Source organism: Nylanderia fulva, unplaced genomic scaffold, assembly GCF_048542155.1.
Source record: "Nylanderia fulva isolate GAGA-0341 unplaced genomic scaffold, ASM4854215v1 Scaffold78, whole genome shotgun sequence".
NCBI classification, from domain to species: domain Eukaryota; kingdom Metazoa; phylum Arthropoda; class Insecta; order Hymenoptera; family Formicidae; genus Nylanderia; species Nylanderia fulva.
This window is the reverse complement of record NW_028190894.1, coordinates 201,399-345,577: the sequence shown is the minus strand read 5'-3', so window position 1 is coordinate 345,577 and position 144,179 is coordinate 201,399. Positions and strand designations below refer to the sequence as shown.

The 144,179-nt window shown below is 35.1% G+C and overlaps 12 protein-coding genes, 4 long non-coding RNA genes and 1 pseudogene across 39 annotated transcripts; 6 read left to right on the top strand and 11 right to left on the bottom strand.

Moving 5' to 3' along the window:
- Nucleotides 1-8,805: 8,805 nt before the first annotated feature.
- LOC146720105 (uncharacterized) lies at nt 8,806-20,854 on the bottom strand. 6 transcript variants are annotated; one of them, XR_014926210.1, is made up of 9 exons: nt 15,547-20,854; nt 13,686-15,462; nt 13,374-13,487; nt 12,893-13,011; nt 12,536-12,651; nt 12,183-12,357; nt 11,027-11,191; nt 10,867-10,942; nt 8,806-9,168 (listed from the first exon to the last, which is right to left on the bottom strand). It is a non-coding gene; the product is annotated as an uncharacterized LOC146720105 (long non-coding RNA). The 6 variants fall into 6 exon arrangements; XR_014926213.1 differs by lacking the exons at nt 8,806-9,168; nt 11,027-11,191 and having other exon boundaries at nt 10,880-10,942; XR_014926212.1 differs by lacking the exons at nt 8,806-9,168; nt 10,867-10,942; nt 11,027-11,191 and having other exon boundaries at nt 11,798-12,357; nt 15,547-18,342; nt 18,401-20,854.
- Nucleotides 20,855-34,622: 13,768 nt separating this feature from the next.
- LOC146720104 (uncharacterized) lies at nt 34,623-37,399 on the bottom strand. The gene is made up of 4 exons (XM_085489054.1): nt 37,315-37,399; nt 36,009-36,212; nt 35,261-35,610; nt 34,623-35,039 (listed from the first exon to the last, which is right to left on the bottom strand). Exons 1-4 carry the CDS (start codon nt 37,397-37,399, stop codon nt 34,623-34,625), a joined length of 1,056 nt encoding a protein of 351 aa, XP_085345180.1.
- Nucleotides 37,400-41,645: 4,246 nt separating this feature from the next.
- On the bottom strand, nt 41,646-42,420 carry LOC146720103 (uncharacterized). The gene has a single exon (XM_085489058.1). It carries the CDS (start codon nt 42,403-42,405, stop codon nt 41,671-41,673), a length of 735 nt encoding a protein of 244 aa, XP_085345184.1. The 5' UTR covers nt 42,406-42,420; the 3' UTR covers nt 41,646-41,670.
- A 12,305-nt stretch (nt 42,421-54,725) lies between these two features.
- Nucleotides 54,726-56,078, bottom strand: LOC146720102 (uncharacterized). Its single transcript, XM_085489053.1, has one exon. The coding sequence runs from the start codon at nt 56,076-56,078 to the stop codon at nt 54,726-54,728; it is 1,353 nt and encodes a 450-aa protein (XP_085345179.1).
- Nucleotides 56,079-56,264: 186 nt separating this feature from the next.
- On the bottom strand, nt 56,265-58,049 carry LOC146720101 (uncharacterized). The gene has a single exon (XM_085489052.1). It carries the CDS (start codon nt 58,047-58,049, stop codon nt 56,265-56,267), a length of 1,785 nt encoding a protein of 594 aa, XP_085345178.1.
- Nucleotides 58,046-59,971, bottom strand: LOC146720100 (uncharacterized). Its single transcript, XM_085489051.1, has one exon. It carries the CDS (start codon nt 59,969-59,971, stop codon nt 58,046-58,048), a length of 1,926 nt encoding a protein of 641 aa, XP_085345177.1.
- A 4,150-nt stretch (nt 59,972-64,121) lies between these two features.
- LOC146720099 (uncharacterized) lies at nt 64,122-64,514 on the top strand (annotated as a pseudogene).
- Nucleotides 64,515-86,290: 21,776 nt separating this feature from the next.
- On the bottom strand, nt 86,291-89,069 carry pall (F-box protein pallbearer). The gene is made up of 3 exons (XM_029303869.2): nt 88,798-89,069; nt 88,406-88,654; nt 86,291-87,581 (listed from the first exon to the last, which is right to left on the bottom strand). Exons 1-3 carry the CDS (start codon nt 88,963-88,965, stop codon nt 86,805-86,807), a joined length of 1,194 nt encoding a protein of 397 aa, XP_029159702.1. The 5' UTR covers nt 88,966-89,069; the 3' UTR covers nt 86,291-86,804.
- Nucleotides 89,070-90,489: 1,420 nt separating this feature from the next.
- On the top strand, nt 90,490-92,530 carry LOC114931715 (beta-1,3-galactosyltransferase 5). Its single transcript, XM_029303867.2, has 2 exons — nt 90,490-90,635; nt 91,111-92,530. The coding sequence occupies exon 2, from the start codon at nt 91,269-91,271 to the stop codon at nt 92,358-92,360; it is 1,092 nt and encodes a 363-aa protein (XP_029159700.2). The 5' UTR covers nt 90,490-90,635; nt 91,111-91,268; the 3' UTR covers nt 92,361-92,530.
- Nucleotides 92,531-92,828: 298 nt separating this feature from the next.
- angel (protein) lies at nt 92,829-107,916 on the bottom strand. Of its 8 annotated transcripts, none has more exons than XM_029303861.2 (7): nt 98,366-98,828; nt 95,805-95,967; nt 95,595-95,714; nt 95,306-95,484; nt 94,856-95,229; nt 94,526-94,772; nt 92,829-93,912 (listed from the first exon to the last, which is right to left on the bottom strand). In XM_029303861.2, the coding sequence occupies exons 1-7, from the start codon at nt 98,465-98,467 to the stop codon at nt 93,496-93,498; spliced, it is 1,602 nt and encodes a 533-aa protein (XP_029159694.1). In that variant the 5' UTR covers nt 98,468-98,828; the 3' UTR covers nt 92,829-93,495. The 8 variants fall into 8 exon arrangements, with proteins under 8 accessions (XP_029159694.1, XP_029159695.1, XP_029159693.1 ...); XM_029303862.2 differs by having other exon boundaries at nt 95,595-95,705; XM_029303860.2 differs by lacking the exon at nt 98,366-98,828 and adding exons at nt 96,264-96,472; nt 97,696-97,823 and having other exon boundaries at nt 95,595-95,967.
- LOC146720098 (uncharacterized) lies at nt 97,998-99,180 on the top strand. Its single transcript, XR_014926220.1, has 2 exons — nt 97,998-98,687; nt 98,770-99,180. It is a non-coding gene; the product is annotated as an uncharacterized LOC146720098 (long non-coding RNA).
- Nucleotides 107,917-110,193: 2,277 nt separating the features above from the next.
- Nucleotides 110,194-123,323, bottom strand: LOC114931728 (ectonucleoside triphosphate diphosphohydrolase 5). 2 transcript variants are annotated; one of them, XM_029303881.2, is made up of 4 exons: nt 122,928-123,323; nt 114,667-115,815; nt 113,938-114,114; nt 110,194-113,260 (listed from the first exon to the last, which is right to left on the bottom strand). In XM_029303881.2, the coding sequence occupies exons 1-4, from the start codon at nt 122,946-122,948 to the stop codon at nt 113,183-113,185; spliced, it is 1,425 nt and encodes a 474-aa protein (XP_029159714.1). In that variant the 5' UTR covers nt 122,949-123,323; the 3' UTR covers nt 110,194-113,182. The 2 variants fall into 2 exon arrangements, with proteins under 2 accessions (XP_029159714.1, XP_029159715.1); XM_029303882.2 differs by lacking the exon at nt 122,928-123,323 and adding an exon at nt 116,804-117,221.
- Nucleotides 123,324-126,252: 2,929 nt separating this feature from the next.
- Nucleotides 126,253-131,974, top strand: LOC114931724 (mitochondrial 2-oxodicarboxylate carrier). 7 transcript variants are annotated; one of them, XM_085489040.1, is made up of 9 exons: nt 126,257-126,426; nt 129,503-129,608; nt 129,691-129,906; nt 130,317-130,516; nt 130,705-130,811; nt 130,960-131,022; nt 131,111-131,410; nt 131,508-131,656; nt 131,734-131,974. In XM_085489040.1, exons 4-9 carry the CDS (start codon nt 130,348-130,350, stop codon nt 131,852-131,854), a joined length of 909 nt encoding a protein of 302 aa, XP_085345166.1. In that variant the 5' UTR covers nt 126,257-126,426; nt 129,503-129,608; nt 129,691-129,906; nt 130,317-130,347; the 3' UTR covers nt 131,855-131,974. The 7 variants fall into 7 exon arrangements, with proteins under 7 accessions (XP_029159710.2, XP_085345166.1, XP_085345168.1 ...); XM_029303876.2 differs by having other exon boundaries at nt 126,278-126,300; XM_029303875.2 differs by lacking the exon at nt 126,257-126,426 and adding an exon at nt 129,327-129,422.
- LOC114931725 (Apoptosis and caspase activation inhibitor) lies at nt 130,828-133,637 on the bottom strand. The gene is made up of 3 exons (XM_029303879.2): nt 133,268-133,637; nt 132,350-132,644; nt 130,828-132,174 (listed from the first exon to the last, which is right to left on the bottom strand). Exons 1-3 carry the CDS (start codon nt 133,550-133,552, stop codon nt 132,095-132,097), a joined length of 660 nt encoding a protein of 219 aa, XP_029159712.1. The 5' UTR covers nt 133,553-133,637; the 3' UTR covers nt 130,828-132,094.
- Nucleotides 133,638-134,169: 532 nt separating this feature from the next.
- Nucleotides 134,170-135,198, top strand: LOC114931737 (uncharacterized). Its single transcript, XR_003819744.2, has 3 exons — nt 134,170-134,470; nt 134,661-134,887; nt 135,009-135,198. It is a non-coding gene; the product is annotated as an uncharacterized LOC114931737 (long non-coding RNA).
- Nucleotides 134,883-135,968, bottom strand: LOC146720097 (uncharacterized). Its single transcript, XR_014926219.1, has 2 exons — nt 135,771-135,968; nt 134,883-135,497 (listed from the first exon to the last, which is right to left on the bottom strand). It is a non-coding gene; the product is annotated as an uncharacterized LOC146720097 (long non-coding RNA).
- A 1,589-nt stretch (nt 135,969-137,557) lies between these two features.
- LOC114931717 (uncharacterized) lies at nt 137,558-138,686 on the top strand. 5 transcript variants are annotated; one of them, XM_085489039.1, is made up of 4 exons: nt 137,558-137,623; nt 138,106-138,194; nt 138,378-138,474; nt 138,564-138,686. In XM_085489039.1, exons 2-4 carry the CDS (start codon nt 138,146-138,148, stop codon nt 138,604-138,606), a joined length of 189 nt encoding a protein of 62 aa, XP_085345165.1. In that variant the 5' UTR covers nt 137,558-137,623; nt 138,106-138,145; the 3' UTR covers nt 138,607-138,686. The 5 variants fall into 5 exon arrangements, with proteins under 5 accessions (XP_085345165.1, XP_085345161.1, XP_085345164.1 ...); XM_085489035.1 differs by having other exon boundaries at nt 137,947-138,194; XM_085489038.1 differs by having other exon boundaries at nt 137,570-137,623; nt 138,007-138,194.
- Nucleotides 138,687-144,179: the final 5,493 nt, after the last annotated feature.

Genomic DNA, 144,179 nt, shown 5'->3' with positions numbered 1-144,179 from the left:
CTATGAAGACATGGTTACATGGAAAAGACAAGAGTTGATACAATAATAAAGACATACATGTATTTGTATCCTGCTGGCATAAGGTTATAGAAGTTGATTGAGATTGAAAAATAATAATGAAAATAATAAAAAAAATAAAGACACATGTATTTGTATCGTGCTGGCATAAAGTTATAAAAGTTGATTGAGATTGAAAAATAATAATAAAAATAATTAAAAAAAGGAAATATTCAATCATCATTTAAAAGCATATTTGAAATCTGTAGAATAAACAGTTTTTGCAAAAAATGTGGAGCATTAGAGCTCTAGTAAGTCTAAAAATAAATGTAAACATCAATTAATAATAACTGATGTTATATATATATTATATATATAAACCAATTTGTTGCAATATTCACTATAAAAGGTTGTAAGGGTAAGATGGCTAAAAGTGAATAATTTAAAAGATAGTTAACATAATTTTACATAAACTGAAATATTTCATGGAATAAAATATTTGTAATATTTCGAAGTTTATGTAAGATTATGTAAAAATTATACCTTTACAACTTTTTATAGTAAATATTGCGAGGAATCGATTTATATGAGAAAAATTAAGGTAATTCTATTTTGAAAATATAAGTGACCTTTAAATAACCTTGAAAATCGCCGTTTAGGAAAAAGTCTGTGTCAACTTTTTCTTTTTTGAAATCCTGCAACTTTTATCTAAATTTAATAGAAAATGTATAAAAAATGCTCGACATTAGTACACACACACACACACACACATATGGGTAAATTTATATAAATAGGGTGCTTTAGGAGGAATGATCAGGATTCTAGGATATGATTGTACACATCATTTTAAGCAAAGAAGTTTAGATAAACATGTTTAATAATTGTTCTATTCCGGTCATAAAAATATACAAAAATGAATGATATAATCTCTAAAAACTCACCTTTAAAAAAAGGTAAAAAAAGGCGACCAGTTAAGGGCACGCCATTAACAAAAATTATCCATTGCAAACCCATGTAGAATCCTATCCTATTGCAAACCCATGTAGAATCCTATAAAAAATTAATCATTGCAAACCCATGAAGAATCCTAAGCAAAATTAACCATTGCAAACCCATGTAGAATGGTACCCATTGCAAACCTATGTAGAATCCTATGAAAAATTAACCATTGCAAACTCATGTAGAATCCTATGAAAAATTAACCATTGCAAACCCATGTAGAAATGTATTAAAAAGTATCCATTGCAAACTTATGTAGAATCCTACATTGCAAACCCATGTACAATAGAATTGTATGAAAAATTATCGATTATAAACCCATGTACAATCGTAACAAAAGTAATGAAATAAAAAAAAGTTGCGCCAAGTGACAGTAGAAACTTGTACCAGTGGAAAATTAAAGTTGCAGACATATATAGAGTCGTATAATGAATCAGTAAAAATTTAAATTTGCAAATGTACCATATCGTACCATAAAAAAACTTATCTTTTAAAAAAAAAGATAAACAAGATGCCAAGTCCATGCGCCATGTGAAAAAGAAATAAAAAAATTTTAGTTAAAAAAACTGGGAGCGCTGCTAAATAATATTCTAACAATATTAAAATTAAATTGTTACTTTTAAACTCATTACAGTTAAAATATGTTTTGTGTTTAAATTAATTAATGTTACTTTAAGGTGCATTGTAATTTTGAAACTTAGCAGCGCGCCCAGTTTTTTTAACTAAAATTTTTTTATTTCTTTTTCACATGGCGCATGGACTTGGCATCTTGTTTATTTTTTTTTTTAAAAGATAAGTTTTTTTATGGTACGATTCTACATTTGCAAATTTAAATTTTTACTGATTCATTATACGACTCTATATATGTCTGCAACTTTAATTTTCCACTGGTACAAGTTTCTACTTTCACTTGGCGCAATTTTTTTTTTATTTCATTATTTTGTTACGATTGTACATGGGTTTATAATCGATAATTTTTCATACAATTCTATTGTACATGGGTTTGCAATGTAGGATTCTACATAAGTTTGCAATGGATAATTTTTAATACAATTCTACATGGGTTTGCAATGGTTAATTTTTCATAGGATTCTGCATGAGTTTGCAATGGTTAATTTTTCATAGGATTCTACATAGGTTTGCAATGGGTACCATTCTACATCGGTTTGCAATGGTTAATTTTGCCTAGGATTCTTCATGGGTTTGCAATGATTAATTTTTTATAGGATTCTACATGGGTTTGCAATAGGATAGGATTCTACATGGGTTTGCAATGGATAATTTTTGTTAATGGCGTGCCCTTAACTGGTCGCCTTTTTTTACCTTTTTTTAAAGATGAGTTTTTAGAGATTTTTATTTAACGGGGATAGAGAATCTATTGCTAGAAGATCCAATACAGTAAATTTGTCAAGATGAGGAACTATCTCCAAATCGAGATTTTCTAAGCTCCTCTTTCCTCCTAACAAACTTCCTAAATTTCCTAAAATTAATGTAGACGAGAAAAATATATCGGTCTGAAAAGGTCGGCTGAATCGGGAATCGAACCTGAGACCTTCCGCTTGCCGGGCGACTGCTCTTCCAGCTGAGCTATTCAGACACCTTAACAAACCGATATACTTCTCTCGTCCCAATGTAAACTAATGAAAACACGCATATTAAGCCAACGTGTGTAACAAACGAATAATGTGGCTAGATCGCTCTCATTGTAAATAACGGGGATAGAGAATCTATTGCTAGAAGAGCCAATACAGCAAATTTGCCAAGATGAGGAACTATCTCAAATCGATGCTGTATTGGCTCTTCTAGCAATAGATTCTCTATCCCCGTTATTTACAATGAGAGCGATCTAGCCACATTATTCGTGTATTTTATTTGTTTAAAAAAATATTCCTTTTCTCTAGTCTTTCAATAATTATATTTTAAAAAACTCTCTTGTTAAATTGTGTAAATTTTATAACTAATTTTTTTCATTGAATTTTATTTGTTGACATATATTTATTCGTTGATAGATAAAAGTTCAGTTTAGATTGAGATCCGAAATTGATTACTAACAGGTTATCAAGTAATTAAATCTGAATATCTGTAGCCCATGAAAATTTTAAAATAAAAAATTAGCATGTTGAGAATAAAAGTAACGAAAAAGATTTCAAAGAAGAGTCAGTTATGATATTTATTTTATTCTGTGGCGATTACATCGTCACATACTTCCCTGAAATTAACAAGGAAAACACGCATACGAATACGGACACTCACATATACGAAAAGGACAAAGGCACAAATAAACATAAATAAAATATAACAGACGAGACGAAAGACGAGTAGTACAGAAACAAACAAGTAAAACATATAGAAAATTCGCGAAGCCTCTCGAAGCCTAGCGAAGGGCGTTTTTGAGGCAAGATATAGATAGAACATTTTGAGATGACAGGGGGATTCCGTTCTTGACAGTCGCCGCGTACGGACGCACATTATAAATCCGAACGATTTTATATTCATGTATCGATTTTAAAAGACTGTGTTCCTCGAAGAATATACTTTGAATTATATACAATAAATGCCTCTCACGTTATTTTATTCCCGACTCTTATGATACTTTCCAAACGTAACGGCGCGAGATAACCAAAGTGGTGACGTCCCGACGTGATCGCGAACGAGCGGGAATTCGCGATTTTTTTTGTGTTCGCGTGAGAGAGCAGTGCATTTTTGTTTTTACATTTCGACGAGTGAGACGATCTGTCCGATCGTACACGAGAGTGAGAGTAACCAGCAGTGTGTGAAAAAAAAAAAAAAAAAAAAACGACTTGACATGCTTGTGACGCGAGACGACGGAGTGGCCGGTTCGCGCGTGGAGACAGAGGCGCGGGCGTTCGAGCAGCCGCAAGTGCAAATGCAGCAGGCGGCCCCGATCGCGATGCAGGCGGCCCCGATTGCGATGCAGGCGGCCAGATTGGAGGTGCGACTGGCACAAATGCGGCTGGCCATGCAACAGGAGATGGCGGAACAACTGACGGCCATACGTAAGTTCATTGAAGCGATCGGAGATAATAGATACAGAGAGGAGGATCGATGTCGTTCGTGACCTCGTTCGTGTTCGCGTTCGCGCCCGCGAGCGCGATCCAGCAGCCGTGGTCCACCGGCCAGCGGCGTATGCTGGTACCATTGGCAGTTCGGAGCGGAAGCACGACAGTGCAGACCACCCTGTTCGATGCAAATGCAGGGAAACGCAGGAGCAGGTCGTTAGAAGCGGCGAGCAACCCGGGACACAGTGCGCGCCGCTTGTTTGTAACTGACGCGAATACTAAGACAAAATTTTTAATTGACACGGGCGCGGATCTCTGCGTGTTTCCTCGAAAGATGGTTCGAGGTCCACGACAGAGATCGACCTATGAGTTATCGGCCGCCAACGGCACACCAATTTTTACTTACGGAACGGAGAACATGACATTAAACTTCGGATTGCGTCGGGCATTCGCGTGGAGATTCGTGATCGCGGATGTATCAAGGCCGATAATAGGCGCCGATTTTCTTGCGCATTATGGCCTTCTCGTAGATTTGCGCAATTCTCGCCTTGTCGACCAGCTGACGACTTTGACCGCACGTGGGCGTTGTGTCCATTGCGATGTACCACAGATAAAAACAATCACGGGAGAGACACCATATCACCGGTTGTTGATAGAATACGCGGACATCACAAGGCCGAGCGGACAAATGAGAGAAACAATTCACGCTACGCGACACGTTATTGAGACGACGCCGGGACCGCCTGTCGCGTGCAGACCACGAAGACTCGCTCCTGATCGACTCGCAGCCGCAAAAAAGGAGTTCCGACGCATGGTAAAAGCCGGAATCGCGCGACCTTCCAAAAGCAGTTGGTCGGCGCCCTTACATATGGTGCCGAAAAAGGGCGAAGAGTGGCGACCTTGCGGCGACTATAGAGCGCTGAACGCGAGGACGATCCCGGACCGATATCCTGTGCGCCATATTCAGGACTTTGCGCAGGCCCTCGGAGGTAAGGAACTATTTACGACAATAGATCTGGTGCGGGCGTACCACCAGATTCCAGTGGCGGAGGAGCACATCCCGAAGACGGCGATCACCACACCGTTTGGCATGTACAAATTTCCGTACATGTCATTTGGACTGAGAAACGCGGCGCAGACGTTCCAACGTTTTATCGACGAAGTTTTACGCGGCTTGGAATTCTGCTACACGTACGTCAATGACATCCTGGTCGCGTCGACATCGGAGGAGGAGCATCGAGACCATCTGAGAGCAGTGTTTGAGCGTCTGCGAGAATACGGGGTGACAATCAACCCCGCGAAGTGCGTGTTCGAGCAGCGGAAAGTGGAGTTCCTCGGATACAAAGTTTCCGACGGGGGAACGCGACCACTGCCGACACGTGTGGAGGCAATCCTCGCGTGTCGAGAGCCAGGAACGGCGAAGGAGCTGCGTAGATACCTGGGCATGCTCAATTTCTACCGACGATTTCTACCGAGAGCCGCCGAGATGTTGGCGCCGCTGAACGACCTCCTCCACGGCAACGTCAAGGGAACAGCGGCAATATCATGGACGCCGCGAGCGCAGAAAGCATTTGAGGAGTCGAAGGAAAGCTTGGCACAGGCCGCGCTCTTGCGACACCCCAGGTTAGACGCAGAGCTCGCCCTGTTCACTGACGCGTCGGAGCAGAGCATCGGCGCGACTTTGCAACAGTGAGGCAGCGACGGATGGGAGCCGTTAGCCTTCTTCTCGAAGAAGCTAAGCCCAGCCGAAGAGAAGTACAGCGCGTTCGACAGGGAACTGCTGGCGATCTACCTGGCGGTCAAGCACTTCAGATATATGCTGGAGGCGCGCGCGTTTGTGATTTACACGGATCACAAACCACTAATCTACGCCTTTCGACAAAGACCGGAGAAGAGCACGCCGCGCCAGTTCCGCCACTTGGACTTTATCGGACAGTTTTCCACCGACATTCGGCACGTGACAGGCGAGAAGAACATCGTGGCGGACGCATTGTCTCGAGTCGAGGAGCTGAATTCTCCCTTGGACTACGCTGCACTGGCGGAGTCGCAGGGGACAGACAAGGAGCTGGACGACTACACCAGGCGAGAGACTGGATTGAGGCTCGAGAAAGTGCAGATTCCCGGAACGGGAATCAAAGTATATTGTGACACGACGACACCGACACCGCGGCCGTTCCTGACAAGGCCCTTTCGGCGGACCGCATTTAACCTGGTGCACAACCTGGCACACCCAGGAATCAAAGCGACGGGCAGACTCGTGGCACAGCGCTACGTCTGACCGTCGATGAACGTTGACTGCCGCGGCTGGGCACGTGCGTGCGTGCCCTGTCAACGATCGAAGATCTCTCGACACGTCTCGGCGCCCTTGGGAAAATTTGCTGTTCCATCCAGCAGGTTTGAGCACTTCCACTTGGACATAATCGTGATGTCGGTCTTGGAGGGCATGCGATATTGTTTCACGTGCGTGGACCGCTTCACACGGTGGCAGGAGACGTTCGCACTTCGAGATCAGGAGACGGAGACGGTCGCAAGGGCATTCTACGAGGGATGGATCTGCCGATTCGGGGCGCCCGTGCGGATAACAACGGACCAGGGGCGCCAGTTCGAGTCCCATCTTTTTCGGCGGCTGAGCGAGCTGACAGGAGTGCAGCAGCTGAGGACGACGGCGTACCACCCGCAGGCAAACGGAATGGTCGAGCGGTTCCATCGCCAGCTCAAAGCGGCCATCAAATGTCAGCAGAAAGATCGCTGGACAGAGGTACTGCCGACGGTGCTGCTCGGGATCCGAGCAGCGTGGAGAGACGACCTGCAGACGACCGCAGCGGAGCTGGTGTACGGCCAGACGCTGAGGATCCCGGGGCAATTTCTGAGCCGACGGCCTACGGACAACGAGGACGACGCTGCCGACTTCGTGAGGACGCTGCGTGAGCAGTTTGAGAAGCTGCGACCGGTGGACGGAACCCGACACGGGGAACGACGGCCGTTCGTCTACTGGGACTTGGCGGCGGCCGAACAGGTGTTCGTGCGACACGACGGGCCTAAGAAGATGCTGCAGGCGTCGTACGAGGGGCCGTACGCAGTGGTCAGCCGAGGCGACAAAATCTTTGTCGTGCGTATGCACGGCAAGGAGAAAACTGTCTCAATAGACAGGCTAAAACCCGCTTATATTTTACAGCCCGAGGCAGAAGATAGCAGCTCGGCAGAGTCGGCGACACGAGGCCGAGAGGGTGCGGTCGACGGACGGACGGCGCGAGACCAGGACACCGAGGTCAAGCAGCGAGGCGCGCGAGAGGACGCGAGGCCGCTGCCCCGAGAGAGCGAGAGAACGACGAGAGCGGGAAGGAAGGTCCGATTCCCGAGTCGATTCCAGGCGGGCCTGTAGCACCGAGGAACCAGGATGTGCAGTATGCGAAGCCGTGAGGAATCGCCGCAAAAAAAAAAATAAAAAAAAATTAAAAAATAAGACATATTTCTCGCGATTTCAATTTTCTTTGATTTTGTTCTCGTTGGAAAATTTTTTAGTATGATCGACACGAGCCGCGGAACGCAACGAAAGAAAACGAGTTCGACACACAGCAGAAACTTAGTATATCTATTTCGCGTTTTATTCTTGTAAAATTAAATTGACGAGTCTCAGACCGAGAGCGACGTGCGTTAGAATAGTATTTTATTATTATATCATTGTTATTTATTATTATTTATTATTATTTATTATTGTATTTTTGTTGCGTCATATTTATTCTTGTTTTTGCGCTTTGAATCCATCATAACGACGAGCAAAATTTAACATTCGTCTCGGTCTGCTAGCGAAGAAATTATCGCGGAAACAGCGCAATATTCGGGCGATATCGTGCTATCGGTATAGCACTGGCGGGAGAGTACTGTGGCGATTACATCGTCACATACTTTTTTGAAATTAACAAGGAAAACACGCATACGAATACGGACACTCACATATACGAAAAGGACAAAGGCACAAATAAACATAAATAAAATATAACAGACGAGACGAAAGACGAGTAGTACAGAAACAAACAAGTAAAACATATAGAAAATTCGCGAAGCCTCTCAAAGCCTAGCGAAGGGCGTTTTTGAGGCAAGATATAGATAGAACATTTTTAGATGACAGAGAGATTCCGTTCTTGACAGTCGCCGCGTACGGACGCACATTATAAATCCGAACGATTTTATATTCATGTACCGATTTTAAAAGACTGTGTTCCTCGAAGAATATACTTTGAATTATATACAATAAATGCCTCTCACGTTATTTTATTCCCGACTCTTATCATACTTTCCAAACGTAACGGCGCGAGATAACCAAAATTCTTTAAGTGATCTTGATCTATTTGCTAAATCATAGTTTTTCTCAAATGGCATATCTCTATTTGTTTATTTCATTGTCTATTAGAGAAGTTTTTAATGATTGAATTTGAGTTTTAGGAATTTTTAAGAATTGATTAATATGTGTATATAGATGACTTGGCTTGTCGTTCGGTTCAAAGAGGATGACACTGTTGAAGCAATACCGAAAAAAATGATTTTTGTTAAAAGGATCTGCATGCTATTGGCCACCACAAAATTATGATACTACAGCTATTAAAGCAGCTATAAAAAATGAATATAGTGATTCAAACTGGATGAAATACGGAGCAATTATTTTAGGCACATATGGTAAATATGTTATTGTTTATATTATATTAAATTTATATTATATAAAATTGTATAACATTTTTATAAAAAAAATTATTAATTGATTAATATATGTATAAAGAATTATACGCACGCACGCACGCACACACACTGTTATTAATCATGGAATATCTTCTTTTATTTGTAATTATCATAAACTTATTATAATAATTACATTGTTATTTTGTACCACACATTTATTTAATATGCAATTCTATAATGTACAACAATATGGTAGTTATATTCTTTGTTAGTGGATATATAATAAGTAATGTTTATTTAGGTGATTTAAAACTTGCTAAAAGAAAGGCAATTAAAGCCTAACGTACAGATGATCATGCGACCGACGGTTGGTCGCGATCCGGATCAGCACCACTTGATGGACCAGGCGATGATCATCCCGGTAGCAGCACACCAGGTACAGCAGCCAGAAGGAGAGTCCCGAGCCATCCCACCGGAGCTGGAATAAAAAGAAGATTGTTATAAGTATGTACATAGTGTAAATAGGTTATAAATAAAAACAATTAGGTTAGGATAATTGATCGGAGCTAAATTCGCGTCCATATATTAGTGATCAAAACTTGCGGAAGATAAAAATACAAGATTCCCTGTAGAAACGGTTGGAATGATAATAACGCGTTAGTGATTATTAAAAAGAGTCAGTAGAAGAATAAGGGAACATAAAAACTGTTCCACAATGATTGCGCGAGTTCCGCAAATTTTTATCGAACAAATAGCATTGGAACAAATTGGATTGCTCTGTGGCGATAACATGGAGTAAACAAATGTAGCCGGAATGTTAAACCGAGTCCACAAGACATTTTAGACGAAATCAATATAAAGCTAGGTACGCGGGTCTAAAACATCCAATTACTTAAGTAATGTCAAATCTATTATATAATGAGCATAAACCACCCTAATAGATCTCCAACGTATTTGCGAAAAAATCTCGCGAACATAGTAGAAACAACGTTGGACAAAAATGTGATGTAGGACTACGTAGGTTATGGCTCAACGATCATGTTCCACACAAAATACGGCGCGCATAAACAAGTACAATAAATGTCCAACTTGGCGACAGAAAGGTACGTTGTACGCATTACAACGCGGAAACGATCAAGCAAATATTTAGGATAAGAAAACATATATATATATATATATATAGTCTAGCTATGCATGCAGCGGTAAAACAAATTAGTTGTCAAAAAATTGACATATAATATTTTTGACAAGTTACGATGTATTCAAGAAATAAATATCAACAATTAAGTTTTTATTTATACTATGTCAATAAGTTAAGTTTACGGTATATTTAATCATAATTAAGCAATTGGGTTAAATTCTGATAATTAAAATATAGTTATTTAAAAAGCGCTGAAATATGAAAAGTTCAAATTACTTCTTTGAAACAAGATTATATTTAATTTCAATCATTTTTCATAATTTTATACCTATCTAGTTTAATTTATAATAAAAGGTTTTATTTACATTTATTTAGACAAAATTTTAAGTTTTTAATAGCTAAGATAAGTTGTAATAACTTTTAAGTGAATAAAATTAATATTAATATATTCAGAACTTTTCATAAACATACTTTATACGATGTAAAATTAAAAAGGAACTCGTGAAGAGTACGCACTACTGCCCAGCGCGGAGATTGGCCGAAGCGCCAGTAGCGGGGAGCCGAACGCTCATTGGCCGGCGACCTCACAGTGGGGCGATACACTCAGGCAACCCTATAAAAGGCGGGAGCGATCGAGATTCGACACAGTCGGCCGCAGGATAGTAAGATAGCGTAAAAGACGTTATCCGCGAGTGACTCGCGGCTTGTCCAACAATAAGCGTTAGAGATACGTGTGTCGTTAAAGACGAACGAACTAGATAAAATCGGAACGTTAGTCGTCACGCGATTAATCAACCGAAGTTCGTATCGTCACATTTACGGGTGACGCGCCGGCGATACAAAGGCAACGATCAGTTGTCAGCGAGCGCTCTTTCCGTAAATCGAACAGTCAGCGAAGCGAACGTATCGCGTCGTTGTCTGATAAACTCCGTCGGATATCTGATGTGTAAAGCGTGCGGAAGGAAATGTTATAACCTGAGTTCACACATGTTAATAAACAGTGCCTAGAACAATCAAAACAGTGTTAGTACTTACCCACGTATCCAAATCCCTCGGTGATCCTCTTGCGGACGTTGAACTGCGTGAAGATGACGGTGCATCCCACGGTGACCTGAAAATAAGAGGAGAAATTAGTGAACGTACGGTTCTCGAACTTGACGCAAGGATTGCGTTATCCAATACGGAAGCTACTTGCGTTCCAACAACCATCTATAGAAGGAGGGTTGGCAGCCAACTGAAGACTGGTGTCATCAACGACCAGGATCACGGCGATATCGAATCCGTATTCACACTCAAAATACCTTGTTACTTCCATAGGTCAAAATAACTGGCGACCATTCAAAGGCGAAAGCGGGGATGTCTGGACCGGTAAGTCGAAAGGAGTGGATTACCACGTGCCCGTTCGGTCACAATTTTTCATTACATACGGAGATTTTAACGAAAAAAATAATAAAATACATAAGCGGGGACAAGACAAAAGTAAAGGACATAAGGATTACTCAGATACTGATAAATTTTATGAATCGATATCTGATGAAGATAGCAATACATATCCTACATTACCACTTTCTGGCAAGAGACACGATAAGATAAATACCTTTCTAGTAAGAATTTATTTTATTTTCAAAAATTAATTTTCCTTATATTTAACAGATAATGATCGCTCTCCAATGAAAAGTCAAAATATTACTAATCGTAAGTATTTTTAAAACTTGAACCTTTATATGTAAAATATTTATTATTACATTATTAATCAGATCCATATACTGAAGAAAACACGGCTTAGCAATTTATATATTTAAATACTGCTACCGGCTTTAAAGTGGAATAAATTAATATAGAATTTATTTATTAACACTATTATTTAGATTAATTTATATTAATACTATTATTTATTATTGAAAAAACCAATGTTGTTTTAAAATATTAATTTTTTTAATGTATATTATAATTGTTATCTAAAACCAAAATATTTAAATATAAATATATTTTTTATTGGTATTTTCCAAAAAATGAATTATATTATTAAGAAATTTATTGGCTTCTATGTAAATGATAGATTGGCTTCTATGTAAATTTTTGAGAAAGAAAATAGAATTTCTGGGCTATATTATAAACTCGGACGGGATTACTTTAAGTCCCCGACACGTGGACGCGATCACGAGCTATAAACAGCCGATGGACAAATTAAAGTTACAGCGTTTCCTAGGGCTCGCGAGTTACTTTAGAAAATTCGTTAAAAACTACGCGTTAAAAGCTAAACCGCTCCAAAATCTATTAAAAAAAGATGTCGTATATAACTTTGACGAGCAATGCATTCAGGCGTTTGAGTCCTTAAAAAAAGAGCTGACCTCCACTCCGTTGCTGCGGTTGTACGATCCGTCGGCTGAAACCCAGTTACATACTGACGCATGTAGCTTAGAATTCGGTGTGATTCTCCTCCAGCGTTGCGATAATTCCTGGGGTTCGGTTGCGTATTTCAGTCAGGGCACGAACGCAGCGGAGGCAAAGTATCACAGCTACAAGCTAGAAATGTTGGCGATTATTAAATCAGTTGAACGTTTTCATATATACTTATATGGTACGCAATTTACCATAGTAACGGATTGTAACGCGGTCGTATATGCAGTGAACAAGGCGAATTTAAATCCGCGAATAGCTAGATGGACTCTGGCATTACAAAATTATACTTTCGATATCGTACATTGCCCTGGTAGTCGCATGACGCACGTAGACGCCCTTAGCCGGAGTGTAGCTCACATAGACGAACTTCCGCTGGAGAGACAGCTTGAATTCCTTCAGCTAGCGGACCCTAGAATCCTGGAAATTAGCAAAACATTAGAATTAGAAAGCAATGATAAGTTAGTAGACAGTCTGGTTTACAAAAAAGTTGAGAATGAGCTTAAATTTGTAATGAGTCAATGATAGCTAACATAATAAGAATTTACAATGACAAGATGGCTCATTGCGGAGTAGAGAAAACGGTGATGGGAATCATAAAAAACTATTGGTTTCCCACCATGAGAAAGCGTGTAAACGACTACATAGAGAATTGCCTTACCTGTCTCACTGCCAATAACACGTTGAATAGATTTGAGAGGGAATCTCAACTGTATCCATTGCCCAAGATACCTTTGAATACGCTGCATGTAGACCACTTCGGTCCACTGCAAGAAACTTCTGAAAAATATAAATATATATTAGTTGCAATTGACGCTTTCACTAGATTTACGTGGTTATTCCCTACTAAATCAACTAGTAGTAAGGAATCGATTGAATGTCTAAAAAATATTTTTACAATTTTTGGCAATCCCGCAGAACTAGTTTCAGACAGAGGAACAACCTTTACTTCAAAAGAATTTGTAGAATCAATCTCGGTCAAAGGTATCAAGCACCGCAAGGTGGCTGTCGCAGCACCATGGGCTAATGGAACAGTAGAGAGAGTAAATAGATTTTTGAAATCATCTTTGACCAAGCTAATAGACTCAGCTGACGAGTGGAAAAATTACCTAGGGAAGATGCAATACGTAAATAATACTTACCACGCGGTAACCAAATCTAGTTCAGCAAAGTTAATGTTAGGCTTTGACCAGCGCAGCCATTCCGATCACTCCTTAGCCAGTTTTATAAAGGCCCTTGTCACCGTTGATGAGGACCTGGAAAAAGAAAGAGACGTGAACAGGGACAATGCCTCGCGAGCAACAGATCTTGTGCGTGCATATAATAAGGAGTATAAGGATGCTCATAGCATTAAGCCGACACTGTATAAACCAGGTGATTATGTATTAATAAGAGATACTACCCCTAAGATAGATACGAGCTCGAAGCTTAAGCCAAATTACAAGGGATCTTACCTCATTGCGAAGAGTCTGGGTAATAGTAGATATGTGGTCAAAGATATCCCAGGCTTCAATATCAGGCAAAAACCTCTTGACACTATCCTTTCAGCAGACAGAATCAAACCCTGGATAAAGATAGGGAAAAAAGAGAGCGACAATTAAAAGAAAAAAAAAGATAGACAACATTTACATAATCTGTATTATGTATTATAGTAGTAATAAGTTTAAAATGCGTGTTCACATATATATAATATGCGTAATTAGGATAAGAAAAAATTATATTAAAAAAAAACATAGGTGATTGCAATACGTACCTGCATAGAATAAATGTAATACGTACGGTAGATTTTGCCACATAAAATTTAATGTTTTTTATCACAGATCGATCAAAAGACTAGAGAACATGTTGTACAAATTCAAAACAAATGCGATGAACATTGAAATCTTTGATTTGCATAAACAGGTAGAGTCATTATATAATAGGATTTTTAATCTCACCAACAAATTATTTAATCGTTTATCTGTGCACACGTGGAATAGAATCTTCGAACATCACAATATTGCCTTTAAAAATTGTCATAACAGATTGTTTACTGCGCACAAAAAGAAATTTAATTGGCTTAAGAGAAAACAACATTACAAGTATATTAACAGCATCAAACCCATAGATATACATTGTTTCTTACACTATGAAACCTCACAACCGACAAAAATATCGAAAAATTGTCCTAGGGCAATCACTAATAATGCTAAAGAGATTAGTTTACACATAGAAGCCAATAAATTTCTTAATAATATAATTCATCCTTTAGAAAATACCAATAAAAAATGGTTTATCAATCTGTCCAATATAGATATTTCTCCTAACATTTCTAATCTTTTGCAAATGGGTGATAATTTCTGCCTTCCAAACATTAATAAAAAAATAGCGATACATGAATTTATCAAAGACATAGAGAGTAATCATAAACGGAATAATATTAATAATCTCACAACTATTAGAAATATTGCGGTTCCGAAATTTGCACAACTTCTCAACACTAATGATAAAAATGACTTAATTCAACAAAAACTACTTTGTTCATACAGAGATTCAATAAAATTTTGTAAAGATAATCCGAATATTCTATTCACACGCGCGGATAAGGGTAACGCTACGGTTGCAATGGAAAAATCTTATTATATTAATAAAATAGAAAATGTATTAAACCCGGCTCCCTCTTGCTGCCTTTCTCCCAGGTAGGGAGAGTGAGCGCGGGATTGTGTTCCTGGAGGAAACACCACCTTCTTCCAAGGGGAAGAGCCCCGAAAGGGGTCATGGCCGAGGGTGTCCACCGGAAGTTATGCGAAAGCGGTTCCCGGTGGACAATACCCCATCAAGGCAAGGGTTTCAGGCTGGGTCAGACCATCTCTTTCAGAGGTGGAGAATCCCCCACACGCCTGCTGGGCCCTCCCTCAGGGCCCAGTTGGTACGGTTTGTTGGTTAAAGCAAATTTCCTTACTATAAAGAAAAAAAAAGTCGGGCCACTGCCACGATCGCGCCGAGGGCACACTTGACTCCTCGTAGCACAGGATCGCTTCTCAAAATGGGCAGAAATGGCACCCCTTCGCAAAGCCACCGCCCATGCCGTCACCGAGACTAACACCAAGCGCGTGATCCTACGGCACGGCTGTCCAGAATCTATATTGTCGGATAATGGAACACAGTTCACGTCACAAGAGTTTACCGAAAGATTAGTCGTCTTCAACATCCAGCACCGGACCACACCGGCGTACGCTCCATACTGCAACCCTACGGAGAGAGCAAATCGAACGCTGAAAACAATGATCAGCCGATACGTCGACCAGGATCATCGGACTTGGGACAAAAACTTACCAGCCCTACAGTTTGCGTATAACACCGCGGTCCAAGATGCCACCGGATACACGCCCGCATTTCTGAACCATGGCCGGGAGCTACACGTATCTCTGCCAATTGCCCCACCAGGACAACTGACGACCAACCCAGACAGCGTGAAAAACGGCTTAAACACGGCCTACGAGCTTGTCCGCATCAACCTAGCCCGTGCGTTTCATAGGCAAGAGAAATATTATAATATGCGCAGGCGCCCTTGGTAACCGGAAGTTGGGAAATGGGTCTGGAAACGCGACCATCCGCTGTCAAACCGGGCCCAACAATTCAACGTGAAACTCGCGCCGAAATTCATCGGCCCGCTCGAAGTACGGCGAATCATCTCCCTAGTAATCATGGACCTGCACAGTCGTCGGGGGAAATGGTATCGACACGTGCACATACAAGACCTAAAACCGGCACACGGGCTCGACCGGAATAACGAAAATAATGAAAATAATGAGGGTCACGTCAACACCGAAGTCGAAGAAAAGAAGGAGAATAACAATCACACCGACACCGAGGAAGAAAACTCAGACGACCCCGCCGCCAAAAACAAGGATGACTTCTAACGAGCGAACCCGAGCAAAGACACGTCAGTAGGTATCGAAATGGCAAGAGGCAGACGACGTCCTACGCGAAATCGAAAAGATCCTGGCCGAGGGTGACTCGCCGTCAACCTCCGCTCGTGGGTCCGAACCGATGGTATGGCCTCCACCACCTCGGCCCTTTCGAGTCGGGACGATTATACAACGGTCCGATCACGTAAACCGACGGAAATTAGAAGGGCTCATAATGACCCCGTCGCTGCCGCCTCCACGACGGAAGCCGCCACCGACAGCTCCACGCCGAAATCCGCCCACGACGACGCCGAAGGACATCATCGAGACCGAACGGCCACAGCTCCTGATGCCCTCCGGTCCCTTGCCCCCTCCCCCCCGATCCGGGTTTGCGTCGCCCCGGGCATCCAGTTCGACGTGCCTCATTTTGCGGTTCACGTATCCCGCAAATACAAAATTCAGTCCCCCCAAGGGCGCTGGGTAGTACGCTTCAGCAAGACCGGCGCCCTGACGTACAGATGACGCATCAGCTAGGAGGTAGCCTTTTGTGTTTTTTTTTGTTGTTTGTTCATTTTATTTCGCGTGAGTAAGGCCTCAAAATTCAGGCCTCCTGAACCGAGAGGGTGATATAACGATACAGCCTGCGCCGTCAAGCCTGAATACACATACCGCGATATACGAAATAGAGAGACACCAGATAAACCGCGCGGGGAATATGTTCGAATTACTATTTTCCCCCAACGCTCCGCACAGTGTTGTTAGACGGGCCAGTTTTTTTCGCGCATGCGCGTATTACCGTGACGTAACCATGACGACTACAGTAACGTATAATGTTTGCACGCGCAGCTACGGACCAAGACCCTGGACCACGGAATTTTGGCGGAATCGCAGAAGGCAGATAAATTGAACGTACTATAACGTAAGTAAAAATAAATACATTATTACAATTTATGTAATATAAAAGTGCATTATGAATCCAAACATTAATAAAGGAGCTATTAAAAAAATCCGCGCATTTCCAAATTCATGGTTTAGACGAAAAAATTTTTAAAAGATGGTTGACTCCCCATTCTGAACCAAATAAAGCATTTTGTAATATTTGTAAAAAAAAACTATTGCTTGTTATAAGACAAATTTAGTAGCTCACTCACAATCGGTCAAACATATGACAAAAATAAGTCAACATCAAAATGATCAAAGTCCTCCCGATGTCGATAATACTTTAACATATAATGATAAAGTAAAACGCGCGGAAATTAAATTAGCATCCTTTTTTGCGGAACATAATATTGCTTTTGGAAATGTAGATCATTTAGTTTCTTTATTAAAAAATATTTGTATTGAGCCTGGAATTGTACGAGATCTTTTATTAGGCCGAATAAAGCGCACTCAAATCGTTAAAGAAATAATTACAAAACGCGAAACAGTAAAATTTATAGAAATTTTAAAAACGTGTAAATTTTTCATTTTAATAGACGAAAGCACAGATGTCACAAATACTAAATTTATGTGCGTACTCGTACAATACGTTTGTCCTATTAATAAAAAAGTAAAAACACAATTGTTAGATTTATTATCATTAGATGCCACAAATTGTACCGCGAAAAATATGTTGAAAACTTTTAAAACATTCTTAGAAAAAAACAAAATTCCGATACAAAATATCGTTGGAATGGCAAGCGATAACGCGTCAGTAATGGTCGGATGTAACAATTCCTTTTATTCACATTTAAAATTAGAAGTGCCGAATTTAATCATATTAAATTGTATTTGTCATTCTTCCGCGATTATAGCAAGTAAAGCCTGTGAAAAATTGCTCTCGCTTTGTGAAACTTTGATTAAAGGAGTTGCTACTTACATTTCGGACAGTGCAAAGAGATCTGCAATTCTAGATTTTCAAAATTCTTTTAACGTTTAAAAAAAAGAAGATTTTAAAATTATCCAATATCAGATGATTATGTTTGCATAAATGTGTAGTTAAATTACTTGAAAATTGGGATGTATTACGTAGTTATTTTGCTTTAGCTGTTTTTGAAGATAAATTAAAATCTGCCGATTTATAGCGACTGCGGGGCACCAACTTCGTGGGCGCCGACAAGCAGCTTGTCTCATTGTTCTCAGCCGCCAGTACCGATGGACGCCGCATCGCCGCATTCGCCGCACAGGAAAAAATCCGGTTTCAATCCGCCGGCGGCACCAAACTTCGGCGGCATGTGGGAAGCTGCCGTAAAATCAATAAAGCATCATCTTCGTCGGGTCATAGGGGACGCAACTCTCACCTATGAGGAGATGACGACGCTGCTCCCTCAGATTGAGGCCTGCCTAAACTCCCGACCGCTGCAGCCTTTGTCCGACGATCCTGAGAACTTAGCCGCCTTCATCCCCGGTCACTTCCTGATCGGCTCCGCGCTCTCCGCCATCCCCGAATCGTCGCTCGAACGAGAGCCGTCGGGACGCCTTTCTCGTTGGCAGCTCCTGCAACAGATGAAGGACCATTTCTGGTCTCGGTGGGTCAGCGAATACTTACACACGCTGGCCCATCGGCCGAAATGGTCCAGAGTCAACCAGGAGGCTCGCGTCGGTCGACTATGCTTGCTCCGCAGCGAGATCACTCTATCAACGCGGTGGCCGCTTGCGCGCATAACGAAATTGCACCCCGGATCCGACGGCCACGTGCGCGTAGTCGAGATCCGCACCGCGAGTACTAATTTGACGCGCCCCGTCAACAAATTAGTCTTTCTGGGCGACGACGACACCTCACGATAATCCGGCGTCACGTGTCTCACATAATTCATTTATTTTTGTTCACAAATTTTCATTGTTCTTGCCACTATCTCACGTCACTCTCACGTTCACTTGCACATCGCCGGCATACTGTCCTGCAATCATCACTACACTCTTCTCATCACTACACTCTTCTCATCGCTCCACTATTCTCATCACTACACTATTCTCGTCGCGACACTATCACTACACTTTACGACGTTTCCGAAGATCAAAATTGTCACGGCTCTTCTCGACGCTTTAAACGATAGGCCTCTTTACCGTCACGCGCGTCACAAACAGCTGATCGGTTCAGCATTCCATTCACCAATCCGTCGGAGCATGTGCGCTCCACGTGTCCGTCACTCGCGAGCACGTGATTAGGTGCGTGCCCCCACTCTCGCGCTACGATTCCGATTGCAGGCATACTCCTGCAAGGCGGGCGGAATGTTCGAAAATCGAACGTGCAAAACCTGCAGATAAAAATCATTAGCATATTCATTAGAACATTTCATGCAGTATTATCATGCTACAAGCATCATGCTTATAATTTATATTATAATATATTCTATAACATTATATTGTAACATGCATACTTTTCATATTATATTCAAATAGCGCTCGGCCGCAAGGGTATACGGTTACCCCGCGCCACCAAAAATTAAGCGCTTACGTTATATCATGAAAACTGTAAACATCGCGGTCGCGTAAGAGGAGATAAACACAGCTATACTTATAACAAAAATGAAATGTCGATCGAGTAATAAACAATCACAATAAATGTTCTTTCGCCCTCAACCTAACGATAGAATAGTAAAAATGTTCGCAAACATTCTCGAAAATAGGGCCTATATAAACCTCCTCTCAAGCGGCAGCGGCGCTCTTTCCGATTGCTTATCGTCGCGAATAGAGTGTGATTCTAAACTCCGAAAAAGATCGCTTGTCTTTTTTGAACGAAATTACCGTTGCTTGCGGAACACGAAACAATTAATTCTCGACTCGGCTTTTCTCTCGTTTATTGAACTGTGCTTGTACTTTCGACTCGGCTATCTCTTGGTTAATTTTTCGCGGTCTGGATAATTGTATTTTTTTTTTGTGTTAGTTGTTTAAATATATATTTAGTCTTTACGATACGTGGGTGTTTAGTGCAGTGATTTTCTGTCGTCCCGTTTCCGACTGTCCTATCCCGCTTTCCGTCGCGCACAGTAATCATAAATTGGATAATGGTCATGATTTCGATTGGTCTGCTCCAGAAATTTTACATTATGAGAAATACGTTAGTAAACGAGAAATCGCGGAGATGTTTTTTATCAAAAAATTTGACAACACAATTAATTTACAAAAAGACACGAATAATCTAAATAATGTTTACGAGAAACTAATAAAGGTCGTTTAGTTTGATCTAAATATTGAGTATATAAGGAGCTTAAAATCGATACGATAACATAGTTATTTCGTTTTTATACTATTATGTTATTATATCATGTCATATTCTAAGATCAAATTTTTGTTTTTTAAAAAAGTTGTGATTTACTTTGTTTTAGAAAGAAGAACATAGGTATGTTTGCGTATTAACGTGTGAAAGTTTCTATATATTTTATTATTTTTATTTTTCTTTACCCATAATTGTTAATGTTATATTAGAGCACTTGATAAGGGCCAAAACCCACGGCCGAAACGTTGTGAAATTCAATAAAATTACTTATTTGCCAGAGTTAGTCGATTAAATCATTACCATTTTTTAAACTTTAAAATACAAAAATACTATATTAAATTTTTTTATTAAAATAATCATAATTTATAAATGTATTTATATAAAGAATACAAATGGTACATGTGTGTTTATTTTTTTATTTTAAATTATTATTTAAATTATTATTTTTTTAATTATTATTATTATCTCTTATTTAATTATTTTTATTTTAAATTATTGCAATGCATGCATACATAAAAATATAAATATGCAATGCATAAAAATTCAATATTTAAGTCTTTAATAGACAACAAAAAAATAATAATTTCTACAAGAATCTTTTAATTAAAATACCTACGCTTCCATTAAATTTGCGCGTCTATACACATTCACCACGTTGTACATACAACGCTGCAGCCGCTGGACGTCTTTTATATTTTTATATGTAAACATCTGTCCTCTCTATTATACATTAACCCTATTAACGATGTGTCACGAGATGTCAACGAACTGTCACCGAACTTTCAGCAATTACGTTCACACTTTTCTCTCACGAAAGCATCGACCGCCAATCACATACGCAGAAAAAAGGTAACAATACAGGCGATACATATCGACTCGAAACGCAAACTTCTCAGGTCTACATGACTTTTTTCATTAGGGAAAATCACATCTTTTAGTATGCCAGGGCTGAAATCTAGTTTAGCGATGTGTCTACATAAAGTGGAATAGGATGGCAAAGGTAATTTCAAATCCTTCCTTAAAAAGAAATATGCTTTCCATCCAACTAAAAACCAAAAAATAATAAGTCATGAACACAATTAGTATTTAATGTTATTATTAATGAATAAACAAACTACTAAACAAACTAATTACTATTATATTTTATTTGCATAGCCAATTTTAAGCATTGTGGAGACTAATTGGCTTGGCGATTGGTTAACGATAAGCCAAATTCCTTCAGGAATGGTATTTCTTTTATTTTTTTCAATGTTGCATATTTTTCTTTAAATATTTATGTGCTTTTTCGTGCTTTAGTCTTAACAATTTTTCTCTTTCAAATTTCAATGTAAGTTCATTATTTTTTTTATTGTTTCAGCTAATTTATTTGTTAAATATTTAATTTTATTAGCTTGCCTGATTGTTCCATCTTTGTTGGAAAATTGTATAGTATTAAATGCAACATTGTTATACGAGTATACTTCAGTTTGCGTTTCTGCATCTACAGAAACGTGCACAGATTGATTATCATGCTGAATATTTATTTCTATAAAAAAAAGATTATGATTAAGATATTAAAAATGACAAAATAAAATGTTAAAATAATATTTGCCACTTACGATTAATTACATTTTCTTCGAGCAAAACATCTACAAAAGATTCAGTTTCTTGTTGTGACGTGACGCTTTTGGAGCGCCGTCACAAGGGCGAAAACGCCCGATCGGGTAGGCCGCGGAGGCCTGGAGCGCCCCTCACTTCGGGGAGGGTGCGATCCGTCGTTTTTTTTGAATTTTGTATTACCGTATTTTTGCGAGAATTGCCGTTGCACGCAGCATCGGCCTGTCGATGCGCGTGCGACGCGATTCATAGGTAGAGCGACAAGGACGGCTCGAGAGAGCGGCCGGAGAGAGACATGTTAAGCAAGAGAGAGAGGGAGGATGCCGGAGTGCCGCAGCAAGAGAGAGAAGGAGGATGCCGGAATACCGCAGCGCGAAAGGATGGAGCGAGCATAGGAGAGAGAGAGCGCGGGACCTCGCGCAGTTAAGTATCAAATATTCGTAATTTAATTTGAAATATCTCGCGCAGACTCTAGGCGTTGGAATATTATAGATACCGAGAGGACTCCGGGAGCCAAATAAACCACAGGGCCGATCCTAAAAGAGGACTACGGAGGGCCCGGCCAGCCTCCCGTTTGTTCCCGAAGGAGAGAGAGGCCGCGGGAAGAAACCCGGAGGAAAATCCTGTCAACCAGCAATACATTACCGGCGTAAGAAATACCTCAGCTAAAGGGGGAGGCGGGGGGAGACCTTAGGTCCCCCGCCATCGACCCTATCATCGAGGGATGCGCAAAAGATCGGCGCGGAAAAGAGGGTACCGAGACGCGCGAGGCCCGGCTCTCCACTGTTCGGTGTGCCGTAGCCAAGAGAGGGTGCCTCCAGGACTCCACCAGACGATTCCAGGACTCAATTTCACCGCCTGAACTGTAAGCCGCCTCTCGAGTAGTCGTAGTTACGTGTTGGTTGGTACCGTAGAGATTGATAGTATACCGTAATTACCGTGAGTACCGTACTCTCTCATTTTTCGTATCGTTTTGTGTGCGAGAGAGCGGTCTCTCTCTTTCGTTTTTCGGGATATCGTATCGCGGGGCCAGCCGACTTTGCGTTTCGCGAAGAGAGCCCTCTCCGAAAAGTGCCGCCGACAGTCTAGCGTATCGAAATTAATTATCGTCAATTTTGGTTACCGAAATATTCAGAGTCACGTTTTTATTAGCTCGATTATTAGATTTTCGGGATTTGCGTGTAGCCGTCTTCGCGAGTTTGTGAACTATTTCCTTGTTCTCGACTCGGAGAGAGAGTCGTGCGAGAGAATCACGAAATCTCCGTCATCTAGTTTTTATCTTGTTTTTTTCATACCGTGCCGTGTCTCGGCATATCGTATTGTGACCTCTGTCTATTCCGCGTGCCCGCGAAAATAAGTTAGACCCTCATAATGTTTACCGATTTTGTATTTGTTATTCCGCTTGTATATTATTGTCGCGAAAGTACATAGAATGTTTCACCGTGTATAATTAATACTGATTTTATAAGTCAATTCCGAAAATACCGTTACTCACAGATTTTATTATATTCTATTTCTGATGCGCTACCGCTAGTTTATATCTTATTGTTTGTTACATAATTTTATTGTCCAATTGTATGTATCCGATGTTAAATTGTAATTCCTAAGTGTCAAATATATATATCTGTCAAACTCTAACACCACGTGTATGTCTCTCTATACCTCTCTCTCAACCATAGACCCATCACTCCTATAGACCCGCGACTGTGTATGACTTTTGGAAAAGTGACGTTAAGTACCGTTCACAGTATTATCGTGGCGCGTTCACACGCGCCTGGCGCCCGACTTTACCGTGAGTTAATAAACGCCCCTAAGGGCGTAGAATTAACTCTTCTGATACCGATTTTTTTCCGTTTATTAGTTAATCTTGGAGAATCTTTAAATTGAACGCTCCCCTGTCCGAACTTGGCGTTTCGGCACAGGAAAAGACGTTGCAAATTTTTGGCGCCCAACGTGGGGCCACGCCAATAGAATATTATAGGAAGAGAGAGAGAGTAATATTCCTGAAAATTTTTCCTTTTCCTTTTTGAATTTGTGTACCGAACATATTTTTTTTGTATGTGAGTTATTATAGTATATGTTTTTTTCATATTATCTGGAATTTTTTTTTCTCATTCTTTCGCCTTTTTGGTTCTCGTTAGTAGGAATACTAGGGGGGTTCTAACCCGGGTCCTCTGAGGGGGGTGCGGGGCGGGGGGGTTTTCGGGGGCGAGGGGGTATGACGTCACGCGGGCGGGGGGTCTTATCAGCAGATAAGCTTATCTATGTTTATAAACAAAAGATAAACAATATCTATTACAAAAGGCTGCCGACAATCGGAGGGGGGGGGGTGCGTTTCTTTTCCTCATACGTCTATGTTTATAAACAAAAGATAAACAATATCTATTACAAAGGGCTGCCGACAATCGGGGGGGGGGAGGTTGCGTTTCTTCTCTTCATACGTTTATGTTTATAAACAAAAGATAAACAATATCTATTACAAAAGGGCTGCCGACAATCGGGGGAAGGGGGGGGGGTTGCGTTTCTTTTCCTCATACGTCTATGTCTATAAACAAAAGATAAACAATATCTATTACAAAGGGCTGCCGACAATCGGGGGGGGGGGGAGGTTGCGTTTCTTCTCTTCATACGTTTATGTTTATAAACAAAAGATAAACAATATCTATTACAAAAGGGCTGCCGACAATCGGGGGAAGGGGGGGGGGTTGCGTTTCTTCCCCCATACGTTATCTGTATATTTCTAAGAAATATAATTAAATTCTAAGAAGGACCGCTTGGATCCGAGCGCCGACAATCAGTTCTCTGAAAATCTAAGATAATCAAATTTTAAGAAGGGCCACCGCTTGGCATACGCCGACAATCAAGGGGGTTGATACATGATCTATACGTATATTTCTAAAAAATACCAGCGCCGATAACCAGCGGCTGCAGGAATTTATAAACAAAACAAGCGCCGAAAATTTACGTCATCTAAATTTTTCTCGTTCGTACGTTGACGAACAAAGGGTTGATTGGGATATATAACGAGGACCGATGCCGCTGCCGGGCCATAGTACCACTGGCGAGCGCACGCTTTCCTCAAGGAAAAATAGCTGTGAGAAAAAAAGTTTAGTGTGCAATTAAAGTAGTTATTTCTGTGCAGTACAAGTGAATTTTTACAAAATGGAGAGCGCACCGCAAAATCATGCAGAGTGTCATGAGAAGGGGTGTTATAAGACTGCCGAGAGATGGTATAGACATCTCGATGAATGCTATTATGATGAAAAAAAAGATGACCCGTTTGATTTTAAACGTGAAGCGGTGACTTCAGTTGTGCAATTCGTAAGAAATCGCGAACTTGGTGTGCAAAAACCGCATACAAGTGATGTTGCCTATTTCCTGGAAATTCACGAAGACATTTTAAGAGTGACTGGTGGGTTATCCAAATGCACCAGATCGTCTAAACGACACAAGCGAGTCGCATGTTATCAACGTCGCTACAAAAATTGCGCAGAATATTTTACTGTGGACAACCTTTATTTTGCCGACATGGATATGCCTTCACCATCGGTATCATGCAAAACACAATCATCTGATTATGATTCGGACCAAGAAATAGAGGAGTCAGATAGGAGAGAACCGTCACCACCGCCATCGTCGTCATCGTCATCATCGCCAGATTTCTTGTCGGCAGCCTATTTATCTTTTCTGTGATAAAATAGGTGTACAATATATGCGAAGAGTATAGCAGTGTTTATGAGATAAGTTTTATCACGCGTGAAAGAGAGGATTGTAGTAAATGTGTCAAGACATATTTTCACGAGGTGTAAACAAAACAATAATCAAATATAAGAGTTTTAACAAGGCTCTGTAATATAAATATAAAATTTAACGTATAAGACGGGCAACAAGAGCCAAATCGCGGATGACAATGCGTTATCCTAACGAAACTAAATAATTTTTCGTTAGAATTAAATACCGGTGCACAAGGCACCAAATTTTTACTTGGACACGGCCAAGATTTTAAATATGAAATAATCTCATATTTTGAGATTTAATTTCAATACCCCTTTAACCCCCCTACGGAAAATAAATCGATTCCCGATTCAGCGATTTTCGGATCTATATTTTTCTCTTGCATTCATTTATTTATTTTCCGTAGGGGGGTTAAAGGGGTATTGAAATTAAATCTCAAAATATGAGATTATTTCATATTTAAAATCTTGGCCGTGTCCAAGTAAAAATTTGGTGCCTTGTGCACCGGTATTTAATTCTAACGAAAAATTATTTAGTTTCGTTAGGATAACGCATTGTCATCCGCGATTTGGCTCTTGTTGCCCGTCTTATACGTTAAAACAATAATCAACTGCTGCAGCGGCTGCTCTTTTACGACCGATCATCTTTCTTTCTGAGATAAGTTCGATCGCATGTGAAGCACAAAGGGCTGAACGAAATATATATATTGAGGACCTATGCGCTCTCAAAAATCATCTAGTCTAGGATTTGACAGCACCCTGACCAGTCCGTGAAAAAAGTCTAGTGGCTATACTTATTTACGGAAGTGCGGAAAAAATTCATTGACTTGTATCATAATTGTGCAAACGCGTGTTGAAAAAAAAATGGAAAAAGACATTGCGATCAACGTTTCTGATGACGAGATGGAGGTCATCACGATCTCCGACAGCGACAGCGAGAGCGACGCCGAGATGTACGACCCTGTGTACGACCGGGAGGTGAATATCATCTTAGATGATATAGACGAAATGGAGGGTGATGTCATACCCATTGTTGAGCAAGAAGAAGCAGAAGAAGAAGATTTGCATGACGATGGGTACAAAAGCGAAAACGCTGTTCGGGAGTCGTGCCACTCGCGTACGTTAGATGTACGAGCAGTTGCATCCCTCGACGAAGATACATGGGTATGCGTTATAACAGCATACGTCTCACCAGGAGGGTCAGTGAAAATCTGCATTCCCTGTTTCATGAGAAACAGGGAAAGATTCGCAGCAACTACACTAACGCACAGGCACGTGACGATACGGTACAGGGATGTACCGCATCTTTATTGCATCGATTGTTTAGAAAGAGTGTTCGTACTCTTCCTGGCCAACTTGTGCCCAATCTGTCAAGGCTGTAAGTATATATATATTAAAATACCAAAAAATCTATAAAATAGTATAATAATTTATTATATTTCTATGTGCAGATGCCGAGACACAGTCTGACAGCGATGGTTAACGCGACCCCCTCTCTCGCAGTCGCAGCAGGCCCCGCTGGCTCTCTCTCGCCGCTACCTCGAGCCGCCGGCTCTCTCTCGCCGCAGGCCCGAGCCGAATTTCTCTCGCCTCCGACGGCCTTTTTTTATATATATATTTTATATAATTTTATATAATTTTATATATTATTTATATGTTTATTTTATATAATTTTGATTTCATATATCTTTTTTATATTTGTATCTTTTTATAATTTTATAAATTTTATATTATAAATAATTACACACACACACACACACACAAATTTTGTAAATTTACACATATTTTATAGATTAAAAAAAATATTATTATCAAATGAGTGTATTTATTTTAGATTAAAATGTCCTCCTTACCTCTTGTTCCCTTTTAAATATTAGGAAAATATAAAGAAATTATTAAAAATTATCTTTAAAAGCTCTCTCTCCTTCACGTCTCTCTCGCATCTTATTTCGCCGTCTCTCTCAAAACTCGTATGTCTCTTTTTCTCTCTCTCGCGTCTTATTTTGCCGTCTCTCTCTCGCGCTGTCGCCGCTGCGGCTCGTTTTCTCTCTCGCATATGCATGGAAGAGCGCGCGCCTCTCCACGTGTCCCTCGCATGGATGCGACCCGCCGGCTCTCTCGAACGTGAGATGTAAACATTCGACACTTGGAATGTTTTTTGAAATAGATATAGTTCTTTGTGAAGATTTTTTAAGTGGGGTACAGCCTGTGGAGAGCAGGGCTGTCTCTGCAATCATAAAGTTTCGAACGGTCCTCAACGAAGTGTCGGGACATTGCAACAAAAATGGTAGTGTTTTTTAAGTGCAAAAATATTAATTAATAGTGGAGGAAAAAATATATTAATATTAATATTTTTTTTGTAGTTTGCCCTCTGTATTATTTGTTGTTGTTGGGTGATCAAGGACCTCGTTTATGATATATTAAGGGATGCAGAATGGGAAAATTATTCAGATGACGACTTTGAAGAATGGATAGGGGATGACGAATGGGACGGTAAGAATAAAATTTATAATATTGTATTATATTTTTAAATGAATAATGTTATGTTTACATTTCAATAATGGTTCCAGATATGTGTGATTGGGATTGGGATCCCATATATAAGAGACGATGACGGCGATTTCTATGATTGGGGTCTGGTGTGGCTGTTCGAGCCGGAACCTGTACCTGTGTATGAAAATTGGGACGGTAAGAATAAAATTTATAATATTGTATTATATATTTAAATTAATAATTGTTATATTTTTAAATTAATAATTGTTATGTTTACAGATGAACCATACGTTCCAATAATGGTTCCAGAGATGTCGGATTGGGACGCATATTTAAGAGGCGACGACAAAGTTGACCTGCTCGATTGGGGTCTGGTGCAGCTTTTCACTCTACCAGACCCGTACAATGTTAGGCCTCAGCCTACACCGCCGCCACGCCGTCGCCGTCACCGCCGCCGTCACCGCCGCAATCACCGCCGCAATCACCGCCGCCGTCACCGTCGCCACCCCAATCGTCCATAATGTAAACTATTTTATTTTTTTATTTTTCATTTATATTCTTATTTTTATATATTTTATATTTTATATTTTTCTATTTTCTATTTTTATATTTTTTAATTTTTTATTTTTATATTTTTTCATTTTTAATTTTACACACACACACACACAAATGTAAATGTACACATATTTTATAGATTAAAAAAAATATTATTATCAAATGAGTGTATTTATTTTAGATTAAGATGTCTTCCTTACCTCTTGTTCCCTTTTAAATTATAAGTAAATATAAAGAAATTATTAAAAATTATTTTAAAAGCTCTCTCTTTTTCTCTCTCTCCTTCACATTTCTCTCGCGTCTTATTTCGACATCACTCTCACGCTGTGTCTCTTTCAAAACTCGTATGTCTCTTTTTCTCTCTCTCGCGTACGTCTCTCGCTGCAGCCCGTCTTCTTTCTCTCTCTCTCGCGTACGTCTCTCGCTGCAGCCCGTCTTCTTTCTCTCTCTCGCGTCTTATTTTGCCGTCTCTCTCAAAACTCGTATGTCTCTTTTTCTCTCTCTCTCCTTCACATTTCTCTCGCGTCTTATTTTGACGTCTCTCTCAAAACTCGTATGTCTCTTTTTCTCTCTCGCGTACGTCTCTCGCTGCAGCCCGTCTTCTTTCTCTCTCTCTCGCGTCTTAATTCGCCGTCTCTCTCTCGCCGCGAGCCGCCGAATCTCTCTCTCTCGCCGCCACATCCGATTTCTCTCTCGCGCGCTGTCTCTTTCTTTTCTAGTGGTTGCTCTCTCGCAAAGTATGTAACGGGTGGCGCGCAAATAAAGTACACCATGATATACATATAAGTATTTATTTGTCTTATATTTAACACATAATTATATATAAAGTTTTATTACATATTAAAAACTAAAGCCACCAGCTCGCAATCGACAAGTTGGTGCATGTCGAAGGCGTTGCTAGCGCGTATCGCATTCGGCAATTCTCTCGCATTCGTTACAGTGAATGCAATATTGGAGAATTGCGTATGTTTGATATCAACCGTTGCGATGAGCCTCGTCAATCGATCGAACATTATTTCGATGCATGAATCGAGCTCGAATATACGACGTAACGTCGATTCGACCATCATCATGCGCACGTCCGCCGATTCGAGACTTATGAGCTTGGTGTCGTTTATCTTGTGAAAACGTACTGTTAGCGGCCCGACACTTATGAAGTTATACACATCGTTGTTGGGAGAGTCATTGTTCAAATAATTTTGAATAGCGTGGCGTTGCTCGTAGAGTCCTTTCCACGTTTCGAGAAATAGTATTAGCTGTTTTCCCCGATGATCTCCTATGGCGATCTCCACGTAACTCGGCGGATCCACTCTGATGCTGATTTCGAGGAATTTGAATTCCGTGGTCGTCAATGCGTATTGTCTTCCAAGTATACGAACCGCACGAGACTCCAGCGAAACGCTGTAAAAAAATTAGATAAAAAAGAAAGATAACTCATAAAAAAATATAAAAATAGAAAAAATATAAAATATATAAAATAGAAAAAGTTATACTTACTCGTCGCATTTCTTCTCGCACGTTTCATCGCGTCTCGGCATGTAGTAATTCATGCTGCTGCTTTTTTGGTGCAGAATATTTTTCTCGAGGGTATTAAAAAGTGAACCACCAGTCAGAACAGTCGACAAAGACTGATCGTATAAAAGTACTAATAATCGAGTAACGATCATTTTTAAAATATTAGGAGAAGGGGATTCTTAGAAATATATATCTGGAGAAGGAATAAAGGGAAATATTTAAAAGTAGTGGGGGTAAAATTAAATATTAGGAAAAGGAATTCTTAGAAATATATATCTGGAGGGGAACAAAGAAAAATATTTAAAATATTAGGAGAAGGGGTAAAACAAATTCTTAGAAATATATATATATCTGGTGAGGGAGAGAAATAACAAAAAAAATAGTATGTAAACAATATGTTTATTCAAAAAACGGATGATCGTCGGATCCAAGCCTGGATTTTGCGGCCGACCACCAATTAAATAATTTAAATACATTTTGTAACGCGCAATTTTTTACATGTTTATTACACCGTAGAGTATATGTGGGATCTAACTTATTTAATGCAGGTACATCTTCATATATGGCATCCAAGGTCTCAATGGTGAAACCGCTGCTCGCATCGTCCATTATTTCGGCCAGCCATTCTCGCTTTTCGAGTCCTTTTACATACACGAGAGAGGACTCTTCATCGTCTTCTTGCTCATTTATGCCAACGATAGCTGCCGTAATCAAGCGCTGAGCCATGCCGTATGGAACATTTCCATCCTCCCATTGTAAGCTGTGATGATGTTGAGTTAGCCACGAGGCCTGACGCCTTTCCGACTTTATAAGCACGCTCCATGGCACAGGGCATGCAAAGAAATAGTGCGACAGGATATATCCTCTTCTCAGGATTGCCGCTTCCTTTACGATAAATCGTTTGTTTAGTATAAATCCTTGCAGATCGACAAACGTTGGTGCGGACATGATCTCTTCGATGCGAGTCAGTCGAGAGGTATTACTTCACTAACATCAAACATCTCACATCATCTTGATTATGTATCCTCCTCCTCTCCCTCTTTCACACGCGTATTTGTGTAAACATTTTTTAGGTGATTTTGCGCACAACGTTGGTCAACGGGTTGTACTGGATCACACGATCGTGTATAATGAGACAGTACGCAGTGGTATTATTAGGCACGTTTTCCTTACACTCAAATTCCAATCTCACATCCACCGTTGCGCTCTTGATTGATTCGTTTTGTCGAAAACAATCGATAATCACAAACGGACCGTTTTGTAAAAACCGTGTGATGGTGAGATTGGGCTCGAGGTATTCGTATCCGTAATAGTTCTTGCAGAAACGTGTGTAGGTGTCGTACAGAATTGACCATCTGTTTTTATCAAAATCCAGATTCATATCGTCGTACGGATAACTTTCCGAGTTCAGAAAGAGTTTCACGTTGGTTAATTTACAGTCGTCGAATCGACTCGTATCCTCGGACATGACATTTTTACGCCCTGTCTGCAGAGCAAAAATTACATATCGCGGCTTCTCCAGTTGAGTCGCGGTCTTAATGGCCCACGAATGCTTGGTCGTACGCTGCAATAGCGGAAATTCGTATAGATCCCACGAGCGGAAACCCATGCTGAGGTAACGTCCGCTTTCTAGAGCGCGCAGCATCGACAGCTTCTTAATCTCGCTCAACAACACGTGTGGCATTCGCCATTGTATCTTGAATATGTTGATCACAGGCTCCAGTGCAGAATCTCCATACAGGCAATTATTGTCGTTGCGCGATCGTATTAAGATCAACTCATGACGCGCATTAATCACTACTCGTTTGTAGTCATCACAAAATCCCAGCAACATGTAGAGCGGTACGCAGAAATTGAAGTGCCCACTCGCAGAAATCGGATCACTCCAGCCAGCGTTACTCATAACCATGCTTCTATCGAATGATATCGTTACATAGTTTTTGAGCAAACTTGTTATTCCTACATTTCTGTTGCGATCAATCTCCACACCATCGAGCTCATAGCGAATTTCGTCAAACATGAATGCGACACAATTATTTCCCAGTGTCACATTGGATCCCTCAATTGGATGGTTTATCTTTAGTTCTCCCTCGATATATAAGAAACTCTCATACGGCAATGTATATAAATCCTGTTGTTGTATGGGTATTCTTATCTCGTCGCTGTATCCAAATGTTGTGTTGGCAAACGGGTTGTATGTGTGAGTCTCAATCTTGACGATGCGATCGTCAAAGACTGGCTCTTCCTCGATGTTGAGAATCTCAGTCATTGTTCAGATGGTGCGCACCGCAAATCCCAAAGATTGTAAAAACGCAACGTTTGACGAGGTGAGTCTCTTCTTCGTAGTTGATTTGATATTAGCGGTGCTCTATGGCTCCCGGTGAGAGGGCCCCACACGTCACGTCTCCGTCCTTGAGAGGGGCCCAGGCGCCCCGGACGGGAGGGCAATGCACGCCCGCCAGGGACACGTGGCCCCCCCTCATTCTTGACCCCCCCGGTTGCGACCACCCTCCGCCCCGTTAGGGGTCAGAGTTCACCCGCAACCGGCGGGGCCCCTTCTTCCCGGAGGGTGTGGGGGGGGGGAAGCGCCTAGGCGCTTTCATGTCCCCCCGGACACCCTCATCCGGCGTCGACTGTCGACGCCGGCACGTGGCGGGCCCCCCGACCCCCAACGCCGCAGACGGCCGCACTTGTAGGCACAACCGCCAGCGACGGAGGGGAGCGGGACGGCACGCCCCCTCCTTTTGACCCCGCCGGAGGTGCCGTCAGGCACCCCGGACCCCCGAGTCGGTGCCTGGCCGGCCGTCGGAAGTCCACGCAAAGCGGACACCTAAGGCCGGACAGGCACCCCACCGCCTTGTGGCCAGGTGAGCCGCAGCGGTAGCAGCGGCTACCCCTGTTCACCATCGAGATGCACCGGCGCCATGTGTGCCCAACACACAGGCACCGGTAGCACCTCGGCGCCCCCATGACGTTGGCGACAGTCGCCTCGCCGCCAACTTTGCCCCCTCCCCTCTTACTGCCTCCTAAGGCAGTCTCCCCCTCCCACCGGCTCCTTCTCCTTTCTCCCCCTCCCCTCTTTCTCCCTAACTTTTGCCCATGTCCCCTTTGTCCCCATTTTCCCCTTGTCCGTCATCGTCTCGTCCGTCCCCGTCCCCGTCTCTGTCTCCGTGTCCGTTCCCGTGCCGACCTCCATCCGGCACTCCCCCCCGGGAACCCCCCGGGCCTTTCTCCTCTCCCGACCGGCCTCCATCCTAGCGAGGCGCCTCTCAATCAACTCCAGCCGGTCCGAGCCGGCAGCCAGTCTCGAGGACATGTCCTCGTGCCTGGTCGCCAGCTCCCCCGGCAAAGGAGTCTCCCCGACAGGCGCCTCGCTCATCTCCTCTGTCTGGGTTCCCTGGTCTTGGAGCTCCCTTCCGCAACCAGGGACCATTGCAGCGCACCTTGCCGCCTCCTCCCCGTACCGCACGCACTCACGACGCGTGAACTCGGAGGCGATCCACGCGAGCTCCTGCGCCCAGAACATTGCGGACTTGGCGTAGGCATTCGCCCATTCCATCGCCGAGTCCGTGTCCTCCTTCTGCAGGTCCTTACGGACAGACCCGATAAAGTCCTCCGTCTTTTCCTGCAGGCCCTCCCATCCCTGGACGGCCCTATGAAACAGCTCCGCAGTGGACATATTGGCGCCCGCCTCATTCCACCACGGAGCCACCTCCTCCGCATAGTCGAGGCCCGGCAGCATAGGCGCCGGACTCTCGACCTCAGGAACCTGCGACTCCGTCTCCATCGGAGTCGCAGGCCCCCCTTCTCCTACTCCACGCCCGTCGTGTGATGACAACGAGGTGGGGGCCGGGACTATACCCCCCTCCCCGCCGGGTCCTGACATATCCGAGGCTGCCTGAACCTGTACGTCCTTTTTCCTCGGTTTCCTTCCCATAATATGTTTTGTTTTCAGGGTGAACTCCCCTAGGGCGGTGGGCCTAGGCCCTTTTGGCAGCCGCCCACTGCCATAAGGTGTACCTCCACCGAAGGTACCGACCACTCTTAGCACCCTTCGCAAGGCTAATCCCTTGCGAAGGGTGAGCCCCCCCACCACAGCAAGGTGGTGGTCGACGGGGGGGTAGCCACGAGGCCTGACGCCTTTCCGACTTTATAAGCACGCTCCATGGCACAGGGCATGCGAAGAAATAGTGCGACAGGATATATCCTCTTCTCAGGATTGCCGCTTCCTTTACGATAAATCGTTTATTCAGGATAAATCCTTGCAGATCGACAAACGTTGGTGCAGACATGATCTCTTCGATGTGAGTCAGTCGAGAGGTATTACTTCACTAACATCAGACATCTCACATCATCTTGATTATGTATCCTCCTCCCCCTCTTTCACACGCGTATTTGTGTAAACATTTTTTAGGTGATTTTGCGCACAACATTGGTCAACGGGTTGTACTGGATTACGCGATCGTGCATGATGAAACAGTACGCAGTGGTATTATTAGGTATATTCTCCTTACACTCAAATTCCAATCTCACATCCACCGTTGCGCTCTTGACCCATTCGTTTTGTCGAGAACAATCAATAATCACAAACGGACCGTTTTGTAAAAACCGTGTGAAGGTGAGGCTCGGCTCGAGATACTCGTATCCGTAATAATTTTTGCAGAAACGCGCATATGTGTCATACAGAATCGACCATCTGTTTCTATCGAAATCCAGATTCATATCGTCGTACGGATAACATTCCGAGTTTAGATAGAGTTTCACGTTGGTTAATTTACAATTGTCGAATCGACTCGTATCCTCGGACATGACATTTTTACGCCCCGTCTGCAGAACAAAAATTACATATCGCGGCTTCTCCAGTTGAGTCGCGGTCGTAATGGCCCACGAATGCTTGGTCGTACGCTGCAATAGCGGAAATTCGTATAGGAGCGGAAACCCATGCTGAGGTAAGGTCCGCTTTCCAGAGCGCGCAGCATCGACAGTTTCTTAATCTCGCTCAACAACACGTGTGGCATTCGCCATTGTATCTTGAATATGTTGATCACAGGCTCCAGTGCAGAATCTCCATACAGACAATTATTGTCGTTGCGCGCTCGTATTAGGATCAACTCATGATGCGCATTAATAACAACGCGTTTGTAATCCTCGCAAAATCCCAGCAACATGTGCAGCGGCACACAAAAATTAAAGTATCCATTCACAGTAGTCGGGCTATCCCAGCCTGCATTTCGCATAATCACGCTTCTATCGGATGACATTGTTACATAGTTTTTGAGCAAACTTGTTATTCCCACATTCCTGTTGCGATCAATCTCCACACCATCGAGCTCATAGCGAATTTCGTCAAACATGAATGCGACGCAATTATTTCCCAGCATCACATTGGATCCCTCAACTGGATGAGTTATCCGCAGTTCACCCTCGATCATACGGCAATGTATATAAATCCTGTTGTTGTATGGGTATTCTTATCTCGTCGCTGTATCCAAATGTTGTGTTGGCAAACGGGTTGTATGTGTGAGTCTCAATCTTGACGATGCGATCGTCAAAGACTGGCTCTTCCTCGATGTTGAGAATCTCAGTCATTGTTCAGATGGCGCGCACCGCAAATCCCAAAGATTGTAAAAACGCAACGTTTGACGAGGTGAGTCTCTTCTTCGTAGTTGATTTGATATTAGCGAATGATGTTGCTGCTGGTCTGATTGCGTTCTTCGTGTCTTTATTCAACACGAGCATCCCGTCGCACGAGGGTGGCCCGCCGTCGTACGTGCAATCTAATTGTTATCTCTTTACCGCGAAAATCGAGCAATCGTTCCTCCTGGTCAGTAACGCGTAACACTAAATCAGTAATGCTCCGTACGAAGACCGGCAGGTAAATGATCTGCGCCGGCGTTTCCGATATCTTATATCCTGGTGGTACCCTCGCCCTCGGTGAAAATTCGTGTATCGTGTGAACGAATTTATTGTTGCTGTATGCACCCGCGGTCACGTTACACTCTATGCGGATAATGTTCACGTTGATAATATTAATCGCCATGTTCGATTTGTGCCATTTTCGCGGTTGCAGTATACGATTCGAGAATCCCAGCAGCGATCCAATGTTGTTGGGCATGCTAAAGTTTATTCTGTAGGCACACTTGATCTCGCTTCTCATCGTATTGTAATTAGCGCGGAGCACGATTGGATAATCTTCATCGTCGACACCTTTATCGCTAACAGCATTATGTTTTCGGGAAAGTGCACGTTTCAAAAATTCATGTATCGCTTGCAGCTTGTACGATCCCTCGGGAATCGTAATTTCCGCGTCGTCTGTGCCGTAGTAAAATTTATTATTCGAGGAATTCACATTCGATATAGTATGATAAGTTTCAAAATCCGTCAGACCGAGCTCGTAGTCCGCGTCGCTCAAATCTATGGGCGGAAAGGTCGCCGCGAGGACGCTACTCTTCCCAGTCAATGTTAGTGTTAGCGACATGTTGACAAAACTGAGTTAAATAACGCAATGTCAGTCTTTAAATTTGCGGCGAGAAATCTCGGAGAAACTGCAAGCACAACTGTTCGCAGATACTCTGATCATACGTTTGATAAGAGGTGTAATTGTATTCCAATTTCGGCACATTTAAATATCGCACCAATTCCTCGGGTGGTCGAAGATTGCCAAAACTGTCGAAATAAATTGCGCGATTTCCTCTTTTTGCATACGCCACCTAATGAGTGCCAGGATGTACTGTCTAGATTAACGATACCACTCTCATTTTCTCGCGCGCCATTTATCGGTAAATTATTGCGCATAAATACACCTCTAAAGTATGGAATGTGCATACGTTTTGCAAGTTGTAGCAATTGCACATTTGTAGTTACACCTTTCGGCATTTTTAACGTTTTTTTGACGTTTTTTTTTTTCTTCGCTCCTCGTCCATATTTGTAAGGGGCGAGATACAGTCCGCGGCCTTCCATGGCGCGATTGTGGCGTAGTATCTCTTGCAACTGACGTTGCGCGGCTTTTCTGTCGTTTACCGCTTTTGCTACGCCAGCCGCTCCGCCAACCAGGGATCCGAGCGCGCCCAGCATTGGTAAAATCGGCAAAAATCCACCTCACCTCGTTTCGCCGCCGAAAGTATCCTCCTCTCCTTCGTCCTCTTTTTCGTTTTCAAGCCCATGCCGAGCTTCGTCTTGGCCTTCATCGCTGTCCAGACAACTGCGGCCGCGGCTCTCTCACCGAGACTCGAGTCTTTCGCGACGATGCGAGTTTTCACTTTCTCGGCCAGTACCTTATCCGCCGCGTGTCTCTCGGTGAGTTTGCTGCTCCGAGAGTACGCTATATCGTGTTCACGGCACGCCGCGTCCAATGGGTTGACACCTTGATCACCTCTAGCCAATCGCTTTTCCAAACGAGTTCCCGGGCCGCAAAATTGATAGCCGGGAATATGAAGCTCGACCGGAAGTGCGTTTATCGCACGATTTAATAGATCTGTGCCTATTTTCGTTGACATCCGTTGCAATCTCTAGACATTACTGAGCAAAGCGCGAGTCCGCGCAGCTATAAATAGGAGGACGTTGGAGGTCAAATCGGGAGTGAGAAAATGAAATTTGTGCACTGACGATACGAGTGATGAATTACGACGACAGAGTACGCTGCAGCGTAAACGAAGGTGTGCGCAAACACGGTACGATGCTACCGACAACTATACGCGCGATCGTTTGCGGCCCCTCAAACTGCGGTAAAACCAACGTGTTGATAAGCCTGCTGGAAAGTCCGCACGGTGTGCGTTTCGAGAACGTGTACGTGTACTCTAAATCGCTGCAACAGCCGAAATATCGCTATTTGGAAGATTTATTGACGCCGATTGACGAAATCGGCTACTTTACATTCTCCAATAACAGTGACGTCATTCCACCGAGCGAGGCTTATCCAAATTCAATTTTTGTCTTTGATGACGTGGCATGCGACAAGCAAGATACGATAAAAGAGTACTTCTCAATGGGGCGCCACTCGAACATCGACTGCTTCTATCTCTGTCAGACATACGCGAGAATACCGAAACATCTTATACGCGACAACGCGAACCTGCTAATCCTGTTTAAACAGGACGCCACCAATTTGAAGCACGTGTACAACGATCACGTGAATACCGACATGTCGTATGAGGATTTCAGTGAGTTATGTCGTACATGTTGGCAACAAAAGTATGGATTTCTAGTGATAGACAAGGACAGCTCGCTTTCGAACGGGCGATACAGAAAAGGATTTAACGAGTTCGCGATACCGCAGAGCTATTAGTCGTCGCCAACAATCCTCCCGGTCGAGAGAAACTCTAAAGAGAGTGCTGCCGACATGGCTGATAATATTTGCGAGCGTGAAAAGGTTGCCAAGGAGATTGCGAAGAAGGCCGAATCGATCCGCAAGAAACACCGCGCTCTGAAGACCGGAAAGATCGATGATGATATCGCCGTCAAGACTCACTTTAAACCTATTATCGAGCCGCTACAAAAGATTGTCGACAACGCGACGATTTCGGTGAAAAACGAGCCTAACACCGATGACGACGACGGTGTGAAGATCGAGACACGGTATGAGGGGGAAACACCGAAGAAAACATAAAACCATCAAGCGATATAAAGAGGAGGAGGAGGAGACATTAAAAAAAAGAAAATATGATATTTCGAAGCCATTGGACGCTTCATTGCCAACAACATCTACACCGAAAAACGCACAACCTGTGATACCCAAAACACTCGTAGACGAAAATGTTTTCGAAACCACGCGTAACCCGCCCGAAATATCCCTTCGACACTGGTTAAGATCGTTGGAAGGTCGACAAATGATGCGAAAGGATTGGGGGCCATTAGGACAAAAGTACATGGACGCTCTCCTCGGTGCTGATGAGAAGAAAGAAATTGATAATGTATACGGAGTCTGTTTCGACGAGAATGAAATGCGCATCGGAAACAAGCGATTCGCGATTTACAAAGATGACAATATAATCATAGGCGACACGCGGTACATTGGAACGCCCGGATTGTACGAGTTGATCTTCAAGAAAAGACCTGATTACCAGGAGGATGATTTGCAAAAATGCAAACATATATTCGACAAATGCGCATAAACGCAATTTTGATGTGCAAGGCCGTGTGAAGAGTAGCAAGGGGGACAAGTACAAATATATAATCGCACCGTTGACGCGGGTGGAATCGGACGACCCAAAATCTGGCATTGGAATGCCTCGCGCTATGACGCTAACCAACAATAAGATTGATTACGTGCACTGGGACGACCCCAACGAGCTAGTGGATCGCCTACGATTGCTCGATGCTTCGCACCAAGCTGGCAACAACGCGCATGACAACGAGATCTTGTCGATTATCGAGGAACTGCGGGAAGCGGGCATTATTATAAATTAAACAAGGTTCCCGACAATCTATTCAGTTCATCGTGTGACACTTTACAAAGCATTGAAAAAATGTCTATCAATAAATTTGGATTATTCGAGAGGAGAAATGATACAACCCCTGGCACAAACGATCAATGGTATAGATTGATTAAAAAATGCGTGCGCAAAAACGCTCTGCATCGCGTCGCTACAGATTATGACGCGAGATCGCGCAAGATTCGCCGTGTAGCGCAACCTGAGGTGGATACCGATGTCGTCAACAAATTGTACCTGGAAGAGTGCTTTAAAACATTAATGATCCAACAGAAAGAGTCAGATGAGAAGCTGGCTGCGTTAGAGAAGGATGTACGAGCGTTGGAAACTGCGATAAAAGAGCTTCTGCGTGCACCAAACACTACCTCAGACACAGGCATCTAATAAGCGGTTGGCTCAGAAACGTCTATCAAACAGTTGTGAAACGTCTAGAAGGGATTCTCGAGTGGTTGCAAACAGTTGTTGAACAGCTACGAAGGATTATCAGCGTGCTACCAAACAACAATGAGTGGCATCAGTGACCGACCTGGAAGCAGCAGTGAACGACCCGGAAGCAGCAGTGAACGACCTGGAAACGGTGGTGAACGCGACCGCTACGATCGAGGTTACGATCATGTCAAACAGGGTTGCGAACGAGGCTACGAACAAGTCATACAAGGCTATCAACAACTCAGTAAGGGTTGCGAACAGGTCAGGGACGGCTGCGAACGGGCCAAGGCGGGCTACGAACGGATCAGAAACGACTTGGGACGAGGCTGTGATCGAGTCAGGAACGATTTTCGAATGGGTCAAGGACGTGAGTGAACGAACGAGGCACGAACCCGTAACAACGAGGCACGAACCCGAAAGAACGAGAATTTAACCCGAAAGAACCCAAAAGAACCCGAAACAACGAGGCACGAACCCGAAAAAACCCGAAACAACGAAGCACAAACCCGAAAGAACCCGAAAGAACGAGAATGAATAGTGAAAATAACAACGAGCAACATAGTTTGGAGAGACGGCAGTTGGTAAACGAGTTGCATGCGTCAGCGAGAAAAAATTTCCCTCGAAGACACGTCATAGTGCGAGGATACGATGATCTGTGGCAAGCCGACATTGTCGAGATGCGTCCATACTCCCGTTTCAACAGAGGTTACCACTACATACTACTCACCATCATCGATGTATTGAGCAAGTATGCGTGGGCTGTACCACTCAAGAGTAAAGGAGGAAGCGAGACAGCTGACGCAGTCGCCAAGATAATTCGGGATAGCAAGAGATGCCCGAAAAACATGCAAACCGATAACGGAAAGAAATTTTACAACGCCGATGTGCAACGACTTATGCGAAGACATAACATTAATCACTATTCTACATATTCGATATTGAAGGCGTTGGTCGTCGAGCGATTCAATCGCACGCTAAAGAACGACATGTGGAAGATGTTTACGCTGAATGGTACTTACAAGTGGTTCGACATGCTACCACGTCTCGTATCAGATTACAACGGACGCAAGCATCGAACGATTGGTATGCGACCCGCCGACGTTACCCCCGCGATCGCCGAAAGACTCTTGGCTACCGTGTACAATCGTGTAAAAATCGCGGGCCCGGCAAAGTTCAAAGTAGGTGATCAGGTACGCGTCAGCAAGTACAAACAACTTTTCGGCCAAATTGGACAACCGAGGTGTTTAAGATTGTTAAAGTGCAGCATACTAATCCCGTAACATATCTACTCGAGGATTATCGCAAGACATCTATCGCTGGAGCGTTTTACGAGCATGAGCTGCATCGTGCAAATTATCCGGATGTGTACCTCGTGGAGAAAATACTGCGCAGGAGGGGTGACGAGGTTTATGTGAAATGGCTGGGATTCGACAATTTGCACAACTCTTGGATACATAAAAACAATGTTATTTAATGTATTTTATTCAATCATTGTATAACATAATATATATTGTATAACATATATGAAATATATGAAATATATGAAATATATAACAAAATATATATAATTCCCATTAATACGTCCTTACAATATAATTTATTTACAATGGTATTCGATAATGTCCCCACGGCAAGGTGTCGGTCGAATCAGGTACGACATACCGCTTGTCGTCGTAGGGACTTAGAGCAATTTTCGTCTCGCTGATGGTATACACTTTATGCAATTTCGATCTTATACATGACTGTTGACGCGTCATTTCAATCTCGTCATTAAGACAGCGTGTATAATCGTCGAATGTTATACTACGCGCTACGACGTTACTTTTGACACCTTTTGCCTTTTTAGTGTCCTTTTTACCATCCACCCGCAAAGCATACATTTTTGCTCTAAGCCCGACGAATTCGGTCATTATCGCGCCGTTATTCTCATCTTTCATCAGACCCTGCACCTTTTTATTCGCGAGCGGTATACCGTACGCATTATTCGCGGCGTAATCGCTGGTATCGAATCGAGCGATGTCGCGTTTCAAATTTTCATAGACATCCTGACATTTAATTTGATATATTAAACTATCCGTGTCGGTGTACATTACTCTACAATTGTCACGATAGAGCGGTGACATGTATTCGTGGTGAAATTCATAAAGACATACTTTTGATACGTCGAGTATGCACATGCCAACGTAGATTGGTTTGTAGAATTTAACTTCGAGTTTGCGTAATTCTATGGCAACTAATTTTTCCGAAAATATGCTTGTACTATGAAAATTTGGTTTCGCGATCATTGCCTCCGCACCGTACCGTCCGTCCCATTTTGTTAATAATTTTACATCCATATGATTGCGCACATTTTCCATCGTCTTGCCGAATACTGCGTTATTCATCAATTTATATAAATTTTTTTCAAAATCGTTTTTCGCTCGTGTTCTAAACTGTGTGTTGAGTTCGATGTATTTTTGAAGCCACGCTGACTGCGTGAATTGTAGTATGCGATATATTTTTGTTATGCGTAGCCCGTGGCGCGTGCACTGCTGCAGATTACGATAGTGTATTACGTAACGCTTCTTATCGTAAAGCGTTGCGAGGAGTTTATACTCCCGCTTGCCGGGCGGCTTATCGCGCGTTGGGCAAAACGGTAGGTCAATGTGCGCGTCATGAAGATGCTGCGGATACTCTAAATCTACTTCGAGAACATAGCCTATAGGTGAATCGAACGCGATAGATGATACGTCAAAATTCGATATATCGTCGACCCACCGAAAATCGGCATATGGCAATGGTTGACACATTGTCCATCCGTACAAATTATTTACATCGAAATACATGAGATAAGATGAGGGTTTCGATGGATCGTACGATTGCATGTACTTGTTATTTGCCTGTGCGTATCGACTTGAACATTGACTAAGGCCGCCGCGTATACCTCGTTCGACAAACATTACCATGTCAATGTCTGTTAATAATTCAAATTTTATATTTGTATGTTTTAACATGGCGTCCCATGTATATCCGGGGAGAGTATAATAATATGCGGGATCGAGTCCATAACTTTTTATACAACTGTCGCGAAAATTTTCAAATATGTCTGCCAATAACAAGACATCAATTTTTAAATATAAATCGCTATATTCGCCTAGCGTTCGAAGGGAAAATCGGCTCCAGACGGTTTCGGCATGCGCGTAATCACTCTCGGATACTCGGTCAGGGAACTGTAAAATGAGTCGCGCGGCGGTAAACGTGTGTCTTGTAATCTGTCCACGCAGTCTATGTATTCGTATAAAAAGACACCCTTTCGTGTCAATAAATTGAATTTTTCACTAGTTAAATTTTGATATTCCGAATGTAAAATTTTTAGTTTATCTTTATCCAAAAATGACGCTAATTTGTCAAGACTAGCACTGAGAAACTTATACGAATCGATAAAGCGTAATTTGATATAATTTTTTGCATTTTTGTCTTGTGTCAATCTAACAGTTTTCGAGAATGATATATATTTTTCCTTTGTTATCGGCAATAATTCGATTTCCCCTTCGAACGCTGTGGCTATGTCCTCGATAATGAAATGCGCGTCGTAGCCGGACAGATTGTGAAAGACTATAGGAATACAAAATGATTCTTTGTAATTTAAGTTACAATTTGAGTGCGCGGGGCCTCTGTACCGCCCGGTGAGGTGGCAATGATTGCGAACGCGTGTATCGAAACGGTTTTTCGCATATATGACAATGTGTTGCGCTGCGAAATTTTGTCCACTCGTCAGGCGTTAAATTTATCATGGGGACATTGGTCGTTAAAATATTTTTTACGCGGATTGCTAAATTTTTAAGCTGTTCGGCGAACCACGCGACGCAATCGACACTACGGCGGGAATTGTATGTGGACAACGAACTGTCATACGAACACTGTACGTAATACGCGATGCTGAATACTTGATGGTGTTGATAATTTTTGGCATCTTCGGTCTTTGCCAAAACACACTCGAGATCGGCGTACACTACAAACGGCAGCCGCTCCTTCCTCGTGTAATTGTCGAAGCTGAGCCACTTGTCCTTGTCGCTCGGCAACCGGATAGCACAGTCGTTCAATTTCCCGCAATCTTCCGTATGCGCTTGCAATTTATCCGCCGCTCCGAAATAGTGTAAACATCTGTAAAAAATAAAAAATTTAATTAGAAATATTTTAAATATAATTTAAGTTTAATACTTACCGATCGCAGATAAATTTTTTATGAGCTTTTTTGCTCAGTTGCGAGCTCACGAGACGAGACAGATTTTTTATCAAAACAAAATGTCCGACGCTGTTTTCGTCTTCCACGTACAGCAGATTGACGTGTCTGTCCTTCTTTTTTTCCGAAAGACGTAGCGGGACGATGTTCTTGTTGTCGATGATGTACACGTTTACGGAGATGTCGTTTGCAAGTTCGAATTTTTTAATTTGATTCACAGTCACTGGAAATTCAATGTTTTGGAGATTCAGCACTGTGGTGTAATGCGGATAGGAGGATTCTCGTTCCATATGTCTTTCAGCGGGGGTACAGAGCGGCTACCACTGACCATGCGAAACACGCATTGTCCGCTGATAGCACATTAACAACCGCTCTTTTTACCATAATTTTTTGCGGTAATTTGACATGGCATCCAGCGCGCATTGGATTATACTTATTGATATTTACTGTCAAATCTATTATCCGCGACAATGCCCGTTCCTGGAACTCTTCTAGCGATGCTAGCGTGGGCTCGATTACGCGGCGCTCGTACCACTCGCGTACATCGGACGTGCGAAAGAGTTCAAAATTTCTCGTATTGATACTTTTATTGGCACGCTTATCACCGGACACAAATTCGCCGTTGAAAACAGTGTTCACTTTTACACTGATGTGTCTCTGCAGCACATTCTCCACGTTCTCGACTACAATGTCTGCTGCATTTTCCAAAAACTGACGCGGTTCGATATAGTCTGTGTTAATTACCGCACCGGTAAGTATACGGCTATCGAACGCCGTATCGATCTCGCGCCAAACGAGTCTTTGCGCATTATTGCCGCCGCCACTAAATCCGCCGCCGCTGCCACTAGGTATGGATCCACCACTAAACATGGATTCACCGACATACTGTCTCTGCAAGCGCACCTTCGCACCCTCGAGTCGCGCTATTCTCGCCACGAGAGATTGCCTATGTCCAATCGAGAGACGCGGACGCTTGCTTCCAGCTCTTCGATAAACCGTTCGCACTCTTGCAGCCATCCGAAATATTCGCCCAAGGTGCCGACTTGGCGGGAACGCTCCAACAGGTCGCGTTCAACATTCTCCACGTTCTCCATTTTTTTATGTCTGGCACTTTTTCACACTTTTAACCTCAGCCTATTTTCGCTGACATTCGCTGCAATCCCTGATCATCGGTGCTGGACCGTCAATATGCGTTCGCATCCACGGCCGATTGTAATGTTCGAGGCAGCGACGATATGTCTGAACCTCCGGATCCGTCTTGATATGCTCCGGAAGCTTGTCCCACAAATGCTCTACGAAATATCCACACTTTTGCAGTAAAACAATCTTCGGAATATATTGTAACTGTTCGGCACTTAAACTGAGAATGTCGGAAGCACTTGATAGCAAGACAAACATCTTGAATGAAGAGAGCGTGCGCTCGCCAGTGGTACTATGGCCCCGGCAGCGGCATCGGTCCTCGTTATATATCCCAATTCGTCAACGTACGAACGAGAAAAATTTAGATGACGTAAATTTTCGGCGCTTGTTTTGTTTATAAATTCCTGCAGCCGCTGGTTATCGGTGCTGGTATTTCTTAGAAATATACGTATAGATCATGTATCAACCCCCTTGATTGTCGGCGTATGCCAAGCGGTAGCCCTTCTTAAAATTTGATTATCTTAGATTTTCAGAGAACTGATTGTCGGCGCTCGGATCCAAGCGGCCCTTCTTAGAATTTAATTATATTTCTTAGAAATATACAGATAACGTATGGGGGAAGAAACGCAACCCCCTTGATTGTCGGCGCATGCCAAACTGTGGCCCTTCTTAAAATTTGATTATATTTCTTAGAAATATACAGATAACATATGAGGAGAAGAAACGCAACCCCCCCCCCCCCCCGATTGTCGGCAGCCCTTTTGTAATAGATATTGTTTATCTTTTGTTTATAAACATAAACGTATGAGAAGAAGAAACGCAACCCCCCTCCCCCAGATTGTCGGCAGCCCTTTTGTAATAGATATTGTTTATCTTTTGTTTATAAACATAAACGTATGAAGAGAAGAAACGCAACCCCCCCCCCCCCCCGATTGTCGGCAGCCCTTTGTAATAGATATTGTTTATCTTTTGTTTATAAACATAGATAAGCTTATCTGCTGATAAGACCCCCCCGCCCGCGTGACGTCATACCCCCTCGCCACCGAAAACCCCCCCGCCCCGCACTCCCCTCAGAGGACCCGGGTTAGAACCGGCCTAGTATTCCTACTATTTCACTATTGATCATTATGACCCACTTGAATCCCACTTCTGAGATGTAAGCTAGAATTACTTTCGGAAATTGTTTTACGCGTTTCCATTTAATATCGAGTGATAATAAAGGAGACGTGGAAAGGTGGAAAGCGGGCGCGCAGTTTAGATCAATTAGACCAATTAGGTATTAACAGATCGGAGTAGAATATTTAACACCGTGGATTAAAGTAAAGTAAAACAGATATATTTAAAGTATAAGTAACTGATTTAACAAAAGAATTCCAAAAGACTCCCGGACAACGAACGCGTCTGATTCGTTATACTTTCCGAAGGAGTGTCAGCTCTCCCGCCGGTCTCGAGGTGGTTCGCTCTCGTGGAGCTGCGCATGCTCCACGGACACCCGGTATTGGTGGCAGCAGCTGACGGGCCGTCACCGAACGGTACCGGACATGCGCACGCTAGTCTTACAATAAGTACACAAGACGAACAGTGAGTGAGTGAGTGAGTGAGTGAGAATGAGAGTGTGTGTGAGAGAGAGAGAGAGAGAGAGAGAGAGAGAGTTAGCCAACATAACCCCGCACGCTGCCGATATGGCGGACGCCACTATCGCCATCTGTTGTAAAACGTGCGAGATGGACAAGATTACCACTACATGCATCTTGCATGTGTTGTGTACGTGTGATATATGTGTGCGCATGTGTTGTATACGTGTGAATACGTGTAGCACGATACTACTATGTATGCGTGGTCGATGATAATGATAACGGGGACGTTTCTTAAAAGAAATTTTTCATATTTCGACTTTGCATTTATATATCTCTGCTTACAAATCACGTAGAGCAGAAATAAAGACACTTTTATTATATAATTCGAACTCAATCTATCGATTAAGTCTAGTATAAACTCGATTGCTTCAGCCGTTATGGAAAATTCAAAATATTATAAAGACTCAAATGTCCGACTCGCGTTAAGATACACGGTGTCTCGGCTACGCCCATAACTGGTCGCGAGACTATACCGTGTCTCTTGATGTCGGCTTGCAAATCCTTTCAATTTCTGCTACGTTTCTAATATTATAATACATATTTCAGGTTATAAATAGTTAAGAAATAACAAAAAATAAAGAAATAGAAATATAATAAAAAAGAAGAGAAAAGATTTTTATCGAGGAGAAAAAAGAGCTAAGAGAGAGAGAAAGAGCTAGAGAGAAAGAGAGAGAGAGAGAACTAGAGAGAGAGAGAGAGAGAACTAGAGAGAGAGAGAGAGAGCTAGAGAGAGAGAGAGAGAGAGAGAGAGAGAAGATACATAACAGATAAAGAGAAGATCCACTGACAAAAAGTATGTATACAGCACTGATTTGATTATTAAAATGTAGTATTAATATTCGAAGACGAGCGATAGATTAATCTTTTCCGTATTTCAAAAGTATATTGTTTGTACAACATTTTGTTGCGAAGCAGATGTCGGCTTGCACACTTTTTTAATTTTTGCCTCGTCTTGAAATATTGAATACCGACAATAGTCGCCGCTCAATTAATACGGCGCTGATTTTATTATTAGAGGAGTATTAATATTTTAAGGCTAGCAATACAATAATTATATTAAATAAAAAAGTTGTAAAGCATTTGAAGTTCACGTATACCCGTATAACCCGCTGTATAAACCGCGCGGCGACATTGGTCAGTATTTAATAATTAAATATATGTGGCAGAAATTAAATAACTGTTCAAGCCGACATCTGCTTGGTAGCAAAATGTTGTTCAAACGATATACATTTGAAAAATGTAAAATATTAATTTATCGCTCGCCTTTAAATATTAATACTCTTTTAATAATTCTTTAAATATTGAACACCGACAATTGTCGCCGTGTGGTTTATACGGCGCTGACTTGACGATTAAAGGAGTATTAATATTTAATGGCGAGCGATAAATTAATCTTTTTCATATTTAATTATATTGTTTAGACAACATTTTGCTGCCAAGCAGATGTCTTCCTGCAAATTCTTAATATTATTATTAATAAATAAATAATATATTTCAGGTTATAAATAGTTAACAAATAAGAAAAAACAACAAAAAATAAAGAAAGAGAAATAGAATAAAGAAAAGATTTTCATCGAGAAGAAAAAGGAGCAAAGAGAGGGAGAGAAAGATAGAGAAAGTGAGAAGATACATAATCGATAGAGAGAAGATACACAGATAAAAAAGTATGTTATTGACTTGATTATTAAAGCAATATTAATATTTAAAAATGAGCGATAAATTAATTTTTTCTATATTTCACAAAAGTATATATATATTATTACATATATATATTTATTATATATGTATATATATTTATATACATATATTATGTGGGATCCGCGAAAAAGAATCGGGTCTTCGGGTGACTAGACCGGGACTCGAACCCGGAACCTTCCGCTTTCCGGGCGACTGCTCTAACCATTAAGCTACCTAGGCCGTCTGCTCAACCTTCTCCGCATCACCCACTTATGTGTTATAGAGGAGTCCCGATACTATAATTATATATATATTATTACATTCATATAATTATAAGTAATCATTTACACATTGTACGTATAAATACGTATCACTCTATTTTATTATACAAAATCTAATAAATAAATAATTTATTACAGCTGTTAAAAGTTATATGAAGAAAAGCCTAAAGAAGAGGGGTTAAAAACAAATACAAGAAAAAAATAAGAAAGAGAAATAAAAAAGATATAGAGAAAAGAAGATTTTCATCAAGAGAAGAAGATAGAGAGTGGAAGATTGAATTAGATGGGGGGGAGAGGGGGGGAGAGAGAGAGAGAGAAACAAGATATAAAGAAAAGAATAAATATCCTTTTTTTATATCTTTTTTTACACCGAAATTGTCATATAGTTTGTTCCAAATAATTATTTAAATTTTATATATGTATAAAAATGTATTATTCTGCTTTTATATATATATATATATATATATATATATATTACATTTATCAATATATATATATTATCAAATTTAAATTTATTTAGATTCAGTTAAAAATAAAGTTCTTTTTAATTTTCTGTTATTATACTAAAATCGATTTTAATATTAATTATTAAGTTAAAATTAACTTAATAATTTAATTTTTGGATTAATTACAATTGATTTAAATTGATTCTAATTTAAATTTTGAGATTAAAATTTATTTTATTATAAATTATTATGCTTAAACGACTTGACTACGACGTAACTAGCAATTTTATTTGATTATTTCACGACGTTTCGACCATTTGGTTGTGGTCCTTTTCAAGTGAAATTTCATCAATTAAACCGAGGTTAACATAACATCACACCGGTGTTATTTGAAATCGAAAGTTAAACGTTAAAAGAGGAACACGTCCCATCGTTATGATGTTAAAAGTTAAAAATTAAAAGAGGAACACGTCCCATCGTTATGATGTTTCGTCAACGACTCGTCGATGTCGTTGACGAAACATCATAACGATGGGACGTGTTCCTCTTTTAATTTTTAACTTTTAACATCATAACGATGGGACGTGTTCCTCTTTTAACGTTTAACTTTCGATTTCAAATAACACCGGTGTGATGTTATGTTAACCTCGGTTTAATTGATGAAATTTCACTTGAAAAGGACCACAACCAAATGGTCGAAACGTCGTGAAATAATCAAATAAAATTGCTAGTTACGTCGTAGTCAAGTCGTTTAAGCTTATTTTCACCACTAGCGACAAATATTAATTTTGATTGATATTAATTTTAATTGATCATAAATTATTATATTAAAAAGTTTTAATTTTAAATTATATTGAAATTAATTGCGATTAAATTTATTGTTAAATTGATTTGTTTTGATTGTTATAATTATTTAATTAAAATTAATTTAAATTATAAACAATTAAATTTAATAATTTAAAAATTAAATTAAATAAAAAAATTAAAAAGTATAAAAATAAAAAATAATAAAAAATAAATAAAATAAAAATATTAAGATTAAAATTGTTGAGAGAGGAGATATTTGAATAAAGTGCTTTATGCGTTGAAAACTGTTTATTACGCGGATTCAATACGAGGAGAATAATGAGTGTGTGTGTCCGTCTCTCGATCGGGCGGTCGTCTTATATACCGTCGTCAAAATAACCGACGCTTCAAATCGCGCCAATCACGCGAGGACACGAATTCGACAAAAATCTCAGACGACGAACGGATGAACATATACGGAAGACATACAATACAAAAGAATGTAAATACCGAGACAATGCCTTATACTAATACATGCCCGCAATAACAAGACGGACGACGGATAACTAAATAAGTCGAGCCCAACAAATAAATGCCAACAAAATTTAAAAAAAATTGTAAAACTAGATTTAATTAAAATTGTTTCGTTGAAATTAAATTAATTTTTATTTTTACCAAAATTGAATTTTATTTGATATAAAATTGAATAAATTTGACATTACTTGAATTGAAGTTGATTGTGACTTGGATTAGACTGAAATTAATTGTGATTTGGATTATTAGATTGAAAATAAACTTGACTTGAAATTAGTTGTGAGTAGTTATTGATTTGAAATTATTATTGAATTGAAATTTGACTTGTGAATTGAAATTGGTTGTTACCTGGATTGTTGGACTGAAATGAATTAAAATTTGACTTGTAAATTAAAATTGGTTGTTACTTGGATTGTTGGACTGAAATTGATGATTTGAATTATTAGCGATTGAAATTTGATTGAATTAAAATTAATTATTGTGATTTGGATTAAGTGGATTAACATTGATTTTGAGGCTTAGATTATTGGATTGAAATTTGAATTAAATTGAAATTGATTATGATGGATTGTTAAATTGAAATTGATTGTAATTTGGATTTTTTATTAGATTAAAATTTAACTTAAATTGATATTAGTTTTTATTTGATTCAAATTAGTTGTGATTTAAATTATTTAATTAAAATTAGCTTTTGTTTAAATCGTTTTTACTTACATCTAGATTAAAAGTAATTTTTATTTCGATTAAGATTAATTTTAACTTATTATTAGATTATTAAATTAAAATTAATTTTAATTAAATTATTAGTTTAAAGTTAGTTTCCATTTAAATTAATTAATTAAAATTATGTTTTAATTCGAATTAATTTAATTAAAAAATAAATTTTAACTTTAATTGTAAATTTAAATTAATTTTAATTTGATTGAAATTATTTTTGATATTACTTGATTTGAAGTGTTGGATTAAAATTAATTTTACTTTAAATTGTTGAATTAAAAATAATTTTTATTAAAATTATGAGATTAAAATTCTTTTATATTTTTAAATTAATATTAAATTAAATAAATTATACTAATTTAATTAATTTTAAACTAAAATAAATAAAAATTGATAAAGTATTATTATAATGATAATTATTATTTGATTATTATTTAATGATACATAAATTAAAATTGATTATTGAAATTGGTTTTTTTCTCTTAAATTAAAGTTGGCTGTAATTTGAACTGAAATTTACTTTGGCTTGATGTTGAATTGAAATTGACTTTGATTCAGATTATTTAATTATTTTATTACACTAATAAAAAAAAAATTAATTATGCCTCGAAGAAAAGTAGTTCGAACTGCTGAAAAAGAAGAATTCCAGTGTAATAAACGAGAAAGAAAAGCAAAATCTCAGATGGAAAGACGGGAAATGAAACGAATGATAACTAAACAAGATTGTCAATCTTTATCAAATAGCGGTGAGATTTGTCCAAATATAGCGCAAACTTTAACAAGCTTCTCGAAAAATATAGTAATAAATTATGTTGTTTCACAATCGGTTAATTCATATATGAAAGTACTATCTCCAACAAATAATGTTAATGTTAACGATGATACTGATATAATTAGAAATGTTCACAATTCAACTACAGAAACTTTATTAAATAACAATATTACTTTCTCTATACCTAGCACATTACACAATATAATTGATAAAAGTAAAAATGCAAATCGTAAGGAAAAGACTCGAGCTTTAAAAAAAGGATTTGTAGATATTAATAAATCTTATACTACTCAACTACAAAATATCATAGAGTATTACATAGGAGAAATGAATATATGTTGTGAACATTGTGGTGCAAAACATTTTAATTCTGAAAAAGTAGCTAATAAGGGTAATTCATTTAATGATTGTTGCAGCCATGGTTCTGTTAAGTTAGATTCTTTACCACAACCTCCGTATGAACTTTATGAATTATTTATTGGAAATCATCAAAAATCAAATCATTTTTATAATCATATTCGTGGTTACAATAATACATTTTCATTCGTGTCATTTAATGCAAACTTAGCAGATTTTAGTGCGCAAAGACGTGGACCTTATTGTTTTAAAATTTAAGGACAAAATTATCAAATTAATATTGCGTTATATCTCTCATCTAACGAAATGCCAAGTTATGGTCAACTTTTTATTGTGGATAATAATGAAGCAACAGAATGTCGATTACATCGAAATTCGAATCTTGATAAAGAAATTTTACATTTAATAGATAATATAATGCGTACAAATAATGTTTTTGCACAATCTTACCGAATGATGCATGAAGAAATTGAACAAATCACTGAAAATAATAGTATACGTGAATTACAATTGGGATTTTTGACAAAAAAAGGCATTGATCGTGGCCGATACAATGTGCAGAGAGTAAATGAAGTTGCAGCTGTTTTTTTTACTACAGCAGATGGTGAAATTCCGGAAACGTATGTAACAATATATAATAAAAATGAGAAAACGTTACAACAAGTCAGTACAATGAATCTAAATGTAGAACCATGGATTTATCCATTATTCTATCCATATGGTAATCAAGGATGGCATGATAATTTACAACGTAAGAATTGTAATAAACGAGTAAGTAGAGCTGCATATGTAAAATATCACATAGCTATATGTGATAATTTTAATATTTTTATTATAGGCAGACGATTATTCCAACAATGGCTTGTAGATAGTTATATAAAAATTGAAAAGGATCGAATTAATTATTGTAAACAGAATCAAAAACAATTACGAGCTGAGACTTATCAAGGATTAATTGTGTTAAAAGAAATAATTCTGCACGTTCTAAATTGCTGAATCAGATTTCGCGGGTCTAGCAAATCATATGGTAATCGATGAGGTGGCGCATCGAAGAAGGATTGGTGGGAGATGTCGCAGAGTGCGTGGATCCCTTGGTCTTTTTCTCTCGGGAACCTTTCTGGCGTGCGGAAGCGTGGTCGACCAAGAGCGAGCGAGCGAGACAGGCGAGCGAGCGAGCAGAGCACATGAGAGAGAGGGCAAGGGATAAATACCTCAATGCGATATCTAATTTAGCATTTATTGAATTGAAAGTTTTTTTTGCGTTTGCTGCACAGCGTGTGCATTGCTTTATAAAAGAAAGTTAAAGTCTACCACGGTCGCACCACTCTTATAGAAGATGTAAAGAGAGCATTTGTAGTGCAGAACTTGTCGTTAATCAATTAGACAAATTATAGACTTAACATTTAAACAAAAGTGTGTGCTCGTGAGCACGGCGGCTGATACAGCCTTGGCGGGAAGGCTCGGTGGTCAAGGAATTGTAAGGCAAACTCCAAATTTTACTAACACTCAAAATTTAATTTCCTTAATAACTATGATCAACAACAATCCCCTTTCGCTCAATCAGCGGGGATTTGAACGCCTTATCTTGCAATAACTCTCGCTGCCGTTTTTGTTTCACCTGATACGGAACTGAACAATTGGTTTGTGTACCTCGAACGACTTCTCGAAGCGATCTGAGCTCTTTTCCCCAAACGCGCTACTGAGAAGGTCAACGGTCGCGATGGCGGGGAAATAATACCACTTCTTATTATTGTTGACATGTGACCGCTGGATGATCGCCGCGTTCGCGAAGCGTGTACATATTGAGTTAACGAGCAGCCAACGGATGGTTCGAAACATACCGCCCGCCTCGAATTATACATTCGAAATGCTATGATTACAGACATAAATTTTAATGTCGAAGACGGTATATGTGAGGTACAATCAGCCGAACACAGAATCACGATGACAAATCGCAGCATAGTGAGATTATGTATAGACAAAAATAAAATAAGGCGTGAATTTATCCGCGGAATTACAATAATGAACAAAGGATATAGAGAACTCGCAGACATGGTTGTTATAGCCGAACATGCTTCGTTGTAGCGTTAATTGGTGCCGCCCGCCGTGACGGAATGTTTATCGCTTTCCTCATTAATGGTTACCGGTAAAAAGCAGATTTTTGTAAGTGGTCGTTTGTATTCGGAGCGACTAGTTTGAACCGTCACGACGCGCGTCAAGCCGTCGGCGCCGGGATGACATTCGCGAATACGCCCGAGCTCCCATTGACACGGTGGAGCCAATGGATTTCTGATTAATACGATTTGGCCTACGCGGGCCAACCTCTGCGCGATTCGCCACTTCGGGCGTTGTTGAAGGGTCTGCAAGTAATCATTCTGCCAACACTTCCAAAAACCTTTGGCGATGCGCTGGGTTAACTGCCATCGGGACAGTCGCTGTTCGTTTAATTCGAGTACGTTCGGCTCAGGTAGCGCTATAAGAGGTGTCCCGATCAAAAAGTGCCCTGGCGTTAAGGCGGTATAATCGTTCAGATTATCGGACGAAGCGGCGATCGGGCGAGAATTCAGGCACGCTTCAATGCGACAAAGCACTGTGGTTAACTCCTCATACGTCAGAGTATGATTTCCCACGCATCGTGTTAGATGATATTTAACGCTCTTCACCGCGGCTTCCCAAAGCCCGCCGAAGTGCGGGGCAGCGGGAGGCAAGAAATGCCACGAGGTATTGTCGCTACTTAATCGGTTTAGAAAGTTTGGATCACGTATGGCCTGCGAATACGCCTCTGACATCTCGCGTTCGGCGCCTCGGAATGTTGTACCATTATCCGAGTACATGTGTTTTGGCAAACCACGTCGCGAAATGAAGCGATGGTAGGCCGCGCGAAATGTCGCTGAGGAGTAATCGCTTACAAGTTCTAGGTGTATCGCTTTGGTCGTTAGGCAGATGAAAAGCGCGATATATGCCTTGTGAGATTTATGCCCGCGGCCGGGGTTAGTTCGTAAGGCGATCGGACCCGCGTAATCGACGCCGCTATTAATGAAGGCGCGAGGGACGCGATTGACACGTGGTTCCGGTAAATCCCCCATGAGTTCGTTTGGTATTTTAGCGGCTTCGCGAGCACAGCGAACACATCGGTAGAGTACCGCGCGGACTGTCGTGCGAGCACGCAGGATCCAGTACTGTTGCCGCAGGGACGCGAGCGTTAGTTGAGGACCCCCGTGCATTGTTCGCACGTGATGGTGATCGATTATAAGCGATAGGACGGGATGGGACCGGAAAATAATCGGGTGTTTTCTTGTTTCGGGAAGGCTGGAATGCCGCAATCGACCACCGACTCGAATAATTCCGGTGGCATCGACATATGGATTGAGTCCGGAAAGAGAGCTGGATTTTGATACTGGGCGTTGATTAGTTAAGCGCGTTGCCTGTTCCGGGAACATTTCGGCTTGTAATGTTTTGATCCAATACTGCTTCGCGGCTCGGATTTCGTCTGCGTCGAGAACGACCGATAAAGGGTTGTCGCGTTGCAATAAGCGATTAGGCTGCCGCGCTGCTTTAACAAAACGGAGCACGTAAGCAGTAACGCGCACGAGGGTGTGCCAGGACAAAAAGCGAGTCGCGAGATCTCATTGTTCCACGACACCGGCGATACAAATTGATTGAAGATTACGCTCCTCGACGGATGTATCGGCATGATTGAGGGAGGACGGCATGGAAGGCCAATGATCAGGCGATTTTGAGAGCCAAGATGGCCCGGTCCACCATAGCGGATGCTGTTCGATTTCATCGGGTGCTAAGCCGCGAGACGCACAATCGGCAGGGTTAGCTTCGGTCGGGACATACCGCCACTTTGCACAGGGCAGTAATAATTGAACCGCGGAGACGCGATTCGCGACAAAAGTTTTCCAGCGTGCTAGAGATTGACTAATCCACGTCAAAGTAATTGTTGAATCTGTCCAACAAACACAATCAACATTGGCAAAATTAAGCGTCAATTGCACGAATTTTAGCAGTCGAGCGAGCAATAGCGCGGCTGATAGTTCGAGGCGCGGCACGCTTATGGTTTTTAGCGGAGCTACTTTCGCTTTTGCCATGAGAAGCGTAATAGTGACGGACCCGTCGGCGGAAAGTGTGCGAAGATAGACCGACGCGGCGTACGCTTTAGTCGAAGCGTGCGAAAAGCCGTGCAGTTCGCGATGTATCGTGTTAGCTCCATGCGCCGTCCAGCGAGGAATTTCCAGACGGTTAAGAGACTGGAGTCTCTCATGATAATGTCGCCACTGCGAGAGGTAATCGGCTGGTATCTCGTCGTCCCGTTGGCATTTAAGCAGCCACAATTGCTGCATAAATATTTTGGCAGTGATAATGACGGGTGCCACCCAGCCTAACGGATCGAACAGTTTGGCGATTGTTGATAGAATCGAGCGTTTTGTCTTATCGAGGCTCTGGCCGAGAGACACGTGGAAATAAAACACGTCCGGCGTAGGATTCCATGCGATTCCGAGAACTTTAAGTTGCTCGTCTCCGGTTAATAATTTTTGCTGAGCGAGACCGTGATCCGACGGGTCGATATCGGCTACTAAATCGGTACAATTGCTTGCCCACTTCCGCAGCCGAAAACCGCCCTTATCTAATAGTGCAATTAATTGGTTGCGCATCTCACGAGCTACATTTTTATTGTCGGCTCCGAAAACGCCATCGTCTACGTAGATCTGTGAATTTAATATTGGAACGGCAAGTGGAAACCGCGCGCCTTCGTCTTGCCCTAATTGTTTAAGAACACGAAGCGCGAGGTACGGCGCGGAAGCTGTCCCATACGTGACAGTTAACAAGCGATAGTCGTCGACCGGTTTGTCAGGTAAATCGCGCCATAGAATGCGTTGAAAATCGGTATCGCGATGATCGACTAGAATTTGCCGATACATTTTCGCAATGTCGGCAGTAAGCACATATCGGTGTAAACGCCATTGCAAAATAACGGTGGCAATGTCGATTTGCAATTTTGGGCCGACCAATAGCTGGTCGTTTAACGACAAGCCGTTGGTTGTCTTGCTTGAGGCGTTAAATACGACGCGTAAGCGTGTCGTCTCGCTCGTTGCTCGCCTTACAGCGTGGTGCGGTATATAATATCGCGGGGACTTGATGTCCACCGTCGAGGGCTCGGCTACTTTGACCATGTGACCGAGGTCAACATATTCGGATAGGAACTCGCGGTATTCTGAAGCCGTACTCGGCTCACGGTGGAGGCGTTTTTCCAGACGTTGTAAACTTGCTAAGGCCGTAGGGCGTGAATCACCCAACGCGACGGGAAGATCACCTCGAAACGGTAGTCTGACGACGTAGCGTCCTTGATTTATACGGGTGTGAGTCCCAACGAAATGAGCCTCGCAACGGCTTTCCTCAGGACTCATGTGTGATTTCTGAGGGATCTCTTCAATCTCCCAAAATTGCGGAGCGCGGAGTCGAGATCCTCTGCGACTCCGTTATGAACGTGAACGGAAGCTCGAGGATGGGTGGATGAGCTAGTGACTGGACCGAATAGAATCCAGCCCAGCGCGGTATTTTGTGCAACGGGTTCATTTGCGGGACCCTGACGAATGCCCTCTCGAAGTAATCTTCCGTAGAGATCCGCTCCAATGATTAAGTTAATCGGTTCGCGACTCATGGGATCGCTATCGGCGAAGTTGAGCCCGGAAACATGCCTCCAGTGCCTCGTCGACCGGTATTGGCACGGTAAGTATTTGGTTAATTTTTTGAGAATGAGCGCGTTCGTCGCGTAGGCAGGTCCGTCGCCAGACGTAGGAGTAATCGTAACCTTTGTCGCGTGACGCACAATCGAATCGGCTTCGCCAACGCCGGTGACACGTACAAAGGTTTTAACTTTCGGAAGTTTGAGGCATTGGACGACAGACTCGGTAATGAGAGTCGCGACGGATCCCGGGTCAATAAGAGCGCGCACTGTAACAACGCGGTCATGTTGCGAATGTATCCGTACTCGGGCGACGGCGAGGAGAATTGTCGAGGACGACGGTAGGGTTTCGGAAACTAAATGAATTGCGACTTCGCTTTCGCTATTATCGCGGGCTGTCGCTGGCGCAACGGTTTGGTCCGAACTTGACGGTTTGGTAGCGGCATTCAAGTGTAATAACGTATGATGCCTTTTATGGCACTGTTTGCATACGCGCGAGCTTGTACATTCTTTCATGTTATGCTTTGAACTGAAGCAATTAAGGCAACGGTTATTTTTCCGAATAAAGTCGAAACGCTGAGACGGTGTTTGGTTTAAGAAGGTCGAACATTGGTACAACAGGTGATTGCCCTTACACACAGGACAAGCGAATGTAAAGGTCGAAGCCGCATGTGATGCGAGAGTGTTATTTTTCGTTGATTTAGTCGCGTCTGTTGACTTTTCTTTTGGCTTTACCGGGAGCATTGTCTCTAATGCTCGAATTCGATTGTTCAAGAATTTATTGAGCTCCTCAAACGTGGGATACGGAACTGTAATGCCGTGCTTTAATTCCCAAGCTTCTCGCGAATGTTTATTGAGTTTTTGCGTAACCAAAAACACTAAAATGTCACCCCAATGTTCGACTGGTCGCTCGAGATTTTTGAGAGCGTGTACTGCCGCGTTGGTTTGATCGCGGAGTGCGCAAAGGTCCTTGGAAGTGTTCGCGGAGGCTGACGGTAAATTTAATAAGGATTGTAAATGGCAATTAATTAATCGGCGTTTGTTATCATACCGCGCGATCAAAATATCCCAAGCTATGGGAAAATTAGCATCCGTTACCGCGAGATTGCTTAGCGCGTTACTTGCTTCCCCCTTAACACAAGAGATAAGGTAATGCATGCGATCTACATTTGATAGCGTTTGATCGTAACGAATAAGCGATGTAAATCGGTCGCGGAAGTTCTCCCACTTGTCGATACTCCCGTCGAACGTAGGTAGATTCAGCTTCGGTAAACGAGTTGACGGACGAGAAGAATCAGAAAAACCGCTTACGTCTGCTGCTGTGGCTTGGTAAAATGGTATCTCAAATCCGGCTAATACCTCCACGATGTAGTCCGCGGTTTGGTTGTAGACGTCCTCACACGCCAAAAATTGCTCGGTTTGGAAATATTCGTGCTTCGACTTCATCTTGGCACTGGCTAGGCGCGTAATCTTCGCTTGGAGGCTCTGGCACTTTGCGAAGTACTCCTTGAGACCGGCAAGTCGTTCCTGGGATACAGCGCGGGTCATCTTGGCTTGTCCAAGTTTTTTAAAGTTCGGCAGAACTCTCGAGATGGAATATATCGTTTGGATTTGTTCGGCTAGCAGATCCTCGATGGTAGCCATGGAAGTTATTGGAGATCCGTGAAGCCGACAGCGAAGGTGAACGTTGAATAGTTTGCACAATACGAGTTTGCCACCGATCCGGCTCGAAGGACCAAATGTGTGCTCGTGAGCACGGCGGCTGATACAGCCTTGGCGGGAAGGCTCGGTGGTCAAGGAATTGTAAGGCAAACTCCAAATTTTACTAACACTCAAAATTTAATTTCCTTAATAACTATGATCAACAACAATCCCCTTTCGCTCAATCAGCGGGGATTTGAACGCCTTATCTTGCAATAACTCTCGCTGCCGTTTTTGTTTCACCTGATACGGAACTGAACAATTGGTTTGTGTACCTCGAACGACTTCTCGAAGCGATCTGAGCTCTTTTCCCCAAACGCGCTACTGAGAAGGTCAACGGTTCGCGATAGCGGGGAAATAATACCACTTCTTATATTGTTGACATGTGACCGCTGGATGATCGCCGCGTTCGCGAAGCGTGTACATATTGAGTTAACGAGCAGCCAACGGGTGGTTTGAAACAAAAGGATTGTCTCAGAAATTCAATTGGAAACCAGAACATCCTTCATTCCACAGTAAAATATATATATATAAAAACTAACAGATTATGGGCCCAGCCCGACACGAGACTGACTCGTTATATTTAAAATATTGAGACACGCGAGAGTAAGAAAGAGAGATAAGAGTGTTGGGACCGTGAGAGGAAACAAAAAAAAAAAAACTAGCTCGTTGAAAGCGTAGCAATACGTTGAAAAATTTGAACGTGAAAATCTTAATAATCGCGAATAAGAAGACGGCCGTTGAACGGCGAATTTCGGTGAGCACGAACACAGTGCGTGTGTACACAGTTCGGACACGTGAAACTCAATACATAGCGAAGTAAATAAACACGAGGTATCAAACAGACAAATAGATATCAAATAATACGTAAATACGTTAAAGTAAAAAAAAAATAAATAAATAAAATGGCACGGTCACTCGCTAATATAGAAAAATTAACTAGTAATGAAAATTTCCAAACGTGGAAATTTCAGTTAAGTATTTTGTTTCGCGCGAAAACGAACTGTATGACATAGTCATTACCAAAACTCCCGAAGTCCGGCAGGACGCAGCGTGGAAAAGAAAAGACGCCCAAGCGCAAAAATATATAGTCACGACGATAGATAAAAAACCCCTGTTGCATATAATGCATTGTACAACGTCACACGAGATGTGGACAAAGATCGCGAACATATACGAAAGAGAGTCGGAACAGTTAACGTGTAGCTTAATGCAAACATTCTATACCACGGTGTATGATAAGAATTCAGCGTACGTTATTGCTACGTATATTAGTAAATTGCGAAATATAGTGTACCGGTTAAACGCATTGAATAAAAGGATAGATAATAGTATGCTGATTTCTAAAATCTTGTCTACCTTGCCTGAACATATGAAACATTTCGTAAGCGCGTGGGAGTCGTCTGAAAAAGCAGAAAAAACGCTGGAAAATCTAACTGCTAGACTGATCGCGGAAGAAACTAGAAATCGTTCTAAAGAAACAGAAAACGCTGTAGCATTCAAAGCAACACAGTTGAAATGGTTCAAATGTAAGAAAACAGGTCACGTAGCGAAAACGTCTAAATTGAAAACAAACACAAAGTATAATGGACAGGCGAAATGTTTCAAATGTAACAAGCAAGGTCACTTAGCTAGAGATTGTCCCAAAAATAAAAACGTTGAAAGTGCGGTATTTGTAAAAAGACGAATCATAAAGAAAAGACTGTTATTTTAAGAATAAAAAGGAAGACACGGACAAAATTGCGTTTCTGGCTAAAGAACTAAATCAACCCGATACCTGGATATTGGACTCAGAGAGTACATCCAATATGACAAACAGCGCGGAGTACTTCAAAAACATGAAGAAAATTGATGCAGCAATTGGAAGTAGCAAAAATGAACGAGTCGATGGCGGCGAAAGGAGTGGGCAGCATAGAGTTCGATGAGTGCCAATTGAAAGAGGTGGTATACGTACCTGAACTCAGTACGAATCTGCTGTCGGTAAATGCCATAACCGAAAGCGGTGGCGAAGTATTGTTCAGTAAGAGTGAAGTAATAGTAAAACGCGAAAAAATTGTTGTCTTGAAGGGCTCGAAATTAAAGAATGGCTTGTTTCAGATAAAACTGAAGCCGCAAAAGCAGCATAAAACGTATCTTGCAGAGAATAAAGACAAGGAAATAAAAAACTGACATAGAAAGCTCGGACACATCACACAGGAGAATCTGAAGAAACTCACGATGCTAAGTGAGGGAATAAACTTGTCAACGCGTGACTTGGAAAAACCTACAGAAATTTGTGCAACGTGCCAAGAAGCGAAGCAGGCAAGGACTAAAATAGGAAAGGCCAGGACGAGAGCAACAAGACCACTTCAGATAGTGCATACCGATCTATGCGGTCCCATTAAACCAGATACATGGGACGGAAAAAGATACTGTGTGACTTTCCTGGACGACTACACTCACTATGTGATGGTCTTCCTGGTGAAAAGCAAAGCGGAAGTTCCGCAGATTGTAAAAGAATACATATTAAGAAGCACACTGGAATCTGAAACTGTCTAAGATGCGCTGTGATAACGGAAAAGAGTATATAAACGAGAGTGTGCTGATATGGTGCAGAGAACGAGGAATTCAAATAGACACTACTATACCACATACACCTCAGCAGAACGGAAGAGCTGAAAGGTTAAACAGAACACTGATGAATAAAGCAAGGACATTGCTGTTTGATTCAAAGTTGAATAAGGAAATGTGGGGCGAGGCAGTCTATACCTCAGCCTATCTTCTGAACAGAATACCAACAGAGACACTTAAGACCACTCCGTACGAGATGTGGGAGGAAAAGAAACCGAATCTAAAATCATTTCAAGTGTTCGGCGTAGAGGCATACGCAAAAGTGTTGGGTCCGTTAAAGAAATTGGACAAAAAGCGAAAAATACACATTCGTCGGATACGCACCGACGGGATACAGATTGTGGGACTCGACAAAGAGAAAAATAAAAATATCCAGAGATGTAAAATTCAAAATGAATAAAATAAAACCTAGTCAGACAGTCAAGATAAGACTAAAAGAAAACGAGGAAGAGGAGATAGACGATCAGATACAGGAAGAAGAGATAGACGATCAGATACAAGAAGATGTATCAGAAGAAGAACAAGAAGATGAACAACAGGAAGAACAAAAAAAAAGAAGCACCTGTAGTAACAACAGAGAGAAGAAAATCAGAAAGAGCCAGAAAACAACCAGATCGCTATCGTGATTATGTCATGCTGACATATGCAGAAGCAATAACAGGACCAGATAGAGAAATTGGATCAAAGCAATAAAGGAAGAGAAACGTTCTCTAGAAGAGAACGAGACGTGGGTAACAGTGGACACGAAACAAGCTAAATCGCAAAAATCACTGAGAAGTAAATGGGTGTTTAAAGTCAAAACAAACGGCACATACAAGGCAAGACAGGTCGTAAAGGGTGTGAACAAAGATATGGTATCAATTACGAGGAAACGTATAGCCCCGGTGATAAGTGTGAGTGCCCTGCGGAGTTGTTTTGCCATAGCAGCGGCGAAACGATATTCCAATCGTTACATTCGACATAAAGACCGCCTCCTGTATGGTGTCTTAAACGAAGACGTGTATATATATCCGCCAGATGATATAGAATAAACAACAAATTATGCAAATTGAAAAAGGCTCTGTACGGATATTAAAACAGGCTCCTCTGAGCTGGAATACGAGATTCACAGAATTTCTGAAGAAAAACAATTTTAAGCCACTAGAAAGTGAGCAATGTCTCTTCAAAAGAAACAATAGCGATTCAATACTGGGAATCTACGTGGATGATGGAATCCTGATAGAAAGCGATCCAACAGAACTGGCACAGATAATTGAAGAGCTGAGTACCGAATGCAAGATGACAGCCACTGAAAAACCAGAAGTATTCGTTGGGCTGGAAATCGAAAAAGAAAATAGAAAAATCAAACTCACCCAGAAGAGATACATCGAGAAGATCCTGGAAGACTACGGCATGAAGAATGCAAAACCAGAGTCAATACCAATACTGAAAGGTGAAGAAAGCAAAAACGACACCGAAGAACAGTCTGTTTCCCTATAGAGAGATGGTCGGAAGCATGTTGTATGTGTCTTCAAGGACAAGACCAGATATCTCCTATACCGTAAACTACAGTAGCAGATACACTAAAAATCATTTGCAGGAAAACATAAATGATATAAAGCATATCATGAAATACCTGAACGGAAATCCAGATCAAGGAATAGAATTCTGTGATAACAAACTCGATGATATACTGGAGGCATACTGCGATGCAGACTTCGCTGGTGATACGGAGACCAGACGAAGTACCACAGGGTACATAATCTTCTACGCAGGCGGAGCGATAACATGGTGCTCAAGAAAACAATCAATTATAGCACTGTCCAGCACTGAAGCAGAATATGTGGCGGCAGCGGAATGCTGCAAAGAGCTATTGTATTTTAAAAATTCTATTTGAGGAACTGCTAAACAAAAGGATGAAAATAAATTAAACATAGACAATCAAAGCGCGATGATGTTGATCACAAACGGGATGATCAACAGCCGGTCGAAACATATTGATGTATTATAAAATATCGATTTATACACGGACCTTGTCAAAAAGAAAATCATAAAACTGAAATACTGTCTAACTGACGAACAGATAGCAGACTCTCTCACCAAACCGTTAATAGACAAAAATTTGAAAAATATAAAAAGAATCTTGTGCAGTAGAAAGTGCAAAATTAAGAGGGTGTGTTAAAAGAAATAATTCTGCACGTTCTAAATTACTGAATCAGATTTCGCGGGTCTAGCAAATCATATGGTAATCGATGAGGTGGCGCATCGAAGAAGGATTGGTGGGAGATGTCGCAGAGTGCGTGGATCCCTTGATCTTTTTCTCTCGAGAACCTTTCTGGCGTGCGGAAGCGTGGTCGACCAAGAGCGAGCAGAGCACATGAGAGAGAGGGCAAGGGATAAGTACCTCAATGCGATATCTAATTTAGCATTTATTGAATTGAAAGTTTTTTTTTTGCGTTTGCTGCACAGCGTGTGCATTGCTTAATAAAATAAAGTTAAAGTCTACCACGGTCGCACCACTCTTATAGAAGATGTAAAGAGAGCATTTGTAGTGCAGAACTTGTCGTTAATCAATTAGACAAATTATAGACTTAACATTTAAACAAAGAATTGTCTCAGAAATTCAATTGGAAACCAGAACATTCTTCATTCCACAGTAAAATATATATATATAAAAACTAACAAATTGATTATTTAGCAAACACCGTCAATAATAACAATGCTCATATTGGAAAAATGATTATACTTCCATCGACATTTGTGGGTTCACCGCGTATATATGTTGCAACATTATCAAGATGCAATGGCTATTGTTCGGAAATATGGAAAACCAGATATCTTTGTTACTATGATTTGTAATCCAAATTGGCGCGAAATTTAAAAAAATTTACTTCCAAATCAACAACCTGCAGATAGGCCAGATATATGTGCTCGGGTATTAATATAAAAAGGATTATTTAATCGATATTATTGTTAACAAAAATTTTTTTGGTGAAGTTTTAACATATGTTTTACGTAATAGAATTCAAAAACGTGGATTACCACAATATCCTATTTATTGATTACATTAACAACAGACTTGTAAGATATCAAATTCTGAAATAGTTGATTAAATTAATTTCTGCATTAATTCCTGATCTAATGAAAATGAAAGTTTACATAATGTGTTGTTAATGAAAATATGATTCATGGACCATGTGGAAATTGGTGTTTGATAAATGATAAATGTTCAAAACATTTTCCAAAAACCATTTCGACCTGAGACGACTATGGATGAAGATGGTTACCCGCACTATCGTCGAAGAAATAATGAATTGCTGTACGAAAGACCTGGACAATACGTTGTTGATAATCGATATGTTTTTTCATTTAATCCAACGCTTTTACTTTTATTCAATAGTCATATTAATGTTGAAATAGTTTCGAGTATACGGTCAGTAAAATATTTATATTTATAAAGTCATGATGCAGCATCTATAGTTATTGGAGAAAATATAGATAAACTATAAATTATGATGAATTCAAGTTTTATTGAAGCTCGGTATGTCGGGCCCGTGGGAAACATTTGGCGATTTTAAGTAAAACCTTTGAAGAAAAAAAATCACGCTATATTTTGTTACCCGGGTTTATTTACCCAAATGAAAATAATGTAATAATCGAGACAAATAATAAGATGCGATAAAATTGCTGTTTTAACGAAAACAAAGTTTTTAGATTTTTTTGAGTTAAATGTTCGAGTGAAAAAGCAAAAAAAATATTTATCAGTGAATTCCATTTTTAGTATTTAAAAAAAAAAAAAATTTAAGGCAAAATTTTTAACGCGGGGGGGAAAAAAACGTCAAAAAACTTTAATTTTATTGGTGAGTATTCTGTCAGCCCATCTCAGATTTGAATTTTTTCTTTAGTTATTTTATTTAAGTTAAGAAGTACAAATTTTCAAAAATTTAAAAACAGTTAATAACGAAACACTCAAAATTTCATGCTGTGTTTAGCATTGGGGGTCATAGAAGATGATGAGGAATGGGGAGTGCAATGAATGAAACGAAAATTTTGGGTGTGCCAAGACGATTGTAATTTATTGACAAATTTTTTTTCATTGCCAACCCGGTCATCCAAAAAATTATGGGATAAGTTTAAAATAGAATGTCGGAAGATTTTTGCAAGAAGATTTGACTTTAATAGGAAAAAGAAAGTTTATAAATTTTTTCTAATGGCTTCAAATGAGGAAGGTTTTTAAAAATTTTTTAATTTTCCCGAATTAGAACAAGAAATTTTTGAACAAAAATAAAAATGAAGAAAAAAATTTAGGAAAAATACATCATAGGATGCAACAATAGAACAATTAAATATGAAAAAAAAGAAATTGTGATATATTTGAAAAACAAAACAAAATAACAATAACAAAATTTTTATATCGATGGGGCCCGGTGATTTTGGTTTAAAACATTCATTTATACAACCTTATATTATATTACTTAAAAAATAGAGAAAAAATATTTGTAGATGGCATTTACTGGTATTGTGCAACATTATTCCCAAATGGAAGAACAATACACAAAGTTTTTGGGTTTATTTCCCCTTTTTTTGCTGTTTCACATAAATATTAAAATTCAATCTAAGGGCTAAAAAGTTAAAATTGAGATGTTTTTATTAAGACGAAGTCCTATGGCCCTCGTTATGTTTAGAAAAATGGATAACATTACGTGAAAAATGCAAAATGATTTATTTTTTGGTGGTAAAATTTGTTTTTCTTGGTGGAGATTTAACAATTTTTCCCTGTAAAGAAAAGGCTACGCGTTGTAAAAATAAAATTTATCGATAAAATTTAGTATTTTATGGAAACAATTTAAAAATTTTCTTTGACACAAAATATGAGAATTTTACCACAGGAAAAAAAATTTAAACAATTTTTTTTTAAATTTAGGTAATGGTTCTTTAAATGACCATTTGAAATTTTCTTTTCCAGAAAAATGTGTAGCAAACGCAATTCGGATAGGTTTAAAGATAGTGGGAAATTTATAAAACATAAACAATAAAAAAACATGAAATACTTTATTATCTGAAGGGAAATTTTGATGTTGAAAAATAAACAAAAAGGTAGTAAATTTATTGGACGAAACGACAGAGAGGGGTTATAAAAGTATAGTCTTTGAAACGACTGGAGATAATAAAGAAACATAAAAAAATTCCAAAGAATATTCAACTTTAAATTATTGTGTCTTCCCCCTTTAAAAATTTACTTTTAAAGGGAAAAACATATTGTAGCTTATTAAAAAATTTGTGTTAATAAAGGTTTAGTAAGGTAAAAGATTACTGATTTTAGATTAGTAATAATTTATTGCGTTGTAAAATTTTAACGGTAAAAAAGGGGAAAAAGAAATTTTTTTTATTAATGATCACTTGTATGCGAAAATTAATACCATTTTACATTCGAAAAAGACAATTTTCCAGTGAAATTAGTTTTGCAGACCTAAAAAAAATCACAAAACGACTTTCGATAAAATTGCAATAGATCTTCGAAAAGATATTTCAGTAGGCAACGGGAGTCGCTTTTTCACGAGTTCGTTTTTGGGTTTCTTTTTAAAAAAATTTTTTTAAAAGATAAATGGACTAAAAAATAAAAAAAACATTTTTATAAAGAAATACTAGATTAATAAAAGAAAAAATAAATAGGAAATAAAAGTTTAATAAAAAAAAAAATAAAAAACAAAAAAAATTAAAAAAGTTTTTTATTTCAAAATTTAAATTTTAAATTTAAAGATTTTTTTTTTAATTAAAGTTTTAATAAAAAATTTTTTTAATCAAAGTTTGAAATTATTTTGTTATTTTTAAACGTATTTAAAGGGGAAAATGAAAACTAACTAAACAATTTTTAAATTTTTTTTTTAAGCCCATTTTATTGTATTATAATATTCAGTTTTCGATTAAAAGTGTGTGAAAATTTTGATTTTTTTTCTAATTAAAAACAATTTTTTTTTTATCATTTTTTACGTAAAAAAAGTTTTTAAATTAAAGGAAATTTTATTAATGAAATATTTTACAATTTTTTTAAAAATAATATAAGGACAAAAAATGTTTTGAAAATTTAAACTTTTTAAAATTTTATGTTCAATTTGTTAATATTATTCGCTTCTTTTTTTAGAATTGATTTTAAAGGATTTTTTTAAACATATAAAAATTTTTTCAACAGAAATTATTTTAATTTTTTTATGCATTTTAAATTTTATACAAACGGCTTGGCAATTTCATATTTTGATTTGTTTTTTGAAGTCCCCGGGTACCCCTTCCCTTTACGTTTAAGTTTAGCAACGAACTTTTTAACACCTAACTAAGCACTGGTTTGTCTCAGGTCGCTCTTAACACGACGTGATTCTGTATCTCTCGTGATGAAAATTCAATTTTTTTAAATGCGATTTTAAAAAATCTTTCTTTTAAATTTTTTAATCATAAAAAAATTTTTAAATTTTTAAATTTAAAAAATTACTTTACGAATATAATCCAAAAATTTTAAATTATATAAAATAGTTTAAAAAAATATCTGAAATACGGGGGATATGAAACCACTTGTGTTACATAATGCGTCGTATCTGGACAGAAGCTGGTCTGTTTACAGCGTTAGATGATTTGTTTTTAAAAAACTAAAGATGTAAGGGGTAGGCAGAAATTTTCAAAAATCGGTCGAAATATGCAAATTAACAAATTCTGTTGTAGAAAATAAAAAGACAAAAAAATTAAATTCCAAAATACAAATTATTTCAAATTTTTTGTCTTTTTTTGTTTTATATTTTGTTAATTTTATTGTTTTTTATAATTAATATTAATATTTTTGCATTGTAAATTGCTTTTAATTTATGTAAAAAAACTCTTCCTTTGAAATTTTTTATTGTAATTTTATATTTTTTTATTTATTGTTTTTTGGGTGTGTCTCTTTTCTTCAGTTTTTCATTATTTTTTTACAACTTATTTCTAAATATTTATATAATATTTAAAAATTAATTATTCAAAATTTTAAATTTTTTGTTTTAAAAAATAATATTCTTATATTGAAATATAGCAATAATTGCAATAAGTGGATATTAAAATAAATGATGGAAAATATAAATAAAAAAAAAATAGCGAGAGTTTCGCCCCTAACTTTTTTGTCATTTTTCAGTCGTTTTTTTTTAAATTTTCTAAGTAGTTTTTTTTCCATTAAAAATTCTTTTTTCCTTCATTGCCCAGATTTAAAAAATGTGTTTGATGTGGTCGTTTATTATAAAAAAAATAGTTTAAATTTTTAAAAAAATTAATTTAAAAGAATATTTTATAATTTATAATTTAATTTTAAATTAATTAAAACATTTTTTATGGTTTTATTAAAAGACATTTTTTGGGCATTTTTTTGAGTTAAATTGGGGAAAATTTCTCCTTTTTCTATTTTTAAAAAGTTTACGTTCACACATATAAAATATATAAATAAATTATTTTTTTAATTTTTTTTCTTTAAAAAATATATAAAAATCGGAAGAGTATAAAAATTATTTCATAATATAAATGTAAAATTTTTTTTTTTTTTTTAATTTTTTAAAATTTTTTTTATTTAATTTTTCCTTTTTTTTCTTTTTCTTTAATTTTTTTTTTTGTAGTGAGGTAGTAAGCTTTTTGAGGTATTTAGCCTCACTTATGTTTGGGGAAAGAAAAAATATAAAAATTTTTAATTTTTATTAATAATGGGGAAAAGGAGGCGAGTAAATTGTCGTGTGGAATGACGATTTTACACCGTAAACCCCGGAAAATTAAAACCCCGTAGTATTTGTTTTCTTTTTGCTTTTTTATGAGGAAACTTTGTTTTCGTGAAAAAAAAACTTTAGATCAAAAGTGTTTGAATTTTTAAAAACCATCAAAAAATCACATTAAAAAAATTTTTGGTGTGTATGTATGTAATAGTCTGCCGCTACTTTTCCGAAAATTTAAAGTTTCAAAAATTGTTTTTAGTACGCCCTTTCTTGGCATACAAGAAAATAGTACAAAATTTTTTTTTTTCCCCTTTTTTAAAAATTTTTAAAAGTATTTTTAAAACTTAATGCAATTTTAAATTTTGAAAATGTTTGTGATTGTTCTAACTTCATAATTTTTTACATATCAGATAAATTTTTTACTTGAATAGAGTACTTAAAGAATAAAGAAGGTTTTTTTAAATTTAATGAGATCGGTGATTTTTTCTAAAGTTGAATTTTTTAAAAATATAAATTTTTGAATTTTTTTGGAAGAAACCCTCAAAAGGAAAATAAAAATAAATTAAACATATTTAATTTAAAAATTTTTATTTTTTAAGAATTTTTTTAAATTTTATTTTAAATTTAAAGTTAATTATTTTTATATTTTTTAATATAAAATTTTATTATAGATTTTCATTTTGACGGAGGCAGGCTGTACTCCCAAAAATTTCAATTTAAAAACGGAATTTCCCCTTTAGCTACAGATCCGAGTAATACAAAAAATCTCCAATTTGGGAAATATAATAGGAAGAACCAATTTAATCGAAACCCAATGTGGAGTTTTGTAGTAATGAATACATCATCAAGAGCGGTAAAAATTTCAATTCAAACTTTGCCTTTTCATATCATGAATTTTTTTTATTTTTCTTTTTTTTTTTATTCATTTTAATACTATTTATATTTCAAAAAATATGAATAAACAAAAAAAAGTTTTTTACCAAAGTTTTATAAATTAAAGGGAAAGAAGAATGGATCTTATTTTTTTTTGGGTAATTGTTTGAAGGTCCCTGAAGATCAACTTCTATTTTTTAAATGGAAGTCCTATTTTGATACTTTTTCTTGTAGCTTATCTAAAAAATTTCCAAAAAAAATAAATAAAAATTTTTCTCTTAAAATTTTTTGAGTTTAAAAAAAAAAAAATATCGTGAAACATTTTTTCAGCAATTTTACTTAATCTTGTGACGGCCCCATTTGCCTCATCCCCACATGGCCCCCCCAAAACCCCCCGCGCCATGTAAAAGGCCCCTTTCGGGGCCCACCACATAAACCGTTGGAAATCCGCCCCTTTTGCCCCACCCTCATAACCCCCTCCAAGCGAGTCTTTGGTGGGGTGGCCCGTCGGGTATAAAAACGGCGCGCCGAAACTTTGAACCCTCCCCTCCCGGTCCCTCGAGGTCCAGGGATCACTCCTTAAATCCCCACTCCCAAATCATCCCCCCCGGGCGAGGTTCTCGGTCACCCGGGTCCTGTCCCTAAATTTATCCCCGGGGACGAGCGGTTTTCGTCGCGTAGGCCGATTTTTTTCGGTCACCCGGGTTTTTTTTTCCAGTCACCCCGGGGCGGGGTTTTCGTCACCGGGTCCTGTCCGAAGTCATCCCGGCCGACGAGCGTTCTCGTCGTGTAGGCCGAGTGTTCTCGGTCACCGGGTCCTGTCCGTAAGTCATCCCGGCCGACGAGCGTTCTCGTCGCGTAGGCCGAGCGTTCTCGGTCACCGGGCAAAAACGTTTAGAAAATGGGGGGAAGATAAAAGAAAAATCTATTTTAAAAATTTAAAGGGTTTTAAAATATCGAAACAAACTTATTACTTTGTTTTTGGGGGGATAAAACCCGTTACCAAGATCAAAGTAAAAACATCTTGAATTTTTTAAAAAGATCACAAAATTTTTTATTTTTTTAAAATTAAACTTGAAATTCTGAAATAAGAAGTTTATAAAAGAGTAGGAGGGAAAAAAAAAGGGGGAATAAATGGGATTAAAAAATTTTTTTATAGTTTTTTTTTAACATAATCACATGAACTGGGGAAATTTCTCTTAAAATTTTCTTTTTTTTGGATAACTTATTTTAATTTTTTTTATGAAAAAAAATAAGGGAAAAAAATCGATTAGTCTAGAGAAAATAAAAATAATTGTTTTTAAAAAAAATATGAAATTTTTTTCAAACTAGAACCCCTTTTGGGGTACATAAAAGTATTGGGAAAGATTTTTGAAAAATGAATATTTTAAAAGATTATATATATATATATTATATTTTATAAAATATAATTTTTGGGTTATATTTATATATAAATATAATATTTTTATATATATTATTTTTCCGAAGAAAGTTAACCCCGGGTAAAGCTTTATTTTTTTTTCAAAAATAATAAAGAAGTAGGCCCGGAAATTTTGAAATTCTATAATTTTTTTTTAAAAATTCCGGCACGGGGAAAGCACGCACTGAACCTACACGCCGCGCTTCGAGCGTTCGTTTAAAATCAAATCGATCGGGGATAAACTGCCTGGGCCCCTCAAAACTTGGTCTTTTCGCTCCCCGGCTCGATTTTGCGAACATCACATTTTGGGTTTTCCCCGTCGGGGATTCTAATTGTTCTAGCTCGTTGTTTAATAAAAAAAAATTTTCAAGTGACCCTTCCCGCTGGGATTCATGAATGTGAGATTAAAATCCCTTCACTTTGACATTCTTTAAATTAACGGTAGCAGAAAGGTGCCCCGGGTTATATACGCGCCCAAAAGTTTGCGTTTTAAGACATTTTAAACCGAAGCGAAAATTCAGTGATTTTGTGAAAAACCAACACAACGGTTTCACATGGGATTTCAACCCGATTGTCATGTCCAGCTTGTGCCAAACGTCAAATCAAAATCGGGTACCCAAAACAAATATATATTTCATAATTTATGTAAGATATGTAAAATTAAAAAAATATTCGTAATTTTCACTTTTGACCTTTTTACTTTTAAATTTTTTACAGTATTATGAAATCGTTTTGGGGGGGGGGGGGGGGGGGGGGGGGGGGGGGGGGGGGGGGGGGGGGGGGGGGGGGGGGGGGGGGGGGGGGGGCCCCCCCCCCCCCCCCCCCCCCCCCCCCCCCCCCCCCCCCCCCCCCCCCCCCCCCCCCCCCCCCCCCCCCCCCCCCCCCCCCCCCCCCCCCTTTGTTGGGGAATGTTTTGTCTTTTGTTTCGCACGTTTTTAAACCTCTTTTTAAAGCTTTTAAAAAATGTTAAAATAATTGGGTTAAGCCCCCTTTTTATTCTTTAAAAAATTTTTACTTTTAATGTTAAGTATTTAATTTAAATTTAACTTTTTTAAATTTTTTATTATTTTATTTTTTAAAATTTAAAAATAAAATTGAAAACTTTAAAAACATTTATTTTTTTTTAAAAAAATTTTTTTCGGTTTTTAAATATGGTTTTGGGTTCGTTCCCGTTCACCCTTTGGACTTTTTTTTCGTTTTTTTCTTGGGGGGGCGAGGGGGTTCAATGTTTAAATCTCACCAAAGTGAGATTTTCCTATATTTAAGTTTGGCGGGCCCCCAAAAAATTCGTGCCTTGTGTGCGTGGGGTGGGTGGTTTATGGTTTTGTGTCCGGGCCCCCCCGAACCCTAAAAATGTGTTAAGTTTTACAGAAAGTTTTTGGTAAAAGTTGCAGGTTTGAAATCTAAAAGAGTTTTTTTTGACTTGGATGCGTTGGCATGTAGACAGTCTCTTGTTTTTTGGGGGCCCTTTACTATAATGTTTGTTTTTTTGGGTTAAATTTGGGTTTGAGGAAAATCCAGAAAATGGTTGTTTTTTCCACAATAAAATGTAATATAGATATTTTATTGGGATTTACGCGAATACAGAATTTTGAAGGAATGAATATATATATATATATATATATATATGGCCTCGACGGCAGTCGTCACGATCTTTTCCATGTGTTCGCTCGCACGATCTTTTCCCGACTGCCGGGTCGCTCCCGATCGCGTTAAAACGCCCGAGTTTTCACGGGCATCGCCGAGGTCCGTCGAAAACCCTCGCGGAACAATATAACGGGTGGAGCGGACAAAAAGCCGTGCTCCATCCCACATTTATATAATATATAATTATTGTATATTTTTCTATACATATTGGATACTTGAATCCATCAAACTATTACTGCCTTTTTTGCAAAATGTTATTTCTTCCCTCGCCACACTTACTTCGATTGTTATTTCAATTTTGACAGCTGTATCAAGAAGTTAATTATGTTCATAAAGTAAGTATATATGTCATTAAAAATATATAATCAACAGAATAAATGGCGCGCGCGAAGCGCGCGCTTTGTTTTGTTCTAGTCTATAATAAAAAATGTCATTTGTACCCTGAAGTGCCTGTTATATCGCTTGTAATTGTTGCCGCTTTTCCGCGTACGTGATTGGCGGTCGATGCTTTCGTTAAAGAAAGGTGTGAACGTAATTACTGAAAGTTCGGTGACAGTTCGATGACATCTCGTGACACATCGTGAATGGGGTTAATGAATAAAACAATTGTTAAGAAATGGGAGGTAATATATATGTAATATATACATATAATAATATACACATATAAAATATGATATATATAAAAATGCACATATATAATATTCAATAATATATAATATATATAATATTAATAACAGAGAGAAAAAATAGAAAAAAGAGACAGAGAGAGAAGAGAAAAAGAGGAAATCTACTGTTGCGGATTGCGCTGATAATACAATTTTGATCGTGAATAGAGTGGAAGAGGGGATTGACTGTTAACAGCGGAAATATCGTTTAAAAACACTTTATTCGGCATTTCACAGATAACTAAAGTTCACATGTAACAATTAAGCACACTCGACGAACATAATGATTCTTATAAAAGGTCCTAATATTTAGAAAAATTAATTATCTCTTTAAATGACTGAAACTAATTCAAAAATGAATTTGAAATGGTCCTCAGTTTGATAAGAAAATATATTGCAAAATAACGTGTTAATATCTAACATAATGATTCGTACATTATGGGTCCTATTTGGAAAAATTACAGCTATTATATGGTGGAAAAAAAATTCAACGGGAACGTACGGAAATCTTGCGCTTGATCGGACTTGCTGCGCGCGTACACGATGGAAATCTTGGACAGAACTATACGGTAGTCCCGAACGCGACGGAAATCTTCTCGTTTGTAACAATGTTAACGAAAGATCGCAGCGATCAAGAGCCGAATGCGGATGCGCGACGCACCGTTCGCGAGATCGAGGTCTTGGAGAGTCTCCGTAACGCTGTAATGTCGGAGCACGTGGTGACACGTGCAGTAGTAACGGCAGCCGAAATGTGCGTGTAGTTCACAAAAATGAACGGAACTGACTGAAAATATCGCGGGCACGATATTATACAAATCTTGCCGGCGGAAAGGAATCACTTTCGTAGCTCGACGGATTATTTTAACAACACGGAATACGAGTTTTCGGTAACTAGATGACGTGTTAATACACCAAGAGCCGGAACGGAAGAAGAAGAAGGATATTAGCGACTCAGATAGGCAGAAACGGGGGTGCGCGACAGATCATACACAGCGCACTCGAGTTGGCGAAAAAGAACCGCGAATGCGAATTACACTGAGGCGTGACAAGGATCGGCTACGCGCGATGCCTCGTTCGCGAGGAAAATTTGTGATTTGCGAACTCAACGATTGACGCGTCTCAATATGTCCGATCGCGCGACATTCAACGTTTCGCGGAGACTCTCAAGCATATTAAACGGTTCCGGAACACCTACAAATTATAGACATCGAAGAATTGGAAAAAAAAGAGATTAAGAAAGAGGAAATGAGAAAGGGAGGTAAAGCTTTATATATTGTAATAGCTGTAATTTTTCCAAATTTTAGGACCCATAATGTACGAATCATTATGTTAGATATTAACACGTTATTTTGCAATATATTTTATTATCAAACTGAGGACCATTTCAAATTCATTTTTGAATTAGTTTTAGTCATTAAAAGTGATAATTAATTTTTCTAAATATTAGGACCTTTTATAAGAATCATTATGTTGGCACGTCATATTTTAATATTTTTCATTATCGAACTAAGGCCTATTTAAAAAACGTATTCCCATATTTTGAGGCCCACTTTCATTTATTAATTAGTTTCAGTCATTTAAAACGATAATTAATTTTTTCCAACTTTTATGACTCCATGTGTACGAATCATTATGTCAGGTATATTGACACGTCATATTTCAATATTGTTTCTATTTGAGGACCACTTCGATGAAGTATTCCAATATTTTGAAACCCAATCTTTTCCTTTTTAATTAGTTTCAGTCATTAAAAGTGATAATTAATTTTTCTAAATATTAGGACCTTTTATAAGAATCATTATATTGGGTATTGATACGTCATATTTTAATATTTTTTATTATCGAACCTATTTAAAGAACGTATTCCCATATTTTGAGGCTAGTTCTTTCATTTATTAATTAGTTTCAGTCATTTAAAGAGATAATGAATTTTTTCCAACTTTTATGACTCAATGTGTACGAATGAATATGTTAGGTATATTAATACGTCATTTCTCAAAATTTTTTATTATCAAAGTGAGGACAATTTCGAAGACGTATTCCCATATTTTGAAGCCCGCTCTTTCATTTTTTTAATTAATTTTAGTCATATAAAGCGATGATTAATTTTTTCAAATTATAGAACTCATTGTCAGTATATGAATCATTATGTTAGTTTTTGACAGAACATATTTAAATATTTTATATTATCAATCTGAGGACCATTTAATAAACGTATAACTATATTTTAAAACCCGTTTTTTTATTTTTTTTAATTAGTTGTACTCATTTAAAGCAATAATTTAAATTAAAATAATAATTTTAAAAAATTAAAATAATAATGAAAATTAAATTACGTATTCCCAGAGAATTACTGCAGTGACTTCTCTTTTTTTTAATTAATTAATATTAAATACTAATATTTAAAAAAAAAATAATACTAATCTTAGGAAAAACAAAACAAATATTATAAAAAATAAAATTAATATCATAAAAAGTAATACTAATATAAGGAAAAATGTATTTTTGGCAAGTTTTACAGTATTAAAAGTTAATATAAATATGAGAAATAGCGCGCGTTTTTGTTTTAAATTTTAACGCAATTTTAATTTTTCAAAAAATGTTTGTTGTTACTCTTCCATAAATTTTAATATATTGGAATACATTTTTTTATATAAATAGACTATTATTATAAGATTGGTTTTGAATTTGGCGATAATCGATGAAAAGGTCCATTTTTTATAAAATTTTGAATATCTTGACAAAAGTTGTTTTAATTTTTGTAAATTCTATGATATCAACATAAATACTTTTATATGAATAGATTATTATCGGGGAAAGCGCGCGCGTTAGCGCGCGCTGCGTGCTAGTTCCTTTCTAGAAAAGCATGTTAACTGTGAATTCAATTTGTATCGAAGTTTTAAAGCCTCTTTTTCGCGACGCTGATTGGTTGTCTCGAAGTTTATTTCGCGGCTTGAATCACAACCAAGATTGTTTGACAGTTGACAGTTTAACGGTTTGCGGTTAATCATTTAGCATAACATAAAGAAGATAAAAGATAAAAATATAATAGAAGAGATATAAGAGAAAGACAAGATTCCCTTTCTAAAAAAGGCATGTTATTTATTCTCAAATGTATCGAAGAATTGTTGCCTTTAATCCGTGATGCAAATTGATTCCGTCATAGCGTTTTCTTCGTGAGCGGCTGTCATTGCATATTTTGACAGTTGTATGTATCGAGGGGTTAGTGTAGTGATAGTAATGATTGAGTGGTTTCGACTACAGTTTTTCAGTTAGAAAGGGAAATAGAAATTTGGTAAATTAAAATTATGTATATATAGAAATTCAGTTAATTTAGATTATGTACATATATTTCTATTAGAAGATATAATACCAAAATTGAAATCAAGATTTACTAATATTACAGATGTATTATCTATGTTAAATATAACAACAAAGGAAATCGATAACAGTAATACTGACAACAAGATTTTGAAGGAAATGATTGAAAATTTAAATAATATAATATAGAAATAATGAATAATACAAACACAAAATCGCTATGTACGATTAGCAATAATATTAATACTGAAGATAGTTATATTCCGAAAAAAGTTTATAAAACGCTTGATACTAATTTAACGAAACTTGTAGAAAAAAATGGAAAGTACAATTCTGAAATTTAGTCACCATGTCAAATCGATCTTTCTTTCAAAAGTAATAAGGAAAATGATAGCTTCGTGAATTTAGAAAATAAGTTGAATATCACTAGATTTCGTATTATATGCAAATTGCATATTTGTTATTTTTACATATTCTACAAGAACATTAATAATATGAATAAATTATAATTTTTTAAATTAATAAACATTAATTAGTTGAAACTGTTGAGGATTCAAATGCTCGCGTGACATTATCCATAGCGCTCAGGATCTTTACCGATTATCCTGAGCTTTCTTATCAACCGCTCTTCCGGTTATCTCACATCGGGTGTCGCTACCGTTGACCCCTCTGTAGCATTCATCATCCACACCTTTCATTTACACTCTACACTTTTATTACACCTTACACTTTTCACTGCACTTTTACACTTTTTACATCTTTATACATTTGTAATAACTTCAATTCATTAATATACATAATGTTTTTATGAAAAATCGATATTTCCATAACAACACATTCATTCATTTATTTGTTACATATTAATTCTTTTTGTTCTTTCGCTTTATACTTTCAATGAATAAACATTACTTTTTCAAAGATCTGGTGAATTTATTCATAAGTCGCTACATTTTTGGTGACCTCGACGTGATATTAAAGCCGACGTGATATTAAAGCCGACGTGATATTAAAGCCGACGCATTTTAAAGGCTGATGCGGAATAAGTGCCAAGTGATCGTCGTATTTGAAGTCTGCGAAATATTATCATCGCTTAGAAGAATTGCTGGATATTCTGATTTTAAGAGATTCATTCTCCGGATCTTTGAAACATCAGAGGCGGATTAGTCCTTCACGGAAATTCTCAAATCATTTTATCGGATTCCTGGAACAAGAGGAAAATGCCAATCGATAGATCACCAGTTAGACCCTGTTCGGATACACAGATTGATATGGATTTGGCGAGCGGATCAAATCAGGTTGGATCAGATAATATTAATATTTTACCTTCTCAAACTGGACATCAGGTGAGTGATCCTATGTTACAAATTCACTCAAATGAGTTTCGTTTATTAAAACTACCGACTTTCTGGCATAAACAACCTAAACTCTGGTTTGCTTCTATTGAAAGTGAGTTTACGGTTTATCGAATTCGATCAGATGATATTAAATATAGTTCTGTCATTCGTCATCTTGATGAACAAGCCTTAGTAAACATATCTGAAGTCATTGAAAATCCACCTGAAACAGATAAATATAATTATTTAAAGAAAATATTAATAAATCGCTTTACGGATTCAGAGGAAAAACGTTTGAGACAAATATTAGCTGGAATTGAACTTAATGATAAAAAGCCTTCGGAATTACTTCGAGAAATTCGTCATTTGTCTGGAGGATCTTTAGCAGATAGTGTTTTGCAAATGATTTGGCTTCAACGCTTACCACATAGAATTCAAACGACTTTAGCCGTAGTAGAGGATGTTCCTCTTGTTAAACTTGCGGAATTAGCCGATAAAATTGCTGATCGGGACGGCGGTTTGCAAGTCGCGGAAGTTTCCAATAATGCAAGTAATAAATCTTCGGATTTCGCGGATTTGCTACGAAGAATCGAAGCTCTTGAAGTTTCTCGTCGTCGAGATCGTTCCAAAAGCCGGTCTAGAGAGAATAGAAGATTTAGATCGTTATCGCGTAACAAAGACAAATCAAATAAAGATATTAAAGATACATCAATTTGTTTTTACCATAAGAAGTTTGGTGATAAGGCTAAACGATGTACTTTACCTTGTTCTATGTCCAAAACATTCTTGGCTTCACAGGAAAACTAAAAACGCCGCTTAAGACTGAGGCTGCTTACGACGGTGTTTCTAACAATCGCCTCATTATTTTCGACAGACATTCAAATTTGAATTTTCTTGTCGATACGGGCGCTGATATATCGTTGTTACCTAAAAAGGTTTTATTGAAGCCGTGGCATACTAATTTAAAACTTTTTGCCGCAAATGGTACTCAAATTAATACTTACGGTTCTAAAACTTTAATTTTGAACCTCGGTTTAAGGAGAGAATTCAAATGGAAATTTTGTGTCGCGGATATTCAACGTCCTATTTTAGGCGCCGATTTCCTTTGTCATTTTAATCTCCTAATTGACATTAAAAACAAGAAATTGATTGATAACGTTACCGGTCTTATGAATACTGGAAAAATTCAAGAAATTGCGCATTTGTCAATTTTTACCACATCTCCTGATTCTGTGTACCACAAATTTTTAACCGAATTTCCAGGACTCACCCGTTTTTCCCCAATTTCCTCGGTAAAAACACATGGTGTTGAACATCATATCTTTACGGAAGGTTCTCCTAAATTTTCGACTCCCAGAAGACTTACTCCTGAGAAACTTAAATGTGCCAAGGAAGAATTCAAGTCTATGATGGAGCAAGGAATTTGCAGGCCTTCAAGCAGCTCCTGGGCAGCCCCTCTACATATGGTACCTAAAAAGGAACAAAATTCTTGGAGACTGTGTGGTGATTATCGTGCACTCAATTCAGTGACTATCCTGGATCGTTATCCCTTACCTCATATTCAAGATTTTTCTTCTTCACTTTTTGGTAAGAATATCTTTTCTAAAATCGACTTAGTTAAAGCGTACTATCAAGTACCCGTCGCTAAAGAAGATATTCACAAAACAGCTGTCACTACTCCATTTGGGCTTTTTGAATTTGTCGTAATGCCTTTCGGTTTACGAAACGCAGCCCAAACTTTTCAACGGCTCATGAACTCTTTACTTAATGATTTGAGTTTTGCCTTTTGTTATCTTGATGACATTCTTATTGCTTCTAAAGATGAGAAAGAACATATTGCTCACTTACGCATTATTTTTGATCGTCTTCAACAAGCTGGAATGACAATCAATGTCGCTAAATGTCTTTTCGGTCAAAGCGAGATTTCTTTTCTTGGTTACTTAGTTTCTAACCAAGGAGTTAAACCTACATCCGAAAAAGTGAAATCAATTATTGATTATCCTAAACCTAAGACACTTCATGAATTACGCAGATTCTTAGGAATTATCAATTATTATCGTCGCTGTCTCAAGGATGCTGCAAATCATCAAGCTCTGTTAACAGAATATTTAAAGGACAGTCGCAAGAGGGATAGAAGAATTATTTCTTGGACTAAAGAAGCGGAATTAGCTTTCGAGTCATGTAAAGAAGAACTTTTACAAGTTACTACCCTTTCTCATCCTGCTCCTCATGCTCCTCTTATTTTAACTTGTGATGCTTCTGACTTTGCTGTTGGTGCATCACTTGAACAGTCTATTGACGACGATATCAAACCAATAGCATTTTTCTCAAAGAAACTAGACGAAGCTCAAAGAAATTATAGCACTTATGATAGAGAACTTCTTAGCATTTATTTGGCTATTAAACATTTCAGGCATTTTGTTGAAGGAAGACAACTGATTATCAGAACTGATCATAAACCTTTGATTTTTGCTTTCCGTCAGAAATTGGATAAAGCGTCACCAAGACAGATCAGACAATTGGACTTTATTGCTCAATTCTCTACAAATATTACCTATATTTCTGGAAAAATGAATTCAGTTGCTGATGCTCTGTCAAGAATTGAATCTATTTCAATGCCTATTATAGTTTCTTTAGAAGAACTTGCTAATTATCAGAAAGAAGATGAAGAACTTCAAGTTTTACTTTCTTCAAATTCTTCACTTCTGTTGAAGAAACTTATTCTTTCAGGATCAACCATACCTATTTATTGTGATTGTTCTTCGGAATTAATTCGTCCATATGTTCCTAAACTCTTACGCAAGAGAATTTTTGATGTTGTTCATGGACTCGCTCACCCCAGCGGCAGATTGACATCTAAACAATTACTACTGAAATTCATTTGGCCTTCTTTGAAGAAAGATGTGAAGGAATGGACTCGAACTTGTCTTCCATGTCAACGTGCGAAGATTTCAAGACACACCAAGAATTCTCCAATTAAGATTGCAATTCCTGATCAACGCTTTCAGCATGTGCATTTAGACATTGTTGGACCACTTCCTATTTGTCAAAATTACCGTTATTGTCTTACTATGATTGATCGTTTTTCCAGATAGCCTGAAGCTGTTCCTATTTCTGAGATTTCTGCTGAAACTATTTCTACAACATTTTATTCACATTGGGTAGCGCGTTTTGGTTCTCCTATCAGCATTACAACAGATCAAGGTCCTCAGTTTGAAGCAGCTTTATTCAAAGCTTTAACAAACCTAATTGGATGCCAACCCAGATAGCCAATTGATATCAGAAAGAATTCTTAAAGTTTTCTTCTTCAAGATTTGGACATCCAAAAATTGGTTTCGAAAGCCAACATAATGAGATCAGAAAGAGCTCTTATGCGTCGTATTTAGAGAAAAAAAAGATTTCTTCTGACAGTCACCAAAAAGATTACTTTTTTGAGATATCTTATAAAAGAAATCAAAAAGATTACTTTTTTGAGATATCTTGTAATAAAAATCAAAAAGATTACTTTTTTGAGATATCTTGTAATAGAAATCAAAAAGATTACTTTTTTGAGATATCTCGTAATAGAAATCAAAAAGATATATTAAATTAGATCTTTTTAGAAGTTTATGTTAATGATGCCAATAAAACTTATTCTAAAACATTCGAGACACAAAAAATATGCCTTTGGTAAAATATTTAGCAAGATCCCCAAAGGGAGTTTTTTGATGAAAGACAAGAGACAATTAATTTTCCTTCATATTATATTCATCCTTCATTCACATATATTTCTCTTCCGAGAGTTTATTTGCTAAATATTTTACCAGGGATTTTGAATATGTTGAGAGTAAATATTGAAGCTTAAAGGAAAATTCTTATTTATATGAGAAATCTTCACAAACAAAAATATACGATAATATTATGCCCATTTAGGGGTTACTATATATACATAAACATACATACATACAATATATGTGTGTGTGTGTGTGTGTGTGTATTTTGAATACTTAAATACAAATATAAACTTTTTTAAACATTATATTTATATTATTTTTAAAATATAATATAATATATTTTTATAATATAAAATGCTAATATGTTTTTTTATGATTTTTAATTAACTATAATAATTAAAAAATAATTATTGAACTTTAAATTATTTGATTAAATAAAAAAAATATTAATCTATAATAAAATAAACATTTTTAATATATATTTATAGATTAATATATATTAAATTAAGATCGTAAATATAATAAAACTTTAATAGAAATAAAAATGTGAAGAAGAAAAATAAACTATTATGAAAAAAATAATAATATTAAAATAAAATATTATGAAATAGAAAAAATAATATAATTTTTATGCCAAAATTTTAAAATTATATTTGAGCGTGTTTTTTTTCTATATAACAAACTCGATCACCGCATTCAAAGCCATTATCTACGGCTGAGCCGCGTTAAAAGTCATTGTATACGGCTCAAGCCGTAGAAAATGTATTGAACACGGCTATTCCCCCACCGTGCCGCGGCAAGATAGCGGCGTGCGATCGGCCGCCTCGCGCACAGAAAACGCGCCGAAACAGCCACTTTATCTGCACTTGCAATACAAAATAGTAAGTGTATCAAGTGCGAATTGACAATTGTTCACTCGTGTGAGGTGGTCGCACTCGCCTTCGGCTCGTGCGTCCATCCCCCGCACTCGTGACCAATTGTCAACTTTCCGCACTTGATACACAATATACTATTTAAGTCGAAGTTGACCGGCTAAGTAAACGGAGCTCCGACTCTTAATTAATTTTTTAATGAAAAAAAAATTTCGATAAAACTCTATTTCAGATGGCTTTAGCATGTATACTTTTAAAATACTTCGAAAATTAGAATTTTCAGCGTGTTTTCTCGTCTCTGACGTCACAATTTCAACACGGTCAGCGAAAAGCCAGGAGCCTTAAAATTAATTAATAATTGATTTTAATAATGTAATATAAACAATGAGAAAGTTATATGCATAGTTCATTGAATTTTATCACAGTAAACACATACATTAATCGAACCTATATTTATGTGTATATTTTATAATTTATGAGAAAATTTTGTTATCTCTCAAATATAGGTCAACATTTTAAATTGATTGATTTAAAATATTTTGATTACATATAAATAATTTTTAATCTTCTTTATCTATTTAAATTTTTTTTAATTATATCTCCAATGATAAAATCAGTATATATATTTATTTATGCAGATAAATTACATATAAATTATTTCATGTATATTTATAAAAATAATGTTTTCTTTTCATTTCAGATGTGTCTATAAAGTTGTGTATCATGAATAAAAGATGGTAATAAAATACAAAGTTAAATCGTGTATGAGTAATGTTTAATTATAAATTACAGTCTTTTTTTATATGTGTGTTATGATTATATACATAATATTACATACGAACAAAATGAATACTATAATGAAATCAATATATACATATATGTATTAAAGGGCGTATATAACACTAGAAATAAAATTAATATCTTGCAATGATAAAAAATGATCTCTCTAAAATAATAAGTAAAAATTATTTTAAAGAAATGTACTTGAATATATCATTGCAATATTTAATTTATTGTCCTTGTTCTCTAATTCTTTGATAAATGCACATAATAAAATAATAATTTTTTTTCTAATATTAATAGCATAAATTTTTTTATAACATTTTATATTATATCGCATATAGAAATCTTACAATAAAACACTATAAATTTGGCTGAATATATTTTTGTACAGTTTATGTTAATCTTATAATAAAACAACAAAATAGTTTAATTAGGTCTAAATTAGACCAAAACGTCCAATTCAAGTTTTAATAAATTCAAGATTATTCGCACGACCACTTGGCTCTTAGCCCTTGTTTTTATCCTTTTATATTTAGTTTTTATGAGCCGTTCATGCCTTTTTGATTTAAAATAGTTTAATGTTTAATTGATCAAAAAAGTAATTTTTCACCTAAACTTTCTTATAATAGTTGTTTAATAATAGCAAATAATCAGATAAAAATTGTGTATATATATATATATATATATATATATATATATATACACAGGGTGTTTCATTTTAAATGATGCACCTCGATAATTCTTTAACAAAGAATTTTCAGCAAAAATGTTTCAGACAAAAGTTGTATGGTTTCGAGGGAGACATAAAATGGTGCCATTGATTTGACCTTTAAAAGTCATTTGAAAGTCACCTTCAATTTCTTAAATGGAACTATCTATTTTTTATTGTATATTTTTATAGCTTATCTCGAGAGCTTTCCAAAACCTTATAATAAAGTATTTTTTCATGGAGTACTCTTTGAATTATAAAGGTTTGAAGCTAACAATTTTTTGACATAAAATGTAATATCTTATAAAATATCCAATTTTCGATAATCATGCCTTAATATTTTTTGCACATTACAATAAGATCAATCAATTGGTATAAAAAAAACAGATAATTATTTCAAAAAGAATATTCAACATGCAGTTGCATACTTTTTTTATAAGCAATTATGTATCTTTTTTACATCAATTGATTGATCTTATTATAATGTGCAAAAAAGTATTAAGGCATGATCGAAAATATCGAAAATTGGATATTTTATAAATATTTTACATGTCAAAAAATTGTTAGCTTCAAACCTTTATAATTCAAAGAGTACTCCATGAAAAAAGATAATTCAGAATACTCCATGGAAAAATACTTTATTATAGGGTTTTGGAAAGCTCTCGAGATAAGCTACAAGAATAAAAAGTAGATAGTTTCATTTAAGAAATTGAAGGTGACTTTTACGTGACCTTCAAATAACTTTTCAAGGTCAAATCAATGGCACCATCTTATATCCCTCTCAAAACCATACAACTTTTGTCTGAAACATTTTTGCTGAAAATGCTTCGTTGAAGAATTATCGAAGTACGTCATTTAAAATAAAACACCCTGTATGTGTGTGTGTGTGTGTGTACACACACACGTATATACATATATATATATATATAATTAATATATAAATTATATATATATTATATTTGCTATATCTATTTTATATTATATAACAGTTAAAAAATTTCATATAAAGAATATATTAAGGCTTCCGAGTTCTCGCCATGGCCACGTTAGATTGTGACGTCAGAGGCGAGGAACCAGGAGCCTTAATTCTGCACAAAATTTTCGTGCAATAAAAATATTAAGTAGAAAAGCCAAATTAACGCGAGCACGACGGACCAACGAGGTATTTATCTAACGCAGTTTTCGCAAGTAATTCCGACATAAATTTCTTAAACTTCATGTCCTGCGCGTCACTTGACAATTTTCTTTCCACTATAAGTTTCCGCTTCTTAGCATGCAACTCATTCGTCTGTTGAAGCGTCTCGGCGTCAGTATTGATAATGTCGATGTGCGCTTTTCGCTTGCGACTTTCCAACGAATCCGGATTCTGAGTCTCTTCTCGCGCCCGGCTCAATTCGGTAGTCAAATCGACCATTTTCTGCTCCCATTCCTCAAGATGCTTCCGCATCTCGGCCAACTGCATGTCTTGGTCATGTATCTTTCTCATTTGTTTCTGCAATTTTAAATTTTGCATTCGTATCTGATAATCCTGCCTCTGCATTCTGAGCTTTATTCTGCTCATTTGATTTCTCACAGACAGGAAAAATATCTTATTCCTCTTCATACGATTGTTAACTTTCTTAAATGTTTGGTTTAGCTTCTCCGAGCAGCTTGAGCTGTGATTGTTGCAATGTGGCAGTGCAGAGTTATTTCTATTGGAGGAGATCATGATTCCGCTAGGTAAATCGTACGAGTTTACAGTTCCGATCATGGATGTGCAAATATTGTGCTTTAAATCTGGCAAAATCTTCTCATCAAAATGTTCCATAGCCATACTGCTTATATCACGGAGCTCTTGAAGTATTTCGTGTGCTCTAGGTGGTGTCTTTGTTTCTCGAATTAATCGAAGGACACGAAAAATTTCATCAATCACCTAAATGCATAATTGCAATATATATATTTAACAATGTTATAAAGTATACACAAGATGAATACAAAATTTACTAAATTAAAATAATTTTTTTTAAATTATGCATGATAACATTCCAAATAAAGACATATAGATATATTTATATATTCTATTACTTTATATAATATTCAAGTAGTAAACTGACATCATTAAACATCATGATGTCATTAAATGTCATTAAACATCATAATGACATCCCAGACAGTACCTAGCCCAAAATTGGCGCATAAGATATCATTAAGAAATCTTTAAGACAGCTTTAAGAAATCTTATGATATGATATCCGAAAGACATCTTAAACATATTTTAAAGATATTTTATGCGCCGATTTTGGATTTGGTGCTGTCTGGGATCATTAAGTGTTATTAAACGTTATAATGACATCATTAATGTCATTTAATGTCATGACATTGTCATTAAACATCATAATGACATCATTAAATATCATTTAACGTCATAATGACATCATTAAATATCATTTAACGTCATAATGACATCATTAAATATCATTTAACGTCATAATGACATTATTAAGTGTCATTAAACGTCATAATGATGTCATTACATGTCATTTAACGTCATAATAATGTCATTAAATGTCATTAAACGTCATAATGACATCATTAAATGTCATTAAACGTTATTAAATATTATTCAAAATTAAAGTCAAAAAATGTTATTAAATGTCATAATGACGCTAGTTTGCTACTTGGGATATGTATATATTAATCAATTATCAAATTAAAAATAAATAATTATTGCGATGCTTTTTATAAAGAATCAATTACCTTTCCTGGAATAAAACAACAAACGTTCAGATCCACATATTTAATGAATGTCATTGATAGCATGGAAATTCGTGTTTCAATCGCCGTCAATATGTCACAATGACGTGCGAGAGGGTGACTTCTTCTCTCGGATTCTCTCCTCGGTAATTTACTCTTGACTGCGCGAAGGCACTGTGCATGGTATTTTTCCATCAAATTAAAACCACGATTAAGTAACTTCTTGCAAATCCGATTGAATTGTCTACAAACCTATTCCAAAAAAATGTTAACCAAAATATCAATAAATAAATATCTATATATATATATATATATATAAATGTTATATACAAATATGTTTTGCGATTAAATATAAGCAGAGAGAATCTTTTCTGTCTTATAAAAGGCAATCTTACAATCCTATATTTAGAAATCTCATCGTAAGAGAGGTTAGACAGGATCGCCTCCAAACAAACGTCAGGAAGGTTTATCAATGTCAGCTGCATATCATCGTCTAATTGTTGCACGACAGGATTTGATAAATGTCTCAATTGTTCATAATTGTCAACCATATCGATTTCCATTTTTTCAATTCTATACGCAACGTGTTAAACGTTTACTCTTCTTCCAAACACACTATTTTTCTTTATACCAACTGCACTTTGTGATTGAACTTTCTACACTAAAGTGCAAAAAGTGTACATATGAAGCGAGGTCTACAATAGGTTTGTTCTTTATTGCTGAACCAAAGAATATAGACGACTATTAAGCCCGTATCAGACTATGGATTAGGATTGAGATTAAATTGAAATATAACCAATCAGAAGCAAGAAAACTAATCTCAAGTTTATAAACTTTGCTCTGATTGGTGAAATTTCAATCTAATCTCAATCCTAAAGGGGGGGAGCACACACACTCTTGCATAGGCGCATAAGCGTAAACATGAAAATCTTGATTGGTCTATAAACGTATGCATAAGAAATTCAACCAATCGAATTTCTTATACATATTCTTATGCGCTTATGCAAAAGGCCTAGTTTACATCAAGCACTTGATACGCGTATCAATTAGTGTATTTGAACAGAGGGTAGATTATGTATCTTGAGTGAGTTGCTCACGAGGTGAAAATTACAAAAGTGAGGAAATTTACTAGAGTACCCACGGTTTCATTTGTCGATATCTAGTAAATCTTTTCACTTTTGTAATTTTCACCTCGTGAGCAAACTCACCTAAAGAACCGTAATAAGTACCCTGGGTACCTATTACGGTTATTTGGGTGAGTTTGCTCACAAGATAAAAATCACAAAAATGAGAGATTCACTAGATTTTGACCAATAAAAGCGTAGACAACCTAGTAAATCTCTCACTTTTGTGATTTTTATCTCGTGAGCAAACTCACCCAAAGAACCGTAATAAGTACCCTGGGAGTCGATTGTGTAATTTTTTCTAAAGTGAAAATGTGAGGGTGCGATTACATGGACGCGCGGAAACGCGGAAACGCGGAAACGCGGAAGAGAAAGTAACTAAACTTTACTAGAGTCCCGCATTTCCGCGCGTTCCGTTCCGTCTGTTTTGATTGCCTTATATTACATGGAGCACATTTTGAGCGGAAAAGCGGAACGGGGAATTATAAAATATTAATATTTAACTATATTTATTGATTAAAATGCTTGTATTCAATAGATAAGTTGAAAAGATGAACATATTAAAAGGAATTACAATGAATTAAGTAAATATAAATTTAAAAAATTAATACAAATGTCTATTTGTCACTATACCGTTCCGCTTTTCCGCTCAAAATGTGCTCCATGTAATATAAGGCAATCAAAACAGACGGAACGGAACGCGCGGAAATGCGGGACTCTAGTAAAGTTTAGTTACTTTCTCTTCCGCGTTTCCGCGTTTCCGCGTTTCCGCGCGTCCATGTAATCGCACCCTGAAAAGTGAAAAATTTCTTCCAATCACACATCGATTTCATTTTAAAATCAATGCGTGATTGGTGGAAATTTTTCACTTTTCACGTTTTCACTTTAGAAAAAGTTACACAATCGACCCCCTGGTCAGCCAATAACTGAATTAATTTACTAGTAATTTCCTATTTAATACGCGTATCAAGTGCTTGATGTAAACTAGGCCAAAGTGTGTGCTCCCCGCTACCCAACTCTGAGCGCAATACATGAATTGTTTTTATATAAAATATTATAAATAAGATATTAGAAAAAATTATTTTAGTTTTTTATAAAGTAATTGTAAGGTAAGTTTTAGCTTTTAACCGAATTTTATCTTATTTTAATACGCGAAGAAGATTATAGTTACATCTAACTTAATCTAACCTAACCGAAGTTAAATGAAAAATTTAAAAATATTTAACTTAGCTTAATTAAAAATGAGTTAATTTTTGACCTTTTTTTAAGTTAAAATTTTTTTCATAGTTATAATTACAAAGAATAAATACATTCCTATATAAAAAACAATTTTTATTATTTTGTTATTTTATATAAATTTTTAAAAAAGTAAGAAATATTAAATTAAAAAATTTTTTAATTATGACATTTTCATTTAATAAATATTTTAATGTAACTAAACTTAATTTTATAAGCTATTAACTTAACTTAGTTTTAAAAAATACTTAACTCACAATCCTGATAAATTATATATATGTATATATATTTACATTTATAACATAGTTTAATGAATATAATTAATTTTAATAATATATTTATTTGTAGTTTAATTACTTATCTATTTAAAAATAACTGGAGCTGCTGTGCAAAATATACAAACAGAGGATCCCTAGAGAATGTCTACTGTTGCTGATTCTAAATTAATTATAGTAAAAGACATGAAGACACAATTTTATGAACCGCAAACATGAAGACAGGCAAGCATGAGCTGCAAGTTTGGGTTCTTATTGCTGCTTGGTTGTACAGGATGCATTTTGTTATTTTTTATATTTATGGAGAGAGATTTACAAGTGCAGATTTCGAAGAAAACGAATCTCATACACTCTCAGACAGCAAAAAAAGTGATGGACAAATCATCAGGAAACACCAGAATCATAATCAAACCATCCTGCAACGCTACTTACCTGATATGGATCGTCACGTCTTACGCTGGTGACCCTTCAGCCAGAAGTGCCCTACGACGAGCTTACACGAATGAGGAATTACAGACTTTAGGGATTGGAAGGGTATTTCTACTCGGTACGTTAAATGATGATGCCAAGGACAGGACACACGTGTCGCAGAAAGCATTGCTAGACGAATCCCGGCGATTCGGTGACATACTTCAAGGGAACTTCCTAGATACTTATAGAAATTTGACTCACAAACATTTGATGGGCCTTCGATGGGCAATAAATAATTGCGAAGGCGTTAAATATATCATGAAGATGGACGACGATATAGTTGTAGATATATATGGCATATTAGAAAAATTACATTCAAGTGTGATAGAGAAAGATTCTTTAATTGGCTACAGCATGAGGAATATGATCCCGGTTCGAGAACTAGCCAATAAATGGTACGCGAGTAAAATGGAATATGCGGGCAATATTTATCCTGATTTTATTTCCGGTTGGCTGTACGTTACAAGTCCACAGATAGCAAATTGGTTGACAAATTATGCCGAGACTTCCAGTAAATATTTCTGGATAGACGATGTATTTGTAACGGGTATTTTGAGAAAGGATCTAAACATAAAAATCCGAGATATCAGTGAGATATATACGACAGATTATAGATACTTGGAATGTTGTATGAAGGGAAGGACGAATTTGCTAAAATGCGAATTCCTGATTGGCCCTAATGGCGGCGATGCCGAGTTGCAAGTGCGATTCAAGAAATTTGCGAAATTTTGTCACGCAAACTGTTCCATGCGTGACGAAAATAATCTTGTTGGTAAAACCTGTGTAGTTGCATATAAAAAACCGCAATTGCACAAAGGTACCTTCCAAATAAATCCCATTAAAATTTTATGAAGGAATAAGAATATATAAATTAATAAGATTAAAAATATAGACAGTTTTTCCTTGTTTTATGAAATATCTTTGCTTTAAAACAAACAAAAAGGAAATACTGTTTATTAAAGAGAATATTTACTACTTATTTTATTATCTTTGTAAAATAAAGAAATATTTATTAAAGAGAATATTTTCTGTTTATTATATTGTATACAAAATTTGTACAATATTATACAACACTTTTTTATCATAAAGTTATATAGAATTACAGCTGTGTCTCTTATGTTTTACCTATTTTTTATGTTTAGTAGTTCTAATATAACAGTTGCTATCACAGTTCTATATATATTATAGAATATTGAATATGGTATATATTCTATAACATATAATATAACATATGACATTATGATATATATTCTTTCCAGTTTACAATATGTTAGATATGCAATTGATAAAAATCATGCCAGTATTTTTTGCGCAAAAAAATAACTTAATAATAATTCATAAATCTTTAAAATAAAATTTGATAGGACGTAAAATTCTTGTCCTTTAAATTATAAAAAAAGTTGTTAAGATTTAATATGCTTATTGTGATCATCAACAAAAAATGATTAAAGAAAAAAAATTATATTTTTATACTTTTTTAATATTTTCTATCGGGTTTTTTATATCTAAAATATATTAACTTTTGGAAAGGTAAAAATTTCAGCATTTAGCTGAAAAACCAGAACTATATAAGAAAACGCGAACTAAAATGAATCATGTGGCGAGAATTTAAAAAAATCAACCATATCGAACGGTGAGTTGAGCACACTTTGGCTATATTAAAAATAAAATTACTAAGAATTTGTAATATATATTCACATATCAAAGTGTGCATAACCTTGCATTATTATGTTGAAAGACTGACAATGCACCTAGTATTTCTAATCTTTCTCTAGTATAGTATCAACATAGTTCTTAACAATTATAGTATAAGAAAAGGACTATATAAATAATAATATAATAATATACAAATTCAAGAATTGCATGGCTCATTAGCTATCTTGAGAATTTGTATTTATATAAATTATTGATATTCATAAATAATAATTTTAAAGATTTGAATTTTTTGTTTTAGAATAAGAAAAAAATGATATATAAAAAGTATCTTTTAAAGCACAGATTTCTTTCTTGGTAACTGAAAAGTAGCGCCTATGCACAAATGATCGCTACCTACTACGAAATTTGGTATATTTGGTAAAGCGGTGCATTGGCTCACTGTAGGTAGGGCGTACTTCTCTATAGGTTGGATATTGCTGTAAAATATGTAGTCGACCGTGATCCATTCATCTTGATGCGTTGTCGCTTCCTTTTCACCATGAGCACTCGTATGCCTGTAAACGCTGTGCATGTTGAAGGGATGCGTCAAAGTGCCAGATGAAAATCTCACGGAATAGCCTTGTACGATCTCGATGGTCTGAGCACGACCGGTAGTGAGGTTGACGTTGTTTTGTTGTAACACATTTACGTTACAAGGCGTCGACAGATTCTCGTTTTGTTTCTCAACAGCTAATTCACTGTTTTCCAGCTAGACAGAGACATAATTAAAAAGATAACTCCCAATACAGGGTGTTTACGAAATACTTGAATTACAACTTCCGAGTGTTTTATTTTAATTTCCCCAGGCAAGTATGGAAGACGAAAAAAAAGTTTCATACTTCAAAGTTTTGACTTCAAGGATAGATGGTATCATTGATTTAACCTTGGAATTAAATTAGGTCACCTTCAATTTCTTAAATAGAAACCCCTATTTTTTATTACATATTCTTTTAGTTTATCTCGAGAGCTTGCCAAAACACTATAATAAAGTGTTTTTCTCTACTTTTTGAGTTATAAGGCTTGAAATTTACAATTCTTTATAAATTTTTTTGAACGATTTATAAAATAGTTAATATTATTGTTCTCAATAAATAATATTATCTTCAATAAATAATACTATTCTTACTTTAATTTTGTTTTTTCACTATAACTTTAAAATAATCGACTTTAGGGCAATGTATATTAACTTTGACTTAGAATGACATCAAAAATACAGTTTCAGTATGGACATCACATTATGGGACTTCCTGTATATTAAAAAATCTTTGATTTAAAAAAAAATTAAAAATTAATTATTCTTGCATTTGCAATCAAGAACATACCATGACTCTACCAGTGCCTTCTTTTCGCAATCTTTGAGTCAAGATATTAAAATGCTGGCAATTATCAGTAATGCATAATCGTGACGGTATCAGAGAGTTAGATAGAGAACTATATTGAGAAGGTTCCAAGTTTCGTCCTTTGCCATAATACTCGAATGATCCTTCTGTTAGAAACTTGTAAACGCCTGTGAATGGTTCCAAGTTGAAGTCGCCTGTCAATATGATCGGCAAATATTTCGGGCCCGTTCTGCAGAGTTATAAATATATATTATAATAACTATTCGACATTTGATACTCAAATAAGCATATTTTATTCAAGCGCATACTTACATCGCGTTCTCAATAAATGCCATTCGTTCTATTTCTGCTAACAGAAGCTGCATTTGCGCTAATCGCACGTCATTACGTCTCGGATTGTATAATAAATGAGTAGTCGCGATCACGATTTGCGTTTCTGGGCTGTCTCTAAGGGACAATTTAGCGATTATTCCCACATTGTCTCTATTTAAAAGCTCGACGCCAGATTGATATAACTCCACCTTCACGTAATCTAATAAAACAAATTGACTGGAGCGATATAACAAGAGCAACCCATCCTTCTTATCGTTAGTTCTCTTTTTATACACATATTCATATCCAAGTTGTTTGAATGGAGCTACAAAATCCAGCAAATGATCCTCCTGAACCTCCTGAAGGCATATTACCTGGAACATTTGACAGATATCATACAATATTCTTATTACAAATTTAACAATTAAATACAGAAAAATATGCTCCTACATTAGCATCCGCTTCACGTATCTCCTGTATCACCAGAGGCTTTCGAGTCTTCCAATTTAAAGCTTTTTTGTTATGGTGCTGATACAAGTAGGAGTGATCCTCCAACAAGTTTTGTGCAAGGATATTAAAGGATAAAAGTCTCAAGATAAAAAAATCATCCAAATTGCTAGTCAATCTGTCTAAAAGTGTTTGAAAAATTATGTTCTTCCAACAATTACCAAACAAAAATATGTATATATCTTTAGATCTCTTTCAAATTTTACAATTTAAAAGAGAAGAGTATCTTTACCTTTCCCGACTCGTATCCATTTTCTCATGGTCCTATATCTTTCTTTATCAATACAATTTTCATGTTTTGTATCCACTGCACATATATCAGCATTAACACTGCGTGTGACATCTGTGAATCCTCCAGGTTGGCAATAAATTAAATTACTCGAAGCTGCGTGACAGGGTACATCACACATCGTGGTGATATTATTTTGAGCATAGCACGTACCAAGATAAGATTCCATCTTGGCTTTTGTACACGTTTGATGAGGGGATGCAGGATTATCCATAGAAATAGCGAGGTCAAGATAATTGGAAACTAAGGCTTCCGGAAATGGATGTCGTCTTTCCAAGGAGAATCGTTGCCAAATAGGTTCAACCATATAAAAGATCTGAGGGGAAAAATTATACAATAAATTAATTAAAAGTGATGCAATGTACATAATCAAATATTGAAGAAAATGTAAATAAAATAATATATGAAAAATAAAATAATGTATAAAAAAATATATACAAATGATAAAATATTATAAAATTAAATACTTAATAAAATTAAAGTTCTTTAAAAAAAAAACCTTAAACGCGCGAAAAGCGATATATAAAAATTGATTAAATTTCAATTAATTAAATTAATTAAATTTAAATTGACATTTTATTTTTTAATAAATGTTTATTTTGACCCACTCACCTTAAATCTGGATAAAAATACACTCATTCAAAATATTTTGGCATAAGAAGAAAGATTTAAAGTTACAAAAAAATTGTCGCTTAAAAAAAATAATTAAATAAAAAAGATGACGTTTTTGAAGGTTAAAAAATCTATCATACCGAGAGTTTCAGTGCGAACAAAATCTATAATTTATATGGTTCCGCGTCTGTTCATCCAGTTTATTAGAACTGCAAAAGTAAATGCGTAGGAAAAAATTCCAATCTCCCACTTAAACTAATTTTAATTATTACATAAAAAAGATTTTATATTACATGTAAGCTGTGTTCCAAAATTCACTATCCTACTTCAAATCTATAATATACGTTACGTAAACTATAGATTTTCGGTTGCTTTAGGTCCTGGCACACAATAGAGAAAATATTATAGGAATAGGAATAAATATTAAATATCATAGGAATAGAAATTGTAGGAATTGGAGATAAAATAAGAATAAAATATAAATATAAAAATTATATGTCATGTAGTCACAACATAACCAAAAATTTATATTTTATGGGTCCTGTGCACAATAGAGAAAATATTAGGAATAAATATAAAATAGGAATTTTATTTTAAAATAATAAAATAAAAAACTGATATATATATATATATATATATTTTTTTTTTTCGTTGTGCGCAAGACTTTAGCTATAGATTTAAATAATATAAAAATAAATTAATACAATTAAATAATATATATATTGTTTAAAAATTAATGTTGTGAGTATATAAAAAAATAACACAAAATATCACGATAGACCTGTTACAAAAAATATAGACGAGTATATAGAAGCACAGTTCTTGATACCCCGGGGTCACACGAGCTGAGGTACTTGCGTGTATATACTATACGTATCCCAGCCATTTGCATTCCAGTGAATAATAGTATAGTGTCAATATCGAAAATAATACAAATCATTCTCCACTGCTAACAGCTGTAACATAATAGCAAAGAATATAGATCATCTATTCTTTGCCCGGGGTACCGAGAACCGTGCTCCTATATTTGTCTATACAGAGTGTCCGGTAACTAACGGACCAATGATTAAGGGCGGATTCTCTGGCCAATTTGGAGACGATTTTTCCTTAGCAAAAATGTTGAGAAGTCAATAATTTTCGAGTTATAAGCGATTGAAAAAAATGAGTTTTTTGAAAACTAAACGTTTTGGAGTTAAAAGTCTAACATAATTACATTCTTCAGTTAATTTCAGGTAGAGTTTACTATAATAAAATTTTAATTTGAGGCTTAGTTATAAAGATACATAATGACAAATATTGGAAAATTGTAAAAAATGATGACCTTTTTCGACATTTTTGCTGAGGAAAAATCGTTCCCAAATTGACCAAAGAATCCATTTATAATCGTTGGTCCGTTAGTTACCGGACACCCTGTATATTTTTTGCCTGTTACCTTAAATCTTGTTTTGTACTTGAAAGCACTTTTGATAATACAATAAAGTGGATTTTTAAATAATTCAAACTTGGCTTTTTTCTATTACAGCACATTCATAAAATTTTGTCGATATAAAATTTCCTAACCTATAAAATGTTATCTTTAGCATTTAATAATTTTTTTAGAGTATCCAGCAGAAATTTTTACTTTCAAACTTGTCTTTTTTAATACAAAATAATACATCGAATGTATGTATTAATTTTTACGAAGATCGAAACTGAATGTTTATTATCAATTTTTCTCGAAACAAAATCGTAAAATTCTGTACAAGAAATTTCCTAACCTATAAAATGTCACATTTAGCGCTAAATAATTTTTTATAGCGTCGATGAGCGACAATTTTTGTTTTCCGAATTTCTCTTACACAAAACTACATCGAATATGCGTGTATTTGTTATCATCAAGATCTAAAATGACCTTGTCTATCATTTTTCAATTTTTTTCTGAAAACAAAACCGTATCGATCATCGTGCTAATCCAACAAAGCATATATCGTATATGCTCCTGTATTAGCAATAATAAATATGACGTAAATAAATCATCATATCGTTCGCGGAAGATTCGAAACAATCGACGGGGACGTTGCGTAAAAGTGGACACGCATGCGGAGCAAAATGCGTGAAGATACCTTTCGCGATTGAAGGAATTTAGTTGCCCGCAGGTTACATGTTACGTTCAACAGAGAAGCCGTGAGCCTCAGCAGCCGTGTCTTCCCCGAAGACACGTACATTTATCACATGTATTATGAATAATCTTCGCGCAATCGACGCACAGTTCTATTCCGTACACGCACTCTGCCGGAATTTAAGATCTTGGATGCTGATGGATAATTTAAGATATCTGTGCGTTTCGTATCATCAGCATCACTTGATCGCGTATCGGGTGATGTTCTCGCAGAAAAAAAACCAACAAGGAATAATCCCGACCGAATACATGCTGAATATATATGTGTATGTATATATGCCAAGTGTCCTTGAACAAGTAAAGTATACAATAAAATAAAATATGTTGCTCGTTTGACTTGGTTCGCAGGTTCGATCTATGCAAGACTATAACAACAAAGATTTGTAAATGCCGGACCGCGAGGCCTCGTTTGGAGATCAGCGTTGACCCTGATCGATCGAGTTTTATCTCTCTGTTTATTGTATATGTACAGTTGTAAAATAGGATAAGAATCTCAGAGGGGAGCATATACAGGGTGTTTATACTGACAAGAAACTTCTTTTTTTGTCAGTAATTTTGTTTTTATATTTATAAATTTCTTGTATTAATTTTTTTTGTATTCTGAATACTTTACTATTGTTTGTTTTTATTTTTATTTTATTTTCTTTTTTTATAAATAATTATTGTACTGATATTGAAGGCGAGGTTGGTTGTAATGAAAAATTGTATCACATTGAAACTCTTAGGAGGCCGCAATAAAGCATATCTTTATCTACAAAATGTTTACTTATCAATTCTTTACACACATGCAACTTAAATTATATCTGCTTGTTCGGATTTTTTTTCGAACTGAAAAAGAATCTCAAAGTCAAATCTGAATTTTTTATGAAAAGAACTTAAATAAAAGTCTTATTTCGAGTTTCTTTAGGATTTTTCAAATGGTAATGATTTAAAAAAATTTTTCGAACTTTGACCTTATAAATAACTCCCTAAGTAGCAAACATATACGTTATATTTTGATGTCGAACGATGTCATTATATAAACATCAAAATGATGTCATTCTGGCGTTTTAATGACGTCAGCTTGCTATACTTGGGTCCTGAAACGTACATCAATTTCTAGTTTACGCTAAAAATTATATCTTTTTGTTGTCTTGGGATATAAGTAACTTACAGGACTTTAAATTACGGAACAAATATCAGACTTTTTATTTTGACAGATACAGAACACAACCTTTCCTTAAGAGAAAGCCTTTGACTTAAAACTGGACAAAACAAAACAGTAGTACAAACAAAAAAAATAATTATTACATTAGGCACAAAAATCTTTATTAATAAGGGTGCCGTCACATGCGGCGTAAAAAGCGTACGCGCGTACTGCTACGTACTTTGCGTATTATAATTGATTTAATTTATATAATATTATAAATTAATATTTTAATTTTTTGCTATTCAAATGTATTTATTTGTATATATTTTATCTTATATATATATATATATATATATATATATATATCTTATTATATATATATATATCTTATTGTATATATTTTATTTATTCCAGGAATAGCATATTCCCATTTTTTGCAAATTATTTCGTCATTTGGTACTTTAAATAACACACTGATAATTTATCTTTACATTGTTTATAGCCTGCTGTTTTGCACTTTGGAACGATACATGAATTCGGCATTTTTCGGCATATTTTTATTTATTTATATTTAATTTATATTTATTAATAACTTATGTATATCGCGTGACGTTTCGTAGTTGTTCTATCGACCGATAGAGCTCGTCATAATCAAAAAGTGTTGTTTACTGTGACAACGATCACAATAACTACAACACTCCCACCACGAGAGTTTCCAGACCTGTATGTAAGACCGCGGCTACGATATTTTGTGTGACCGATGCATAGAAACGGAGCCCTTTCTAAAATCCCATCATGTGCGTAAAGGGCGACTTTTCGCGTGCCGGTTGCACAAAATACTTTTTTAATTTTTTGTCTACGATGATTTTTCACCGAGTTATAACATATGGTAATCTCTAAAAAATATAGGGTTTGCTTCAAAAGTGTGTAAATCGGTCAAAAAAAAATCGTAGAAAACTTTTAAAAATAAATGTTGTACTTTCTGAAATGTTAGTTAAATTTTTCAAAAGAAATTTTTTTATCGAGTTTCAAGTTGTCAAAGATACGTAATTTTAAGAAACAAAACAGTATGTTCGTTTTTAAAGCATACAATAGGGAAGATTAACAAAATTTAAAAATTCATCGACCATGCGTTAAAGTTGAAACTTCGAGCTTTAAAATATGCTTTATTAATATTTGTCCTACGATGATTTTTCGCCGAGTTTCAACAGTTTGAAAATGACCTAATTTTTAGGGTTTATAAAGTGTTCCCTACTTTTTTTGGCTAGTGTATATAAGACTTTATATATGAATATATATAAAATATGCTCATATATAAATATGTATATATGATCATATATAAATATATATGATTATATATTATTATACAAAATAATGCTCTCAAGCAGTCACCCATCTAAATACTAATCATGTGCTCAAGCATTGCTTAACTTCAGTGATCAGACGAGAACTTCACTTTTTAATTGAGCTTTATGTAATTATTAATTCTTAATAATTTTCTGTAGTTTTTTCGTCAATAATTGAAAAGGTGAACATTTTTTTCAATACTGTATGTTACAACCAATCTTTAAAAAATTGGAAAGAGAAAAAGATAAACTCTAGTGCAATTAAATAAAAATAGTAATTAGTTCTGTTAAATTAATAATTGTAAACAAAGAAGGGCTATAAGAGCTATTAAACATAACAAAGTTCTAGTGCAATTAGTTCAACTATAAAACAGACTATGCAATTATATTATTAATATATGTAAAATAACCACTTGGCTAATTTTATATATTGTCTCATGACGAAATTTATATAAGAGATAAATAAGCGCATATTGCGTGTCGTATAGCAGTAAAAAGAAATTAATATTATTACTAAATATTGTTACTTATATTTTTGAAATGCTACTATAACATTTCTCATAAAATTCAATTAATATTTTAAAAGATATTTTACATATAATTTAATGCATAATTTTATATACGTTATTACTATGAGAATGTTGTCAGCTATCACAGTTAATCGTACATCATGACATGATAATGTATATATATATATATTTATATATAATCAAATATATAAATATACCCAGTAAACAAAAAATCATTGCTACAACGTTATTTTTGTTGGCAAGTATATAGTTTTTAACATTGTATGCAACATCATTATGAACAAACTTTGACATCGATTTAGAGGTTTCGGTAATGTTGAAATTAACGTTTTTAAAATATTTTATTAATATTTTGAGCAATATACGTTAAATAATATTTTTAAAACATTTATAAAACATCAATTAAAATATTTTTTTAGAATATTTATTAATAATATTTTAAAGATATATTTATATATATATATAAAAAACATTATATCATAACGTTTAGAAAATTTATATAAAATCAACATTATAAAATGTTGATTAAATATTTCTTGTTTACTGGGTATGTATTGTGAGAGGTTTTTCATCTACGGAAAAGAGAGTATTCCCTTATGACGCCCTCTAGTGGTGTGAGTGTATATTAAGGATGCCAAATAGGATTTGTTTGATAACTTTTGTCGTAGTTTGTTAGACAACCTTTGTTGAGGTTGTCGGAATATTTCAGAATTTCTAGGGTTTCACGATATTTCCTGGCGAAATAGCTGTGCGAGGAGACTAGTCTGGTTGCTTTGTCGTATTGTACCGAGTGTCTCGTCTCCATCCAATGTTTTGCCAAAGCTGATTGACTAAAATAACAGTACTTAGCACTCCGTTGATGTTCCTTAATTCGTATACTGATCTTTCTCCCAGTTTTTCCTATGTACACTTTTCTGCAGGAGCAAGGAGTCTTGTATACACCTGATGTTTCTAAGTGCAATGTGGTCTCTAGTCTTTGGGATTAGGAAGTAATTGCGCAATCTTATTTTGAGATTTGGAAATTACTTTGATGTTGTGTTTACCCAGGATCCTGCTAATGCATTCTGTTGTACCCTAAAGATACGGAAGGACCATTTTTTATCTTCTTCTTTTTCACTTGATGTACTCGTATTTGTAGAACTGGAAATTTTGTTTTTTAGCCTTTCAGTTGTTCGATTGATGTCTTTGCTGTTGTATCCATTCTTGGTCAAGACTTGGTTAAGATGTTCTAATTCTTCATTCAGGGAAGTTGGTTCAGAAATTGTTAAGACTCTGTATATTAATGAATTGATGACAGAATTTTTCTGAGTCGGGTGATGATGAGAGGTGGCATGAAGTAACGATCTATGTATTGGTTTTCGATAAACCCGATGGCCTAAGGTGCCGTCTTCGTTCTTTTTAACCAACATGTCTAGAAAAGGGAGCTGATTATTCTGTTCTATTTCCATTGTGAACTGAATATTGGGGCGCTGGGAATTTAGAAAGTCGAGAAATGAAAGGAGCGTTTCTCTGTCATGACCCCAGATGACAAAGGTGTCATCAACATATCGGAACCATGTAGAGAGTTTGAGAGGTACGTTTTTCAGGATTTTATTCTGTTCTCAAAATGTTTCATAAAAATGTTTGCAATGATAAGTGAGATAGGAGATCCTATTGCTACTCCGGAAGTTTGTTCATTGAACTCTCCTTGGAATTAGAAATAGGTTGGCAATGTTTTATTAATGGGAAAAAATTTAAGTCAATATTTTCAGATTTTTTAATAATATCTAGAGTGTCTTGTACTGGAACATTCGTGAACAAAAATACTATATCAAAACTGACAAGAATGTCATTAGTTTTTGTTTTGAGTTTGGTAATTGTGCTCACAAAGTCTATTGAGTTTTTGATGTGAGAATCATTGAGTTCCGTAAAGGTTTGAAGAGATTTGACAAGAAACTGAGCTAATTGATAAGTGGGTACTCCGATATTGCTGACAATAGGGCGTAATGGAACTGAATCTTTATGAATTTTCAGGAGACCATAAAGTCTGGGGGCTGAAGAGTCTCGGGGAATTAGCTTTTTAGTTGTTTGGGAAGGAAAACCTGCATTCTTAAGAAGCGAAGAGATTTTCTTTTATATACTAGAGATCGGGTTGCACTTAAGTTTTTTATAAACATATTGTGGTCTGAGAGCATGGCCAAGTACTGTCATTTTAGTCTGTAGATGAAAAACCTCCCACATAAGGACTACAATCCAATTTAACCACCCTTTTAAAAACTAAGATGTTTTTTTGTTAAAAAATTGCAAAATTTGACGAACTCTATGGGATGAAATAAATTTTTTTCACAAAATCTTATCCAAAGGAGAATGTCCAAAAAGTGTGATTTTTTGACCTCGAGCGGAAAGTAAAATTCGAGTTGTTTTAGGTCTCATATATCTAGAATAATGTAAAAACCATAGTGGTTTTTCCTAGAAATGCAGGGAACATTTAAATATCATCATATGTTTAGAGAAAATCACGTAAATCAATATCGTGATTGCTCGCAATAAATCGTGATTGCTTGATGTTTCAGTCAAATATTTTGGTAAATATTTTGGTAACACCAACTTTCCAAGATCATTTAGACCGATTTTAATGTCAGTCAATAATAAATTGAATAATATATGTATATACAGGATATCTAACGTCCGACGCGGGCTCTTTATCTTGGAAACGAATTGAGATACAAAAAAATGTTTCAAACAAAAGTTGTAGGGTTTCGAGGGGAACATAAGATCGTGCCATTGATTTGACCTTGAATAGTCATGTGAAGGTCACCTTCAATTTCTTAAACGGAACTACCTATTTTTTATTACATATTCTGGTATGTTATTTTAAAAGCTTTACAAAACCTTATACTAAAATATATTTTTATAGAGTTTTGGTTGAGTTATAAAGATTTGAAGTTAACAATTTTTTGACATAAAATGTAAAATATCTTATAAAATATTCAGTTTTTGATAATCATACCTTAATACTTTTTTTGCGCGGAATAATGAGATCAATCAACTAGTATAAAGAAAATAGATAATTGTTTAAAAAAATATATATAATATTCAACATGCAGCTGCATACTTTTTTTATAATCAATTATGTTTTTTTTACACCAATTGATTTGTCTCATTATTCCATGCAAAACAGTATTAAGGTACGATTACCAAAAACCGAATATTTTACAAGATATTTTACATTTTATGTCAAAAAATTGTTAACTTTAGACCTTTATAACTCAACAAGAACTCCATGAAAACATATTTTAGTATAAGGTTTTGTAAAGCTTTTGAAATAACATACAAAAATATATAATGAAAAATAGGTAGTTCCATTTATGAAATTGAAAGTGACTTTCACGTGACTTTCACATGACTATTCAAGGTCAAATCAATGGCACGATCTTATGTTCCCCTCGAAACCCTACAATTTTCGATCGTAACAACTGATATTGCAATAAATCTAATTATGAAATCATTGCGTACGTAAATTGTTCTATATCTCTTTTTGCTTGTAAACGCTTTGCGATAATTGCGAATGTATAGGTAATTAATTAATACGCTTTATAATTACTGGCAATTTTATGTTGAAAATTATACTTCTCATTTTTAATGATAAATGTAGATTTTTTCTCACAGAAATATATATTTTACATATATGGTATATATATATATATATATATATATATATATATATATACATAATACATTCTGCTTTAAAAAAGAAAAAAACAAGTTCAACGAGTCTGTTAAACATCTGTATATAAAATAGTATATTAGCTAACAAGTGCGGGGGATCGTAAATCGGCCGAGATTGCGGAAGTTTGGCGCCGAGGCGAAGCCAAGCGTGACAATCCGCACGATTGGCCGATTTATGACCTGCACATGTTGACTACGATATTTTGTGTGACCGGTGCGTGGAAAGGGAGCCCTTTCTAAAATCCCATCATGTGCGTAAAAGGCGACTTTTCACGCGCCGGTTGCACAAAATTATTATTTTCGCTCGCCGTGACCATGTTGAATTGTGTCGTCAGAGATGAGAAAGCATACGCTGAAAATTTTTATGCCGTTTTTAAATGACCAGACAATACAAGCACGCACTTTGCGCGCGCCATTGATATTGTTTTTCTTTTTATTTTTTAACTGTCAAATTGTTAATCTTCGCGATGACAGTTGCTTGATACTTTCAATTTTACAACAAAGCGACACGAGATAAACAATCATCATTGCAGAAAAGCGGCGTAAAGGGCGACTTTTTGCGCGCCGGTTGCACAAAAGCTACTAAAAATATCACGCTTGATGTAAACAATAAAAAAATTAATTTTTAAAGTTATAACTTTTAATTTACTTTTCTATTTTGTTTGCAATAAGTACGGACACAAAAATCAATATATATATATATATATATAGTTTTTTGTAAAGTTGTTACTAGTTATTTATGAACATTAATCAATTGTGAATTAGAATTTATAATATATATTAATAAGCGCGCGCTTGTCTAGTATTTAATGAAAAATGTTATTGTGTATCCATATAATAGTGTATTATAAATAAATGTTTGAAATATATAATGATTCATTCATAATTGCAATAGCATAATTTTATTACCGCATTTTTTAACCGCAAAATCATGTGTATACTTATTATTTCTGAATTTATTTGTGCCAAATGCTACTATAATCTATTGCTTTTTATATTTTTTAGTATGATTGATTTTTTCTTTCTTGATATGATTATGTTTTTTAATATGTATTTTAGAAGAAAAAATCAAGAGACATTATAGATTGGCAAATAAAATAGCAAATAAATTTGGTCCTTACGTTCTATCTATTGATTAATTTCCCTTAAATATATTTTGTGCAAAATAAATTTGACAATTCTATTTAAAGATATTTTCTTTAAAAAAGAGATTATATGAAAATTTTTAATATTTTTTTCTTTTTTGCCTTTTGCAAAAAATGTTACGCATATAAATATTATTTAACTTCAAAAGATAAACAAAATCAGCAATATCAATTTGTTTACAGATATCAATTAAATTTGTTTGACATCTTATTCGAGAAATCATCTCTAAAATTATAATTATTAATTACTTATTGTTTTCAAAATAAAATATAAAATCGTGTAATTCATAGAAAAATCAAGAAAATCCTTAATTAAAATATTTGAATTTATCTTGATAAAATCTTACAACTTTTATTAAAAATAAAAATCGGTTTTCATTTTTAAAAATTAATCTTCAAAGAATGTATAACTTTTGTTAAAAAAATTTTCATTTTTTAAAATTAATCTTTAAAGTCAAAAACAATATTAAAGTCAAAAACTATTTTTTTGTAAAAAATAAGAAAGAAATAATATACATATATAAGGTGGGCTATTTTTTAGTATCTATTAAAGATTTTTTATATCTGCAGATATATACCAGGTGTTCAAAATAAAGCGTTACAAACTTATATCTCGGAAACAAAGCATTTCAGAGAAAAATGTTTCAAACAAAAGTTATATGGTTTCAAGGGTATATAAGATGGTGTTATTAGTTTGATCTTGGATAGTCGTTTGTAGGTCACATAAAGGTCATCGTGAATTTCTTAAATTGGACTACCTATTTTTTATTATATATTCTTGTAGCTTATCTCGAGAGCTTTTCAAAACACTGCAACAAAATATTTTTTTATTAAGTATTTTTTGAATTATATAAAGGTTTAAAGTTCACAATTTTTTGACATAAAATGTAAAATATCTTGTAAAACATTTAGTTCTTGATAATCTTAATACCTTAATACTTTTATGTACGGAATAATGAGAGCTATCAATTTGTATAAACAAAACAAATAGTTGCAATGCTTTTAAAAAAAGTACGCAGTTGTATTGTTGTATATATTACATACTTTTTTTAAAATAATTATTTGGTCTTATTATTCCGTGCATAAAAGTGTTAAAGTAAGATTATCAAGAACTAAATGTTTTACAAGATATTTTACATTTTATGTCAAAAAATTGTGAACTTCAAACCTTTATAATTCAAAAAGTACTTAATGAAAAATATTTTGTTGCTAATAAAAAATAGGTAATTCAATTTAAGAAATTTATGGTGACTTTCATGTGACCTACAAACGACTATCCAAGGTCAAACTAATGACATCTTATACCTCCTTGAAGACAATTTTTGTTTGAAACATTTTTTTCTAAAATGCTTTGTTTCCGAGATATAAGTTTGTAACACACTTTATTTTGAACACCCGATATATAAACTTATTATGTATATACAGATTTTAAAGGAAAAAAAATTTAAGAGAAAAACAAATGTAAGATAAATGTAAAAGAAAACTTGAAATAATTAAGGAAAAATATTACACTCTTGAAAATATTGCAAAGAAGAATATTTACCTATTTCTGTTGGCGAACGGATTTCTGTTGGCTCGTGGCTCTGGACCAAGCATTCGACTATGAATGACACGCGCGAGGCGGTATCTTTTCATCCATCCTTTTTACTGTGAAAAAAAAGAGGATGTGTCTCTCCTATATATATCAGCTCTATGAATAAGACATTATTTCTATTTATCGCGATAAGTGAGAGCACAGTTCACGCACATACGACGTTTTCAACAATGTTGGTATTTACAATAAAGAATAATGGAAGCTCATCCCCCATGCTCGATTGATGATAAGAAAATCTCTCTTTCCTTTTTTTATTTCTATAAAAGACGCATTTTCATTTATACTTCCAAGTAAAAATGAACAAAAATCAGAATTAGGTATAACTAGTTAATTAATTAAAAGTTAAAAAAGTTAATAAATTTTTACTTAGCTTAGTTAATTTAAAATGTATTAATTTTTAACTTCAATTAATTATTTTTTACCTTAAACTTATTAACTTTTTTCCTAAGTTAAATTTTTTTATCTCTGAATACCATATATTATATTTTTTTATAAGTTCTAAACGTATTATTTTAAAATTAAAGTATTATTAATTTTTATGTTTATTATTCAATTGTAATTACCAAAAAATATACTTATTCTATATAAAAATCAAAATTTCTTTGTTATTTGTTATTATAAATTTTGAAAGAATTAACAAACAAAATTCTAATTTAATATAATGTTTTTAAAGTTAACTTTTGATTTAACTTTAGTTAATTTTATCTTAACTGTGAGTTAATTTTTGTTTATGCAACTTTTAACTTAACTAAATTAATTTTATAAGCAACTATAACTTTAATTTATTACAATTAGTTTTGAAAAATCATTACTTAGCCAATCTTGATAAAAATTAAATATAGCGTAATGGGAAACCTACAATAAACATTTTAATATAGACGTTTATCAAACTAATGCAATTTCGACGAATAATTATTTTCAATGTTATAAATATAAGAGTGCATTATACTTTGGAATTATCGCGGTTTTGTACTTTATTACAAATAAACGTAGAAATTGATGTCACCTAAAATCTTTAAAACATAGAACAAAAACATTCTTCAAATATTATTTTCTAAACAAAATGCGAAAATATGAATTTTGGAAATAATCGACCAAACTAGCAGGTAAAACATGTGAGGAAGAGAGAGATAGCCGAAATGTTTTATATTAAAAAACTAAACAACAACATAAACTCACAGAGTGATACAGAGAGTCTTAACGATATATATAATAAAATAATTAAGGTCGTGTAAATTATCTCACTTAAAATATATGAAAATCTGACGATCCTTGGTTGGGATATGTTGGGATAAGTATTACGCGCGTTTCCATTTGTGAACTTTATATTAGTGTTTCGTTGGTGATAATAATAATATGTTTAATAATTATTGTAGTTACACTTGAAAAGAACCACAACCATATGGTCGAAACGTCGTGAAATTAAATAAACGATTTTATCTGCTAGTTTGGTCGATTATTTCCAAAATTCATATTTTAATACTAGTAACTGTCATTAATAATTGGGAAAATGCGAAAATAATTCTTCTAACTATTTTTCATCATTTTTATTATATTTTTTTATATACACGAACACAGATGAGAAAGAAAACATGGACATATATATTTTTTTATATTAATTGTATATGGATTTTTTCTTGGATAAATCTTGATTAATCATATCGTAGTCATAAGATTTATTTTTACTGGAAATGTAAAACACATGCAAACGAGATGATATATTTATGCATTGATGCATAGATGACAAAAAAGCTAGTTTGTGTGACATATTTTTTTTACACTAATCCATATTATTAAGGTAAATTAAATAATCGATCAAACTAGCAAAAATCAATTAATTTATCTTCGCGACGTTTCGACCATGTGATTGTGGTCCTTATCAAGTGAACAATACTACAAAAAAAAATTTTTAAATAATATTAAAAATACAAAGCTAAAATAAAATAAAAAAATATAATAACTACTTAAAAACTGCATATAATAATGTACAACTGCAAACCGATATTCTAGTATAGTAATATTACTTACAATTAAGTCATACCAGGAGTTCACAAATTATTGTTAAATTAAAACATTATATATCTTCATGACACCAGTCAGAAATAAAAGACGAGAGACAGCATAGAACATTTCACGGTAACGATTGTCAACAGAATGAAATATTAATAAATACGAATAGTCACATTTAAATAAACCAATTTATTTCGATGTATTTTGCAACTAAAAGCTAATGTTTCCTGCTTCTGACGTCATAATTTATAATATGACGTCAATAAGAGAAGTTTAAATTAAAAGTTGGAATATGAAAAAGAGATAAATATTATTTATGTAGCAATATGTTCGTTTTATTTAAAAACAGCATTTTAAAGGCACTATGTACACACACACACGAGCGCGCACACACGCACGCGCGCACACACACACACACACACGCACGCACGCACGCACGCACGCACGCACGCACGCACGCACGCACGCACATATATATATATATATACATATAGATTTGTATCTTCACTTTTATAATATATACAGTAGTATACAAAATGTTAGGAATCATATAGACATAGATTATGTAACAATTTGTTATACATATATGATTCGTTGCATCGCGCTGTATACAATCAATACCAAAATTATAAACGCGATATTTTAGACCAAGAAAAAATCTTATAACATGTTGCAAAACAATGATACGTCTAAAAATCAAACATTATATATATTAATGACATTTTAATAAGTATAGATATTAGCATATCTTAATTCTATATTTGTACTAAGTTTGTGTTGATGATAATTGCAATTTGTATGTACTGATACATGTTAAAAAGTACTTTTTTTAAATATTTTATTAGTCAAAAGTTCTGTAATAAAAACAATTCGTAATTTCGCAATTTTTTGCAATCACATTCATCACACTTTTTAATTAATTTTACGAACGATGCAAATCAATTTTATCTCGTGTGATTTATATTCTGTTGATCTTCTAGAAAAAATATTACGAATTGAATATAATATATTTTAATATAAAATAATTGAATGTAGATTGTGTAAATAAATATATATATATATATATATATATATATATATATATATATATATATAAATATATATATATCCAAAAATAAAATTGTTAAAAATACTTTGATAACACAAAAACGATATGTCTTCTATTTTTTAGGTAATTAGATATTTTAGATATTTTAGACATTTTAGATAAAATATATTATATACATGTACCTAAAAATATATATTAAATACTATTTTTTTTATATCGTAGGATAGATTGTACAACTAGAATATTAGGCAATTGTGCAGTGAATGTCGATAATTATCAAATATTTCTCCAAAAATCTAAAATTTTTACACAAAAAATTTGACATCTTATCAATTATTTTTGCAATTGTTCAATTGTTCTTTTTCCTTAAGTGCATATTTTTCTACACTGGTCAAAAAAATTATAGTATTTAAAAAAATTTTTTTTTTAATAAATTAAACTCTTTCAAACGCTAGTCGTAAAATAAATTGACAGAATTATTTTCGATAAAACTAGCAATTTTTTTCAATAATATCACAACGTTTCGACCATTGATTTTGGTGCTTTTCACGTGAACAAAATTATCAAATAAAACATGCGATTATCACAATAAATTGACCATAGTTCCAAGAAACCGATATAATTTTGGATATGAAAGACAAACGTCTCCTCGATAGCACGATTCGTCACTTACTAATCGTAGTAGTGCATCGTACATCGGACAGACTAAGAGGCATTTATGTACTAGAGGTAAGGAATATGCCAGTAATATAAAATTACATGAAACCAATCACTCGGTGATTAGTAAACATAGATGCGAGCTAGGACATGAATTTAATTGGAAATCGCCAAAAATTTTGCATAATGAGAAGCATGTGAGAAAAAGAGAGATTGCCAAAATGTTCTTTATAAAGAAGCAAGATAACACGATTAACCTACAGAAAGATACGGAAAATTTGACAAATATTTACGACACAATAATAAAGATTGTTTAGTGATTTGGTTTAACCTTGGTGACGAATCGTGCTATCGAGGAGACGTTTGTCTTTCATATCCAAAATTATATCGGTTTCTTGGAACTATGGTCAATTTATTGTGATAATCGCATGTTTTGTTTGATAATTTTGTTTACGTGAAAAGGACCAAAACCAATGGTCAAAACGTTGTGATATTATTGAATAAAATTGCTAGTTTTGTCGTAAATAATTCTGTCAAAATTTTTTTTGTTTTAAAGGATGAAGTCTCTACTTTAAGAAACTTTTGTTCGATTTTGATATCATCCTCCCCCCCCCTCCTCTCCCTTAAAAAGTAAGGTGTTTTTTCAAAAAATTGCAAAATTTGACGAACTCTACGGGATGAAATAAATTTTTTTCGCAAATTTTATTCAAATAAAATATGGACTTTTCCTACAAATTAAAAAAAAGCAAAGTTTGTACGATTTTTTTGGCAGAGTTACGGCATATCAAAGTTATCCATGCATTTTTCACCAGATGCAATTATCACCAGCATAACAATACCTGACGCACACCAACGATGGTTGCGCGACAAATTGCTAATGAATCTCCCTCACAGAATCAGTGATCAACAATTAGAAGACGTTTACGTGAAAATGGTTTAAGATTGCGAGTTCGTCATTTTCCTCTTCTAATGTATAAAAAAAAATGTATGATCCATTTGAGAAATGTATGATACATTTGGAAAGAAAAATGTCGAACTCGCGATCTTAAATCACGTTCACGTAAATGTCTTCTAATTGTTTGATCACTGATTCTGTGAGGGAGATCTTTATTAGCAATTTGTCACGCAATCATCGTTGGTGCGCGTCGTATATCGCTAATACTGGTGATAATTGCACAAAAATGCATAGATAACTTTAATATGCTGTAACTCTGCCAAAAAAATCGTACAAACTTTGCTTTTTTTTAATTTGTAGGAAAAGGTCTATATTTTACGAAAATTTGGATAAGATTTGCAAAAAAAATTTATTTTACCCCATAGAGTTCGTCAAATTTTGCAATTTAAAAAAAAAGCACCTTACTTTTTAAAGAGATGGAGAGAGGGGGAGAGAATGAAATCAAAATCGAACGAAAGTTTCTTAAAGTAGAGACTTTAAAACAAAAAAAAATTTCAAATACAATAATTTTTCGTGGAGATATGCTTATTTGAATTTACGCGAAATTTTGATATTAATTGCATGTTGCGATAATTTTTTTGACCAGTGTATTTTGGCTTTTGTATAAATCTAGAATAAAATTCATCAACAATACACTAATCAGAGCCCATTTTGGAGAACATTAAACGCGGCTCCTAACGCCCAACTTAATTCGTGGCCATTGATCTTCTTGTAAAGCTGCAAAAGTTAAAAATATTGTTACCTTTTAAAATATTATCAAATAATAATTTAGTATTCAAATTTTGCAAAAAAAAATTTTTTGGATCCATTTTGAAAGGAAGATGTTAAAAAAAGTCGATTTCCCGACTATCGATGAATACCTAAAATTCGAGTTCCATGGGTATCTATGAACCATATAAGATGTAAACATGATGGTCTTTTTTCCTAGAGACCTGGGGAAAGTATTGAAAATCTATCAAAACTATTGAAAATAGCGTCAATCGATCGATCTGAAGACAACTATAAAATCGATGACATGGATGAATTTTCAATCAAGTTTAACATCCTCCTTTTAAAATTAAGCTTCTTTATTGTAGTATGCGTTTTCTAATATTTTTTATTCATATAATTGCAACAAAGTTACCAAGAATATATGCAAAATTATAAAATAATAAACATATAAAACAAAATTTATTACAAACGTCTTAAGTACTAACTTGTTTAAATATTATTAAAAGTTGAACAATTTTCTGTAAAACTTATACTAATATGTACTAAGACTTTGATAAAAAGAAATCAATAACAAATCAAATTTTTGAAAAAATTCCCTAAATCTTAATAAGATTTTATGAGAATTCCTGGATTTAAAAGTAGATACCCTGTATAACAAAATATATAAATTGTATTATACTTACATGTAATTTAGTGGATGGTTCCAAGCCAAAACCATCTTTCAGTAAAACATAAATAAATGTCAGATCTAAACACATGAATGGCTGATCCGTGTTAGGATAGTCACATATTTCCATGGCTTGTTTCAAAAATACATTTAATTCAACAATTCCACCCAAAAATGGATCTATTAGTGCTACCTGAAAAATCAATATGTGTGTGTGAGTATGCATATACATCCATATATACAGGGTGTTTTGAAAGTCTGGAAATGGTTGAATATCTGATAAACAATACATTTTAGAAAAAAATATATCAAATAAAAATTGTAGGATTTAAAAATATCAATTTTTGACCTTGAGTGGCATTGCTAAGATCAGGACAAGATCATCCTGAACTTTTTAAATAGAACCACAGTTTTTTATATAAATTAATTCCTTGCAATATTCTGTGTAAAAAATTACAAAGGTATGATGGTCAAAAATTCAAGAATTTATGAGATATTCTATACTTCTATTTCAGACATAATACATAAATTATGAAATTTCTCGTAAAATATTCATTGTTTGATGATCTTATCTTCTTAATTCTTTTATGCATAAAATAATGAGAAGAATCAATTGGTGTAAAGAAAACATATTTTTTAAAAAAAAGTATGTAATGTGCAACTCTCTAGCAGCTACATACTTTTTCTTAAAAACAACTTTTTTTACACCAATTAATCTTTTCATTATTCTGGTTTAGAGCTTTACCTCTGTCGCGCGTTCGAAGTAATACGAAAATGCATATATTTCATGATCTTTCAAACCTATTGGTTTGTCTGTCAGAGTATTAACGTATTTCTCGATGATCTTCAAACATTCCGGAAAGCGTACAACTGGTTTATTCTCGTCTCCGCCGGCAAAATTTTGAGTCTTCACCAATTTGTACGTGCCATTTATTGGACCCTTTATGACATAATCACGTCCACCGTAGGACCATTCAGTAGATATAATCGGATTGATGCACTCGGAACGTATCTCTACAGAAGACTTGGGATCCACAGTCTCCAGATTCATATCAGAAACTAATATCGCTTTTCTGGCAGCCATTAAACCCATCCCTAAGTAACTGTGCGTGTATAAGCTCATGTTATGATTCAATACGTTGATGGAATAAACATGTTTCTCTAATTGCTTTGCTTGAGCGTTATTAGGTTGAAATGTGACCTGCGTCGAGCCTCCGCCGAGATCTAACGCAGCCACGGTAGTCTGAGAGCTGATGGAGTTGAAACGATCAAGTAAAAAATTGACAGTGAACCAAGAGAAGATTCCCTCATCTGTGCCTTCCATTATGGAGATAGAATTCTTCGCAGTCTGAAATCCGGACGTGTGAAACAGCTTTCTGCACTCCTCCAGTATGTCGTTGGCTTTACGCTCGGGCAATAATCTCAATCCGGCTGTGGCCTTCATAGTTAGTAATGTGCGAGGCCATTCAGATTGTGGAATGACAGTCTTTGCTTTGTTCAAAAGAGTGGTCAAAGATTTCGCAGCATCTTTGGGACTGTCCACGAACGAGCTCAGACCAGGCTTTATTTCGCTGAACAGTTCATTATCCAGGACTAAGTTACCGTTGAGAATCGATTCGTGAAAACTGAAAGCCAGTACACGACTACCGGTGGATCCGGCGTCGATGACGACAACGTAGAATGGCTTTTGTAAATTAAATGAGAATGCTAATGTATCAATGGCTTTGCTACCTATTTTCATAGGTTTTAAATCATTCGCTATAGCTATGTAACCTAAGAACAATGTGCCAAGCACTACAAGCATAGTAAAGTACTTTCTTCCTGGCTGGTTAGTGGTTTTCTTCTGGTGGGATGCCAATTCATGGTTGTGCTCCTCTTCATTTTTATTTCCTAGCTAAAAAAATGAAACAATATTATTAGGAGAAAGTCTAGATTGACAAATAACAATAATCAAAGTCATTACAATAATATTAAAACAATAATCATCACAAATACAACAATTTGTACATATTTGTATATACATCGCACATAATTCTATCCAAATAAGAAACACCAAAAGGAATTTTGCAATTATTTTCAAGATACAAAAATTATAGAAATAATTGTACAGAATTAAGTTATGAATAAAAAAGTTATAAATATAATAACATATGGCTTATAAATATAAATATTTTAATTAAGGTGATCCTAAACTGGTCTTTGAGAAGTCTGTTTTTTTTTCTTTTTTATCAACAAAATATGAGGTTACATAAACTATAAATCTATTTATTGGCTATACAGATTGTTTTTTACATGAAATTAGAACGCTTCCTTTTTTATTATCATTATTACTTTAATTTGTACAAGAAAAAGATTTATCAATCTGTATGTCTCATAAATCTTGGTTACAGAATTATGAATTCTAAGAATTTATAATTCTAAGAATCTTTTTCCTGTACAAATTAAAGTATTAATATTAACAAAGGAGGAAGCGTTCTAATTTCAGGTAAAAAACAATCCGTATAGCCAATAAATAGATTTATAGTTTATGTAACCTCATATTTTGTCGATAAAAAAGGAAAAAAAAACAACAGATTTCTCAAGGACTTTAAGATCTCCTTAAGCCATTCAACAATTTTTTCTAGAGAAAAAAATAGACAAAAATTTTTTGTTAAGCCGTTCAACAATTATATTTTTGGAGAAAAAAGGATGGACAAAATTTTTTCTTTCCTCTATCAAATTAAAGCAACACAATATATATTATATTGGCAAAAATAAAATATTTCTAATCAACGTTAACCTCGTTAAAGAAGCGATGAGCACAAAAACTATTGATCACTTTCTCCCTCCCTCCCTCCCTCCACCTCTCTCTCTCTCTCTCGATTATTTATATCTATACTCACGAACGTATATTGCATTTAGGATTCGACCCAATTGCAACGATCTGCCGGAGACAGATTGATCATGAAAGAAAGAAATTAATTTTCTCTTTATTTGACAAGCGCGATGACAGAAACATCAGCGCATCGCGTCACGTCGCGCGTCGCGCGTGATTTGATGGTGCAATTACGCATTCTCATATGCGTTTTTTTTTCTTTGTAAATCTCCAGTCTCTAGAATGCAAGTGCAATACCACGAGCACTATGACCACGAGGTTTCTCAGATATATCAAATGAGTGATCACGTGACAAAGCCGTATTACACTAGTTGAAGTTACATTTAGGCTAAATTACACTACAGGTTACAGTTTGCTCTGATTGGTCAATCCGTCAACTTCCAGTTGACGTCTAATGACGTCATTTTGACGTTTAATGACGTCGGTCGTGTTCCAAAATTGACTGTCAGTACTGAAATGCTATAGTATACATGATATATATATATATATATATATATATATATATATATATATATATATTTGACATTGATTTTAAAATGAAATCGATGTGCGATTGGCGGAAATTTTTCACTTTTCACGTTTTCACTTTAGAAAAAGTTACAGAATCGATACCCTAGCGACGTCATTTGACATCTAGGGTGCGTTCCGTTATGCACTGCAAGTACTGGCACTATGACGTCATGCAAGTGTACTGTTGACAGCGTTCCTTTTTAATTTTGTGCACTTTGAAGCTACTGCAAAATAGTAAAACGGAACGCACTACAGTACGCTTTCAGCAGACTTTTAACTAACCTTTTTCGCTAATAATCATCGAGTGAAAAATTGGTGAAATGGATAATACCATTATTGCATTAATTACATATAATTTAATCGAGAATATATATGATTCGAGTGAGTCATCAAGTGAAAGCGATTTGGAAATGGAATTAATAAATGAAATGAGACGACAAATTAAAATACCTAGAATAAAATGTAAAAATTACGTTAAAAATATTGTATCATTATATTCAGATATGGAATTTAAAAGTTAGTTCCATCGTATACACATGGAGGTAGCCATCTTGATTACTGCGAGTGCTTTACCTCGCCGGTTGCAGTAATCGCAACAGGAAATAACGTCAAAATTAATGACGTCATATACTCATGATAGTACTTTCGCAGTGCACTGCTATCTATATCGGAACGCTATTGGTAGTACTGTCAGTACTTGCAGTGCATAACGGAACGCACCCCTAGTGACGTCATTTGACGTCTATGACGTCATTTGACGTCAGTTTGCTAATACTTGAGCTGCTAATATCGTAATTTAAAAATTCACAAACTCTTCATACGGCACCTTTCATTGCAATTATGTATTAAATACGTTGCAATATTACATTTACATTACATTTATTTATTATATATGAAATATAACGTGTTAATAAATCAAATAATTTTTAACGACCCAACTGGCATAAAAAAATATCTTTATTGTTGGTTAGACATCAAATAAAATTAAGAACGACGTTTCGACTCTTGTTTTGGGTCCTTCTCAAGTCTAAAAATTACAAACAAAAATATATATCATATGCCAGTTGGGTCGTTAAAAATTATTTGATTTATTAACACGTTATATTTCATATATAATTAATAAATGTAATGTAAATGCAATATTGCAACGTATTTAATACATATGTAATACATAGCAGGTATATTGCGCATATTATATAAATATTTATGTATCAAATACGTAATTGATACATATTAGACAAAATCATAAGATATAACGTATTACGTCATCATAGTAGCATCATTAACATAACCTAAAAAAAACCTGCATGATAAACGGAAAGTCGGGCACGTTTCTGTGATCGTAATCGCGGTGATCAGATATTAAAATATTATAAGTGTTGATTATATGTGTAAAAAATATAATTTGTATTACACGTGCATACAAAGTGACACTTTCCACATGCACGATTTTTGTGCCAAAAGTAACAAATTTCCAACATCGACCTACAATATATTACATACATATGTTCAATGCATTCAAAGCCGTATACAATAGCTTCCCAAACCGTGAATAATTTATTGCCCACGGGTTTCAGCGCCATCTTGCAGCACACACGAAAAACAACTAGCAAACTACCGCTACTTCGTGCCTTCCCAACACGCACCTAACCCTGCTGCGTAAATCAGATACAGAAATCAGATACTCAAAGTGCCACTTTGAATGCACTTGTAATACAAAATATGTGTTGCACGTACGGAAGTTGGCTATTGTCCACTCGTGCGGGTAAATGCACACTTGTGACCAATAGCCAACTTTCCACACTTTTAACACAATATACTATAGTGAGTCAAAGATAAGTTTTTTATATTTTGTAATAATTAGAATTTCCATACAGTTGTAAAACTGTACAATAGATTGATGCGTATCTGATTATGATTGTTATTTTCTAGGTTAGGTTAGATTAGGTTAGGTTAGGTTAAATTAGGTTACATAATAAATTATTTATGAGCAGAAAATAATATCTATTCTCTGTCCTTTATGGTGAATATCTTTTATTTCCTGTTTCTATTGTCTGTTGCCTGACATTATGCAATTAAAATTAAATTATAAATATATATATATATATATATATATTCATTTAAAAAATTTTAATGTTTGAGATATCTTTAAGATGTATAACAGATATCTTTTAGAAATTCTACAAAGACATCTTCATCAAAATCTTTTTAGACATCTAAAAGATATCTAGAAGACATCTTTTAGAAATGTCTTAAAGATTTCTTTAATGAGACATCTTTTAGACTTCTACAAGACTTCGATGTTATGTGGGTATATACTGATATTATATATGGGTATTTAGACTGATATGATGTGATATTAAAATAACTATTATATACTGATATTATATACTAATATATATATATATTAGTATATAATATATATATATATAATATATATATAATAATATATATATATATAATATATATATAATAATATATATAATAATAATATAATATATATATAATAATAATAATATATATATATATATATATATATATATATTAGTATATAATAGTAGGTATATAATAGTATATAATAGACTGTGATATGATATGTGATATTAAAATACTATTATAACTAAAATATACTGTTAAAAATGTTATAGAAAAATATATATATTTTATAAAAATATATTATATATTAACATATAATATTAAAAATAAGTTAATAAGAAAATAAATAAAAAAAGTTTATATCTTATTTAGTTTACATCTTTATTTAGTTTTAGAAATAATATTTTTTCAGCAAGCGACACAGTGTTACATAGAGAATGATATTCTATATCTTTTGTCGTTCATTGGTATTGAAAAAAGATAGAATACTCTGTGTAATATTATATATGTTTGTATTGCTTGCTGGAAAACGCTCTGGGTCTTGATTGTGTAACTTTTTCTAAAGTAACGTGAAAAGTTAAAAATTTTCGTTTTCACACACTTTAGAAAAAATTACACAATAATCGATAATGTGCATATGAATAAATAACCTATATGGTACATTTTAGACGCGTATTTGCAATATTACAGATACGTATAAAATACATAATTTACATAATTTACATATTTAACATATATCGAATATATATAATCATATGTATCTGATATATAACGTAAATTATGTATCCATAGCGCGGACATTTATCGATATTAAATATGTATTTAATACATAATTTATATGTATTGCTATATATCTGTTATATAGCAACATTTCAAATTTTATCTATCTGCTAATATGTATCTGAAATCTAAAATGCCGTATGGGTAGTCCACGAATGTCTATATACAATGTAAATGTCATTACAAACGAAAATTATTAGAAATTAATAGTATTTATTAGATTTTTAAGATACAAAAAATTGCTCCATTTTTGTCTGAATTTGCTCCGTCTTTAAAAACTAAATTATCTACAGTAGTTACTAAAAACAAAAATTAATAGTTGTGCTTTACGCATTTTATGGGATATCGGAAAATTATTGCGCATGCGTAAAAACAATTCGCAGATTATTTTTAAAATTATTTATTTATTACTTTAATTCATTTAGGAAAATATTAACAATGGAAAAAAATTATTGAATTCAAATATTTATCATCCATCCTTCACACATAATTTATTTGACACTAATATTGATTTGACGTAAAAAAATATTTATTTAATATTCTTAAGACTTATTTGAGAGAGAGAAGATATTCTTTTTCAAAATAAATAATAAATAATATATATTTGTTCGTTTCAAATAAATGATGTGTATAAAGAAGTGTTGGAATAAATATATTTATTTGAATTAAATATATTTTTCCAATTCAAATTGTGTGTTTAACAGCTTTTAGTTGAAGAATAGCAAAATTAAATAAAGCATTTATTTCATTTTTTATTTTATTCGTTTGGATGCGCATAATCATTCGTCCTAATTAAGGATATAAATTAATGAAGGTTTAATTTAATTCTTTTTAAAGTGTATAGTATGTCTGCTTAGATCATTTTAGGCTTTATTATAATACTTATATAAGTATTAGGAATAAGAATTATTTTAAAAATAAAATCAAAAAAACTCTGTATACAGAGTGTCTCAAAATTAATAGCAAACTTTTTAATGACACAGATTCCTGGGATCATTTAGAGACGATTTTTCCCCAGTAAAAATGTCGAAAGAGGCCATCATTTTTTGCATGTTATCAATTTTTGTCATCTTGTATCTTCGTAATTAAGCCTTAAATTAAAATTCTATTAAAGTAAATTCTACATAAAATTAATAAAAGAATGTGATTTTGTTAATATTTTATTTCCACAAAACACTTAGTTTGCGAAAAATCCCTTACTTTCAATCGCTTATCACTCGAAAATTATTGATGTCTCAACATTTTCGTTGAGGAAAAATCATCTCCAATAATGATCCCAGGAATCTGCTATTAAAATGTTTTCCATTAATTTTGGGATACCCTGTATAAAAATACAAATTTGGGTATAAAAGATTAATAAGAGCTAATAATAAGATAGCAAATATTTTGACGTCGATGACGTCATTAGACGTCAAATGTACGTCATTAAACGTTAATTAACGTCATTAGACGTCATTTTGACGTTAAATGAGGTCAGTTTGTTATATTGGATTTACATTCAAATTTGTATTTATATTTTAAAAATAATTCTTATTCAAAAATATTTAATATTTATGCCTAATATTTTTTCTATTGCAGAGGCTTAAGAACCCATCCAACCAATCAAATGACGGCTTATAGCATCTCAAGACAGACCTTGAGGATGCGATTACATGGACGCGCGGAAACGCGGAAACGCGGAAGAGAAAGTAACTAAACTTTACTAGAGTCCCGCATTTCCGCGCGTTCCGTTCCGTCTGTTTTGATTGCCTTATATTACATGGAGCACATTTTGAGCGGAAAAGCGGAACGGGGAATTATAAAATATTAATATTTAACTATATTTATTGATTAAAATGCTTGTATTCAATAGATAAGTTGAAAAAATGAACATATTAAAAGGAATTACAATGAATTAAGTAAATATAAATTTAAAAAATTAATACAAATGTCTATTTGTCACTATACCGTTCCGCTTTTCCGCTCAAAATGTGCTCCATGTAATATAAGGCAATCAAAACAGACGGAACGGAACGCGCGGAAATGCGGGACTCTAGTAAAGTTTAGTTACTTTCTCTTCCGCGTTTCCGCGTTTCCGCGCGTCCATGTAATCGCACCCTGAGACAAAATCGATCAATCACAGTTAAATGCGAGAAGAATAATCGAATACAATTGGTTAAGTTCTTAAAGCTTATTACGCCTATTGTGGATTCAGCCTAAACAGATCGGATTGTAATGTAATACGGCCTATAAGCGAGGAAAAGAGCATGTTCGAAATTCGAACAATCATGATCATGATTTATGCGAGATATGTTTGTGCTTAACGCGTACATTTCCGTGTATTACATTATACATAACACGTATATGGTTATGATAATTAATAAGATGACATCTCGGCAAGATACTTTGTATCTTGCGACGAATACAAAGCTTGTTAAATTTCCGTCAGACTATTCACATTTAAATATATATATATATATATATACCTTTCGGTGTCTCACACTCATGCTTCGATTCGGACGAACACACAGCGAGATGGATCGAGGTCTTCCTTTCCTTCGAATTTTTTTATTGGCACCAGATGAACGACGACATCAATATATTTTATACAAATGATGATTGAGATAAATAAGGGAAAAAAAGCACGCGAAGAATCGAAAAAGACATTCGCATCGCACGATGGCGAACTGCCGGACGAATGGAATAAACTCGTCACTCTTTAAGTTCGCGTTCCGCTAAGATACGAAGTCCGATGACGGTCGATGTCGATTGGTGTTGGCGAATCGGTGTGTGTGTGTGTGTGTGTGGTGTGTGTGTGTGTGTGTGTGTGTGTGTGCTGTGCGATTCATTATGACACGGCAGAACCTCGATAACCCATCAAACTGCTTCAAAATACTTTGCAACCGATGACGTTCCTCATTGTAGCCAATGGAGCAAAGGTGGGGAGAGAGAGAGAGAGAGAACTATTCCGAATTATAGTATATCACTATATACAGGGTGTAATAAAAATACATTACTCAGTGTGTATTTCATTGAACTTTTTTCTTTAATGTTTAACATTTTGTTTATTTTTCAATACTTATATAAATACTTATAAAAAAATAATTTATCATGCATGAATACTTTATAAAAAATTATATGTCACAACCTAAAATTATTATATATATATATATATATATATATATATATATATTTTGTATATTGTTGGATTCTTGGATATACTATAGAAAAATAATAAAAAATTATGTACACCTAAAATTTTTATTATTATATATATAATGTTTTTATATTATTGGAAATAAAAAAATAGTATCCTTTCCCGGATATTATATACATATAGGAAAATAAATATATTCATAAAATTATATATATATGTATATATATATATATATATATATATATATATATATATACACACATATATACATATATGACAAAATCTGAATAAAATTCAGAATGTTGCAATTATATATATATATATATATATATATACAGGGTGAGTCATTTTAATAATCAAGGCACGCAAATATCTCGTAAAGTAAGCAAGATGGAAAAAAATGTTTTATACAAAAGTTGTTGGGTTCAGAAGGGGACACTTGATGGTAACCTTGACCCTGACCTTGGAGTCCAATTTAAGGGTCATTTTGAGGTCACAAATTAATGTGCTTTATATCAAGGTGGCTATATATATATGGATATGTGCTTTCCAAAAGTTCTTTATCCTAAACGTATATATATATATATACATATTCTATAAAATGTATATATCCTATATAACATACAAAAATCTAAATATAGTAAAAAATTATAAATATTTATTTAATATTATACATTTTACAATTTATGATAATAATATATATAGATCTAATATTTTAAAGTTTATTTAATATATGTACGTATATATATATATATATATATATATCTTATGAGTTTTATTACATATCAAATTTTCTCTTCTCGTTTTAATTACGACTTTAAGTAATTTAATTAATAAAATATTAATATATGTATATATATTATATATGTATAGTATCATATTGTTATAAATATATATTGAAAATTGTGATTTTGCTTCTAAATATCGAAATAATTAATATTAATTAAACATATATTAATTTTTGGGCAAATATTAATAGTAAGAAATTTCAGATGATGACCCAGCAAACACCGATATATAATTGTTACATTGCTATAATAAAACGGAATATAACAGGTAATATAACGTGTACGTTACATGTAACATCCATGTTAGTTGTAATTTCCCACTCGTAGATGTAACATTTTAATATAACATATATTACATTGTAGTCATATTGTAATTATATACCAAATAACACATTAATGTATTGATAAGTCAGTGCTATCTTGAGATATAATGACAATATAATTACAATGTAATATATGTAATATTAAAAATGTTACATCTATGAGTGGGAAATTACAACTAACATATACGTTACATGTAACATGCTTGAGTATATAACATTTATATACTGTGTTTGCTGGGGAATTATCTTTAAATTAATCTACAATTATTGTAAATTTCTTCTCCGTTTGTAATGCAATTATTATACAATATAATATTATATATTGTACAGTATATTAAGAACTATATATATATATATATATATATATATATATATATATATAGATATTCCTATTGGAGTTTGTAATTAATATATCTTGCTTATAATAAAGTCAAATATTGAAATATGACTGTAACATATATAAAACCGATATGCATTTTTGGACATATTTATATGAACTTTTTTGCTCATTTCGATGAGTAAAATACGCTCCTGAAGTAGTTTACATTTTTGTTACACTCTGTATATATTCAAGAGAATAATGAACGCGTATACACGCATATCACGTGATCACGATAAGGATATGAAAGGCGCTATACATCATACGCATATATATACACATATATTATATATATATATATATATATATACCCAGCAAACACCAATATATAACTGTTATATTGCTATAACAAACGGAATGTAACAGGTAATATAACGTGTACGTTACATGTAACATTCATGTTAATTGTAATTTCCCACTCATAGATGTAACATTTTTAATATAACATATATTACATTGTTGTTATATTGTAATTATATACCAAATAGCACATTAATGTATTGATAAATCAGTGCTATCTTGGGATATAATGACAATATAACTACAATGTAATATATGTTATATTAAAAATGTTACATCTATGAGTGGGAAATTATAACTAACATATACGTTACATGTAACATGCTTGATGTATATAACATTTATATACCGTGTTTGCTGGGTATATATATATATATATATATATATATATATATATATATAAGAAATTAAAAATAAATGTGAGACGACCCAACTGGCTTAAATTAATTCTTATTATTATTCGTTTGATGCCATGTACAAGAAAAGACAACGTTTTGACCTTAGGTTTAGGTCCTTATCAAGTCTAAAATTAACATTAAAAAATACAATAGATGTACATACAAGAATTTTGATTTTTAAGAAAGTAAAGCGCAAACCAAGATTATATAAGAAATGTTTACGTAATTCATTACATAAAATTATAAAATACAGCTCATGGACATAATAGAGTTACATAATTATGTAAAAATTTCTTATATATATATATCATCTTTTATTTGTGTTAACTATCTTTACATTTTCAAAATCTTATTAATATTTATTAATATTTTTTTGTATATTTATACTCTCTCTCTTATATATGTATGTACATATATTCATCGCGAACGTCATCACAACGAATAAAGCGTCATTTATCGCCTAATCACTCAATTATGTAATTCATCAGTTAGATAACACATTGCAAAGCATCTGGTAAGGCGAGTTGCTATTTTCAGTAAAATTGTGGATATTAATTTTATTTGTCGTATTTCTTATTTATAATTAAATTGTACATTTGCGTTAATGGTACATTATAATAATGTTTATTATTTGCTGAATGTAAGTAAATTTGTGCATGAATTATATAGAATTTCGTTATATATATATCCCAGCAAACACCAAGTAATAATTATATAACTGTTATAATTTCCCACTTAACAATGTAAATGCAATATAATACACGTGTTATATTGCATTTATATTGTTGAGTGGAAAAATATAACTAACAATTATACAATTGTTACTTGGTGTTTGCTGGGTATATATATATATATATATATATATATATATATATATATGCTATATATTACAATATATATTGTATATTGAGAATATTAAAGATATACAACTGCGATTTGTAAAACAATCATAAAGTACGTGTATATACAATATATATATATATTCTATCAGACATTTTTAAACAAGCAATAATAAGGTATATGTATAATAAATCTAAAAATTAGATTTATTTGAACTATTATATATATATAATAAATATATATAATAAAATATATAATAAAAGTTATTTATGACAAAATTACATGATTTGATTTAATATGAAATTTTGTTTATTAATTTTTAAAAGAATTTAATATTTTTTTATGTGTTTGCTTGATTAAAAAAATAATTTAAAAATATTCTTTAACTGTCTAAAGTCTAAAAGATCAAAATTTAATTAAAGGTTATTTGTGTTAAAATAAAAATACAGATTTTCTTTAAACATGCAGCACAATTAAAATTTATATTATATAGATATTAAACACACACACACACACACACACACACACACATATAAATATATATGTTTATCTTTAAATGCTTAAATGTTTGTTAAGTTGGGTTCGATTTATCGTATATATTTCCGAGATATGATCGCTTTTATAAAATTGACTGTTTTTCTCGATTTTTAACATTTCGCTTATGGCCGTTGAAATAAAAAAAGTTAAAGGATTAAATTAAAAATTTGAACAAAATTAACTAAATTTTTAAACACAAATTAAGTGTATAATTTTAATTTTCAGACATTTTACTAATCGTATGGCCAAAATATGATAAATCTAAAAAATTAATTTTAATTTAAAAAATTAATTTTGGTTATGCCATTCCGTCTGTTTTTTTTTTGGTTAAGTGTTCTTTTTAAGTTTTTATTATCTCTTACTTTTTATTTTGTCAGTTTTTAATATTCTAAGAGAAACAATAATTTTTAAAAATCTGTTCTTAGATTTAAGACTTTATCGTGTCTATTGAACTATTATATATATATATATATATATATATATATATATATATATAGATTTAAGACTTTATCGTGTCTATTGACTAATATTTATATATATATATATATATATATATATATATATATATATATGCGATAAATCGAACCCAACTTAACAAACATTTAAGCATTTAAAGATAAACATATATATATGTGTGTGTGTGTGTGTGTGTATTTAATATCTATATAATATAAATTAATTGTGCTGCATGTTTAAAGAAAATCTGTATTTTTATTTTAACACAAATAACCTTTAATTAAATTTTGATCTTTTAGACTTTAGACAGTTAAAGAATATTTTTAAATTATTTTTTTAATCAAGCAAACACACACATAAAAAAATATTAAATTCTTTTAAAAATTAATAAACAAAATTTCATATTAAATCAAATCATGTAATTTTGTTATAAATAACTTTTGTACATTAAAAGTCAAATTTTATTCAGCTATATTAATATATATATATATATATATATATATATATATATATATATATCCCAGAAAACACAGTATATAAATGTTATATACTTAAGCATGTTACATGTAACGTATATGGTAGTTGTAATTTCCCACTCATAGATGTAACATTTTTAATATTACATATATTACATTGTAGCTATATTGTCATTATATCCCAAGATAGCACTTGACTTATCAATACACCAATGTGCTATTTGGTATATAATTACAATATAACTACAATGTAATATATGTTATATTAAAATGTTACATCTACGAGTGGGAAATTACAACATGTTACATGTAACGTACACGTTATATTACCTGTTATATTCCGTTTTATTATAGCAATGTAACAATTATATATCGGTGTTTGCTGGGTATATATATATATATATATATATATATATATATATATATCGGACATATATATATATATATATATATATATATATATTGTTTCGCGTCAAAAGGCACACCGGGCCGCTCATTTTTCACTTAAGAGTAAAGGGTCGTATTAGGCCTTAAATTTTAGCTTTTTTCACATCCCAGCAAACACCGATATATAATTGTTACATTGCTATAATATAATAAAACGGAATATAACAGGTAATATAACGTGTACATTACATATGTAACATCCATTTTAGTTGTAATTTCCCACTCATAGATGTAACATATATTACATTGTAGTTATATTGTAATTATATATCAAATAGCACATTGATGTATTGATAAGTCAGTGCTATCTTGGGATATAATGACTATATAACTACAATGTAATATTTGTAATATTAAAAATGTTACATCTATGAGTGGGAAATTACAACTAACATATACGTTACATGTAACATGCTTGAGTATATAACATTTATATACTGTTTGCTGGGATAGAATTGAATGCCGTCTGGTGAATTTGGATAAATTCAAAATGGGAACCATGGTGACGCTATTTTCGCCAAAATCGCCAAAATTAAGCAGAAAAAGACGGATAGCGTCACCATAGTTGCCATTTCAAATTTATCAAAATTCACCAGACGGCATTCGATTCTGCGTGTAAAAAGCTAAAATTTAAGCCCTAATACGACCCTCTATACTCTTAAGTAAAAAGTGGGCAGCCCGATGTGCCTTTTGACGTCCGATCGGACGTTTCACGGAGAAAATTTTATATTAATTTGTAATATAATTTTAAATTATATTTTACTATTTTTTGCATTATTGGTAGACCATCATGACTTTATAGAATAAATTGAAGTATAACAGCAAAACTTAAAACCAACATTCATCTAATATATTTTATCATTTGCCATAGTAAAAATTCGTAGGTATAAAAAGTTATCTTTATTATGTATCATTTAAAGTATTATAATATATGTTAAACCTCTTTTTTTTACTATATAGTATCGTTTGTGAGTTGATCAGAATAACACATCAATAACTTATTAAAAAGAATATAACTGAGTTGTTATAAGAAAAATTATATTTTGATAGCCAGAATAAATTATATGTAAGTACTTGTTTTTTATGATAATTTATGAGATGACTCACATGGATATGATAGTTACTTAAGATTAACAATTTAATAATAGGGAACTTTTATCGACTCCTGATTATAATTCGGAAAAAATTCAATAATAAAAAGATGGACAACGAAAAAGTAGACAGTAAAGGCTTCTGCAATCTAATATCACCGTAAAATCCAAAATGACAATTGTAAAAGCGAGAGGAAATATAGGCGATTAGAAATCTGCGTTAATTTATCGATAGAAAATTAAATATGTTTTGACCAAATCTGGAGGCTTAATGTAAATTTATATTATCTATTAACATTATATTATATTGAGAAAGACTGCCATGCAGTCGAAACGTATATGTACATGTAATTTAAATTTAGTTTTATTTAAGTTTTTTTAAGATTAATAAATGTTTTAATTTTTTAATAATGTGACATTCGTAATTTGGTTTGCTCGTCAAAGTTGGCCTTTGTTTCTTATAGTATTCCTTCCTTTTTTAAAATTATAAGAATAATATAAAAAAATTTTGGAATATAAGAATTTTAAAAAATTGTAAATATTTTTTATATGGTATAAAATATATTATTAATTACAGTTCAATTTAAGAATAGAAAAAATTTAATTATTTTATTTAATATAAAATATACATACTGCATTATAATTGTGCAAATAATTTTGATTGTTCTCTGTATACACTTTAGATCAATCAAACAATTTAATGAAATTATAAAAATGACATATGGAACTAAAGACAGTATTCTAAAAGAAGCTGCCATTCAGATTGGTGCTGGAGGATCAGCAGGTTTCATTGAGGTCTGCATAATGCATCCAATGGATCTTGTTAAAACACGTTTTCAGTTTCAAGTAAAGACAACAAAGGCAGATCCATTGTATTATACAGGTGTATTATATATACATATAATTGTATTATATATATATATATATATATATATATATATATATATATATATATATATACATATAATTATATATTTCTGTATTATATTTAAATATTATACTTTATGTAAAAAATATAATAACAGTTGTATTAATTTCATGTATGGTATTAGATATATATTAATATTTTAGGCATTTATGACTGTATGACTAAAATGTATAAAACTGAAGGACTACCGGCATTTTGGAAAGGGATTTTACCCCCAATAATTGTAGAAACTCCCAAACGTGCGGTTAAAGTGAGTCCATTATTGCTTGATATTTAAAAGTATATTTTTATTTGTATAAAGATTACAATTTTTTTAGAAGTTATAATTTTTTATTTGTATAAAGATCACAATTTTTTAAATTTTTTAGTTTGTATATAGAACACAATTTTTTTTGTAGTTTTTTACATTTGAGCAATACAAACGATTTTTCTTATTTGGCGCCAGCACACCTTCTCCATTGGTAATTATTGGAATACAATTATTAATATATTATACATTATTAATTTTCTAATTATATATAAAATAAACAAGTTTACATTTATTTACAGACATTTTCATGCGCTGGTTTCTTTGCTGGTGTTACAGAGGCTATATTAGTTAATCCTTTTGAAATGATCAAAGTAAATCTACAAACTAATCGGAAGCACATCAAAGAGAGTCCATCAACTTACACAGTAACAAAAGAAATTATTTCAAAGCACGGTTTTGGATTAAATGGCCTGAATAAGGGACTTACAGCCACTATATTGAGGAATTCAATATTCAATGCATTCTATTTTGGTTTTTATCACTCCGTTAAAAGATGTGTGCCAGTTAAGAAAACACCTTGGTTGGAATTTTTAACTCAAGTAATTAATAATAAGGTTTAATCAAGTAATTAAATTTAGACAATTATATGCATCTGTTTTTTTACAGTTTGTTGTAAACATGAACAATTTTTTTTAGATTTTTATAGGATTTTTATCAGGTACTATAGGTTCCTGTTTAAACATACCATTTGATGTTGCCAAAACTCGCATTCAGGGACCACAAGATAGCACACAACAATATAAGGGAACATTAAATGCCATACACATTATTTACAAAAACGAAGGGTATTAATGAATGTTATTTATTTACTGGTAAAAATTGTGAAAAATTTCAGTTGCTCATATATAATATATCATTCTAGATTCAGAGCCTTATACAAAGGCTTAGTACCAAAAATTTTAAGATTAGGTCCAGGTGATGCTATTATGCTTGTAGTGTATGACCACATGAGTGTATTTCTTACGAATAAGTTTAAAGATTAATTTTTATATAATATTTTGATATTATATATATTTTGAGATATAATGTGAAGTAATTATAAGTTATTTTAAGAAGATGCATTTAATGTACATATATGTAGAATAAAAAATCAAATAATTTTATAATATAAAGAAATAATTACCTATTCTGTGTATCAAATAAACTTTTTTTAATAATTTTAATTCGTCTTCTCTCTTTCTTAATATAATTAAAAAGTTTTTATATATTCAACATAAAACAAATTAATCGTCTAAAACAGAATCTAGCCATTTCTCTAAATCGATTGGTTTAATTGGAGCATTTTTTGGTTTTTCTTTAGAGTCTGCAATAAATTAATATTTTAATTTCCAAAAAATAAGAACTTAAAAAATTCTTATTTTTAAATTCATTAGCGAGGAATTAAAAAATTCAATTATGATAAATTATCTTATTAGCTTATTAAATTCAAATTTATATCAATTATAATAAATTGTCACTTATTTAATCTAAAATCTTACCATTATTATAAGATGTGGAAATAAGCGGTGCAATTGTTGGATTACTCTGGATTGGTTCCTTTAAAGATAACAAAAAATCTATATCTTCTTCTAGATTATCGATACTATCTTCTGTTGAATATTTCATATTTGCTGTTGATTCCAAACTTTTTGATTGATTAATCTTTGTACTTTCTTTTATTTCATTTTTCAAATGTACAACATCTGACAAATTCGATATGTTTGAGTGAAAAATTGTATCGTAAGTGATCTTGCCCTTCTCAGCATCATTATTGATATTTGTCAATTGATCGCTCTGAAATATGATTGTGTAATGTAAATCATCGAATCATTTGCAGTCATTTATTTAAAATAAAAAAATTATTTACGACACTACATATAAAGTCAGTATACTTATTCTAGTATGGATAGATTTTCTCCATAAAATTAGAGCATTTTATTTTTGTTAATGGAAACTTGATTTTTAAAATAAGTTCAATTTTAAACAGTACGTCACAAATTAGATACTATTATAGTTTATTAAGAGTACTATAATATCAAATCAGAATGTTAATGCTTAGTGCGATTAGAATTTCTTTGATTTGCAAAGTACACTAATATCTTACAGATTGTATAACTTGAAAAATTTGAAAGTAGGTAAATGGTTAAAAGTCGCATAAAACAAATCAAAGCAAAATACAAAAATTTGGTGTGCCCAAGTTGTATTAGGACGTTTATATATTTTAAACGTGTAAATTATTATAATTTTTTCTATATATAATAGTTTACAAATTTTAACTTTAAATATTTATTTGTATATCTTTGAATTATATTTCCAAGTAGCAAATTGACGTTATAAACGTCAAACTGACGTCATAAACATCAAAATGACGTATGCTTGTGTGTTAGGATTATCAAGTATAAGGCTAACATACTTACTGTGAAATATCTATCATCTACGTTAATATACTCATTGAACGGAATACAATTGATCGCGGCAGATAGCGTTTTTAGATTTAAGGTAAAAAATTCCGAGTACTGCGACGAGTTAACGGACCAAGCCTTTTCCGATTTAAAGACGAAATGTCCGTTTTTTGAAAGTGGCGCGTTTATGAGAACGCCGAAGTCCTTGCCTACATCTTCATCAATTGAAACCTCGTAATCGGCGAAGGATGATGAAAGCTGTCGTAATTTTTTCTTCTCCTTCGTCTTTTGCATTTTCATTTCACGATCACGGAATAAAGGGACAGAACGTAAACTAAAACTAAAGGTGATAGGAGGCCGCCATATTAGTTTCTTAACCTATCTATACAGGGTGTCCCATTTTAATCTATCACACCTCGTAACTATGCAGGGAGCGGTCGTAGAGAAAAATGTTTCAGATAGAAGTTGTAGGGTTTAAAGGAGGTCATCTGATGGTGACCTTAATCTTAAATTTGAAAGTCAATATAAAAATTTTAAATTAAAATCACTACTTCTCAGTACATATTGAAAAAATTATTAAATTTCAATTTTCACTGAAACGGCTGTGATTGACCGCAGCCAGTCTACAATGAGAGTTTTAAGATTTAAGACTTAAGAAATTAATTAGGCCGGGTCTACAATAGGTATAAGGTTTGTTCGCGTCGCATGCCCCAACATGCTCCTTCTTACTCCAATGCGCTCGTATTGGTGCGCTCCTCGAATTAGACCAATACGAGCGCATTGAAATAAAAAGGAGCAAGTTGGAGCATGCGACGCGAACAAACCTATAGTAAGCTCTAAGGGTGCCGTCACATGAGGCGTAACTTGCGTTAAGCGTATTCTAGTGTAATCTAGTGATTTAATAAAAGATACGCCGTGGTTACGCTATTCTGAAGGACGGCATTCACATAGAGCGTATTGCGCGGAACGTGTAACTAATACAACCAATCGTAGATTAGAGTTTCCGGTGTATGCTTTAACAGAAATGCTAAATAGGACTTGTGATTGGTTTTCGTAACCTACGCGTCCCGAATAATACGCTTCATGGGGAACCGATGCTTTGGGTTCCGTAAAACGCGCACATTTAAAATAGCTGGCAAAGTGACAAGATAAACGAAATATGTAGAAGACGAGAAGTAATTGATGCAGGACAGCTTAGTATTTTGCAGCATTTTTAAGGTAATAATCTATTGTATTTCTAATAATTATATTAAATTTAATCTACTCGCTAGGTCCTATAAAAAACATTAATGCAGATGTCCTTTTTGTCTAATTTTTGTCTTCTCTTCTCAACGTCTCTTTTGTTCTCTTAAATTCTACACCAGACATTTACACAGAAATAATTTTGGCCTATGGTGCTCACCTACAGAGAAACCTGATTTAGGCAGCAGCGAGAACGACGACAACAAATTACTGACGGATTTCGAGTAAAGTTTGAGTTGCGCCGCGAACTCCGGGCACCTTCTCCACCATTTGTGTTCAGCTGGATATGGAAAGTCTGGTGATCAACGCGTTGCTATAGTACCATCAATTCACGACATAGACGAAACCAGTACGTTTGCGGCGTTTCACAATCAACAGCGTCTGTCCGTTCAGGTCAGCGACAACTTGTTATATTTTTCAATTAATTAATAATACAATTTTTCAAGAATTTGTGCAACATATGTCCTCTCTAATTCATAATGTTATAACTATTGTATATTTGAATATTCCACAGGATATGGCAACAGGTGATGCTGCTGCGATTATTCCCAGCTACGCTGAAATCACCTTTTGCAATCTGGCGTTCAAGACGTTGTGAATCATGGTAAATGCATGATTGATCGAAGTCTATTTATAAGAATGTATTAGCAGACTATCAGCTGATGCACTTTTATTGGTATGTTTGCGCTATTTGATATTTTATTAATTATGTACTATTTTCTGTAATATATATATATGTAATATATATATATATATATATATGTACTATTTTCTGTAATATAATACTATTTTCTATACATTTAATTACTATAAAATATACAATAAAATGATACAACAAAATATATGCAAAGAATGTAGTAAACATACTGTTATAACATATTGTCACAACAAAATTTTCATTTACAACGATGCGATCCTTATCTTCCACATAATGCTTGAAACATTTATGCTCGACAAAATTAGTAGAAAATTGGAACAGCCATTTACAATACCCGCATTTGTGCTGAAAAGATTCAAACATGCAATGTAGAAAATAATGCATTATGATGTTCATATTGCTCAAAATTCTAAAAAATTTATGCATGTAAAACGAGAAATCAATATATGTTAAATATTAGAGAAAGAGAAAACAGATTTCAAATTCAAAAAGTACAAAGACTTACTAATATACAATTTAAACTTGAAATTTTATATCACATGTCGTGAGCAGTAGACTGTTTTTAATCGAACGCTATTAAAGCTTATATATTAATAAATTAGATTTTTGTTAACTTACCCTTATTTGATTATTCTTGTTCATCTTATTAATGTATAGGTATGGATGGATTAAAATTAACTTCTTTTTTGTTTTTAGTCTTTGGCAGAAGAACGCACAAATGGAGTTGTGTTTTTTTTTTACAAATACGCATCAGCGTTTCTTTCGCCAGAAATTGAATTCGGCGTAACGATAATAGCGTACAAAGCATAAAATAACTAGACAGAAGCTGATACTGAAATGAGACAATGTGATTGGTCGGCGTAAGTTACCGCAAGTTACGTCTCATGTGACGGCACCTTAACTTGCGTACGCGTAACTTGCGGTAACTTACGCCGACCAATATCTAGTTATTTTATGCTTTGTACGCTATTATCGTTACGCCGAATTTGATTTCTGGCGAAAGAAACGCTGATGCGTATTTGTAAAAAAAAAACACAACTTCATTTGTGCGTTCTTCTGCCAAAGACTAAAGACAAAGAAGAAGTTAATTTTAATCCATCCATACCTATACATTAATAAAATAAACAAGAATAATCAAATAAGAGTAAGTTAATAAAAATTAATTTATTATATAAGCTTTAATAGCGTTCGATTAAAAACAGTCTACTGCTCACGCGACATGTGATACAAAATTCCAAGTTTAAATTGTATATTAGTAGGTCTTCGTACTTTTTGCATTTGAAATCTGTTTTCTCTTTCTCTAATATTTAACATATATTGATTTCTTGTTTTACATGCATGAATTTTTTAGAATTTTGAGCAATATGAACCCATATAGCACCGATTGTTACAGAAAGCTTTCAGAAATATTTCAAAATCATTTCAATGTTTCACATTTCATGTGCAACATTTCTGACAGAATTCTGCAATATGTCATATGAAATGTTGCAACAGAAATGTTTCTGAAATCTATTACATGTGGTAAATTTGAAAAATTAATATATGAGTGTTGCAAAAAGTTTTCATATGAAATAATTTTGAAAACTGGAACGATTTTTTAATATAGTGATTATAAGTGTATATACATATATATATTATATAACAAATCAATCAAAATAGTCGACGGTATGTATTATAAAAATTTATTTTCATATCTTTTATTGTACAGATTAAATGTATATTAATGTATATATATATATATATATATATATATATATATATATATAGGAACAACCAATCAAATTCTTTCCCGCTTTTTAGGTTCCGGATGTGGAATGCAGGCAACGACAAGAACAGCTTGCTAAACCGCATAGACTTGGACTGCTATGATAGCACTACTGTCTACTGGTTCTAATAAATAGTAAAGTTTTATAAAGGAATAATATCTACTTATTTGATAGAATTCGAAATCAGACATAAAACTTTCAAGGTATTATTTTCATGATTAATGTTTCAAAGTACCGAAAAAAGAGGTTATAACTGCATTTTAACATGTATATTTTTGGATACTTTTAACCGGTGCATGCTTTTCTACATAATTTTACTCTGTATATTTGTCATTATTTAAACTATTTTCATTTTACATATGATGAATTTGTCTAATTTTAATTTTTGTTCGTTCTTGAATTTTGAGGTTACATGTGTAAGTACAGATTTTTAATAATTTCCTTTATATACTCTATACATTACATAAAATTCTTTGCATTTAAAAACCTTAACAAATTACAATATATGTTCGAGCAGTTAAATTATAATAAATGCACGAGTACATTTTATTAATACAATAATAAAAATAAAATAAAACGTTTTTATTTAACAGGAGCTTTAGAACCTGATGCCATTTCAACTATATAGAAGGAAGTTTTACATAATATATATCATTATATATATTCTTATTATTAATAGTTTTCCATCTTCGCTTTACTTTTACGGTATGTGTATATCCTTTTTTCTAATTTTCTTATAAGATAAAATTTTGGCCAAAAACGTGTATATAATTTTACTGTTCAAATGGATAGAAAACGTAAAAAATATTTTTCACTTTCGGAAAGACATATTCGTAGAATTATTGTAAATAAAACTGTTTCTGATTTATTAAATGTTTCAAATTTTCCAAATATCAATGAAAATAATTTTGAATCGAGAGATGATGAATTTCCACATCATAATACAACTAATAACTTAGAGTCAATAGAAACATTTATTAGCAGTAATGAAGAAGAATGTGTACATAATCTAATTAATAGCAATACAGTAGATGATTTAGAATCGAATGAAGAACTGATAGAGAGTGATATTGATGATGCAAATACAGATGATAATACAAGTACAGAGTTAGATGAAGAAACAGCAGATTATAATATGGAAAAACGTCTCATGACATGATAATTGTTATTCTCAAAAATTTTATTAGTAATCATCTTTTAACGTTATATTGCTGGAATGGAAAAAGTATGAAGAAAGAGCCGTTCAAAGATTTATTGTTAACTAAATGCATAAAAAGTATGTTAATATTTAAACTACTAATTTCTCGTTTTTCAAAATAAATAAAATAATTATTTCATTATATTGTATCAATATAATTAAATAATTATTTTATATGTAAGCACGCAATATTTTCAATAATATAATTTTGAACAAAAGGTAATCTCTATATTAATAAAATAAATTTCCTTGTTTATCTAGAATGTGTTCATGCAAAATTCGAAACGGATGACAAACAAATTATCGAAGTCATCTCTAAATGGTTCATCCAGGGCAAATTACGTCATGACAGAGATGAGTAAGTAAATATTATTAATGAAAAGTGAGATTATTTATAAATGTATATATATAATATTGCAGTACTTATTAATCGTTGTATTTATTCAGAGAACGATTACAACGAAAACAAAAAGAACAGCCATCGGAATAAATGTTTCGCTTTTAACTTTGCTTTTTAATTTAAAAAAGAAGTTACTTTGTGTTCTAAAATTTATATTGTATTACCTGAACAAATAATATATTATTCAAACAAAATTCAAATGTTATTTTGCATAATGTTTGATTTATATTATAGTAAAATACTATTTTTTTATTTAGAAAAAAGTTTATTTTATGTTTGAGAATTTTGTTTCAAAGTTTATTTTTTTTAGAAGAAAGTTAAAATTATCAAATAAATATAATTAGAGTTTAGCAAGTTCACTTAAAATTCATTTAAAAATTGTTGGAAGTTTTAATTATGTTATTAGAATAACAATAAACAATGTTATCCAAATGGAATTCAAATTTTTACTTTATTGTAAAAAAGTTTTTATTTTATGTGATAACTATTTTTATTTTATGTAACGATTCAACTATTAAAACAATATACTACTCAAATAAAAATTTAATAAAAATTATAAATATGTTTCTTCTATATCCTAAAGCTAAAATACCATATTATTATAAGTAGAATTTATATATATCCTAGAGATCTAACATTCGACCTTTTAGTGAGAATCATTGACAAAAAATTGCAACACTGAGCTAAAAAAATGTACAACGTTAGATATATTTTTTATACTCTTTTTAGTGTAAATTTTGTCGTATATTTGTGTGCAATAAATATAATAAATTTAAATATTATTTCTGAAATATATATTTTTTTATTTGAATAACAGTTTTGTAATATGGGCTGCTTTTGCGACAAAATCAAAATAATATAATTCAGATTAAAATGATTCTGCACTGTGATTAGTGAAATCTGAAATTTCATGGAATCTCATTGAAATTGTATTCAATGAAATTTCAGATTTGAACAATCCCAGTGCAGGATCATTTTAATCTGGATCATATTTTAATTTTGTCGCGAAAGCAGCCATGTTTGCAATATTATAAAAAATTTTCAGAATTATTTAAAATAGTTTTCAGCAATATTTCAGAAACGGTTCAATCATTTCAGTAACCTTTTAAGAATATTTCAGAAAAGTTGCAGATTTATTAGTAACCTTTCAGCAAACTTTTTATAAGGTTTCAATAAGGTTTCTATAAGGTTTCAAGTGCAAGAATCGCGGACATTTTGCTATTTCAGAGTTGTCTCAAAGTTGTTGCAGAAACATTTCGCAATATTTATGAAATGTTTCAATCTGTCACATGAAATATTTTTGAAATATTTCTGAAAAGTTTCTGTGCTGTATGGGAACATCATAATGCATTATTTTCTACATTGCATGTTTGAATCTTTTCAGCACAAATGCGGGTATTGTGAATGGCTGTTCCAATTTTCTACTAATTTTGTCGAGCATAAATGCTTCAAGCATTATGTGGAAGATAAGGATCGCATCGTTGTAAATGAAAATTTTGTCGTGACAATATGTTATAACAGTATGTTTTCTACATTCTTTGCATATATTTTGTTGTATCATTTTATTGTATTATAGTAATTAAATGTATTTATTTATTTAATAATCCAAGAGAATGCAAAGACTGCGGAAGGTCCTACAGATACTTTGGATAAACTCTTGATTGAAGCAGTGAGGGCTCTCGTCTTCTACATATTTTGTTTATCTTGTCACTTTGCCAGTCATTTTAAATATGCGCGTTTTACGGAACCCAAAGCATCGGTTCCCCATGAAGCGTATTATTCGGGACGCGTAGGTTACGAAAACCAATCACAAGTCCTATTTAGCATTTCTGTTAAAGCATACACCGGAAACTCTAATCTACGATTGGTTGTATTAGTTACACGTTCCGCGCAATACGCTCTATGTGAATGCCGTCCTTCAGAATAGCGTAACCACGGCGTATCTTTTATTAAATCACTAGATTACACTAGAATACGCAGGTTACGCTTAACGCAAGTTACGCCTCATGTGACAGCACCCTAAGCCTCAAAAAATTGATCAATCACAGTCAATTATTCCTCTCATTCTTGACTGTGATTGGTGAATTTCTTAAAGCTTAGAGCTTGCTACACCTGTTGTAGATCCGGCCTTAATCATAATTGAGTTTAGAGAAAAATAACGAATATGATTGGTCAATTTCTTAAATCTTAAGGGTCGACAGGTCGGCCGGCCAAACTTGTTGTGAATTGATGTTGGAGACCTCGCGCGGTCACAACGCGAAACTCCGATTTCAGTGTTGCCAACGCCGAGAAACCAATTCTCGGGTTTTATGTAGTGGTGCATGTCTGTACACGTACATAACCATTGCATTGCTCACGCGGACGCACCGTAGAGAGACAAGGACCGATAATCACGTGTTCTCCTTGTTCCTCTACCGTGCCGGTATACGCGAGATGCCGCCTGAAAATGCTTTCTGGCCTTCCGTAGCAGAAGGCAGTAGCGTAGAAAGGCTAATAAGCACCCACTTTTTGAAAATTGTATATATGGTTATGCACATATGTGCGTATATATATATATATATATATATATATATATATATATATATTATATATATATTATATATTATATATATATATTATATAAGGGATATGTTGATTATTCTTGATTTCTTTTTGATTATTGATGCTATTGTATAATTTGCTCCAAATACTTATAACGTGAAAGAACGTTGAGTAATGTATAATCAATGCAAGGATGTTCAGTATATCATCCAGTATATAAATTAGAGTTCAAATATATCAATATTAATTTTTTTATAATATATATACAGGGTGTCCCATAATTCGCGAACCACCGCGAATGGGCAGATAGAGCGTGTTAAACTGAATAGAAAAGTCTTGTATCATTTTGCGATATTCGCAATAATTATTGAGTTATTAACTAAAATATCTAAACAAATGAGCGGGTAGAAAGCGGTAGGCCGGACTTGGTGTGCACGTATCGCTTAGTATCAAAAGTATCATCTTACTTTTCGGCGCCACTACATTGGTCGCCGCTCGCTGCATGACGCCGCCTCTCGATCAAATAATGCTTTCTACCTGCTTATTCGTTTAGATATTTTAATAAATAACTCAATAATTATTGCGAATATCGCAAAATGATACAGGACTTTTCTATTCAGTTTAACACGCTCTATCTGCCCATTCGCGGTGGTTCGCGAATTATGGGACACCCTATATATATATTAGAATATAGAGAAATGATAAAAAATATATTTCGGTGATTTAAAAATTTTTTAATATATTGAAAATATTTTTACTACATACACTATATATAAGTGTAAAATAATTCAGAAAATAAATTTAAAAATAAATTAAAAAAAAATCTACATACCAGCTGTGTGCATGTTCCCTCAGGGGCACTATACGGACTCATCCCCGTAGTGTACGGGTGTCGCAATCCCGAGGTACCCGAGCTGGAGTGCGTGAGAAGGATGAATGAGGTGTGATGGGTGTGCAGACCCTAAAAAGGACTTGTCCACTGCACTAGGTGAAGGAAAACACTGACATAACACCCGGGGGGGAGGCCCCGTTAGCTGTGTAAGGCAACCTCCTAAGGGGAAGGAAAACCCCTGACAGAAAAAACCAATTTTCTTTTTCAGAAATATGAGTGGTTTCGAGAAAGAAGTGAACGTCCCGGGTTCGGGTACCGGGAACCGGCGTGGGGGGGGTGTAGGCCTGGCTCCCTCCATGTCGTCATCGAGCGACAGGTCGTCCACGGATTTGCCGGCTGGGTCCGTGGATTGGATCATGACAGCGCCGAGGAAGCAGCTGGAGCGGAAGGTGGATGGCCGGCTTACTAAGTTGGCCATCGCATGGGAAGAACGCGACAGGACTGTCGACCCGAAGGACCTGGCGTTGAGGATTCGTCGGGTTCTTTTGGACGAGACTGTTCGCAGATTTCGGCATATCGGGATGTATTATACATTGTCCGGGTATGCCGAAAAATTTCTGCGAAAATGTGCGAGGGGTGCAACGAAATTTTGCGGGTCCCATGAGTGTGTGCGGCCTTCTGACCACTTGGGATTGAGCGACTCTTCGGTTGCCCTAGAGGCAATAGAGGAGGAGCGCCTCGGGGACTCTGGCTCTCGAGATCCTGGCGAGGAGATTGAGGTGATTCGGAGTGACTCGCCGCGGGACGCGACTCACGAGGTGAGCTTGCTGGGCGACGGTGCGTCGGGTGCTGCCTCTGCCTCCCCTGGGAGGTCCGATGGCGCGCTTGACGTGTCGGAGCCCGGTGTTTTCCATAGCCCGGTGGAAGTCTTTGACAGGGAGCAGGTCCTGTCGGATAACTGCCGGGCTTACGCCGAGGAGATCCGGAGGCTTGAGGGGCGCATCAGTGAGTTGGAGGCGAGCAACCAGAAACTCCGTGAGGAGTTGAAGGTTGTGCGTGGTGCGGTGGCTCCCCTTCCTTCCTCTTCTGGAGAGAAGGAGGCGCCCCCTGCGAAAAAGAGATCGCGGCGGAGGCGGAACAGAGAGGTGGTCTCTGAGCCGGAACTTTCTGGTGAGGAGACCATTTCTGAGGTGCGGAGGACTTTGTTTGAGTCCTCCTCTGAGGCGGCTTCGGGGGGGGATCCACACCAGCAGCTTTTAGCGCGGGTGGATCTCCTCATCGAGAGGCGCATAAGCGGGGCGCTTGAGGACCTGAGGAGGACTGTAGAGTCTCTCAGGTCCTCTTTGGATTCCCGGGAGAGGGGGACGGGTTCGCTTGTCTCTGCCCCCCCGGTCAAGAAGGTCTCCCCTGTTCTCTCCGCGCGCACGCGGGGGGGGGGCGGGGTCGTGGGGGTAGAAAGGGGGTTTGTCTCTCTGGGGTGGGATTGCCCGCTTCGTCGGCGGCTACTGCTGCTGATGGGGATGCGGTGGTCTCGGGCCCTGGAGTGGTTCCGGCTCCGAAGGACGCTGTGGTGGGTCGCGCTGAAGTGACTGCTCGACAGAAGCGCCCGCGGGCTGTGCGTCAGCCAAATTCGGCGACGGTACAGCTGCTGTCGACGGGGAGCAGGTCTTACGCGGAAGTCCTGTCCGAGGTGCGGATGTCCGTGGACCCCGCGGAACTTGGAATCGGCCCAATGTCGATGCGGTTTGGCGTCACTGGGGGTTTGCTTCTGCGGGTCCCCGAGAGGAACGCCGAAGGGAGGGCGGGTCTTCTTGCGGATAAGCTGCGGGAGACTTTCGCAGGGAAGGATGTGGTGGTTTCTTTCCCCCGGAAAACCGTGGAGCTTAGGCTCCGCGAGACTATGGAGGAGGGAATCGCCACACGCGAGGAGATACTGGGGGCACTCGTGTCTCTGGGGGGGTGCGATGCGGAGGCTATACGGCTTGGGGAAGTCCGGTCTTTGCCGCGGTCCCCTTTGAGTACCTTGTGAGTGCGTTGTCCGGTATCCGTGGCCGGGTGGCTTTGTCGTCCGGGGGGTTGAGAGTGGGGTGGAACACTCTAGAAGTAGAGTTGCTTCCTACCCGCCCTCTGAGATGTTTTAGGTGCCTTGAGTTTGGCCACGCGCGGGCTAAGTGTACGTCCGAAGTTGACCGGTCGGGCCTCTGCTACCGGTGTGGTGTTGGGGAACACCGAGCGACGGGTTGCGTCGCCACTCCCCGCTGTCCGACTTGTGCGGACGGTGGGAGGTCGG

Coding starts and splice junctions, on each gene's coding strand:
- pall (XM_029303869.2), bottom strand. CDS start 88,965: ATGGAAATCGATATGGTTGACAATTATGAACAATTGAGACATTTATCA. Junction 88,655..88,797: donor AGATTTCTAAATATAGGATT/GTAAGATTGCCT, acceptor TTTTTGGAATAG/GTTTGTAGACAATTCAATCG. Junction 87,582..88,405: donor GTTGTTTTATTCCAGGAAAG/GTAATTGATTCT, acceptor TTATGCATTTAG/GTGATTGATGAAATTTTTCG.
- LOC146720102 (XM_085489053.1), bottom strand. CDS start 56,078: ATGTTCCCGGAACAGGCAACGCGCTTAACTAATCAACGCCCAGTATCA.
- LOC114931717 (XM_085489035.1), top strand. CDS start 138,074: ATGATAATTGTTATTCTCAAAAATTTTATTAGTAATCATCTTTTAACG. Junction 138,195..138,377: donor GTTAACTAAATGCATAAAAA/GTATGTTAATAT, acceptor TTGTTTATCTAG/AATGTGTTCATGCAAAATTC. Junction 138,475..138,563: donor TTACGTCATGACAGAGATGA/GTAAGTAAATAT, acceptor GTATTTATTCAG/AGAACGATTACAACGAAAAC.
- LOC114931725 (XM_029303879.2), bottom strand. CDS start 133,552: ATGAAAATGCAAAAGACGAAGGAGAAGAAAAAATTACGACAGCTTTCA. Junction 132,645..133,267: donor TAGATGATAGATATTTCACA/GTAAGTATGTTA, acceptor ATCATATTTCAG/AGCGATCAATTGACAAATAT. Junction 132,175..132,349: donor TTCCACATCTTATAATAATG/GTAAGATTTTAG, acceptor AATTTATTGCAG/ACTCTAAAGAAAAACCAAAA.
- LOC114931728 (XM_029303881.2), bottom strand. CDS start 122,948: ATGAGTGTGAGACACCGAAAG. Junction 114,115..114,666: donor ACTTCGAACGCGCGACAGAG/GTAAAGCTCTAA, acceptor TTGATTTTTCAG/GTAGCACTAATAGATCCATT. Junction 113,261..113,937: donor AACCATCCACTAAATTACAT/GTAAGTATAATA, acceptor TAACTTTTGCAG/CTTTACAAGAAGATCAATGG.
- LOC146720100 (XM_085489051.1), bottom strand. CDS start 59,971: ATGGCTACCATCGAGGATCTGCTAGCCGAACAAATCCAAACGATATAT.
- LOC114931724 (XM_029303877.2), top strand. CDS start 130,348: ATGACATATGGAACTAAAGACAGTATTCTAAAAGAAGCTGCCATTCAG. Junction 130,517..130,704: donor AGATCCATTGTATTATACAG/GTGTATTATATA, acceptor TTAATATTTTAG/GCATTTATGACTGTATGACT. Junction 131,411..131,507: donor GGTTGGAATTTTTAACTCAA/GTAATTAATAAT, acceptor AATTTTTTTTAG/ATTTTTATAGGATTTTTATC.
- angel (XM_029303857.2), bottom strand. CDS start 98,467: ATGTACGTGTCTTCGGGGAAGACACGGCTGCTGAGGCTCACGGCTTCT. Junction 95,968..98,365: donor AATTCCTTCAATCGCGAAAG/GTATCTTCACGC, acceptor TTTTCCCCTCAG/ATCTTTTATATGGTTGAACC. Junction 95,485..95,594: donor ATGGATACGAGTCGGGAAAG/GTAAAGATACTC, acceptor AAACACTTTTAG/ACAGATTGACTAGCAATTTG.
- LOC146720103 (XM_085489058.1), bottom strand. CDS start 42,405: ATGGATGTAAAATTATTAACAAAATGGGACGGACGGTACGGTGCGGAG.
- LOC114931715 (XM_029303867.2), top strand. CDS start 91,269: ATGAGCTGCAAGTTTGGGTTCTTATTGCTGCTTGGTTGTACAGGATGC.
- LOC146720101 (XM_085489052.1), bottom strand. CDS start 58,049: ATGAGTCCTGAGGAAAGCCGTTGCGAGGCTCATTTCGTTGGGACTCAC.
- LOC146720104 (XM_085489054.1), bottom strand. CDS start 37,399: ATGAAGGCCAAGACGAAGCTCGGCATGGGCTTGAAAACGAAAAAGAGG. Junction 36,213..37,314: donor ACTTTCGGCGGCGAAACGAG/GTGAGGTGGATT, acceptor TTATCCGCATAG/AGTGTAACGTGACCGCGGGT. Junction 35,040..35,260: donor GAGATTCTGCACTGGAGCCT/GTGATCAACATA, acceptor TTTGTTCTGCAG/ACGGGGCGTAAAAATGTCAT.